The sequence below is a fragment of the Cibotium barometz genome, unplaced genomic scaffold (assembly GCF_041138505.1).
Source record: "Cibotium barometz isolate CiBa-2024 unplaced genomic scaffold, ASM4113850v1 ctg453, whole genome shotgun sequence".
NCBI classification, from domain to species: domain Eukaryota; kingdom Viridiplantae; phylum Streptophyta; class Polypodiopsida; order Cyatheales; family Cibotiaceae; genus Cibotium; species Cibotium barometz.
Window position 1 is genome coordinate 40181 of NW_028229442.1, and position 144179 is coordinate 184359.

General features: G+C 43.6%; 1 protein-coding gene across 2 annotated transcripts; it reads left to right on the forward strand.

The window, feature by feature from the left end:
- Nucleotides 1-5072: 5072 nt before the first annotated feature.
- On the forward strand, nt 5073-113394 carry LOC147602580 (uncharacterized). Of its 2 annotated transcripts, none has more exons than XM_086797863.1 (8): nt 5073-5781; nt 31363-31491; nt 31683-31859; nt 32044-32184; nt 32301-32495; nt 32589-32660; nt 113119-113191; nt 113297-113394. In XM_086797863.1, the coding sequence occupies exons 2-7, from the start codon at nt 31480-31482 to the stop codon at nt 113125-113127; spliced, it is 606 nt and encodes a 201-aa protein (XP_086653989.1). In that variant the 5' UTR covers nt 5073-5781; nt 31363-31479; the 3' UTR covers nt 113128-113191; nt 113297-113394. The 2 variants fall into 2 exon arrangements, with proteins under 2 accessions (XP_086653989.1, XP_086653988.1); XM_086797862.1 differs by lacking the exon at nt 5073-5781 and adding an exon at nt 6461-7190.
- Nucleotides 113395-144179: the final 30785 nt, after the last annotated feature.

Genomic DNA, 144179 nt, shown 5'->3' on the forward strand with positions numbered 1-144179 from the left:
TGACATACACAAGATCAATATCTCCAGCTAGAACCCTCTCTCTCACAAAGTGGTAATGCACCTCAATCTGCTTTGTTCTAGCATGATAAACTCGGTTATTAGCAAGCATGATGCTGCTAATGTTGTCACAATATATGACAACAGACTCCTGCACTGACTGGCCCATATCATCAAGTAACTTGCGCAACCAAGCTACTTCACATGCAACCATTGCTGCACCTCTATACTCAGCTTCTGTGCTTTACAAAGCAATTATGGGCTGCTTCTTGTTGCTCTAGCTAACAGCACCACTGCCAAGAGAAAACACAAATCCACTCGTAGATCTCCTATCCAAGATACTACCCTCCCAGTCAGCATCTGTAAATCCATAGACCTCAACTGGTCTACCAGCCTCATAAAAAAGTCCATAATGTAGAGTGGACTTGACATATTGTAATATGCGTCTAGATGCATCCAAATGTGGCTTCCTTGGAGACTACATAAATTGACTCACCAATCCCACAGCATAGCTCAAATCCAGCCTAGTGATAGTCATGTAGATTAGACTTCCAACTATGCGCCTATACATAGTAACATCCTCCAACAGCTCACCTATGTTTGCACTGAGCTTAGCATTCTGCTCCAAAGGAACTGAAATGGGCTTGCATTATGTCATTCCATACTTTGATAGCATATCTAGTCCATACTGTCTCTGCAATAGCCATATGGCACTTGGTGATCTAATCACCTCAATGCCCAAGAAATATCTCAGCTCTCGCAAGTCTTTCATTTCAAATTTCTGCTTCAAGAGCATCTTGTCATCACATATATCCGCATCACTATCTCCTGTGATAATCAAGTCATCAACATAGATGACTATAAGCACAATCCCCCTATTTGTCTCTTTCACATAAAGTGAAAAATCTGCATTTGAAATCTGAAATCCAATAGTGATAAGATATTAACCAATCTTGTCAGACCATGCCCTGGGTGCCTGTTTTAAGTCATACAAGGCTTTGCGCAACCTGCATACAAAATCGGGGTGTGCCTCATCCTCATAACCTTATGGCTATGTCATATAAAGTTCCTCTTGCAAATCACCATGCAAGAAGGCATTCTTCACATCCATTTGGTGCAATGACCATCCTTTTGCTGCAGCCATAGCAATCACTGCTCTCATAGTTGCCATTCTTGCAACCGAGCTAAATGTTTCTTCATAATCAATGCCATAAGTCTGTGCATATCCCTTGGCAACTAGCCTTGCCTTATACCTGCTTACAGACCCATCTGCATAGTGCTTTATCTTGTAAACCCACTTGCATCCAATAGCCTTCTTATCACATGAGGCAATTGTACAAACTCCCAAGTGCGGTTTGCATCTAATGCTACCATCTCTTCATCCATGGTTGCATCCCAATTCTTCTTTCCTACTGCATCCTCAAAGCATGTAGGTTCAGATTCCTGTATCACTTGTGTCATGTATGCATAATGATAGGATGTATATCCATCATATTTCAGCCTATCAATAGGATATTTCACTCGTGTGGACCTGCGCAACATTAGTTCACTGCCAGGTGTCTTTGAAGCATCCATTCTTTTTTTTGCACAAGGTGTAACAACCTGTGGAATTCCCAACTCCTCATCAAGGCTCTGTTCTGAGCCACTTGATTCACCATCAACCTCTGAATGTCCTGCAGACACATAAAAAATAATGGGCTGATCCACCTTTTCTTTTCCTTTACGTGATACATGTGTACCACTTTCTACACTACCATGAGAAGCTGCTCTTGAACGCAGCCTGCCTGTCCATGGAGAATTGTTGGACCTACTGTTTGAGGACTCTCCCGATCCACTTAAAACTTGTGAGTGTTGCTCTACATCTTGTGCAACATTGTCATTTCCTATATCTACATATATTGCCATTTTCATTGGTGCATACCAACTACTCATCTCATCAAATACAACATCTTTGCTCACTCACATCAATCGAGAAGTAGGGTTATAACACCTATATCCCTTTTGCTACAGAGAGTAACCAATAAAGATGCACTTTTCTGCCTTAGGGTCCAAGTTAGTCCTCTTCTCATCTGGTATATACACATATGCAATGCATCCATGGATGTGATGAATTTGGCTTCCGTCCTATAAACTTTTCTTTAGGTGTAACTCCATGCACTGCTACAGTGGGAGTTCTGTTCATGATATATACTACAGTTGCTATTGCGTCAGCCCAATAGTAATTTGGCATGTTTTTCTCATTCATCAATGCACGAGCAACTTTTGCAATATGCCCAGGGGTCTCTTACTTCTGCATTATGTGGGAATGCATGTCTAGCTTGTTTACCGAACTGACAAGCCTCACATACCTTATGCATATTCTCCACCTTAAACTTTGGCAACTCTGCAACAATATTCAGGACTTGCATTTTCTTCAACTATTGAATGTTGATGTGGCCTATGCATTTATGCCAAATATCAATATTTGCAACAACCCCTTTGCCATGTGCAAACATTGCAGCACTCATTTCTGGTGTCCCTGCATCCAAAGTAAACATGCATCCATTTCTGTTGCCTTTTGCAACTAGACAGCAATCATTTTTCATGTCTTCCACAAAACATCCATGAGAATTAAATCTCACTTGCAAGCCCTGCTCAACCATTTATCCCACTAAAACCAAATTCTTGGTTATCCTTGGAACATGAAGCACATCTCCAAGGTACTTCATCTTTCCATCTTGCATAGACAATGGAACTTTTCTAATGTGTGGCAATAGGGTGTGCCGTATCATCCCCTGTTTCAACATATCCTGGTTTATCCAAGTTCTGCATTTCTTTAAACCACTCAGCATGGCTGGTCTTGTGGTTAGAAGCTCTTGAATCAACATACCAGACATGACTTGAGCAAGTATCATCTTCTGTCTTTACTGAACTAAGCATGTGCTGCATAACAAACAATTGCTCATTTCTGTCATCACTTGATGACGCATAGTTGCCTTGCTGCAACCTTCCATTTTTCATGTCATTCTGTCTTTTACGATAGTCCTTCTTCATGTGGCCTGGTTTTCCACAATAATAGAATTCCATGCTGCTACTTGCATCATTGTTCCTTTGCATTCTGCCATGGCCTCTTTGGCTCCCCTTGCCTCTATAGTTGCCTCGTCCACCTCCATAATTTTGCTCATCTTGCTGGTTTTGGTTTCCAAACCGTCCTTCTGAACGGCCACCTCTGCCTCTTCCTCTACCTCTACTTGCATCTGAATAGAAGGCAGTTTCATTTGAATTTCCACTTGAAGGGTTTGTACCATTCCTTTGCTCTTCACTTATCAAAAGAGCAATCAGGTCTTGAAAATCAAGAAATGTCTCCTATACTCCAATAGATGTGCGAAATTGACAATACTCCTTACCAAGACCGTTCAAGGTCACAGACACCAAGTCATCATCCTCAACTGGTGCACCAATAGAAGCAAGCGAATCTGCAAGTTTCTTTACCTTCATGGAGTAGTCATTGATGTTCATGTTTCCCCTCTGCACATTATGTAACTCCTGCTGCATCTTTCATGCCTGTGTATTTGTGCTGTACATTTTGGACAGTGTGTCCCATGCATCCTTTGGCATTTCTGCATCCTGAATGTGCACAATCATATCATCTGAAATGCTAATAGAGAGTCAATACATAACCTTCCTAGCTCTCTCATGCTAGATCTTAAGGCCTGCACTTATGCTGGAGTAGGATTTTTTGAGAGAGCAGGTTCTTGTTCTTCTCATGTGATGAACTCCCAATAGCCCTTTCCCATCAGGAAGTTAGAAAGTTTGAACTTCCATGCTTGATAGTTGTTTTTGTTGAACTTCTCACTCACAATCTGTGTGAGGCTATCAGAGGCCATTTCAACCAACTACAAATAGCAACCTGCAATTGCAAAAACAAGGATCCTACCTCACAGGGGCAAATAACATAGTTTCTGCGAATTGAAGATTTCGTCACATAGACTGCAAAAAACACAGGTCTGCAACTATCGCTTGAAACCAGCAACCGCACAGTCACACCAAGTGACGTTTATGCATAGGCAGGCATCCACAGCTACTTTGTGCTTCTTAATGTCTCTGCGTCAAAGGCATAGACTCAAAATCACACCTCTGTTTCGCTATACACAGTGAATCCTTGCATACACAATGAAAATTGGCCACTCCTTCTGAGTGCCTCCTGCGAACTTGCGATGCAAAAACGGACCTCGAAACGACTCCGGAATGCAAAAATTCACGACAACAACTGCTATGCAATGCTATGCAGTTAGTTTTGCCCAAGTAATGCTCCTGAGTTCTATGCTAAAGGTCGCACCAATCGGAGACAGCGCACCTTGCACTCACGATGGCTGTGTACCTGAAGAGAATGCTCTAAAAATATCCAAATGGAAAAGAGGCTAAGCTCCTCTTACCAAGATGTCACGGACTCTAGTTTGATGCTTGAACTCCTTGCCACCACGAACCAAGCTCTGATGCCATGAAAAGATAGTGGGAGAGATGGAGGAGTCTTGCTTGTAGCAACAACACAAGGGGGAAGACACAAGAGGTGGAGGCTGAAGCTATCTTCTTCTTACTTGCAAAATGCAACACAACAACTATACATGAAAGGAAGGGTATACCCGATATCTCTATCCCTAGAGTACATGGTCCATAGTGTGAACCCAACCATACATACACGGCAATCTAGCTATGCCGTAACTACCACACACATGAGTAGCTGTGTTATTCGGTGGCAATGTAATAGCCACAACTAACCAAGTCGATGATATAAATGACAATCACCTAGGCATCACATGTGGGATTGAGCTTGATATCTCAATAGATTCCTCACAAGAAACAAAGATCCGTAAATGGTAAGGCTTTCTAGAGGCAGTTAACTACACTTGATCTAGTGTTCAGGAGATGCCTGACTCTAGTTGTTCATCAAATTCCATGCCTTTGAAGGTAAAAAAGAAAAGGGTATCTAAGAAGTAGGTCAAAGGATCAGAAAAGCCAAGGAGCTACTATTATGAATATGCAAAAAAGTTAGGTTTTTCAGAGTTTCTTTGTAATAATATGCACCTATATGGTTGAAATGTTTCGACCCCGGAATCCTTTTGTACCAAATCAGCCTTTTGTTCCCCATTATGAGCTGCATGTAATAATATTGTTTGGGCAGACGGTGAGTTTTCAGCAAAGGATTGAGTTTGTTTGGTCTCAAGCGGTTAGTCGAAATCTTGGCTTCGCCTCATCCGTTCATTCTTTCAATCTTGGATTATCGGGAAACTTGGGATGTGCGCATCTTGGTTCTCACATGAGGTCAACTTGGGTCTTGCACTTTGATGGTGCCTTTAAGTATTCCACAAAAGCAACCAGCATGGGAGTGACCCTGATTTCACCTCATGGAGAGGAATTCCGTTATGGCAGCCCAATAGTGGCAGACACTTGTAATCAAGCAGAATACTCTGCACTTATCTTTGGCTTGGAGAAAGCTAGAGACCATCACATCACTTAACTTGAGGTATTGGGCGATTCACAACTCGTCTACTGACAAGTGAAAGGAGACTGGAAGGCTCGAAGTGAAAACTTAACTTCACGTCATCGACAAGTAACTCAACTATGTAGAGATTTTCAAGAAGTCCAAGTGCGACACATCCCAAGGTCACAAAATAGTGTTGTTGATTCTTTGGCACGAGCAGCTTGTGTACCAAGGGTTAAGGTCTGCCTAGAGGAGTGAGATGCTAGACCACACGCCACTGGAAGAAATCTCATGGAGGCTGCAAGAGCTGGAGGAAGCTGAAGGTGACGTGCAAGCCCTGCAACTTGTGACTTTTATCTTAGCTGTTTGTTCGCATTGATGAACAATTTGATGTGCATCGAGTGCCTCGTCAATAGTTCCTCTTACTTTCATCCTCCATCTTCCTGTGCATAGTCTTTTCTTTGCTACTATGGCCGACATTCCTGTATTCAGTGGGTGGATGGATGAAAATCCCAATGAATATCTCGTGGCGTTTAAGTGCCGTTGTGTTTCTCTTAATTTCTTAACAGAAGATAGATGGTTGCTGGTCCTTCCTATATTTCTGGAAGGTTTAGCCCAGGTATGGTACAAAAAGTAGCCAGAGTCAGTTCGTCAGAGTTGGCCAAGACTCTCGGCAGCTGCAGGTGGCGAATCTGAAGCAGGAGGAAGGTGAGACGGCGCGTCGATATGTGGATTGTGCAGCCGTACTCCTAGATCGCTTGATTGCCATGTAGGAGGATAATGCCAAATTCCAAGCTGGAATGACTCAACATGTGTTGAGTTACCTGATTGCAGGGGCCAATGATGAATTCTGCCTAAAGCTGACATGGGAAAACCAAAAAACCATGGTAGATGTACAAGGCCTTGCACAAAAGTTTGATAAAGTGCAGTTTGACCCTGCTTTTAAGAAAGCCTTTGTTCCACCCCAACCTTCTCGACTCCTTCAGCGTCCACCTAGGGTACCTCCTCCAGGTGTATTCCCTCAACCTCCTCCAGGTACATATCCTCAACCCCCATTAGGTGTCTATTCGCAACCTCCAACTAGTATGTATGGTCAACCACCTCCAGGTGTTTATCCTCAACCTCCACCGGGAGGGTTTGCCCAACCTCGCCCTCCTCAAGCCCCCCTCCTTCCTACCCCTCCTGCTAAGACAACAGTGACCTGACCAAGGCATTGAATGATCTTCGACTCGAGATGATAGGAATAAGGAACCAATCCAGCCGCATTCCAAGGGAACACGCCAATGTTGTTTGCTTTGATTGCCACCAAAAAGGACACTACTGCACAGAGTGCCCGAATGTCCCACGAGTAGACCTCCTTGGCGAATTAGATGCCAGGGATTCAGATGTGGAGGTTCTAGACCTTGGGAAAAGAAGCCATGAAGTTGCAGACCCTTCCTCTAGCCAGAGTCTAGGCCGCCCGAAGAAAAAAGTATCTTTTTTTGAGTCCCCGGATGTCGAGATGGCGAATTCCCCCATAGGGAAAGAAACTAAGGTCCCAAGAACCCGCAAAAGCAGATGGTCACCATCAGAATTTCCAATAGGAGCAGGGCAAGAAGATTACTCTGTCATCCAAGACATTGCCAACAGATCCCTAAATATCATGCTCTTGCAGCTAATAGCACTAAGCCCCAAAGTAAGGCGTGAGCTGCAATAAGGGATTTCTACACGGAAGTCCAAGAACAAAGGAAAGGTACGTGAGATTTCTTCCATTTCAAAAGATATTGATCGACACCCACACACCGTGGATGTCATCAATGATAATTGTTGCATTAGGAGCGTGTGTGTTGATGGTGGTGCTGCTTGCAATATCATTGTACCCCGTATCATGAAAAAGCTAAATCTAAGGTGTACAAGGAGATCATCTACTCAAATCAAAGTGGCCGACGAAAGAAGACTCACTACTATGGGAGTTATTGAAGACTTGCATATCACCGTCAATGGATTGACCACTATAGTCAATTTCTACGTAGTGGACATAGAAGATACAGGGAGGAGTTACCCAGCCATACTAGGGCGACTATGGCTGAGAAGTAGTGATGCAGTCAGTTACTGGAAGACTGGTCACATGTCTTTTGGCACCTCTAAGGAGAAAATTCCCATTCAACCAAATGCGAAAGAACCAGAAGAAGAGGAGGAGCTAGGGAGTGATTCTGCCGCATCTACTGTATCTGAATCCCCAGATACGGGGGGGAGGAGGCCTCCAAAGAAGAGATTTACTTAATGGAAGTATCACCAGCTCCGCAGCCTATAGAGAAAATGACCGCCTCTCCTAAGCAACTAGAATCTATGCTTTCACCTGATCTCACTTCTAGTGAAAGAGATGAATTCTTGGAGATGTTCAAAGATTTTTATGATCTCTTTGCAACACTAGTTACCATCATCTTCATCATGTGACTGCCATAGAACATAAGATTGAGTTGAAGCCTGATGCCAAGCCCATAGCCCAAAAGTACCGAAGGTTGGGGCCTATTCAGACTGATGCCCTATATATAGAAATACAGAAGTTGGTAGAAGCAGGGTTTATTGTTCCAGTTCACAACACAGAATGGGTTTCACCAGTGGTAGTGACTCCTAAGAGAAGAACAAGTGGTGGGTTTGCATCGACTACAAAAAGGTTAATGCTGCCACCAGGAGAGATCATCATCCCTTGCCCTTTCAAGATATCATCTTGGAGAAGGTGAGTGGCCATGAGATGTATACTTTTTGTGATGGATACTCTGGATTTTATCAGATAAGGATTGCGGAGGAGGATGTATGCAAGACTACATTTGCAACCCCGTGGGGGACATTTGCTTTCAAAGTTATGCCGTTTGGCCTCACCAATGCACCAGCCACATTCTAGCGGTTCATGCAGATGGTGTTTGCCCCTTATCTAGGGATTGTCTTGGAGGTATTCTTAGATGATTTCTGCATATTTTCTAGAAGGGATGAGCATGTCATGAAGGTCCGCATGGCCGCATTCTTCTTCAACAGGGAGAGGATCAGTTCATGTACCCTATTCATTTTGCCTCGCAACAAATGCTTGAGATAGAGCAGCGCTACTTAGATGCAGACAAACACGCTTTGTCCTTGGTGTTTTGCATTGAAAAGTTTAAGCATTATGTGGTAGGCGAACCCTTTGTCATTATTTCAAGCAATGGTCTTGCAAAGCAGGTTTTGCAGTCACCAAACCCCTTGGGCCATCTGGCTAAGTGGTTGGCAATCCTTCAAGAGTATGACTTTTCCTTCAAGATTGTAAAAGGGGGATGTTCAAACTTGAAGAATGCCTTGATTGATTTGGAGGAGTGCCCCAATTTAAACATTGTAGCTGCCATTGATTCAAGTGATTCTTGGTATGGTGGTATCTATGGGTTTTTGACCACGTTCTCTTTTCCTCCCAATTGCTCTAGTTATGAGCGGAAAAAGATCCGTAAGGATAGTAGGCGCTATACACTTTTTGATGGAGTGTTGTACTGCAAAGGCCTAGATGGAGTTCTAAGGAGTGCTATTGATGCCCATGAAGTGTCCAAGGTGCTGAAGTAATATCATGATGGTTTTTGTGGGAGACATTATGCAACTGACTATACCACCAAGAAAATTTTGATGCAGGATATTATCGGCCATCCATGTTCAAGGACTTGCTCTTTATTGTAAAACCTGTGAGTCTTGTCAGTTTTTCGGTAGAAAAGATTTACAGCCTGGGCAAAACCACTCGGTGATGTCCATCCATCCCTTTTAGAAGTGAGGCATAAATTTTGTGGGTCCATTGCCTATGAAGGCTCAAAAGAAGAAGTATCTTTTGGTTGCCACACAATATGTCACCAAGTGGGCTGAAGCTGTAGCCCTTCCTGTGGCAAACGGTGTTGAGATATCGAGCTCCACTCGTGATATGCCAGGGTGACCATTGTGTATTTATGTCACCGACTTGTTAGCTGCAGATGCGGTTGGTACACTGCCCATGAATAATAGCTGGATGACAGCTACCTTTATGTACTCTAGTTCGTGGCTCAGTTAGTATGCCACCTTAGTTAGATGAGTTTGGTTTGAGACCCACATATAGGGCTCATCTACTTTTTGTACTTAGAGTTCTTTTGGCTTTCACAACTAAGAAGAGAAAAACTGTTTTCAGCCTCCACCTTTGTGTGTATTCCCCCATTGTGTGTGTGAGAAAGCTGCAAGTGAGACTCCTCCCTTCTCTCCCACTCTCTTTACATGGTATCAGAGCCTGGTTCGTGGTGAGGAGCTCAAGAAAGCAAACCAAGTTCGCGGTGTCTTGGTAAGAGGACGAGTGCTGCTTTCCTTTTTCGAGTTTGGGAGCAAATCTCTGCAAGTAGCACAGCCAAAAAGTGCAAGAGTGCAGTGTCTCAGATTGGGACGCCCTTCGCGGTGCGGCGAGATTGGGACGCCCTTCTCTGATTCGAGGCCGTTTCGGGGCCCGTTTTGGTGGCGGAAGTTTTCCGCAGGCACTCAGAAAAGTGCCCTGTTTTTTGCTGTGCGACCATTGTTCTGCAGGTCCGTGAAAAGTTGCCGCAGAAATTGCATCGTATGCCTGTGCGCAGAGATATTGGGAGTGACAGAAGCATTCTTATTGCCTGTTGATGCAAAATCGTCACTAGGAAGTGATTGTGTGGTCAAACACCACTTTCGCCAGTTTTGCAGCTTTGCCCTTGTGAGGCAGAACTTGTGTTTTTTGCAGTGACAGAATATTTTGCAATGTTCAGTAATGGCGTCTGACTCTTTCTCACATATTGTCACTGAAAAGCTTGACAAGCACAACTTCCAAGCATGGAAGTTCAGAATGACGAATTTCCTTATGGGAAAAGGCTATTGGGAGCTCATTACTGGAAATGAACAAGAACCAGCTCTTTTTATGGTTCCCAATCAACAGGAAATGCAGGCATTTAAAGTTTGGCATGAGAGAGCTAGAAAAGTCATGTATTGGTTGTCTATCAGTATTTCAGATCCGATGATTGTGCATATTCAGGATGCAAACACGCCGAAGGAGGCATGGGATACTTTGGCAAAAATGTATAGCACAAATACGCAAGCCAGGAAAATGCAGCTCAAGCAGGAGTTGCATAATGTGCAGAGAGAAAATATGAGCATCAATGACTACCACATGAAGGTGAAGAGGATTGCAGATGCACTTGGTTCCATTGGGTCGCCAGTGGAAGATGATGATTTAGTTTCTGTGACCTTGAATGGTCTAGGGAAGGACTATGCACAGTTCCGGACATCCATTGCCATCCGTGAGAATTTTCCTAACTTTGAGGAGTTGATTGCTCTTCTAATTTCTGAAGAGCAGAGAAATGGTGGTGCATCTTCTTCAGGAGGAACTTCAAAAGAAACTGTCTTCTACTCAAATGCTGGAAGAGGTAGAGGCAGAGGTAGAGGAGGCCGATCTGGAGGCAGTGGTAGAAATCAGAATATGCAGCAAAATCAAGAAAACCAGTCCTATGGAGGAGGACGTGGTAACTTTAGAGGCAGGGGGAGCCAAAGAGGTCGTGGTGGATGGCTGAGAGGAAAAAATGCAAACGGTAATGTTGAATGCTACTACTGTGGCAAAATGGGTCATATGGGTAAAGACTGCTATAAAAAGCAAAATGACATCATGAGTGGAAAATTGCAGCAAGGGAATTATGCATCCTCTAGTAGACAGGGTGATGACAGAAATGAGCATCTGTTTATGGTGCAGCACATGACCAATTCTGTGACAAGTGCAGAAGAAAGCAATGATGTGTGGTATATTGACTCAGGTGCGTCAAACCACATGACAGGTCATGCAGAATGGATGCAGGATGCAAGGGAAATGGAAAGACCAGGATATGTGGAGACTGGTGATGATACTGCACATCCTATTGTGCAGGTTGGTAAAATTCCTATGTCTATGCAGGATGGGAAAAAGAAATACCTGTCTGATGTATTTCATGTCCCGAATATCACTAAGAACCTGGTTTCTGTTGGTCAAATGGTTGAGCAGGGCTTGCAAGTCAGATTTAATCCTCATGGATGCTTTGTTGAGGACATGAAAAATAAAGGTCGCTTGATAGCAAAAGGAAAGAAGAAGGGCAGGATGTTTACGTTAGATGCGAACATGCCTGAATTGAGTGCAGCAATGTTTGCACATGGGACCGGTGTAGTTGCAGATATTGATATTTGGCATAAACGCATTGGTCATGTTAATGTACAGCGACTTAAATTAATGCAGGCCCAAAATATTGTTGCAGGTTTGCCTAAGTTCAAGGTTGCAGAAATGCATAAGGTATGTGAAGCCTGTCAATTTGGAAAACAGGCAAGGAAACCATTTCCTAGACATGTTCAAGAGAGTAAGAAGCCATTAGAATTAATCCACTCTGATGTGTGGACTACTAAAGCTGCATCTATTGGAGGCTGTCATTATTTTGTCACTTTTATTGATGACTACAGCAGAAAAGTTTGGGTGTATTTTATGAAGAAGAAAAGTGAAGTGTTTGGGCATTTCAAAGCCTTTAAGGCTATGGTTGAAAAAGAAACAGGATTGCAAATAAAATGCCTAAGGTCAGATGGAGGGGGAGAGTACCTCTCAAATGAGTTTGCAAGTTTCTTGCAAGAGCATGGCATAAAGCAGCAATATTCATGCAGTCATACTCCACAGCAAAATGGAGTTGCAGAAAGGAAAAACAGGCATATTGGAGAGGTATTTCGTGCCATGCTTAACAAAAAATGCCTGCGAGATTATTATTGGACTGAAGCAGTTGCTACAGCAGTCTACATAATGAACAGGACTCTCACTGCAGCAATACATGGCATGACGCCAGAGGAGATGTATACTGGTAGGAAACCAGATATTTCTCATTTGAAAATTTTTGGTTGCATTGCCTATGTTCATGTGTCAGATGAGTTGAGATCCAAGTTGGATCCAAAAGCTGAGAAGTGCATCTTTATTGGTTATTCTCTGCAGCAGAAAGGGTATAGATGCTATAACCCTTCTACTCGTAAGTTTACAATGAGTAGAGATGTTGTTTTTGATGAGATGAGCAGCTGGTATAAACCAGTAAATGTGATTGATGATGGAGATGCACAAAATGGTAATGCTGCACAGAATTCACAGCAGCAATCACAAAATATTAGTGGACTTGGAGTGTCCTCTAGTAGCAGTTCACATACTTCGCCATGGACAGGCAGATTGAGATCAGGAGAATCTCCTCAAAGCAATGCAAATAGTGGTATGCAGGTATCACGAAAGGGAAAAGAGAAAGTAGATTAGCCCATGGTTGATGTGAATGCAGGTCACTCTTATGTGGATGGTGAATCCAGTGGCTCAGAACAGAGCATTGATGATGAGTTGGGTATTCCTTCTGTTGTTACACTTGGAGTAAGGAAGACCAGGGATGTTTTGAGAGCACCTGGTAGTGAGCCTATTTTGCGCAGGTCTACCAAAGCTAGGTATCCTGTGGATAGGCTGAAATATGATGGATTTACAGCCATTCACTATGCCTATATGGTCAAAGTGATACAGGAACCAGAACCCACTTCTTTTGAGCAAGCCATGGGAAAAGAAAAATGGGAGATAGCCATGGATGAAGAAATGGATGCCTTGGAAGCGAATGCTACATGGGAATTGGTGCCTTTGCCTAAAGATAAGAATGCAATTGGCTGCAAGTGGGTTTATAAGGTGAAGCACAATGCAGATGGTTCTGTGAACAGATACAAGGCAAGGTTAGTTGTCAAAGGGTATGCACAGACATATGGCATTGACTATGAAGAAACATTCAGTCCGGTTGCAAGGATGGCAACCGTAAGAGCAGTCATTGCTATGGTTGCATCAAAGGGATGGTCTTTACATCAGATGGATGTAAAGAATGCTTTCTTGCATGGTGACTTGCAAGAAGAGGTCTATATGGAGCAGCCACCAGGTTATGTTCATGCTGCTCTGACAAAATATGAGGAGGGGAGAGGAGAAGAGTGGAGATGAGGAGAGAGGGCACAGCTAGAGAGCACACCACAAATGACTAACTGTACACTAGATTTAGTTGAAAAAATAGAATATATACAAACCCTTTTATTGTTAGGGTTAGGGGATCTAACCCTTTCCTTTATAGCACCCTATAAGGTTAGTGCTATGCACATATGATCACGTGATGGTGCTATGCACACATGATCACATGATGTTGAGCGTGAACTCTCAACACCTTCCCTCAAGATCAACATCATGAAGTAGGCCTTCCCTCAAGATGATGATTTTGGGGAATAGAAGAAGGACTGAGCATTACATTCCATCACACCCCTTTAATGGGAATGTCCTTCCTCTGCGTCAAACCAAGAGCTAGTCGGTGTTTCTCGAATAGCTCTTTACCGAGTGGTTTGGTAAAGATGTCTGCAACATTCTCTTTGCTATCACAATGCTGTAGTGTGATGTCACCAAGTAACACTCTTTCTCTGATGAAGTGCTCTCTGACATCAATGTGCTTTGTTCTGGAGTGATATACTGGATCCTTGGCCAATGCTTGAGCCGATTGATTATCACAGTATATTGTTGTTGGCTTTGTCTCATCAAAGTAATCTGTTTCTGACAATAGTCTTCTGAGCCATATAGCCTCACATGCACCTGTAGTGAGTGCTCTATATTCTGTTTCAGTCGAAGACAAAGAAACAGTTGGCTGTTTGTTTGACAACCATGATATAGCACCTTGACCAAGGAAAAATGCATATCCCTGTGTCGATCTCCTGGTCTCATGATCTCCGGCATAGTCACTGTCACAGTATCCATGCAACCGTGGATGACTTCCTCTGTATTCTATCCCAAACTGTCTTGTACCTCTGATGTATCTCAAGACTCTTTTGGCTGCATTCCAATGAGACTGTTTTGGATTTGCCATAAACTGTGCTAGTGAGCTTACTGCATAACAAATATCTGGCCGTGTGATTGCCAGATATATAAGAGATCCGATGAGTTGCCTGTAGTATCTGTCATTGACTGTAGGCTTTTCTGAATCTTTAGTAAGTTTCACATTCTGTTCCATGGGAGTGGCTGCAATCTTGCAATCTGCCATATGAAACTTCTTCAGGAGACTGTCAACATACTTGAGTTGACTCATGAATGTGCTATCTGAATCTCTCCAGAACTCAATTCCAAGACAATAGTGCATAAGTCCAAGATCTTTCATGTCGAACTCTGCAGATAAGTCTTGTTTCAATTTTCTGATGAAGCTATCCTTGCTTCCTGTCACAATCAGATCATCTACGTACAAAAGTGCAATAGTAATGTCTTCCCCTTGAACTTTGTAGTAGAGAGTATGATCTGCATTGGACTTCATGTATCCCAAATCAGCAAAATACTTGTCTATTCTGCTGTACCAACTTCTGGGTGCTTGTTTTAAGCCGTAGAGACTTTTCTTGAGATGGCAAACCTTATTCTCTTTTTCTGGTTCAACATAACCTGCTGGTTGTTGCATGTAGACTTCCTCGTCTAGATAACCATTATTCTTGACATCGAGCTGATACACATTCCATCTGCTGAGTGTCGCTAGTGATATCAAGAACCGTATGGAATCCATCTTTGCTACTGGAGCATAAGTCTCATCGTAGTTTTGACCATATTGTTGTGCAAATCCTTTTGCAACTAATCTGGCTTTGTATCTCTGAATACTGCCATCTGGATTGTACTTCACTTTGTATACCCATTTGTTTGCTATGGCCTTCTTTCCTGGTGGAAGGTCGCATAATTCCCAAGTATTATTCTTATACAAAGCATCCATTTCCTCATTCATAGCAGTTTGCCATTCTGGCTTGTCTACTGCGTCTTCGAAGTACACTGGCTCTTCTGTAGCCATGATGGTAGTCATAAGAGCATAGTTGATGGTTTCCACCTGAATTGCTTTGCCTTTCTGAGCATCTGTCAATCTGGCTGGAGGTCTGCTTTCCCTAGTAGACCGTCTGAGCTGCTGTGGCTCTGCTTGGGGTGTTGCTGGCAATTCTTGCTCTTCTTCATCAACCTGTTCTGTAGATGACTGTGAAGTCGATGCTTCTATCTCCTGTGTAGGTGAGGTTTTCCATTCTGATTCCTCATCAAAGATTACATCTTTGGAGATAATGACTTTGTGGTTGATGGGATCATACAATTTGTATGCTTTGCTTTCTTCACTGTAGCCAACCATGATGCATTTGCGTGACTTCGCATCCAATTTCCTGCGATGATCATCATGTATGTGGGCATATGCTATACAACCAAATATGCGGAGATGCCCAATGTGTGGCTTTTGTCCAGTGAAGGCTTCATAAGGAGTCATACCCTGTATCGGTTCGGTAGGAAGCCGATTAAGCAAGTAGTTTGCTGTAGCTATTGCTTCTGCCCAATACTGATTTGGAAGATGCTTTTCACTAAGCATTGCTCTAGCACTGTCTGCTAAAGTCCCATTCTTTCTTTCAGCTCTTGCATTCTGCTGAGGAGTATCTGCACATGTGAATTGTCTTCGTATGCCGTGATTTTTGCAAAAGTTCATGAATGCTGAAGACATGTATTCACCTCCTCTATCTGATCTCATGACCTTGATCTTTCTGCCTGTCTGGTTTTCTACCATGGCTTTGAATTCTTGAAATCTGGAAAACACTTCAGATTTCTCTTTCAGAAAGTAGACCCAACAATATTTGCTGTAGTCGTCGATGAAGGTCAAGTAGTAAAGTGAACCATTTATGCTGCGGGTCTGGGCATAACCCCATACATCTGTGTGTATCAAATCAAGAATACCTCGTGCACGAGAGGTACTTCTGACAAAGTTGGTTCGCTTTTGTTTGCCGAAGCAGCATGCTTCGCAAACTTTTCCAAGAAACTGTAGCTTCGGAATCCCAATTGCCATATTCTGATTCCTGAGATCTAACAAGTACTTGAAATTGACATGACCATATCTCTTGTGCCATTTTGCAGATAGTGGCATCTGTTGCGATTGAAGTGACATGGCATGCTTATCTGGTACTGTAGCTAGTATTCTGTATAAGTGTCCTTCCTTGACACCTTTTGCTACTAGCTGACATCTTTTGGACTTGTCTCTGATAGTGCATTCATCACCGTTGAAGATGACTTTGTAATTGTGTTCCGTCATTTGACCTACTGATAAAAGGTTCTTGCTGAGCTTCGGAACATAGAGCACATCTTTGACTAATCCTTTTGTACCAATGAAATTGTTCATAGGGATAACACCTGTCCCTTGAACTGGATTCGGTGTATTGTCTGCTGTGTAGATGACATTTTTCTAACCTTCTAATGGCTTCATTTCTGTGAACCATTCTCGATGATTTGTCATATGAGACGATGCACCGCTATCGATGTACCAAGGATCCTGTTCCACTTGGTCGACTTGATAGCTGAAATCTTCTTTGGGATTCAAATCAATGTCGAGGTACATTGTATCAGTCTGTTGCAATTCCTCACTTGCAAGAAACATATTTCCATGTTCATTTGCAAAATGACTGTGACTAGAATGTCCACCACGATGATTTCCTCTACCTCGGAAATTCCCTCGATTACTGTTGGATTGACCGCCTTGGTCGTACTACTTCTTGCGGCAATCTCTTTCATAGTGTCCAAACTTGTGACAGTAGTGGCACTGAATGTGTGACACGTTGGTGGATGCATTCCCTCGTCCTTGGAATCTTCCTCGATTGGAATGATTTCCTCTTTGTTGATTCTGATGCTGCTGAGGATGTTGCTGATGCTGATTCTGACTTTGATTTTGCTGCTGATGATGACCACTTTTCTGGTATGATCTACCTCTGCCTCTGCCTTGGCCTGAAGCTGTGAATGCCCGATCATTAGAATGACCTTTACGTGCTTGAATGGCCTGAGTCCTGAGTTCTTCACCAAGTAGGACTGACTGAAGTTCTTCCAGTGTCGGAATTTGCCGTTGGATGGCAATACTCTGGACTAGATTTTCGTATCCTTCTCCTAGTCCATTCAGAATGACTTGAACCATTTCTGCGGGGTTCATAGTCTCTCCTGCTGCTGCAAGTTGATTGTTGTAGTCTTTTATGCGGAGTACATAAGCATGACCGGTTTCACTGCTGTTGCGGAAACTCTGGTTGATCTGATTTCTCAGGGTGAGAATCCTGGATGTGTTCTTGGACTCGTAGAGAGCTGCGAACATATCCCATGCTTCTTTTGATGTCTTGACTGTGTTGAGCTGTCCTAGCATAACATCTTGCACATTCTGCTTGATCAGGTGATAGGCATACTTGTCTTTCTTATCCCATTCTGCTTGAGCTCGGGCAATGGCAGGATCTGCTACTGGTGCGGAAACTGTTTGTGTAGATGTAGATCCTGATGTAGATGCCGTTGCTGATGCTGTGACAACAGATGCAGTAGAGCTACTGGTGGCTGGATTGTCCAATGGTCTAGGTGTAGACCCATCGACATACTCCCATTTGTCCTGAAGCACAAGAATGGTCTCCATTCGGTATTTCCATGTACCGTAATTGGAGTTGTCTAACTTAGCAGATGCCTCCAAATTGAGGTTGCTAGTTGACATGGTGCAAGAAATGTACTCAAGAGTGTCGTAAAAATCTCTGTATGAATCAACTGCAAAACACTGAATATGCCAAGTGAAATCTCTGTACTGTCGGTGAAGATAGAACTGCAGTATATAAAATCTGATCTGTATTACAAGGCTTGTGGTAATGATGCCGGGAATATCCAAGAGGCTTTACAAGGCTGAAATGATGTGCACGATGCCGTGAGATAGCCGAATAGGCTTTACAATGGTGGCATGTGTGTGAAATCAAATGCTATCTGCCCACTGAATCAATCTGCAATGCCTCTGAACTCTGAAGTCTGCTCACTGAACTGATGAACGTAAGGTTTCAGGTAATGTAATGATGTGAAACCGTATGTGAGCGTATGGACTGACTCCGAGTAGGTACTAGTCGAGAATTTCGAGCATGGCTTAGATTGGCAACTTGGGGAAATTCAAAGCATCCCCTCTATGGCGATCTAGTCTACTCTGATCTAGATCTAAACCAACCGTCGATCGATGAAAGAACAGCAAATAATTCCTTTTCTTTTGTTCTTTTTAAGTGCTGGGTCAGATGCGTCGATGTAGAGGCAAATGTGCGTGAAGGAAGTGGTTTTGTCGGCGAGGCTCAAATGTGAGTGTAACTTGTGCCGAAGTGTGCGCGTGATGTGACGAGCGCGTAGAGCACGAAAAAACGAGCGACTTTCCTTTTTGGAGCGCCCTCAAATTCTTCCTGGATCAAGAGATACGACTTGATCTAGGTGGAGGGGCAAAAGGAGTCCAAATGGTGCTCAATGATGATGTGTCACTGTGAGTCACATGCAGTGATGATGTGGCACTGTGCCTAGCAAGAGGTGTGCCAGTGAAGCTCTGTGCTGAGGTGGCAGGAGTGGTCACATGAAGTGCCTGTGAAGCACTGTGTGTGCCTGCAGAGGTGAGTGCTGACTGGACAGCTGAGGTGGCACTGCTGAGGTGGCACTGCTGACGTGGCCTGATGACGTGTCACTGATGACGTGGATTGCTGACGTGGCACAAGTGACGTGGCTTGCTGACGTGGCTGTCAGTGATGATGTGGCGGTCGGTGATGATGTGGTGCACTGACGTGGCACTGGTGATGTGGCAGCTGGAGATAAGGTGATGACGTGGTAGTCGACTGCCACGTGTCAACTTTCTAACCAAAGGTGAGGTCTATCAGGGGATAAGGGTAGCCCCTTATCTGCCACGTGTCGCTTCGTGGGCAGCCGGAATCTTTAGTAGATTATTCGGAATCTGTGTAGATTCCGTTGCCGTCGGCGTTTGTTTGTTGATGGCGCAGTAGAAGGTCGTAGGTGCTGGAGCTTCCGTTCGGCTGTGGAAGAGCCGCCAGATCTTGAAGGAGAGGCTCTAGGAGCCGGGCTTGCAGGTGTTGAAGGAGGGCTTACGTGTGTACATGCTGTGTGTCGAGGGAGCCCGTGAGCTCTGGTGAGGCGGCTGGCGCGTGTTGGAGCTGTTCGGAGGATGGCGCTGTTTGCTGGTCGTCGAGGAGCCGCCCGTCGTGTGGCGCTGGCGTCGATGGCGATATGGAGCCTTGTCGCAGGAGGATCGTCGGGTTGAGCGAGCTGGAGCGTGCTAAGTCGCCGATGATGCGGTCGTTGTAGGAGGTCGGTGCAAGCAATCGCTGAAGGTGATGGTTGGCCGAGTGCCTTAGGCGCGCTGAAAGACAAAGAGTCTTGCTAGTGTGAGATCTGCACCGTGTGCTTGGAGTCTCAGCGTGGAGAAGCTTTGTGCTGAGTGTCGGCCATAGGAGCGATGTTGGAGCTATGCTGGGCAAGACGTTGGAGCTGGTCGATGGAGCTGCGTTGAGGCATGCGCGTTGCGTCGCCGTAGATGAGGCTGGGCCGTTGAAGAGCGCAGCTACTAGGAGCGTGGCTCGTTGAGGACCCGGTTGGAGGAGCTGGAACACGGTCTAAGTGGTTGCTTGGAGAGGTAAGCCACCGCCGTTGCAGGGGCTTAGTCGATGGAGCAGTCGGTGAGCCTTTTGTTTAGCGGATCGCCTTAGTGGTTGTAGGCGTTAGATGGCTATGAAGTGCACTGGAGCGTGTTGCAGACTGGATGGCAGATCCTTTGTTGATGAAGCGAGAGGCCGTCTGAGTCACCTGAAGATGCTGTCGTTGCAGCTGGTGATGGAAGAGCTCAAAGGCACTAGGAGCTCAAAGGTTCATCGTGAGCTCGAGTTGCTTATCGAACCGGGAGCTTGTTGTTGAGGAGTTCGTTGGAGATGCAGCTAGGCTGTTGATAGCCGTCTCAATCAATAGAAATCTCTCATGAAATCTCTCTCTCTCACAATAAGAATGTCTCACAAAATGAATTTAAATCCTCACAAGGAAATCTCAAGAAATGAACGAAATCTCTTAAGGAATAACGGAAATTTTTCTCAACGGAAGTGAAGGGAAGGATCTCACAATCACTCAAGAGAACTCTCAATCTCACAATCTCTCTCGCACTCTCAAGAATCGCAATGCCTCAGCGGAAGGCAAGGGAGCTCTGATACCATGACAAAATATGAGGAGGGGAGAGGAGAAGAGTGGAGATGAGGAGAGAGGGCACAGCTAGAGAGCACACCACAAATGACTAACTGTACACTAGATTTAGTTGAAAAAATAGAATATATACAAACCCTTTTAGGGTCAGGGTTAGGGGATCTAACCCTTTCCTTTATAGCACTCTATAAGGTTAGTGCTATGCACATATGATCACGTGATGGTGCTATGCACACATGATCACATGATGTTGAGCGTGAACTCTCAACACCTTCCCTCAAGATCAACATCATGAAGTAGGCCTTCCCTCAAGATGATGATTTTGGGGAATAGAAGAAGGACTGAGCATTACATTCCATCATGTTCATCCTGAGTTTGTTTGCAGGTTGAAGAAAGCCTTGTATGGCTTGAAGCAAGCACCTAGAGCATGGTCTGACAAGATAGGAGAGTATCTTGTCACTATTGGCTTTCAGATTTCCAAAGCAGATTTCTCACTTTATGTGAGAAAAACAGAGAAAGGTATTATGCTGCTTGTCATTTATGTTGATGATTTGATCATCACAGGTGATAGTGATGAAGATATCCTTCATGTGAAAATGCTATTGAAGCAGAAGTTTGAGATGAAGGATTTGGGAGAGCTGTGTTACTTCTTGGGCATTGAGGTGATTAGATCACCAAGTGGGATATGGCTCTTGCAGAGACAGTATGGATTGGACATGCTGTCCAAATATGGGATGACAGGCTGTAAGCCTATTTCAATTTCTTTGGAGCAGAATGTGAAGCTGAGTGCAGATGCAGGTGAGCTTTTGGAAGACCCTACTATGTATAGACGCATAGTAGGAAGTTTGATTTATATGACTATTACCAGGCCAGATTTGAGCTATGCTGTTGGATTGGTAAGTCAGTTTATGCAGGCTCCAAGGAAACCGCATTTGGATGCGACCAGACGCATACTCAGGTATGTGAAGTCCACATTGCAGTATGGACTATTTTATGAGACTGGGGTTCAGATACAACTGCATGGATACACTGATGCTGATTGGGTTGGTAGTATTCTCTTTTGTGTGTTCTCTTTTGGGAGTGCTGCAGTCACTTGGAGCAGCAAGAAACAGCCTACAGTTGCCTTGTCGAGCACGGAGGCTGAGTACAGGGGTGCAGCGATGGCTGCATGTGAGGTAGCTTGGTTGCAAAAGCTACTTTATGATATGCATCAGTCTACAGATGGGCCAATTGTCATTTATTGTGACAACATGAGCATTATACACTTGGCAAATAACCCAGTCTATCATGCCAGAACAAAGCACATTGAGGTGCATTATCACTATGTGCGGGAGAAGGTTTTACTAGGTCTTATTGATCTAGTTTATGTCAGCACAGAGGATCAGGTAGCTGACATATTCACGAAGGCATTGGGCGCAGAGAAGCTGCGCAAGTTCAGAGACCTGCTTGGTGTGCAGGAATTGGGATTGAGCTCGAGGGGGAGTGTTGAGATATCGAGCTCCACTCGTGATATGCCAGGGTGACCATTGTGTATTTATGTCACCGACTTGTTAGCTGCAGATGCGGTTGGTACACTTCCCATGAATAATAGCTGGATGACAGCTACCTTTATGTACTCTAGTTCGTGGCTCAGTTAGTATGCCACCTTAGTTAGATGAGTTTGGTTTGAGACCCACATATAGGGCTCATCTACTTTTTGTACGTAGAGTTCTTTTGGCTTTCACAACTAAGAAGAGAAAAACTGTTTTTAGCCTCCACCTTTGTGTGTATTCCCCCATTGTGTGTGTGAGAAAGCTGCAAGTGAGACTCCTCCCTTCTCTCCCACTCTCTTTACAAACGGTAGGGTGGTTTCAAATTTCATCTTTGAACGTATATGCACAAGGTTCGAGACCCCTATAAAAATTGTGTCAGACCATGGGAGCCCATTCTTGAATGAAGCAGTAGAGTTTCTCATGGATCATATGGGTATCAATCACCGCACCTCCAGCATCTATTATCCAGCATCCATGGGTCAAGTGGAGAGGACTAATGGTCTCTTATGTAAGTCCATGGGTAAGATGGCAGCTGGTCATCGAAGTTAGTGGGATTTAAAAGTTGCCGAGGCAGTATGGGCATATAACGTCACTCACAAGACCTCTATTGGACACACTCCATTTGAGTTAGTATACGGTACCGAGGCCACTCTACCCTTGGAGATAGAAATTCCAGCCCTTCGGCTAGCATGAGAGCAGCAAACGACTGAAGATGAAAAGGTGGAAGCCCAATTGGTGCAGCTTGAAAGATTCGATGAGACCTGTCAGCATGCTTTACATCATGCAAAAATCAAGAAGAATTGACAAAAAGGCAGACTAGATGCCAAGATCCGCAAAGGGTGGGAACGTCACTTTACCAAAGGTGATGTGGTGCTATGTTTTGATAGCAGGCTAGATCATCAAATGGATAAGAAATTCCTTCCGACATGGTCAGGACCATACAAAGTTATCAAGGAATGTAGCAACAGTTCAGTGGAAGTTCAAGAGTTGCAAGATCCACATGGAAAGAAGGTGTTCAACAAGCGACATCTCAAGCCTTTCTTTGTGCATGGTTTTCCCAGGCATGGAGATGCTTTGCATTCCCTACCTAGGGGGGGAAACTGTAATGGGCTAAAAATGACCAAAGAAAATAGCATAAATAAAATGAGAATGTGTGTGTGTGGCGTTAGTAGCATAAAATAATGTGTGCTAGGCCCCAAGGTTGAGGTGGCAAGCCCATGTGCCACCCTTCCATGTAGGTGGCCCCATAGGTGTTTTATGTGCATAGTCCATAAGGATAGTAATATAATAAGAAAAAGATGGTCGAGGTGGCAAGCGATGCCCATGTGTGACCCTTCCACCTAGGCGGTCCCATCCATGCATTTAGTAGGATAGGTCCAAAGTCAATGGAAGAAATAGTATAAAATAGGTGTGTGAGGTGGAGGTGGATAAGAATCTTGGACCTTCCTCTCCATGTAGGATGGACCCATGTTGTATATTATAAAATTAGGAGTGGGAGCCATGGAGCATCTTAGACTATGGTTATGGGGGTTTGATTTATGTGGAAAATGGAGGCAAGGATTTGTCGCACACATTTGAGAGTGCGTACCCTCCTAGCTCACATGGGAGATTCTCTATCTCACACTACCCATGTGGGATGGCAAATTTATTTCGAGAGCCTCTCCCTTTGGTTATAAAAGGAGGGGCTGCTCCTTGATGTGACACGCTCTCTCTTGTATAGCCTATATGCTTGTATTTTTCCCCTCCACCCTCCTTTGCAATATAGCTATGCCACCATTTGTATGATATCTCACTCTTCTTCCTCTACCCATGCCATGTATATCATCCCCTCTCCCTTCTCCCCTCCTTTTGGGTTTTGTGTTGTGACTTTCCCCTTCTGCCACCCCTCTCTTCCCCCACACCCTCCCTCATGTCGTTGTTTCCTCACCCTCCCCCTCTCTCTCCCATGCTATGAAGCATCGCGAGGCGTTCCGCTTGCCGTCTTGTGTGGGTTCGTTTTTCCCACAACATTACACAATTGAATCTTCTTTCATTGTGCTATATTGTTTCCCTATTTATGTCATATGCATTTTTCAAAGCTCCATCCTTCTAGGCATGCAAACTTTGAGGACAAAGTTTTTGAAGAGGTGAGTATCCAGCATTGTATGGCCTCCATAAAAGGGGAAAATATCGAAGACCACAAAGATGATATCAAAGGATGCCAAAGTAAACTCACACACAATGAGGAGCAGCACCTTGTGCAGAAAGAACAAGATATGCATCACAACACATTCATAAGCATGATAGTGGGGGATGTGGCCACAACTTTACCATACCTAATGCCCGTCACTGCTGCTCACTAGGTGAGCATACCTGGGAGCTTTGCCTTCTAGACATAGCAGCCATAATGAGAACAATGGCACCTCATAGGAGTGCTGTAAATGCAAGGGCAGAACTTTGGAACAATGTTCTCGTGCCGTGTGCATAACCTATAGATCCGCTGTGCTATGGGATGCTTGCAACTCTCCCCATCTCAATCCTCATCTGATGTGGGGACGAGACCTGCATTTGTCCAATGGCAATCCTCTGTGCATGTGAGACTCCTTTGTCCTCTAGGTACTGGGATCTAATGATGAGTCCATCCTCCAAAAGTCTCAAGAAGTAGTCATGATAGAATTGGATCTTGGTGGGGAACTCCTGGTCCCCCCTCCCTCCCAAAAGTCCGAGATGTATGGAGTAGGAGGAGATCTAACCGTATGATAAGGTTAATCCCATGTCATGGGATCAACTTGGGTGGTGCATTGAAATGAACTCTTCTAACTCTACGTAAACCACCCTGCTATCTACTGTAGATCACGGGAGTAGCACCATAGAAATTCCTCCCAGCCAAATCCTTGCTGAAGTGTAAGAAGCAGAGAGATCGAATTCTGAATTCACGTAAAGGCTCATTCTCTCTCCTCCTACTCACTCCAACAAGCCCCATCTCCCTAGATGGATCTAGATGCCACATGTTACATTTGTAGGGCCTTTCCTAATGCATCATTTACGCCCCTCTTGGGATACTTTAATTTGCCCCTAGGCACATTTCATGCATTAGGCCCTTAGCCTTAGATCCACCTAGTCTGGTGCTATCTGCCCTCACCTAGGACCTTGACATCATTCCCTTCCAATCAATGGCTGGATTCTTCCTAGAATGCCAAGCCTTACCCAGGGCTATATCTGCATGAGTAAGCTTAGTCATTTCAAAATCAAGCTTCTCAGCATAGTCCTGAATCCGAAGCTCCAACTGGGTAACCCTTTGGTCCCATACTTCAGTTGAACTTCCATCTGCCATCGTGACTGTATACGCATAGTCAGATGGACTAGTTTTTAACTTCAGCCTCTTCACGAGCTTGGAGTTAATTACATTGTGGGTTGACGCTGAGTCAAACAACACAATGACATCATGATTGGCCACTTGCCCTTTCATCTTAATTAACTCCGTATCATTGAAGGTTGTACACCCCGTTGCTGTGGGCTTAGACAGGATGTTATCGGGTGCACTAGTTACTAGCTTAGCAACAGACACACATAACAAAAAAGGTACTGACCTCTGAGAAGATCCCGCTAGCTGAATCTGCATCTGTTCCGCTCTGGGACTTCCCTCCATTTCCACGTTGCATTTTGAGACTACCATCTCAGCCATCCAACGATCCTTGTTTCGTGGACAATCTTTCCACTGATGAGGCTGAAGGCATCCGAAGCACAAGCCTTCTCTCCTCGCTTTTTCTCTTTGCTCTGGGTTCAAAGAAGACTTTGACCAAGCCCGGGCTGCCATTGGTGTTACTTTTCTTTTCAATCCAATGGTGGTACTTGATCTATGAGTTTCAGCTGGTTTCGCCTGCTTGGCTTGACCACTCGGCTGAGAAACACTCCCTTTACTAATCCACTTCTTCTTAAACCCAGATTTCTTCTGGTACCCATACTGGGTTCCGAATTGCACAAACCCACTTGGTCTGCTGCCCTTGGCATCTTCATAGTACAGGGCTATTGCAATTGCATCATCTAACGTGTTCGCATACTTAGCCCGAACTTCCATTTTTATCCGATCATTCAATCCAAAGATGAAATCTTTCACTTGGATTGATTGAGGTAGGAGTTCATCAACCTTCATTACACTGTCTCGAAACTTATCAGTGTATTCTGCCATCGACAAATTTCTCTGACGAAGGTTTCGATACTGATCCCAAGCTCGGGATGCTTCGTCAGGAGGTAAGAAGTGTTTTCTAAATTCCCTTTTAAACCCCTCCCAGGTAGTGGATGCTATACCATCTTTCTGTTGTTTAATCCACCACCGATCCGCTGCCTCACTAAACATGTGGGTGGCCTCGCGGATTTTCTTCATATCATTTCTGATTTCACAAATGGCGAACGCCTCGTCCCATTTGTGTAACCAAGTCTCAATGATATCAGAACTACGGTCTGACATCCGACCAGAATACTTTTCCGGCCTATAATTGGCAATATTAGGCACTTTAGCCCTCCTAGGCTCGACCGTATGAACACTAGACTCCGGTTCCATCGGAGACTTTCCTTTCTCCTCTCGAGAAGGTCTGGCAGACATACTGTGTACCATTCTCCTGAGTTCAGACTGCCCTGCATTTGCTTGTAACTGTTGCGCTAATATCTGTTGCAAGGCATCCTCTAATAATGCAATCCTGCCAGATAAAGTGTGAACTACGGGGCGCGACACCTGCTGGGTTGGCTGGACTCCTGACTCTACAGGGTCCATCCTGGAAGCTCCTTCTTCTGCCTCCATTCTGGTCAATGGGTGTTTTTTTAAAAAAAAAAACACCGCTAAAAACTGTAATTACAAACTGACACAATTCTGTGTACTTGCACTCTGATACAATTCCCTATGCTAGGGAATACTGCAATCCCACATGCACACTAACTAGGCATTTAACACAGGCATCTATCCAAAATCCCGCTTTTCCCTATACTAGGGAAGTTCCTGCAAATCAAACCTGACTCAAGTACAAAGGCATATACACAAACACAATCTCCCACAGAATTTTGGAGAAGCAAAATCCCAAGTGTGCTATGGCATCAATAGCTTCATACGGGCTGGCAATCAACGAAAGTCTAGTCCGTTTAAAAAAAAGAAAAAGAAAAAAAGAAGTAATGACAGAACAAAGAGGAAAAAATATGTCGAGAGCCCCCTGGTCTGTGATCTCGTCAATTGCATGCAAGTACTTCCGAATCATATGTCCACGCTCCCGCGATGCAAAGCCACAGCAATCTGTTCGCTGTCTTCCGCTGGTAATTGCTGGCCCTTCAGATAGCATGTGATTGAGTTGTGGAGCCAGCACATAGTTAAGAGTCGTGATTCTACGAAATCGCGATCATCAATCTTCCGCTCTGCTATGAACCCCAGGTAACGTGATCCCTTGGACGCTGCCTCGACTGCGCCTTCGACCTCGTCACGCTACTGTGAACGAATTCCCGCTCAAGTTCAAATTACTACCAAAGCCACACCTACGAACCTTTCGCTTACGTAAATTTCCCGCTGCATATACGGTCTGCTTGAAAGTACACGCAACCAGTGCAACGGCTCAACTATCTCCTGCGCTGTGTACACCGCTATCAAACGACCTCCTCGCTCGCTTCTTCGCATGCAACGCAGGATCATTCACTCTCGTCGCTCGTCATCCCCGAGTCTCCTCACCTAGTGCTCTGATACCAAATGAAACGAACTCTTCTAACTCTACGTAAACCACCCTGCTATCTACTGTAGATCACGGGAGTAGCACCATAGAAATTCCTCCCAGCCAAATCCTTGCTGAAGCGTAAGAAGCAGAGAGATCGAATTCTGAATTCACGTAAAGGCTCATTCTCTCTCCTCCTACTCACTCCAACAAGCCCCATCTCCCTAGATGGATCTAGATGCCACATGTTACATTTGTAGGGCCTTTCCTAATGCATCATTTACGCCCCTCTTGGGATACTTTAATTCATTTGCCCCTAGGCACATTTCATGCATTAGGCCCTTAGCCTTAGATCCACCTAGTCTGGTGCTATCTGCCCTCACCGAGGACCTTGACATCATTCCCTCCTGATCATTTACATGAAGCGCAAACAGATATATTACAAACATAGATCCTTTAAGGGAAATGCTGACTGATTCTTCCGATGTCATGCTACCTCAGCTAGAGCGTAACATGCATCCATGCTGTACTGAAAGCGGGAAGGTGGTCCATCTGAATACCCAGATTGGCAACCATGGGGATACACGTGCCTACCATGCTGTGTTGACCTCGCTCTGCTAAACATCTAGATGACTCTAGTGCTAGCCTTGGTAGTCTTTGGTTAGGTAAGGCCCAAACTTTGTGAAGGAATGTCACTGTCTAAAAGATGGCATCAATCTCAATTGGTGATATGGTGAACTCTTCCTGTACTATCTGATGGGGGACTGATGGCTTACTCCGAATCATCCTAGATTCCATAATCACCTGTAGCCTGCTCAAATCTCCTCCAATTTGTTGCCGAGAGATCACCTCCCTTAAAGGGTACTGCATACATGGCATCCTGGAAGTATGTCAGAAAGCACTGACTCTCTAGTTAGGCCAAAGCTCCCTGTCCTTGTGTGAGTCGTGCCCTTGCTACATTGATCATCTGAAAATTGGCCCTGTGAAGACTGCCCCGAAGTATGTGTAAGATTGCACTATCTCCAGTCTCACCTCGGTAAGTGAAGCTATGTCGATAGAGTGCTGCACGTGAGCTATTGAAGATCATAACCTACCTCCTAGACGATCAATAAAGGATGTGATCTCATCAATGTAGAACCCAAAGAGAGTCAGTGAAAGGGCATCCTTGTTTCACTCTGATCATGCTCTCAACCCAATCTGATAGGCCTCCTGGGCCACAAACTCTCCCTCTGACGGACTCTTATAGGCTCATCACGCCCTAGATCATGACCTCTGGAATCTACCTCTCTTGAAGTCTCCTGATCGTATGAGATCGTGGGACAATGTCAAAGGCCTTCCGAAAGTCTATAAAGCAGGCGTAGACTTTCTGGGATCTCGACTTTGCCTCCTCAATGATATCCCGCAGGGTGAAGATGTGGTCTAGGGTGGAGTGCTGTCTCTGGAATCCTGCTTGTCTTAGAGCCTGCTACCCATGTGCCTCTGTGTAGCCGCTGATCTCCCTCTCTAGTATTGACGCTAAGAGTATGGTAGTTCCTAGTATCCATGGGGTTCCCTGCTTTGTCTATCGGAATAATGGTGGTAGAGAGAGAGAGAGATTGGGAGACTGAGCGTGTAGGCTACAAGTAGGGGGAAGGAGGAGGGAGAGTAGATAGGATTACATGTCACATCAAAAGTACATTGCACATGAGGGGAGGGTACTTATATGGTACCTCCTTATTCCCTTTGACCTCTTTATCTTGCAAAGATCCCCAAGAACTAATAATCCTAACCCTTAACAACTTGACCAATTTTTGGCCTTCATTACACTTCATGACGAAGTCCCTCACCAAATATCCTCCAAATTTAAGTTGCACTTGTGGTCCAATTATCAAGTGTTTACTTTTTAAGGCTGGTCACAGCTTCCTATTGGCTACGTCTTGAGTAGATGAGGCATGTTTGATTCTGCAACCGTTGCACTCAACATTGCCTTTGGAGATGGCAAGGAACACAACCATAGTCACAAGAAACGTTTCATCTGTTTCGTTGTTTCGTCATTTCGACATTTCGTTTCGGCTTTTCGTACGAAATGGATAAGTTTTGAATTGATACTTAATATATACCCTTATAGGACAAAAAGATATGTTATATTTAAGTTAGAGTGAACAAAGAGAAATATAAGTCAAGATACTAAAAGGAAATTCAAAACATAAACACCTTGGATTCTAGAAAAAATGGGGCAAAAATGTTTATTTTGATTTGGGTGAAACAAAGGTTTCGTTGAGAGCGTTTTGTCCTATTCGTTTGTTTCCCGTTTCGAGGTTTCGAAGAGGACGAAACGGGTTTTCATGTGACTATGAACACAACGAGTTAGATGCTTTCATAGTTCTGTGTAGCTATCAAGGAGTCCTAGGGTTGTGACTTGGAGGATGGTTGTGTGGCTCTTTGAGTTGGAGTAGGTTTACCACTTCAAAGTGATAGGCGGTAGTTCTTGGTCTCATTTCATCCAAGGTGGCTTGCTGAGCAGATCCGAGTTCTCTCTGGTTATTCGGATACCCTATTGGAGAGCTCTGCTCCTTGAGGATGACAATTGGGAGACCATATTTAGCATCACTATAACTACCTGGCATATCTGGGTCGCTTTGGTGGTGGGCGCTCATTAAAGCTAGCTCTTAGCCACATTGGTAGCCATTTCACTCCAAATTCTCCGCAATCTCTAGGAGATGGTTAGGAGGGCTCTTCAAAGTCTTCTAGGCATCACAATGCTCTCATAAGATCCAGCCTCTAGGCATCTCGTAGTGTCTCATGGATAGAGGTATCCAGTTTTTATATAATCCCCCAAATTGGCTCCTTCTAGCTGCTTATTGGCAGTGTGCCAACAACTTTGTGTGGCAGCCTGTAAGTGATTGGTCTACACAGTGCCCTAGTGGACAGCTTAGTTCTAAATCTTTTTCAAAGCTTATCAAAACTCTACAGGACTCCAAATTATGGAGCATTTTGTGAAATTACCTCCCTCAGCATTAAAGCATTTGTCTATAACGTCACCTTGAATTTTTAGGGAAGAGACTATCATAGTTACCAGGGCATGGCATTCCGACATCCGGAATGTCTGGAATGCCATTTTAGAAAGCAAGCCGGAACTAAACGTCCCCCCCTTTTTTTTGGTGGTTGGTTTTGCTCTTTGAAAGTTTCAAATGGCTATTTTAGAGCTTATATAGAAAGGTTAAAGCTGTAAAACGTTAGTTTCTTTTGTTTTCTAGCATAGTTTTATGTCATATGGTTACGTGTCGTGTATGACATGGCGTTCCGGTTCCCGTTCCCCCTTCCCGGAACGTTCCCGTTCTGACATTCAAATTTCTGGAACGTTCCCGTTCCCTGGTAACTATTGGAGACTACACCCCCTTGATAACTTCGGAATGTATCCTGGTTTTTGGTTCAAAAGAAAGACAAAATATTATGTGTGATCCCAAGTAAAGATTTTGAGGAAATGAGGAGCCATGGGATGCAACATTTTTCTAGAAAGATATGACTTTCAGCCCTGTAGTAGGAATAATAATTGAGCGATCCCCATTCCCGTATGTTGATTACGTGCCTGTTCACACGTGCTTTCTTTCCGCTCCATTCACTAGGATATCAAAGAAAGGGGGAATACAGCAGGTAACCAATCTTATAAACTTTCTGACTCTTGGATGTATTCGTGCCATGCAGATTGGACTTGTTTTAGACTCGGGGATTGAAAGGGATTTGCAATTACGGCATCTTCAAGTCGCTGATGCAGCTCATGCATCCCTAGGTGTAACGATTGTGGAACACATTGTCACCGATATGCCATTGGGGGTATGCTTTATTGTTTTAGATAACAGTAAATGTTGTACCTGCTGAAACTCCTGTTTATGTATCTTACTTGGCAAGCAGCTCAGAAAGGAGTTTTCCATGCGACTTGAATACCTCAGTTGTTATAAAATGTGGCTTGTTAACCAGCTTTTGATTATAGTTCTGTATTCATTGATTTAGAGTGTTGTATGCAGGTGGAGAAATGGATAGATAGAGAAACGGGTCAGTCAACAGGCAGGCTGCTTCAATCAGATTCTTTGATGAGAGCTGTGGACACCTTGGTGAAACAAACAAATGTAAATGCAATTGCGGTGGTTGCTCGATTCCCGGATGATAGCGTAGAGGAAATTAGTGACTATCGGCAGGGTCAGGTAGGTTTGCAGTTTTAACACTTTTTCACAGGTTTTAAAGTCTTGTTAACTGTAATTAGAGGATGATTTTTTTCACAGAGCAGTTTTAAAATGATATTTATGATGAGAGTGTTTATATATTTGTTCTCTATATTTTAAATGCAGTATCTTGTTTTGCAGTCTAAATTCTAATTTTGTAAATCAGGGAGTTGATGCCTTGGCGGGCGTTGAGGCAATTATTAGTCACATGGTTGTGGAACGGTTTCAAATCCCCTGTGCACATGCACCTGCTCTTTCTCCCTTACCTTTAGATCCAACTGTTTCTCCACGATCAGCTGCGGAAGAGGTATTTTTATTTTTCTATGTACTACTATGTATGTATCAATCAAGAACAGAAGACTGTGCAAAGCATTGGATTAAGACTTTTTTTTGTTGGTCTTCATCGCTGTGTTCCTTTAACAGATTGGCTACACATTCTTGCCTTCTGTACTTGCTGGCCTTAGCAGAGCTCCTCAATATATTGTTAGAAATAAAATGGTGGGACAAGGCATCTCATTCCAAGGTTCGATATGGACAAATGATATAGATTGTGTGGTTGTTCTTATCAATGCTTGTGGAGGTTCTGGAACTCTTGCTTTTAACAATAGCAAACATAAGGTATGCATTCAAACTTACCTTGTTTGGAGGCATGCTCTCTGGAAATTGAATTACCTTGAATTGATGCCAAAGTGTGTTGTGGCAATGACACAGCCTCTGCTGATCGCGGTAGAAGAGAATGAAACAGTTCTAGATGATACACCCGAGAAGCTACACTTGGATGTGGTATGTCTCTACGTTGCTTGAATCTAGCTTGTTTTTCATTTCGTGTGTTGTGAATGTTGTGGTGACTTCATTAAAAACTTTTAGAGGTTTCTGTGGTACAACAATTAATAGAAAGCTATTAGCTACTTAATATCAAAAGATATCAATGTCACTTGGCTCATGCCTCTAATAAGAGGGTGTTCCAACAAATCTTTGTTTAAGTCAAATCATCCACGAATTTTCTCTCACCGAGGCCCTGCAAAGAATCATACTCGTAGATGCTAAAAGAAAAAGTCTATAGAGTCAAACCAGATTGGATGGGAGCAAAAACCCAAGACAATTTGAAAGCAGTCAACTATATGGGATAACTCCATGGATCAATGCTGGCTTTGGCCTCCAATGGTGATGGATGGTGCTGTGCTGCCTTATTTGTAAATCCACTGCTTTCACACAAGGGAGGCATGAAATCCTGTGCCATGATCAAAGAGTTCTCCATGCCTCCTTTCTGTTCATCTGGCCATCCACCTCGTGAGCGCCTTGAGGATGTTTGTCAAATGGAAGTATGGTAGATGGAAGGGCTTTGGGAGATGTTCAATAAATGGCACTTGGGGTGTGGTAGTGTGATGCATACGACTGCTTTTCATCCCTTGAAGATGAGGGTATTGGGGATCATGCAAGGGGGATCAACATATCATGACATTTCCCCGAAGAGAACCCAAGTGAGGAGCTCAAAAACAGGTGGATCAAAAGAAGCATAAGCTAAGTCAAGAAAGTGCAGCGGAATGTGAACAGCAAACTGAGAGCACACCAAGCAAACTCAAATAGCAAGAAAAATGCGTCATATTGTACATATAGGCCTCTCAGCTGCATGTTGGATCAACACAAGAGAGCTGGAAAGCTCTCCAAGCAGCTGTTGTGGAGGCGGCTTGGTAAATAGCTTTGCTACGTGGTTCATCGGTGCTGAAGAAGACCAGCGAATTGAATACTTGTGGGTTCAGTCAGCAAAAACCCCATCCTGTTGCGTACGCTCCTCAAGTAGACCACCTTGGATGCCGAGCCACATGCTCCCAATCTTGGTGTCAATCTCCTTGAGTCTAGCTTCTCCCCACTCTGCATCATTCCATTGGCGTACAATCCTTCGTATGCTGCTGGTGCCACAAGAACCGCAATCTTGGGTACCAAGGCATCTGCACGAATGAGCTCAACACCCCATTTGGAAGCCTTAGGGCCAATTTGGTATGCCACAGCCAAATTGATGAACTTGCACGTGTCTTGTACAATGGGGAAGCGATCTGCTCACAAGGACCATCCATGGTACAACTAGTGCTATCCCCTCAGTGGCAATCTGCTAACCCAAAAGCGTCTAGCAGCTCATGTACAAACCGTTGCTCTACGAAACACGACGCCCCCTTTGGATCTGCCGAATCACTTCTCCCGAGTTGGTGGTTTGCATAGGTCCACTTGAGTCAGCAAGGGCTAACTCCCGTGGTCATGAAGTCTTCTTGGAAGCCTGCCTCGTACTGAACTCTATATGCATCTGCCCACATGTGCAAGTACAACAGTGTCCTTGCTCCATCAACTAGCAAGCCATCCACTATCTGGCTCGAATAGCTTGCCATGGTGTATCTGCAACCAACTTCCACTCATCACCGTCCTATCCAATGGTGAGAGAAGATGGAATGGAGAGTTTGTAAGCATGTCTCCCATCCTAAACCACTTGTCTTGTGACAACGTTTTGGATGGCCATAGAATGGTCATCAAATTGTGCCCTTTTGCCAATTTGGCATACCGCCGAAACGAATGGTCGTGAGTCCATCAGGAAAAACCCCATTTAGACGCGTAGCTGCCTCATCCAGACCACCTTGGATGCGGAGCCCCATGCTCCGTGTTTGCCATGATTTTTCGTATGTTGCTGCTGCCACAAGAACCGCAATGCTATGTGCCAAGGCATGTGCACAAACAAGCTCGACACCCCCTCTGGAAGTATTAGGGCCAATTTGGTATGCCACAACCAAATTGATGAACTTGCACATGTTTCAGTACAATGGGGAAGCAATCTGCTCACAAGGACCATCCATGGTATAACTAGTGCTCGGATCCCCTCGCTAGCAATTTGATAACCCAAAAGTATATAGCGGCTCATGTATAGGATCTCTACTCACGAGCTGGTTATCTGCATAGGTCCATCCGAGTTAGTGGGAACTAACTCTTGTGGTCGCGAAATTGGAAGCCTGCCTTGTACTCGACTCCATATGCCTCTGCCCACATCTGCAGGTACAACAGTGTCTCTGCATACTGCCATCAGCTGGCAAGCCATCCCCCATCTGGTACCGAATAGCTTGCTGCGGTGTATCTGCAGCCAACTTTCACTCATCACCTTCTTGTCCATTGTTATTAAAGAAGTTGGAATAGAGAGTTTGTAAACACCATGATCCACTCTCCCGCCCAAACCACCTATCCTGTGACAACGTCCAAGATGGCCACGGAATGCCCATCGAGCTGTACCCATTTGCTAGTCTGGCACAACAGTTGAAAGCCCAGTGATTGTATAAACAACACATTGGAGCTTGGAGGATTGCTTCCCCCTTTGCCATTCGGAATGGTCTCGAGCCCTCCCTCTCCACAAACTGGAATTGTGGCACTGTTGCTGAGGAACCCATCGCCTGGCATCAAGTGCAAGCCTTGGAATTCTACTAGGAATGGCATCATGTGCCGAGATGCACCACTACCAAGGATCCACCCCCTAGTCTCACCAACTTTGAGGGCAAGCCCCTCTCCTCTCGAAGAAGATGAAGAATCTAGGACCCGCAAATGAACAAAGGCGGTGATGATAGCTACAGCAGAGGTACCGATACCCTGGCCTTGATTTTACTCAGGGAAATTCCTCTAGTATTGGCCCTTCTGGCCACAATGGTTGCATGTACGTTCTGCCTTCAAGGCCTCTCTTTCTGCATCAATCTTCTTTCAGGATGAGAATGAAGTTCCAGTTCCCTTTACCTTTGCTTTGTCCTTGGTTCTGCTGGGAAGCCAAAGCCTTTGCAACTCCTCCTTGTGGAGGAATCTGAAAGTGTTTCTCATGATCAAGCACTCTTCCCAGGTGAGAGCGTTCAACCTCCCACTAGTGATAAGAGAAGAATAGAAAGCTGAATTTTGGGATAAAAGATGAGACACCAGCGTGATGGCCATGTCCTCGGATGAGATCTCCTTCCCTGCCTGGAGAGCCTCTTGCTGAAGTGCCTGAAGCTTGTTGATGTGCTCCCACATCATGGCTGACTTGGCGGGATTCAACACTCTCATTTGCACTTCGATGGAGGCCCTCTTCATCCAGCAGACTCCGTTGTAGAGGGAGGCCAAGTGCTCCCATACATCATGTCATTGACGTGGTTGATAACTCGAGGTCAAGAAAATTAAGGAACGGACGTGTGCATCTACCCAATCCCAGAGCTGGGCCAAGGTCTCGGCTTCCATCTGCTCAAGGATCCCAAGGTTCTTTGCAAGTGGATTTGGCTTGGTAACGCTCACAAGGATGAAGTTAGTCAGGTCATAAGACTGAAGTGCAAACTCCACCATCACTCTCCAAACCCCGTAGTTGCTGCCATCCAACTGATGGTGGTCAATGGGAAAGGCGGGTAGAATGGAGATCTTGATCTGGTTCTCAGCCATCTCGAGTAAAGTTGCCGTCTCAGAGGGGTTGGAGAAGTAGCTCTTGTGAAAGGGGGGAACAAAAGAAGAAGAGATAGGAAGCTTGGGAAAGAAGAGAGGAGGCTAGAAGAGAATGTGGGAAGGAGAAGAGGTTGCTCCAATGCTTGCCACCTGTAACGCGTTCTCAGCAGTTCCTTGCTGTCCATGCCTTGCAACACCTTCTCCAAAGAATCACCTTCTACCCCCCCCCTCCCCCCCCCCCCCCCCCCCCCCCCCCCCCCCCCCCCCCCCCCCCCCGAATTGACATTGCCTTCTTCTAGCTCTTGTTTGCACTCGGTCTATCCTCTCCTTCCAGCACCAAACTCTGTCAGGTCTGAAAGCTTAGTGCTCGGATGTTACATGTACACGATCAAGCACTGTCACAAGAAAGTTCGTTTTGTCGTTTTGATAGGTTTTGTTTCATTTCGTTTCATGTTTTCAAACGAAACGGATAGGTTTCGAAATGATACTTAATATATTCAAGGATAGTGGTGAATAAGATATATTATACTCAAGTTTAGAGAGGAATATAAGTCAATACACCTAAAAAGGAGATTTAAAACACCAACACATTCTTCAAATTTATTTCAAGCTTTCCATCTTGATTCTCTAGTTTCAACTTCTAATAAATCAATCTTTATGGATTGAAAAGCATATGGATTCTAGAATCTAGATATATGAACATGGAACCATTGAAAAAAGGGGAAAAAACTATTAAAAAGAATATTTCAAGATTTGGGCGAAACAACGTTTCGTCCTGTTTCGAAATGTTTCATCACGAACGTCTCATTTCGACAGGACGAAACACGTTTTCATGTGACTATGTGATCAAGACACGGACGATGGTTTCATTTGTGTGCGATGCAGTAAGGGTGGTGGGATATGTGCCAAAACAATATCCCAGAACTGTCCATGCCTTAGCTCAAAGCATATACAAATAGCTATCTTTGAACAATAGCAAAGAAATCCGAACCATTGCTTGTTCCAAATGCTCTTTAGGTCCCAACTGCTAGTCGACTTGCTGCTCTGATACCATTTGAAGTGCAGCGGAATGCGAATAACAAACCGAGAGCACACCAAGCAAATTCGAGCAAGGAAAATGCGATGGAGGATGAGACAGTCAACACACGTAGATCAGGGAAAAGCTCGCATGTATTGTTGAGAAAAACCTTTAAGTCCACGATGAATGAAAGAGGGGCAAGGGGCCCTATATATAGGGTAATCCCCTTGCAGTTGGCCTACTTAGCCAACCAACAGGTCAGCCTAATCCAACTCAAGTTGATCGGGTTTGGTCCCGACCAGTCTAGTGGTATAACCCGACCAATTTGGGTGGCGAAACTTGCATGTATTGCTGAGAAAAACGTGCAAGTCCAAGAAGAATGAAAGAGGGGCAAGGGGCCCTATATATAGGGTGATCCCCTTGCAGTTCGCCGACCTAGGCAGGTCAACCTAATCCGACTCAAGTCGATCGGGTTTGGTCCCGCCGACCACTCTAGTCGGTGTAACCCGACTAGTTTGGGTGGTGAAACTAACTCCAAAAACTTGACCTTGGCTTTTGGGGCGGCCTTTACGTGGCACTACAGTCCACATCCAGCCCCTGTCCTGGCCTAGAAACAAGTGCCTGACCTGCGCCATACCCTGGCAAGATGGTGATGACATGCCTTTGCCTTGGCACTGGTCCAACACCCTGCTAACCTAGAGTGCATCTCTCCCCACAGATCATGCAAGAGAGCATCATGACCTATAGTCTTTGAAACCCAACCCACTCAATCATTGTGAGGCTGTTAGAAATGAAAATCCCACTAGAGGCTATTCCACGGCAGCGGAAGGCTGATAAAAATGAACCCAACCCACTCAATCATTGTGAGACTGTTAGAAATGAAAACCCCACCTGAGGGTATCCTATAGCAGCTGAGGGTATCCCACAGCAGCGGAAACAAACACCTGACCTTCCCGGTACCCTGGCAAGATGGTGATGACATGCCTTTGCCTTTGCATTGGTCCAGCACCCTGCTAACCTAGAGTGCATCTCTCCCCACAGATCATGCAAGAGAGCATCATGACCTATAGTCTTTGAAAGCCAACCCACTCAATCATTGTGAGGCTGTTAGAAATGAAAATCCCACCAGAGGGTATCCCACAGCAGCGGAAGGCTGATAGATGGGCCCAGAAATCACATGCGGAAGTGTTTCACTGTGGAATCAAACTTCCTAACTTGTGTGTACTTCACAACCATAGATGTGTGTGCAAGCCAGTAAATAGACAGTGCATCCAAGACAAATATAGAAGCAACAATGATATATTTCTGTCCGTCCCAAACTGGACACAATACAAAAGAGAGTCCCACCAAACTGTGGTCCTCCGATCTTACCAAAACTCCTCCTATCTGCCTGGCACCTCTAGATCTCTAAGCCGGCATGATCCTCTGAGCTTATGTAGACTCTTTTTCCAATGATCCTTCCACCTTACTGCCCAGGTAGTCAGCTGAGGTGGGCAGCACTTTGTTAGCTAAGTCTGCAGCTTCTTTGTGCCTCCTTCACCTCCTGCATATAGGCCCAAGGAAGGCTACCTGCTGCTCCTTTCTGTTCCTCTCAGGGCTGCATCCAAGTGATGCCTTTGGAGGCCCCAAGGGCCCCCTTCAAAATGGCCGACCAGCCAGCCTCTAGCAGCCGACTGGAATCCCCCCTCCCAGTCAACTGGATGGGGGGGGGTCTATAAATGCCCTTCAGGGCTTCAGTTGGAGGCCTTTGCTGCCTGGCCACGTGGCTTCCAGCCAATGGCCCAGGCTTATCCAGCCTTCTTTCCTGCCCCTAAACTAGCCCACAGGGTCTGCTATTTTGATGCGCCTCTTGCTGTTTCTGTTCCGCCTCTGTTCAGCCCTAGTTTCAGGTCCGTACGGCCTGTAGAACTCCTTCGTACAATCTGTACACATGATGACATCAGCGCCCTGTCCACACAATCATCTCTTGCTGGAAACCCTGCCCAGATCTCCCCTTTCCATCTATGGATGACGTCGGAAAATGTCTCTCCTAGATCTGCCCTCCATGGAGGCTCTCCTCTGCCAGGGATCTCCCTTTCTCTGCTGCCCACATGGCAGGCCATGTGCTGCCATGTGGCAACCTCATGACCCATTCTATTATCCTATGGTCCACCCCCCTATTGCCCTCCTCATTTGGGGGACTCACAGTTGGGGAGGTGACCAACCCTAATCCAGCACCGCCTCTCACTGACCCACATTGGCCCGATCCCAATTTGTCGATGAAGATGCTCCAGTATCTTCCACTTCGGTGTCGTCATAGTCTTTTCTCGGCTTTTTATCCAGTGTACTAGCATCCTCCAACCGTCCCTCTCTAGGCAACTAGGGTCCAGGATTGATTGGACTATGTGAAAACAAATGTGTAATGACCAGGTAGCCAACTGCGAGCATTCCAATTTATTCTTCAGCTTGTCAAGCACCTAGTCCATTTGCTAGCGATGAATGACTATCCACCCCAAAGGATAACCAAGATCAAAGTTGCATGGGTAAAACAATCTTTCCTGTCCATAAAATATGACACCAACCTTTCACATGCTGAGTAAGAAGCTTAGACTTTTGAAAATTTACTTGTAGATTAGCTGCCAAGCCATATAAAGATAAAGCACACATAAGGCATGAAAGCTCCTTTTCAGTGTTTTGGGACATTAAAAAGGAATCATCAGCATACGCTTGCGCAATGAACGGCCTTCTTCCCTATATCTCTATTAGTCCATAAAAAGCACCTGTAGCTACTAAGTGATCCACATATTGAAGCATAGGATGAGTAGCTATTGCATAAAACAAAGCATGGACTTGATGTATCACCCGCCAGAATGCCAGCAGCTTTATTGTCTTGATATAAACAATAAATGACATGCTGGAATTTCCCCCCAAATCCCAGAGATCTCATAGTCTGCAAGATGAAATCTCCCACTTGCAATAAGAAAACATCCTTCTCAGTAATTCACATATTCAATCCGCGCATAAGCATTGACAATATCATTTGTAATATGTCTACGAAAGTTCACACAAATGTTTCTTGGCGAATAATTTAATCAACTCTTTCTTCCAACTAGGTGGCATTTGTTGAGTTTCCCAAGCATGATTAACCATATACAATAGCTTAGGTGAAATGACATCCCAATATAGTAGAAAAACTCCATTGTAAGACCATCCCAATGTAGGGATTTTGTTTGCTACATGATCCGATGGCATCTTTACATTTCCTATCCTTGAAAGGAACTTCAAGTTGCATAGCCTGTTGACGAAACATGATTGGATTGACATGCTAAAGAAGTTTCTACCGTGTAGACATCATCACATGTGACGGAGAAGCAACATCACCAAACTGTTTAGCAAAGTGACTTAACACTTCTCATAGCAAGTTGTGCCCGCGCAACATTGGTCCAATTACCATCCACAGTTTTAACCCGGAAAATATTTGAAGTTTGCCTCTTCTCAACCTTCCTACGGTCGTTATATTGTAGGCAATCTGTGACTTAGGCAAGTAGCCTCAGCATGAGATAAGTCCCAAAATTGACTAATTTCTATCAAGTCTTGACAGGTGCTTTTAGCCTTGACAACATGCGGCATATGGGTAACAAAGGCAATCCACATGTAGTCAACATCATGTGGCAGTGTGCCCAAAGAGGAGCAATGGCATCACACACCATATCTTTGTATGCTTCTCGGTACAAATAACTATAATTTATAATAAGCAGCCTTTTATACGGAAATTCGTCATTCTGCATATTGTAAAAAGATAGCTGCAACTAAGCAAGAGCGTGATCTAAATGTAGGAAGGCATAATCAGCCCACATATTACAAGTGAATACACTATATTGATGTGCATTAAGCATTTACCAACGATCCAGTCAGGCTCATTATGCGGATGCGTATTATGCTGAAAAGTATAGCTAGGAAGCAAAGGTTGTGTCTCTTCCCAGAGGTCAGCAAGACCAAACTGGCGGTGTAGTTGAGTGCATTGCACTTGCATTATCTCCTGGTTGCAATGCATTAATGCTCTACTATGCGACGATTGCAAAGCATAGACTCATTTTATTTTTAAGCCCAAAGGGCCTAGAGGTATCCTTATTTTGCATTGAAGCAGGCATTGCTTCCAAAGGCATCTTGTGCAAGGCCAGGGGTCATATGGCCAAATTTTATTTATTCAAAACAAGAACCTGCAAAAAGATCCCATTTGAACTTGTAAAAAGCGTTGCCCATTGCAACATTATTCAGAGTGATAGGGTCATCCATGTCCCAAGATATGCAAATTCTATTAGAATTCCCATGGTGTTGGGGAGGACACAACACCTTGGCCAATGAGGCTGCAATTTTCGGCAAGAGTTTCTCCAAGCATTGAGGGAAGTCCACAACCTCTACCCAAACCGAATAGGGATGCCTAACCAGTGATGGATAGTCTCGTGTGGGAGACCAAGGAAATACATGCATCATCAGCTGCCCATAGTAGAGAGGAGAATGCTCCAGAAGCATCCCCTTGCTGCATAGTGCACTTTCTGGACAAAGCATCCCCCAATGTCCGTGTAGAAAAGGGGTAGGGACAGATTTGGAGAAAGGGGGATAGAAAGAAAGAAAGTTTATTAAAGTCTTCGGAAGACCGACGGGGGAGAGAGAGAGAAAGAGAGAGAGGGAGAGAGAGATTGGGAGAGAGAGCAGGCAGCACGTAGGAGGAAGGAGGAGGTAGTAGATAGGAATAGATGTCACATCAAAAGGTACATAGTAGGGGATGTATAGAGACTTATATAGTCGGAAGTCCCTCCACATTTTCCACCTAAAGGACGTCTAACTTGGCCCCTTTTGCCCCTTCATTACAGCCATCCTTTCCCCATAGAAAATTGCCCTCAAAATGTCACAGCTTGGCTGTCCAAAAGGGCAGCAACAGCAACTACTAATCAATCCGGTAGGAGGTAGGGGTGGTCCTGGACAATGCTTTCTGGCTGCCATGGATTTTCATCCTCAGGGAGTCCCCGCCACTTGATAAGATACTCTACGTAGGCCTTGTTCCGGAGTACATGGTCTTTGAAACCCACGATGCGCTCTGGGACATAGAGGATGTGGCCCTCTTTATCCATAGGTGGCAACTATGGAAGAACATGGACATGCTGTCCAACATGTGGTTTCAGCAAAGACACATGGAAAACATCATGGATCTTGGAGGTATTGGGTAGCTCCAACTAATATGCTACCTCAACCCTGCGGATGCATAACGGTTCGTATGGAGACGCAAATGCACATAATCTCCCTCTTTGAAAGACAAATATCTCCTGCGTTCATCCGCATATTTCTTCTGCTTGGCTTGGGCATCCTGCATATTCCTTTTTGCCAATTGCAGAAGGGCATCTATCCTCTCCAAGTCATTCCGTGCTTGCAGATTTTCACAGCCATGTCACCAATTGAAGAAGGCATCCCAACCTTGCATCCGTACATTGTCTCAAACGGGCTCATGCTGAATACCAAGTCTTAGTGGGTATGAAATGGGCCTGTTTTGTCGTTCTATCCACCACAACAAAGATGCTGTCCCATCCCCTCTCTGTAGAAGGAAATTCTGTGATGAAATCCATTGCTATGTGCGCCCATTTGCCCTCTGGAATGGGTAATGGTTGCAAGAGGCCTACGGGTAACTTGCTGTCCACTTTATTTTGTTGGCAAGGCAAGCATTCAGCCACGTATTTAACCACATCTCTCCACATGCCCTCCCAGGTAAAGCTCTGCTTGATTCTTTCATATGTTTTAGTGATACCTGAATGTCCAGCCATGGGAGAGGACTGCATTTCTTGCAAAACCAGTTGGCGGTATTTTGAGTCTGGCACTAAATAATTCCTGTCTTGGCACCACAACAGCCCATTATGCAATTTGAAATCTGGATGACCCTGACTAGAAGGCTTCTGCAAATCTGAAAATATGAGAGCTGCTTTAGAATTCTGCATATACTGTTCCTGAATGCCATGAATCCACTCCTAATATATTGTAGAGATAGCAGACAAATTGCAAGCCCACATCCTAGACAAGGCATCTGCAACCACATTTTCCTTCCCTTTTCTGTACTCAATGTCAAAATCATAGGATTGGACTGCAGCCAACCACCTCTTCTGCTTATATGATAAACTTGGCTGAGTGAGGAAGAATCTGAGTGTCCTATGATCAATTTTCACCTAAATTTTACTTCCGTACAGATAGTGGTGCCATTTCTTGAAAGCATGCAAGATGGCTAGCATCTCTTGATCATAACCATGGAAATTGAGTTCTTTGGCATCAAACTTGTTGCTTTCAAAGGCTATTACCCCATGTTCTTGCCTCAGAAAAGCCCCCAATCCTTTGCCACTGGCATCTGCCTCCACAATGAAAGGATGCAAAAAATCAGGGCATACAAAGACAGGTGCATCAGTGAGACCAAATTTCAGGTCTTCAAAACTGCGTTGTGCTTCCCTTGACCACCCAAAAGCATCCTTCTTCAAGAGGTCGGTAAGAGGAGCTGCCCTCTTGGCAAATTTGCAAATAAAGCGCTTGTAGAAGAAAGCAAGACCTAAAAATCCTCTCAACTGGGTGGGATTTTGTGGCTGTGGCCATCACCTTTGCAAGATCCACCCGAATGCCACGTCTACTCACAATATGCCCCAGGTACTCAACCTCCTTTTCCATAAAAGTGCATTTGCTGGCTTTTGCATAAAGCTGATGCATCAGCTTTATCTGAAGCATGTGAAGCATGTGAAGCTAGTGCTAGAAATTTTGAGGATGCATCAGCTTTATGCAAAAGCCAGCAAACGCACTTGCTTTATGCATCCTCAAAATTTGCTGGCTTTTGCATAAAGCTGATGCATCCTCAAAATTTCTAGCACTTGCTTCACATACTTAATGTGCTCTTGTCTATCCTTGCTGTAAATAAGGATATCAAAGAAAACCAACACGCATCTGAAAAGAAGTGGCTGTAATATCTTGTTCATCAATGCCTGGAAGGTGGCGCTGCATTAGTCAATCCAAAAGGCATCACCTTGAATTCATACAAGCCTCATTTTGTGCGGAAGGCTGTCTTGTGCTCATCTCCTTCTTTCACCCTGATTTGATGGTAACCCGACCTCAAATCTATCTTCGTGAAAAATTGAGCACCCTTGAGTTCATCCAACAGGTCATCTATCCTAAGGATTGGAAACGTGTTCTTGATAGTGGCTTTATTTAGATCCTTGTAATCAATGCACATGCGGTATGATCCATCCTTCTTCTTCACCAGAAGCACCGAAGAGGCAAAAGGAGAAGTGCTATGAGAGATGAAGTTCTTCTCAAGCGATTCCCACACCTCTACTGCCACTTCCTCCTGCTCAACCTTAGAAAGACGGTATGGGGCTTTGTTTATGGGCTTACTGCCATGCTCTAGAACAATGGCATGATCCACATCCCTCTTGGGAGGCAATTGGGATGGCATATCAGAAAATACATCAGCAAACTCCGATAGCAACTGCTGCATATCACAATCTTCAACACGGGGAATGCTACCCCCCTGAGATACTGGCACATTCAATGCGTAGAGGGCATGTTCCTTTCTTAGCTCTCTGGCTAACTGCCTTGCTGAAATGACCTGCAATTTAGGAGTGGCAATGCCATGCAATGTTACAGTTCTACCCTTGTGGACAAAACTGAGTGATAGGGCATTTAAATCCATGCTGATTTTACCTAAAGATTTCAGCCAATCGCAGCTCAGGACAGCATCTATTGGGCCCATATCCAGTGCCAAGAGATCCCTAGCAAATTCATAAACCTCAGAGAGCTTGATCCTTGCATCCTGGCAGCAAAATTTACTGACCAAATTCTGTCTATTTGCCACCTCTACTCTCAGCCCATGATCAATCTCAGTAGCAATCAATCCCACCTTCTGTAAGGTCTTAGAATTGATGAAACTATGAGTGCTACCGTTGTCCACAAGCATGTGAACAGTCCTGCCATTAATTTGTCCTTTCAATCTCACTTTTGGCACCCATCAAGGCATGAGAAGAGATAGCATAAATGGCTTGCTGCGCATCCCAATAGATCTCCTCTTCGTCCACATGAGCATTGCCATTTGCATCCTCTCGTGCAAGAAAAGGCCTGATGCTCCATATGAAAGACTTTAGGCCAACGGCCTTGCATGTTACATACGGGCTGAGTGTCATCGGAATGTATACTATGCATATTATGTTCATTGGCACCACCGGGGTCAAAGGGAAAATCAGCCCCCTTTGTGGCTCCAACATTCGGAGCTTCTTCCACGATTTGTGCACCCTCTGAATCATCATGAGTGGCATCCAAAGTCTCAGAAGCATCCATCAAATCCTCATCATCCGATATCTCAATAATCATGCTGAGTTTTGCAGTACCACTGTTACGCATTTTACAAGCTTCTCGATGCTCAGGAGTCCACTTCTTACCACACTTAGAGCATAAGTTTGCCCTCTTTCTGCTGTCCATAATAGCCCTGGTGTGTTGTTTAAATTCTGAATTTTTAATCCCAACACTTGGCTTAGCTCCTGGCTTAGCATCAAATGACCTAGGTGTATGGCTTAGCATATGGCATCTTGCTTCTTGTAACTGTGGGAAATGTAGGCCATCTTCTCCCAGGTCTGGTGATGCCCTATGGGCCCTGGTATGTGCCTTGTGGGCATAGTTATAGGCACTTAGTTTATTTTGTGCCTTTTATGCCACATAGAACACTTAGTCCTAGGGTCTAGGTACAAGTATCATGTACTTCTCTTTTCTTAACACTCTAGTTTTGACGTGATAGCCGCTATCTTTCGACTCTTGTACCTTGTACTTGCTCTCTTGTTCATCGATCGTACAGTGGTATCAGAGCTTGGTTCGACTTGTATCCTGCCCCCGGATTTGCACCTACTCCTTCATCCCGTACAGTCCGTACGACTGTACGGATGCCCGTACACACAGCATGTACACAGGACGTACAGCCGTACAGAAGTTTTTGTACCTGCTCCATACCGTGTCGTACACTTTCCGTACAGCAGTACGCTTTGCTCGTACTGTGCTTCGAACATGTTTTGTACATTGTACCGGCGTTCCGTACAGTCATGTACCTGCGTTATACTTGCATCCGTATAGTCACGTATTTGCGTCGTACCTGCATTCGTACATTGTACCTGCTCCGTATGTCGTACCTGCACCATACATTGTACCTACTCCGTACATCCGTACAAGTATATATGTACTGTCCATACAGGTATACCTGCAGTGCTGTCCGTACAGCTCGTACTTGTTCCGGGAGTTCCGTACAGGTTTTGCCCGTGCGAAGCTATATACAAGACATTCTCAAAATTTGGGGCTTTTGAGGGCTTTTTCTGCCCTTACCTTCCTTTTACTGTTTGAAGTCTTATCAAGCTATTTCAATAGTTTGGAAAGCCTACCTCTTGAGGTCTATACGTTGGGACAGTTGCACTTTTGCAGTCACTTTGTGGATAGCAAGTCCTAATTTTGCAGTTGCAAGCCTTGAGGCTATCTTTTGGGATTTGGTCTGCAATTTCTTGTTTGATTGTAGTACATTTGGGTCAGATCGCAAGATATTGAGTCACTTTTGTAGGACTTTGGGTCAAATTACAATACATTGGGTCACATTTATAAAAATCTCAGCAAAATTTGGGGCTTTTCAGCATTTGCCCTCTTTTTAATTAAATTCGGGGCTTTTGCCAGATTTGCTGTTTTTTGCAGTGAACATTGCCTGACGCAGTCACACTTGGGTCAAATCTGCATTTGCCCTTTGATTTGGGTTGGAAATTTACAGAACATTTACTCACAGATATTTGCTGTCATTTTTGGACAGCCAGCTCTTTGCAGTGATAGCCTTGAGGCTTTTGGGTTTTCAGGTCTTTTTCAGGGTATCCCATTTGCAATGACTGGCAACAATCATGATCTATTTGGCATTCTTCGTGAAGATGATAAGTTGGATGGCACGAACTATCCGATGTGGTCTTATCTCATGAAACATATTCTTGTTGCAAGGCATTTTTGGAATATTGTTTCTGGGGTTGATCTGAGGCCAGCCAATGCTACAGTGGTTGTCTCTACTGCTGGTCCCTCTGCAGAGGGTACTCATCCTGATGCCTTATCTTCTAGCACCCTTGCTGCTGCTCCCCCAACTCAGGAACAATCAAGATGGGATGCAAGAGATGCAAATGCACATTCTTGTATTGCTTTATCATGCAAGAGAATCATTATTCCACACATCCGGTCTTGCAGGACAGCAAAGGATGCTTGGGACAAATTGGCTTCTCTTTATTAGATTCGCAATGAGGCACGTGTTGCATATTTAAGAAGGCAATTGCAAGAAGTCAGTATGAATGAAGGTGACTCTATGGATGCATACCTGACTAAGGTCAAGGACCTCATGGAACAACTTGCCAATATTGATGAGGTGGTGCCAAATTCTTAGCTTGTCAGTACCACATTGAATGGACTGCCAGATACATATCAAGGGTTTGCTACAACCCTTCGATCAGTGGCCATGGGTAATCCAGACCACTACTCTTTTGATCAGTTAATCACATTGCTTTTGCAGGAAGAGCAAAGTTGAGCTAATAGACAAGCTATTATTCTTGATCATGCATTTGCTTCACAGCAGACAGGAAGAGGCAAGGCTCTTTATTTCATCACATTTATAGATGATTATTCACGGAAGACTTGGATCTACTTCTTGAAATAGAAGTCTGATGCACTCAATACCTTTAAAGACTTCAAATCCTTGGTGGAAAAGCAAACTGGCAAGTACATCAAGATTCTCCATTGTGATAATGGAGGAGAATACAAGTCCCTAGAGTTCAATGCCTTTTGTAGGCATCATGGCATCAAACATCAGTTTACATGCAGATACGCTCCTCAACGGAATGGAGTTGCAGAGCAAAAGAATAGAGTGACTGCAAAGTCATCTAGACGCATGCTTGATGAGAAGAATGTTCCGAGGCAGTATTGGGCCGAAGCATGTGACATAGCTGTGTACTTGATGAACAGGAGCCCCACTGCTTCATTGCAAAACATGACACCAAAAGAGGCATTCACAGGAATTAAGCCCTCTATCGACCACTTGAGAGTATTTGGCTCTTTTTCTTATGCTCATGTTCCTGATGAACTCATAACTAAACTTGATGTGAAGTCAATCAAGTGTGTTTTTCTCAGATATGCTGCAGAGTTGAAGGCATATAGACTCTATGATCCAGTCAAGAAGCAGTTGATCATATCCAGGGATGTTATTATTGATGAGGCTTCATCTTACTTCGACAATCCAACTACAGTTTCTATTCCACCTCAGCTCCTCAGTGCCAATGATACATCGGATTTCTTTGCCTACACAGTTAGATAGTATGTAGTCCACAGTGACCACTCAGAGTAAAGGCAAAGAGAAAGTTACTGACATAGTGGACATAGCCACTACCACAGTTATCACTGATATTCCTGAGAGTTCCTCTTCCAATCTCAAAAGATCTGCTCGTGATCGAAAGGCACCTGATAGGTGGACCTACAAGAGCAATTATGCATTCATGGTCAAAGTGATATAATTTGATGAGCCGACCTCCTTCCAAGATGCAGTGCAAATCCTTGAGTGAAAACATGCCATGGATGAAGAGTACAATGCTCTTCTCAAGAATCAGACTTGGATTTTGACAGATCTTTCAGCATAGAAGAAGCCCATAGGATGGAAATGGGTTTACAAAGTCAAACTCAACACAGATGGCAAGGTTGATAGATACAAGGCCAGGTTGGTAGCCAAGGGATATGCCCAAGAGTATGGTACAGATTATGAGAAGACCTTTGCACCAGTTGCAAAGATGACCACCGTTAGAATAGCCATAGCTCTTGCTTCTCACTTTGATTTGCCCATCCACCAGATGGATGTAAAGAATGCTTTCCTCAATGGTTTTTTGGATGAGGAAATCTACATGACATAGCCTCCAGGATATGCAGTCAGTGGAATGGAAGACAAGGTCTGTAAGTTACAAAAATCACTTTATGGTTTGAAACAGGCCCCTCGTGCATGGAATGCAAGGATTCATCGACACTTTCTAGCATCTAGTTTTCAGCCATCAAACTCAGATCCATCTCTCTACATAAAGAAGACTACAGAAGACATCCTTCTAGTTGTACTTTATGTTGATGACTTGATCATCACCGGATCAGATGCACATCTCATCTCAGAAGCTAAAAGTCAGCTCACCTCAGAGTTTGACATGAAGGATATGGGAGAACTCCATGACTTTCTTGGGATAGAAATATGGAGAAATGACACAGGCATTACTCTTTCACAAGGCAAGCACACCCAAAAGGTACTCAAGCAGTTTCATTTACATGATTACAAGCCACTCCCTACTCCTACGGAATGCAATATCAAGTTGTCACCATTTAACACTTCTCCAGCTTCAGATCCTCTACAGTATTGACAGCTCATTAGTAGCTTGATCTACTTGACAATCACTAGGCCAGACATCTCATATGCAATTGGGGTGCTCAGCTAGTTCATGCAAAATCCCAAGAAGACTCACCTCGTTGCAGCAAAGAGAGTTCTCAGATACCTCCATGGTACATGGGATTATGGACTACATTATGCCTAGTCACCCGACTTACACTTCCATGGATACACAGATGCCGACTGGGTAGGAAGTGTAAATGATAAAAGATCCACTAGTGGATACAACTTCAGTCTTGGCTCTACATCTTTGTCATGGCAAAGCAAGAAGCAACCAATAGTAGCCTTATCTTCTACTGAAGTAGAGTATAGAGGATCCACCAATGCAGCATGTGAAGCAATCTGATTTAGAAGGCTTCTTTCAGAGATTGAGATCCTTTCAGGAGAACCTACAATGCTCTATTATGATAATATGAGTAGCATTCAATTGGTAAAGAACCCAATGTTTCATGCTAGAACAAAACACATTGAAGTGCATTATCACTTCATTCGGGAAAAAATTCTCAGTGAAGAGATCGACTTGGTACATTGTCCAACACAAGAACAGGTCGCAGATATCTTCACCAAGCCACTTTCCCTTGATAAGTTTGCACACTTTTGACATCAGCTTGGTCTTCGACAATTGCAACTTAAGAGGGGGAAGTCAAGGTTAAGTTGTACACCTTTGTACATACTTTTTCTGTTGTGCTCTTTATGCACTCTTGTGCATCTTTTCTGATCTTTATTTCTGTTGCCATCATGCAACATTCGGAAAATCCAAAAATTGTGTTTTGTAAAACACCCTCTGCTTATGCAGTGCAATTTAAGAGGGGGTGTTGAGGATAGTGTAAATTGCACTGTCTAGATAGGGTTCATGGGACAAACCCTAACCCTAACCCTAAGGGGTCCATGTATATATTCTTAGTTTCTTTGGAATACAACTTAGTGTACAGTTAGTCATCTTGTGTGCACTCCTCTCTCTCACTCTCTCTCTCACACATTTCTGCTATCATATAAGTTGGTGTTTATCTCTAATTGAGCACATTCTTTATAAAGCTTGTTCCTTACTTTGCAGATGAGCTGGCATACTTTGTTAATAGCTTTGCAGTTTGATGGTCTTGTTAAAAATCTGGCATATACCAGAATTTTCAATGAAGGGAGAAGGTTTTTTAGAGATTCATGGAAATGGAAGAGCTTCACGGAAGTATCATCTCGGAGTCAATATTCTGGTCGATCTGCCCCCTGCGAGCTCCGCCTCATCCCCCTCCCGTCTACCTTCCCCCTGCAGCTTCTCGCCGCCGGGCGCCCCCCTCTCCCCCCCCACCTGTCCCCCGCCTTCTCCTCCGCCTCTCTCCCCCGCCTCCTTCCTCGTTTCCTCCCCCGCCATCTCTCCCCCCCCCGCCTTCTCCTCCCCCACCTCCTTCCTCGCTTCCTCCCCCGCCATCTCTCCCCCCCCGCCTCCTTCTTCGCTTCCTCCCCCGCCTTCTCTTCCCCGCCATCTCTCCCCCCCCGCCTTCTCCTCCGCTTCGCGGCTCTTCCCCCCGCCTTCTCCCTCACCTCCCCCTCCGTCTCGCCCCTCCTCCCACCGCTAGCTTCCCCGCCTCAGCTCCCCCCTCCCCCCCCCCCCCCCCCCCCCCGCTCCGCCCTTGCTATCCTCTCTCCTTCCGCCTCTCCGTTTCCTCGTAGGGCTGTGCCCCTCCCATAGTCACCAGGGAACGGGAACGGATATGGGAACGAGGGGCCAATCCGGAACGGGAACGGGACCCCTTGCAATCCGGAACGGGATCCGGAACGACACGTTATCATATTTCAATACACATGAGTAGACAAATATACAATTAAAAGCAGGTAAAAAGAGACAAATATACAATTGAAAGTAGACAAAAAAAGACAAGAATTTGATAGCAAACTCAATGACCTTGTTCATATTTAGAAAACCAGAAGTACAATAGCTTGTACAATGTACAGCCACATAGTGAAAGCTAGATAGCTAAGAACAAAGAAACCTAAAGTCCTAGGTGATATCAAATAGGTGCAAAGATGTCAGCTAGATCATCCATAGATGCATCATGCATCGATGCAGGTGGAGGTGGAGGTGGAGGTGGAGGGTCGTCATCATCCGACTCAGACTGTGGCTCCATATCTATGAAGCTCTCATGGTCAAAGTCACCACTAGCAACCTGGGCTAATAGTCGCAAGTTGGCTGACACATACACAAGGTCATTTGTTCTGGTAGTGAGTAGCCGATTTCTCTTCTTCGAGGCAACATGGCTAAAAACACTCCATAGTTGCTCAATTGGAGAAGAACTTGCATTCTGACTGAGAATGCGCATTGCAAGCCGTTGTAGCTCTGGAGTACCCGATCCGTAGTTCTCCCACCAAAGAGCACCTCCCATAAGTGTCCTATCTTGCTGGGCATCTGCTGAACCAAAATTACCTGTCTTTGCTCTGTACTTTCCCAAATCAATTCTAATCTTGCTTCTCATCGTAGCATCAGGCACCAATCTGGCAAGGATTTTGTCCCAGCCATTTGTGACTTCTTCATCCGATTCCTGGCCTTTGCCTTGAAACTCTGGATCAATCACAAATGCAGCTGCATGCATTGGTGAGTGATATCGGTCCCACCTTGCTTGACACAAACTTTGAAGTTCTGCCTTCTTTGTTGTGTCGGGCTCCAAAGAAAGGATACGCTCCACCATCTTGTCCATGCCCTCATAAACTTTGCCAATGCAAGGTTTTTTCCCATCCACCATACGCAGCATGTAGATAATGGGCTTCGTAATGTTGACAACATGCTCAATCTTCACCCACAAAGGAGCATCCATGATGTGGGTGTAACAAGTTGTTCCTTGTGTGCTACGGGCAGTGGGCCACGTGCTCCACTCATCACTCACTACAAGCTGCTTGAGAATGTTATGGAGTGCAACTAGCCTCTCTAGCATAATAAAATTATATGCAAAACGAGTTTCCGAATATTTTTTAAGATCCAAGTTTGGGGATCTTTTCCTAAACTCGGAGAGGCTAAATGTGTGCCGAGTGATGAATGAAACTATGTCTTTTCCCTTTGCTATGCATGGTGCTACCCATGAAAGACCATCAATGTCTTTCAGAAGATTATTCAAGCCATGTGCAATGCATGGAGTGAATGTGATGTGTGGATACCTTGCCAAAAGAAGGTCGCCTGCAGCTCGATTTGAGGCCTCCCCATCACCAATGACCTGGATCACATCTTGAGGACCCACTTGCTCAATTGCCTCTGCCCATTCCTCCACGATGACGTCGGCATACTTGCCCGTTGGAGAGGCATCATGGGAAGACACAAAAAATGTGTTCCCTCGAGAGTATGCGATGATGCCATGGATGGAGCGAGATTGGCTATCACTCCATCCATCACTAATGATGGAGACACCGTTGCGTTGCCACCCTTCCTTGACGTTTTGCATGGCTTGCTCAACAGCTTCCTTTTCCTTTGCCAAAAGCGTGGTTCGAAGGCTCTCCGAAGAAGGGGGAGTGTAGGTTGGTCCAAATTCAGCAATGAGACGAACCATTTCCCGAAAATAAGGGGACCTTGCCACATTGAAAGCGATGTGGTCATGGTAGAAGAACCTTGCAATAGCTGCATCCACGGCTTCTCGTTTGCGTGGATTCCAAGAACCCGCAAGAGTTCTTTGCGTGCCTTTGGGGGGTGGTGGTTGATGCACGGAAGAAGAGCCTACGGATGTGGAGAAGTTGCTTGAAGGAGTTGTAAAGAATGATGGGTTCGCAGCCATAGCTCTTGGAGGAGGAGCACGAAAAATCACTTCATTATGCCTAGCTTCTAGCTCTCTCTTTTTCTCAGCTGAGATTGACAAGCATGGTTGGATTTCTTGTCCCGGCTCATGGATTAGGTGACCTCGAACTCGGTTGACTCCCCCATGTTTGGTGCTGCCACAATAGCGACATTTCCACTTCCTAGCTCCTCCGCCTTGATTGGCCTCAAGAATATCCACCTCATCCCACCATGACCATGCTTCGTTCTTCTTGGCTCTCTTGGTTCCCTTAGGAGGCATTATATGAGAGAGAGAGAGAGAGAGAGAGAGAGAGAGAGAGATTGTACTTGGCTATGAGAGAGAGAAAGCTGTCTTGGTTCCCTTATGAGAGAGAGAGAGAGAGAGAGAGAGATTGTACAATGTACTTGGCTATGAATAATGAGAGAGAGAGATTGTACTTGGCTATGCACACTGTACTTGCAGCTGCACTCTGCAGGTTTTTATAAGTTCTCAGAGAGGTACGGTTCCAGAGGGGGGGTAAAGATACGTAAACCTATCCTGATCAACCGGCTTTATCGGGAGAGACTTCTTCTTCTAGGTCAACAAGTGGATGATGAGATTGCCAATCACCCCACCGGATACAGATACACCTCCATGAGCTTTGGCAATATTATTAATTAATTCCATAATAAGAACCGTTTTTCCCACTCCAGCACCCCCAAATGATCCAATCTTCCCACCTCGGCGATATGGAGCCGAAGGATCTACAACCTTAATCCCCGTCTCAAAAATCGATAGTTTAGTATCCAATTGGGTCTTGTCTTGACCAGCCTCGGTGCGATTAAAATGGTGAGCTTCCGGTACGGTGGATGAGGGGTCAAGGAAGCGGCCTATGAGTAAAGCGCTAGGTCACCTGCGAAGGATCCTAGAGGGTGCTGACCATACGGTGCTCGGGCTTTGGGTCGCCTAGGATACCCACGCGTGCGTCGAGGAAGATATTGGAACAAGAGTAGGAGTTGTTTTCTGAAATCGGGTATGGATCTGGTTAATTGACCTTGCAGAGTGCAGCTGCAAGTACAGTGTGCATAGCCAAGTACAATCTCTCTCTCTCATTATTCATAGCCAAGTACATTGTACAATCTCTCTCTCTCTCTCTCTCTCTCTCTCTCTCTCTCTCTCATAAGGGAACCAAGACAACTTTCTCTCTCTCATAGCCAAGTACAATCTCTCTCTCAAAGCCAAGTACAATCTCTCTCTCTCTCTCTCTCTCTCTCTCTCTCTCATATAATGCCTCCTAAGGGAACCAAGAGAGCCAAGAAGAACGAAGCATGGTCATGGTGGGATGAGGTGGATATTCTTGAGGCCAATCAAGGCGGAGGAGCTAGGAAGTGGAAATGTCGCTATTGTGGCAGCACCAAACATGGGGGAGTCAACCGAGTTCGAGGTCACCTAATCCATGAGCCGGGACAAGAAATCCAACCATGCTTGTCAATCTCAGCTGAGAAAAAGAGAGAGCTAGAAGCTAGGCATAATGAAGTGATTTTTCGTGCTCCTCCTCCAAGAGCTATGGCTGCGAACCCATCATTCTTTACAACTCCTTCAAGCAACTTCTCCACATCCGTAGGCTCTTCTTCCGTGCATCAACCACCACCCCCCAAAGGCACGCAAAGAACTCTTGCGGGTTCTTGGAATCCACGCAAACGAGAAGCCGTGGATGCAGCTATTGCAAGGTTCTTCTACCATGACCACATCGCTTTCAATGTGGCAAGGTCCCCTTATTTTCGGGAAATGGTTCGTCTCATTGCTGAATTTGGACCAACCTACACTCCCCCTTCTTCGGAGAGCCTTCGAACCACGCTTTTGGCAAAGGAAAAGGAAGCTGTTGAGCAAGCCATGCAAAACGTCAAGGAAGGGTGGCAACGCAACGGTGTCTCCATCATTAGTGATGGATGGAGTGATAGCCAATCTCGCTCCATCCATGGCATCATCGCATACTCTCGAGGGAACACATTTTTTGTGTCTTCCCATGATGCCTCTCCAACGGGCAAGTATGCCGACGTCATCGTGGAGGAATGGGCAGAGGCAATTGAGCAAGTGGGTCCTCAAGATGTGATCCAGGTCATTGGTGATGGGGAGGCCTCAAATCGAGCTGCAGGCGACCTTCTTTTGGCAAGGTATCCACACATCACATTCACTCCATGCATTGCACATGGCTTGAATAATCTTCTGAAAGACATTGATGGTCTTTCATGGGTAGCACCATGCATAGCAAAGGGAAAAGACATAGTTTCATTCATCACTCGGCACACATTTAGCCTCTCCGAGTTTAGGAAAAGATCCCCAAACTTGGATCTTAAAAAATATTCGGAAACTCGTTTTGCATATAATTTTATTATGCTAGAGAGGCTAGTTGCACTCCATAACATTCTCAAGCAGCTTGTAGTGAGTGATGAGTGGAGCACGTGGCCCACTGCCCGTAGCACACAAGGAACAACTTGTTACACCCACATCATGGATGCTCCTTTGTGGGTGAAGATTGAGCATGTTGTCAACATTACGAAGCCCATTATCTACATGCTGCGTATGGTGGATGGGAAAAAACCTTGCATTGGCAAAGTTTATGAGGGCATGGACAAGATGGTGGAGCGTATCCTTTCTTTGGAGCCCGACACAACAAAGAAGGCAGAACTTCAAAGTTTGTGTCAAGCAAGGTGGGACCGATATCACTCACCAATGCATGCAGCTGCATTTGTGATTGATCCAGAGTTTCAAGGCAAAGGCCAGGAATCGGATGAAGAAGTCACAAATGGCTGGGACAAAATCCTTGCCAGATTGGTGCCTGATGCTACGATGAGAAGCAAGATTAGAATTGATTTGGGAAAGTACAGAGCAAAGACAGGTAATTTTGGTTCAGCAGATGCCCAGCAAGATAGGACACTTATGGGAGGTGCTCTTTGGTGGGAGAACTACGGATCGGGTACTCCAGAGCTACAACGGCTTGCAATGCGCATTCTCAGTCAGAATGCAAGTTCTTCTCCAATTGAGCAACTATGGAGTGTTTTTAGCCATGTTGCCTCGAAGAAGAGAAATCGGCTACTCACTACCAGAACAAATGACCTTGTGTATGTGTCAGCCAACTTGCGACTATTAGCCCAGGTTGCTAGTGGTGACTTTGACCATGAGAGCTTCATAGATATGGAGCCACAGTCTGAGTCGGATGATGACGACCCTCCACCTCCACCTCCACCTCCACCTGCATCGATGCATGATGCATCTATGGATGATCTAGCTGACATCTTTGCACCTATTTGATATCACCTAGGACTTTAGGTTTCTTTGTTCTTAGCTATCTAGCTTTCACTATGTGGCTGTACATTGTACAAGCTATTGTACTTCTGGTTTTCTAAATATGAACAAGGTCATTGAGTTTGCTATCAAATTCTTGTCTTTTTTTGTCTACTTTCAATTGTATATTTGTCTCTTTTTACCTGCTTTTAATTGTATATTTGTCTACTCATGTGTATTGAAATATGATAACGTGTCGTTCCGGATCCCGTTCCGGATTGCAAGGGGTCCTGTTCCCGTTCTGGATTGGCCCCTCGTTCCCATATCCGTTCCTGTTCCCTGGTGACTATGGTCCAGGCACCTACCCGCACTTATGTTCCAGTCAGGGATAGGCGGCGAGCAGGTCCCACCCCGATGGACGAGGATTCAGTCTCAGTGCCCGTTGAGGCCGCCGGTGGCGCCCCCCCACGTGGAGACCCCGCTCCCGCCTCCCCCCGCGGGGGGCCCCGCCCCCTCCATGGAATAGATTCCTGAGGATCCCGGGCCGCACTCTGCGACCCCCGGCCCCTCCTCCCCTCACTCAGAGAGCACTCCTTCCACCCCCCCCTCTCCCCCCCAGCCCCCCCCCTCCCGCCTCCCCCGGCGGCCCCCCCTGACACCTCTCCTCGGGCAGATGCCTCTCCATCCTCTCCTCGCCCTCCCCCCTCCTCTCCACGAGCTACCATCCCTCCCTCGGCCTCTCTAGGATACTCCTCCAGACCACCCACTGCCCCGGGGCAGCGCAGCTGGGTAGGCCAGAGTTCAGTTCAACGGCTGTTCCACCGCCACTCCGGGCCGGTGGAGATGGCGATCCTAGCTTCGCCTGTCACAGAGTTCTCTCCAGCCTCCCCTGGGGCCCCCCCGCGAGTGATGGGGCTCCCAGTGGATTACGGCTTTTTCAGGTGTCTCCAGCTGGATGCTGGCCCGTTCGAGACACTGGTCGCGCCCTTGCGAGTTTGCGTGGTGTGCCATCCCTCTCGTTCTCCTTCAGTGGTGAGCAGCATGGTGGCCTTCTCCTTTCCTCTCAGTGTTGCCCCAGGCACAGCATGGGATTGCAACTATGTAGAGGAAGTTTTGCGTGATCAGATACTGGAGTTTTCTCACCACTTCAGCGACTTGGGGCTCACGGACCTATTGCAGACCAGATTACACTCAGCCCGCATGAGCTTGTTTGGTATAGGAGATTGGGGGGCAGATCCGGTCCACACCTCAGTTGAGGCGGTGCTACTGATTCTCCTCCACGCCGTCCCGAGGATGCAGCCTACCTTTAGATACATATATGCCGAGGATTGGTCTCACGCCTATGCCCTGGACAGGGCGAAGGTGGAGTGGGGCTGGACACAGAGACAGGTCACCCTCTTTTTGGAGAGACTCCGCACCCGGACAGACAGTGACTATTCTCCCTCCAAGCCGGCACCCAAGACTCACAGAGTGGAGGGCAGCTCATCCGGGCCGGCTGAGAGGGGTGAGCCAGTGGCGGCTGCTTCACTTGCCATAGCTCATCCATGAGGATCCTCTCATGGAACATCCAGGGTCTTGGTGGACCTCGCTGCTACATTGGTCGGGGCAGACTTCGCCAGGAGATCCAGAGGGCTCTCGTTGGAGGACCCATAGATATCTTTTCATCCAGGAGCACCACCTTTCTGCCGGGCGTACCCGCACTTGCGGGAAGATCTTGCCAAGTAGGAGTCACACTTTTTGGTCACCGGCATATGGCTCCCAGGGGAACCAGGGTGGAGTATGCATCTCAGTTAGCGAGCAGCTTCTATCCGAGGTTGTGGATTCTTGCACTCTGGTCCAGGGTCGAGCACAGTGGATCATCCTTCGGGTTGGGGAAGACCGCATTGGCTTTCTCAACTTCTACGCCCCTAATGGGGCTACCGGGAGAGCTGAGTTCTGGAGCACCATTAGGCAGTCCCTTCCCATGGCAGACCATTGGTGCCTAGGGGGGGATTGCAACATGCTGGAGGATGCAGCGGACAGGATGGGGGGCAGCTAGGAGACCATTCATGGGCCGGAGCTCGCTGCCTGGGAGGAACTAGTGCTGCAGGTGAGAGGCCAGGATCCGTGGACTCTCTCGGAGTTTGGTAGGTCGCGCTTGGATAGACAGGCCACAGGAGTTAACCTTTCCCGCATCGACAGGTTTTACATTGATGAGTGGGCTTGCGATAGAGGTGGCACTGTGGGTATACTTGCAGGCTCCTCGTTTTCAGACCACTTTCCAGTGCTTCTCCAGATCGAGGACCCTACGAGAGGAGAGCGAGGCCAGAGCGTCCGGATTCCAGATTGTCTCATAGAGGAGCCCGAGATTGCGACCAGAGTTGAGCAGGTCTGGCAGGAGCTTCAGTTCAGGAGAGGATCGGTAGCCAGCGATCTTGACAGGGGTTTGCAGGAGATCAGTAGGATGCTCAGACAGGCTGCCCTGGACCGGCTGGAGGCTTTCAGAGAGCAGGAGAGGAGCCTGCGGAGGAGTCTAGCTTCCCTTCAGAGACTTCAGGAGAGGGATCCTACGAGTCCTTGGATTACAGAGCAGATGGAGTCAGCTCGCACAGAGATCAGATCCATCGAGGAGAGGAGGGTGGAGTTCCGATTCCATGCTCGGGCTTCTTTTTGGACACAGGCTGGAGACCGAGTGACTCGAGATTTCTTTGAGGCGACAGGGCCTCGCTTCAGACGAGAGGGTCTCAGGCGTCTTCGGCAGGCTGATGGCCAGGTAGTGGTGGATCCCCCCAGGGTTCGGGCGATCGCCACAGATTTTTACAGGGATCTGCTCTCTGCTGAGCCAGCAGATGACAGGGTGAGAGAGGCTCGGGAGGCAGTTTGGAGCTTCACGAGACCGGTTGTGCCGGCCCATTTGCAGCACTCCCTTCTCTCCCCCTTCTCGGATACGGAACTGGAGGAGGCTCTTCAGGCACTCCCTCGGGGCAAATGCCCAGGAGAGGACGGTCTCTCAGTGGCCTTCTTCTAGAGGTACTGGGGTCTCTTGCATAGGGGTTTCAGATTGGCATTCCAGGAGATCATGGAGTCGGGAGACATGCCGGACAGCATGGCAGAGGGGTTGATCCACTTGATTCCCAAAGAGGGAGGAGACAGACTGGAGATTAGACAGTGGAGACCGATCACCTTGCTAGGCACGGCCTACAAGGTCCTAGCTAAGGCGATTAGCAGGCGGCTTCAGCCTCACCTTCCGGACATCATCCACTCCACGCAGACAGGCTTCATCCAGGATAGGAGCATCCTGGATAACATCTTCTCTTTTTGGGAGGCTACGGCTTTGGCTAGATTTCGGCAGGAGGATCTGGTAGTGCTCCTACTCGACTTCGAGAAGGCATATGATCGGGTGGACTGGGCCTTCTTGGAAGGCACTATGGAGAGGATGGGCTTCCCCCCTCAGTGGATCCGTGGGGTCTCTGCACTCTACACATCGGCTCATAGCCAGGTGCTGATACAGGGCGTGCGCGGAGAGAGGTTCCAGCTCTCGCGCTCGGTGCGGAAGGGGTGCCCCTTGGCGCCCTTTCTTTTTCTTTTTGTGGCGGAGGCCATGAGCACTTTCTTGACGGCACAGGATACAGGTTTGCGGGGCCTCCAGCTCCCCATCCGCACCTCGGAGGAGCTCCTAGACTCGGAGTTTGCGGATGACACTACTGTCTATCTTCAGGGAGGGGAGGAGAACCTCCGCGGCTTCGCCTCAGCCATGGACAGGTTTTGTAGAGCCTCGCGCGCTTTGATCAACTGGCACAAGTCGTGTGGGTTGTGGGTCAGTTCTGTGCCCCCCCCGACTTGGAGGCCAGTTGATGGGTTTCAGTGGCTGCCCCCCGGCACTACAGTGCGCTATTTGGGATGCTATGTGGGCATCGACATATCTCCGGAGTAGCAGATAGCCCCCCTTCTTCTGAGCATTCGGAAGAAGCTTCTGTATTGGAGTACCGCTCGTTTATCTCTGGCTGGCCGAGTGGTTGTGGCCAACCAGGTTCTGCTTGCTACCATGTGGTACATCACTTCTTGCTGGGCCTTCTCTCGGGCGTGCATTGGCCAGGTGCAGAGGCTCATCAGGAACTTTCTTTGGTCCGGTGGCGACGGGCGGCCCGCCAGGGCCAAGGTGGCATGGGCTGTGATCACTCAGCCGAGGGAGAGAGGCGGCCTGGGCATAGTTGATCCTATTTGTCAGAGCTGGGCTTTGCTTGGCAAGTTGGTGGTTCGTGGCCTCCTACCAGGCGCTGAGCCATGGAAGGAGTTTCTTGTTTCCAGGATTCTCAGCCGCAGTCCTTCTCTTAGCGGCCCCTGGACCCCCAGCATCAGGTGGATCTTTATAGAGCAGCGATCCAGAGGAGTGGGCCTTGGCTTCGAGGAGCGTTTTGCAGCTAGCCTTCTGAGGGCCTGGGAGCATCTGAGGCCGTCACTCTTCCAGTCTCCCCCGGGCACCGATGAGGAGCGCCTGAGGCAGCCATTGATCTGGAACCCCTTGATCCGACTTCCCAGTGGTCATATGGTTGGATCGCGATCCCACGTGTTGTGGGGCCCGTTGAGTTCCGGCCCAGCCCAGTCCCTAGACGACTGGATATGTTTTCAGCAGCTGCCTCTAGAGGTCCAGGAGAGGAGACTCAGCGGGATGAGGGGCAGAGAGCTGATGAGGCAGGACATTGAGGCGGCCATCCCCCGGGAGTGGCTGACTCCAGTACAGGACCCTCCACCTCCACAGTGGATGGGCGTCTTTACTCGGCATGAGATCCTTCTAGCGGTCTGCGGCTCAGCAGAGAGAGTCGCCCCACTCACCTTCGAGGTGGGAGAGGGAGGCCAGCTTCAGAGGACCCGACTAGATTTGGATGAGTTCCAGGGTTGTATCTTTCAGAGGGTGCGGGTGGTCGGCTTTCATCAGAGACAGTGGCATGTAGACCCCTCACCGGCCTCAATAGGGGAGGACTATTCTTGGAGATTATGGGCTTGGGACAGCAGGCCTCTTATTCGCCTTCAGTGGGATCCAGGCGAGTGGCTTTGGTGAGATCCCTACTCGGCCCCTACCAGCCCAGGCACCCCCTTTTTTCAGTACACAGCGAGGCTGGGGCGGCGGATCCAGAGGCACAGGATAGCGGGCACCCCGGCGGCGGCCGAGCATTGGCTGCGACAGGGGCTCTCCCCTGCCTTCCTTAGGGACTTCTGGCAGCGCCTTTGAGCCAGCTTCCGGCCCCGGAAGGTGACGCTTTTTCTCTGGCTTACAGCGCATAGAGGACTGGCTGTGGGGGCTTGGCTAGCTTTTGGCAGACACCCAGCGTCCTGCCCCCGATGCGGCCATGCACAGGAGTCGCAGCGGCACTGCTTATGGGATTGCCCACAGGCACAGCAGGTCTGGCAGCGCGCTCTCAGGATGGTTTTTGCAGGCTCGCCAGGTGAGATGATGGTGACGTGGGGTGCGGTGGCTTGGGCCACGGACAGCGGCCCGGCCCTTGGATACGAGGACGTCCCTGGCAGTGTGACCATCCAGGTCTCTGACAGGGCGATGGCGGTGGTTCCGACGCCAGACTTCTCTTCGGCAGTCTCCAAGGAGGGGGACGGGCACAGATGGGAGATGATCAGCAGCATGACGGCTTGGCACATATGGAGAGCCCGATGCAGGGAGGCCATAGACCGATAGGTGACTCCACCGGCGGAGGTCATACAGGCCCTCTGGGTGGACATCATTCACACCTTGAGAGGACATTGGGGGAAACTTCAGGGCGACTCGGATCGCATGAGAGATCGCCGCAAGGCGTTCCTCCGCACTTGGCAGCCTGGCCCTTTCCTCATCGCGAGGGGTGAGGATGTCACTTGGCACTACAGGCCTCCAGTTTGGCTCTTCTCACCTCCCGCATGTATTACTAGGTAGCCCCCCCCAGAGAGCGGCCAGCCACGGGGGTGGAGCTCCGGTGTTCACTGTGTTTATTATCCCTCCTTGTGAGGTGAGCTTTGTAGCCTTATGGCGTTTTCTCATTAACTAATAGAAGGATCGTTCTTCCAAAAAAAAAAAAAAAAAGAAGAAAAGAAAAAGGAAGAGCTTCACGGAAGTAGTCATAACTTTACCTTTTCTATATATATAGAGTTGGCTGACTTTATAGGATGACTCAAGAATTAATACCTTAAAGTGAGGAAGCACAACCAATATATTTTGAGAAGCTAAATCAATTTTGTACTTTTGTTGATTGGAAGAATGACATGAATAGCTCTTTGGTAGAGTTTTTAGTGATAAGAGGAACAGATAATGTAGTAGGAGATCTCTCAACTATGATTTTGATAGAATATATATTGAAAATTATTTTCATAATGGTGGTTTCTGATTATGAGTGTTTGTAACTTCACTTTCATTGCATGACATATATTTTACTGTGATCAAAGCATAAAAAATGGGCTTGTAAGAGTAAGAATAGACATTTTGATTGGAAAGAAGGGGAAATGTGAATGAATGATGAATGACTCTAATCCTAAGGAATTATGGAAAGGGTAAGACTATTTTCCCATTATGTAAAATATATAAAACAAAGAGATATTTTAAGAAAAGAAGAGGGAAAAGTTGAAGCTTGGATAGGTTACTGTAGTTATAGAAGTAGCAAAGTAGGTAAAGCACAGTGGTAAGTAAGTCCATTGTAAGATAACAAAAATCTTATGACTAATGGACTTACTTGCTTATTCCACCAGGCTTTGAGTTGGCATGAAAACCTTAAGGTTGTGGGTTATGGAGACCCACTACTAGCCCTCTCTCTTGGATACCAAGATGTAATGACTATGTTTGGCCAAAACATAGTCTTGTAGGAGTTAATAGAGCTTTTGAATTCAAAGAGACTATTTGTGATGCAGTTGTCCTTTAACAATTGGTGAAGAATTTTGGTGGCAAATATGAGCAAAGTCTAAACATCATCAAGCAATTCACAGAGCCATTGGACTAATTGATGGAGGAAGATAATATAGCTCTTCTTGAGTTTGCAAAAAAAAAATCTTCTACCACCACTAGAAAAATCTCTGTCAACGCACAACTTGATTTCAAGTGCAAACAACATAGTTTTTGTGATTTGGAAGGTTTGTTAGAAGAGGTGAAAGAAATAATCTTCTCAAATAACCCAATGACTACCACGATGACTCCTAGGAATAGTTCTATGTAGACTTACACTAATCCCTTTTTCTTGCCACGAGTTTTGAAAGTAGAACTACTCGCTTATGACAACAACGTATGGGAGCTTCATGACATGAACTTGCTAGCACCTTTTGTAGTGGACACCTCTGTTTTCCTTGGTGATCTAGTGGATTCATTAAAGGCTATAAAGTCTTAATACAGAAAGCAAGATTGGAATTTTAAAGTCAATATTGTGTATAATTTTGCTCTATATAATTTATTTCCTATGTCAACATTTGCTATAAGAGATGTCCTTCTCTAGTAGGAGTTTTTGGAAGATGTAAAAGTAGAATTTCAAAAACTAAGAAGAGGACACATAAGTATCTAAATGATATCTTTAATGTGGGGTGACCGTATTTAAAGTGCAGATGCTTGGAAGAGAAACTAATCTGTAGGGTTTTGCCTTTATAATTTGATCATGTCATTTGGTATATGGCCAATAACTTGTAAGCCTTCTTCCCAAATAGAGCTCTAAAGGCTTCCTTTAATTCCTTCCTTTTGTTCATGAAGTCTAATGCATGGTGTTGAGGATTCATCTCAACATCATGTATTATCATATGTGCATAGCACTAACCAAAAGAGTGCTAAAAAGGCAAAGGGTTAAAAACCCTAACCCTAACCCTAAATGAGTTTGTATATATTCATTCTTTTCAACTAATCTAGTGTATAGTTAGTCATTTGCGGTGTGCTCTCTAGTTGTGCCCTCTCTTCTCATCTCCACTCTTCTCTGCTTCATCTTCATATTTTCACATGGTATCAGAGCTCCCTTGCCTTCCGCTGAGGCATTGCAATCCTTGAGAGAGTGAGAGAGATCGAAAGATTGAGAGACTTCCGAGAGACCTTTGCAACATTCCGAGAGTGAGAGAGAATTTTTGACTTCTTAGAGCTCCAAGCCGAACTTCGACTACTTCTATGCTCCAACAGCTCCTTCGACCTTCTTGCTACGCCATCTGCAAAGAGCTCGGCAAATGGCTCAACAGCGAACACAATAGAGGTAGCAAACACATCGCTAGCGGCTCCCTAATGACCTACAAGCGCACCTACAACCTGAGGAGATACATCCTACGTCGTCAATGCTGAGAGACCAGTAGCACTGCAGGGCTCAGCTCTGACTTTGCAAGCAATCTCCACCCCTACAGCATGGCCGACCTCCAAAGCCTCCAGCGCATCTACGTTTAACTCAGTGTCTCAGCTCCCCAACGTCCACAACAACAGACTCGTCAACATCGGATCTACGAGCTCTCCCCAGCGGCGGCTACACTAGCAAGACCTCCAACGTCAACACTGCTCCAATGCGGTTCCTACGAACCTCGACTCAACAGCGATTGGTGGCAGCTTTGAGAACGGTAGTCTGTATGAGTGCTCCATCGACCAGCGACTACTAGCGCATCTACGACCTACGAGCAACTCTTTTGCTCCAACGACTCAGCGCCTCAACATTATCTTCAGCCATCTCCAACAAGGCAGCAACGATCGCTACAGTCAGCTAAGTCTTATTTACGTCGACGGCAACTCCTGTGACGACAACTGCTACCTTCAGCATTCTATGGTGTCCAATTGGTGCAGACTTCTCGCTATGAGCTTGTGAGAGTCACCACACACTGTCTGCCACGTGTCATACCTATCTTCTTACCATGTTATCACCTTATCTGCCACATCATCACTGACATGTCATCAGTGCCACATCATCTACCAAGTCACCATGCCACATCATCTACCATGTCATCATGCCATGTCAGCAACCACATCATCAGTGCCACATTAGCATTACCACGTCATCATCCCCTGCTAAGCACAGTTCCTCTTCACAGGCACAGTTACCCTCTGCATGTGCACATAGCTACCACCTCATCACTACTACACATGCACACCTCTTGCCAAGCACAGTTTCTTTATTGTTTGCATGTGACCTCACCTACCACATCATCACTGTGCACCTCTTCTCTTTTTGACCCCTCCACCTAGATCAAGCCGTAACTCTTGATCTAGGAAGAATTTGAGGGTGGTCCAAAAAGGAAAAACGATCGATTTTTTGAGCTCTACGCGCTTATTACATCACACACAAGTTTTGACAGCTATATCTCACGCTTTTAGCCTCGACAACAAGTCCACTTCGTGCACATACTGAAGCCTCGCCATCGACAATATGAACCCAACACTTAAAAGGAACTTTAAAATGGGAATATTTCTTGCTTTTCTCGCTACGACGGTTGGTCTAGCATAGATTAGCATAGCTTAGTCTGCTATAGAGGAGACTGAAGTACTCCAAGTTGCCAATCAAAGCCATGCTCAAAATTCCCAAATAGTTTCTACTCGGCGTCAATCCATATGCTCACATGCGGTTTCATATCACAACATTGCCTAAAACCCTTTCATTTTCAGATCAGAGTGAGCAGATTTGTCAGGGACATTGACAAATTGATACAGTGGTCAGATTGCACATATTTTCTTGTTTCACTCACATGCGTACATTGTAAAGTCATTTATTGACTATTTTTTGGCATTTGTGCACACAATCAAGCCTTGTAAATTCTTTCAGGCTATTCCCAACATCATTTGCCACCTTTAAGCCTTGTAATCTTGGATATAAATTGCAGTTCATCTTCACCAGATCTTCAAGTTTTAGTCAGTTGATTTGCAGTTGATTCAGTCACTTGGTACACATCAGTTCAGTCAGATTCAGCATCATGTCTACCACTAGCAACCTCAATTTGGAGGTATCTGCTAAGCTTGACAACTCCAATTACGGTACATGGAAGTATCGGATGGAGACCATCCTTGTACTTCAAGATAAGTGGGAATATGTAGATGGATCTTTACCTAGACCATCTGACCCCATAGCAAATCCCAGCACTGCTAGAGCATCATCATCACAAGGGTCTACATCTGCACCAACGAGTTCTGGACCTGTAGCAGATCTAGCCATTGCCCATGCACAAGCTGAATGGGATAAGAAGGATAAGTATGCCTATCACCTGATTAAGCAGAATGTGCAAGATGTCATGCTAGGACAGCTGAACATAGTAAAGACATCTAAAGCTGCATGGGATATGTTTTCAGCTCTGTATGAGTCAAAGAACACATCCAAAATTTTGACTCTCAGAAACCAGATCAATCAGAGTTTCCATAACAGTAGTGAATCTGGTCATGGATATGTACTCCGAGTCAAAGATTATAATACTCAACTTGCAGCAGCAGGAGAGACTATGAACCCCTCAGAACTAGTTCAAGTCATCCTCAATGGACTAGGAGAAGGATACGAGACTCTAGTCTAGAGTATTGCTATCCAAAAAGAAGTACCATCACTTGAGGACATTCATTCAGTACTACTGGGTGAAGAATTGAGAATTCAAGCAATTTAGGCTAGGAAAAATCATGCAAATGATCAGGCATTCACAGCATCAGGAAGAGGTAGAGGCAGAGGCAAATCATCTTATCAAAGTCCACACTAGCTTCAGCATCAACAGCAGCAGCAAAGTCCTCATTCATCAGCAATATCATCATCCACAATAGCATCAGCATCCTAGAGGCAATCATTCGAATCGAGGAAGATTTCAAGGAAGAGGAAGTTTATCTAGCAACATGTCAAGCATACAATGCAATTACTGTCATAAGCTTGGACATTATGAAAGATTGCCGAAAGAAGCAAAGTGACCAAGGTCAATCCAGCAATCAGAGAGGCAATTTCCGAGGAAGAGGTACTCATCGTACTAGCAATCAAAGTCACAGTCACTATGCCAGTCAATCAGAGACTATGTATCTTGCAAGTGAAGATATGCAAGAGCTAGACATAGCTTACCTGGACATTGATCTTGATTCTAAATTCAGCTATCAAGTGAACAATACAAGTGAGGACCCATGGTACATTGACAGTGATGCATGATCTCACATGACAAAACATCGGGAATGGTTCACAAAAATGAAACCATTAGAAGGCTCAAACAATGTTATCTACACTGCGGATAACACACCAAATCCAGTTCAAGGGAAAGGCATAGTCCCTATGAACAATTTCATTGGTACAAAAGGATTGGTGAAAGATGTACTTTATGTTTCAAAGCTCAGCAAGAATCTTTTGTCAGTTGGACAAATGACGGAACACAATTACAGAGTCACCTTTGATGGAGATGAATGCACTATCAGAGACAAATCCAGAGGATTTCAGCTAGTAGGAAAAGGTGTCAAGGAAGGACGTCTATTCAGAATGCTAGCAGTAGTACCAGATTTACATGCCATGTCAGCTGAACCGCAACCGATGCCACTTTTGCAATATGGCACAAGAGATATGGTCATGTGCATTTCAAGAGTTTAGTCCAATTGAGAAACTAGAATATGGCAATTGGAATTCCCAAACTCCGATTTCTTGGAAAAGTTTGCGAAGCATGTTGCTTCGGCAAGCAATCACGGGCCAGCTTTGGAAAAAGCACTACTCGAGCCCGAGGTATTCTTGACCTAATTCATACAGATGTATGGGGTTATGCCCAGACCCGTAGCATCAATGGTTCTCTCTACTACCTGACATTCATCGACGACTATAGCAAATATTGTTGGGTATACTTTCTCAAAGAGAAAACTGAGGTATTTTTCAGATTTCAAGAGCTCAAAGTAATGGTAGAGAACCAGACAGGCAGAAAGATCAAAGTCATGCAATCTGATAGAGGAGGTGAATATATGTCATTAGCATTCTTGAACTTTTGCAAGAGTCACGGTATTCGCAAACAATTCACATGTGCAGACACTCCTCAATAGAATCCGATTGTAGAAAGGAAGAACAGGACTTTAGCAGAAAGTGCTAGAGCAATGCTTAGTGGAAAGCATCTTCCGAATCAGTATTGGGCAGAAGCTATACACACTACCAACTACTTGATCAATCGACTTCCAACTGATGCAATTCAAGGTATGACACCTTATGAGGCATTCACTGGATACAAGCCACACATTGGGCACCTTCGGATATTTGGATGCATAGCATATGCACACATACATGATGATCATCAAAGGAAATTAGATGTTAAGTCACACAAATGCATCATGGTTGGATACAGTGAAGAAAGCAAAGCATACAAGTTGTATGATCCCATCAATCAAAAGGTGATAACATCCAGAGATGTGATATTGATGAAGAATCAGAATGGAAGACATCACATACAGAGGAATCAGTCACATCGACTATTCAGACATCTTCAGAAAAGATTGATGAAAAAGAGCAGAATAGCCTAGAGACCCTCCAGCAGAGCAGCAACTCAGACGGTCTACCAGAGAGAGCAGACCACCTACCAGATTGACATATGCTCAGAAAGGTAAAGCAATTTAGGTTGAAACCACCAATTATGCTCTTATGACTACCATCATGGCTACAGAAGAGCCATTGTACTTCGAAGAAGTAGTAGACAAGCCAGAATGGCAAACTGCTATGAATGAAGAGATGGATGCTTTGTACAAAAACAACACTTGGGAATTATGTGACCTTCCACCAGGAAAGAAGGCCATTGCCAACAAGTGGATTTACAAAGTGAAGTACAATCCAGATGGAAGTATTGAAAGATACAAAGCCAGACTAGTTGCAAAAGGTTTTGCACAGCAATATGGTCAGAACTATGATGAGACTTATGCTCCAGTAGCAAAGATGGATTCCATACGGTTCTTGATATCACTAGCTACACTTAGCAGATGGAATGTGTATCAGCTAGACGTCAAGAATGCTTTTCTCAATGGTTATCTAGACGAGGAAGTCTACATGAAACAACCAGCAGGTTATGTTGAAAAGGGAAAAGAGCACCAAGTTTGCCATCTCAAGAAAAGTCTCTACGGCTTAAAGCAAGCAACCAAAAGTTGGTATAGCAGAATTGACAAATATTTTGCTAACCTGGGATACACCAAGTCTAATGCAGATCACACACTCTACTACAAAGTTCAAGCGGAAGATATTACTATTGCACTTTTGTACGTAGATGATCTAATTATGACAGGAAGCAATGAAAGCTTTATCAGTAAATTGAAACAAGACTTAGTTGTAGAGTTCGACATGAAATATCTTCGACTTATGCACTATTGTCTTAGTATTGAGTTCTGGAGAGATTCAGAAAGCACCTTCATGAGTCAGCAAAAATATGTGGATAATCTTCTGAAGAAGTTCCATATGGCAAATTGCAAGATTGTAGCCTCTCCCATGGAGCAGAGTCTGAAACTTACTAAAGATCCAGACAAGCCTACAGTCAATGACAAGTACTATAGGCAACTCATCGGTTCTCTTATATATCTGACTTTCACAAGGCTAGATATTTGTTATGCAGTCAGCTCACTTGCACAGTTTATGGCAAATCCAAAATAGTCTCACTGGAATGCATCCAAGAGAGTCTTGAGATACATCAGAGGTACAAGACTGTTTGGAATTGAATACAAAGGAAGCCATCCAAGGTTGCATGGATACTGTGACAGTGACTATGCAAGAGACCATGAAACTAGAAGATCCACACAAGGATATGCATTTTTCCTTGGTCAAGGTGCTATATCTTGGTTGTCAAACAAGTAGCCAACTATTTCTTTGTCTTCAATTGAAGCAGAATATAGAGCACTCACAGCAGGTGCATGTGAGGCTATATGGCTCAGAAGACTATTGTCAAAAACAGGTTGCTTTGATGAGACAAAGCCAACAACAATATACTGTGATAATCAATCGCCTCAAGCATTGGCCAAAAATCCAGTATATCATTCCAGGACAAAGCACATTGATGTCAGAGAACACTTCATCAGAGAAATAGAGTTACTTGGTGACATCACATTGCAACATTGTGACAGCAAAGATAATGTTGCAGATATCTTTACCAAACCACTTGGGAAAGAGCTTTTCGAGAAGCACCGACAAGCTCTTGGTTTAACTCAGAGGAAGGACACTCCCATTAAAGGGGTGTGCTGGAATGTAATGGTCAGTCCTTCTTTATTCCTCATAGTCATCGTCTTGAGGGAAGGCCTACTTCATGATGTTGATCTTGAGGGAAGGTGTTGAGGATTCATCTCAACATCATGTATTATCATATGTGCATAGCACTAACCAAAAGAGTGCTAAAAAGGCAAAGGGTTAGAAACCCTAACCCTAACATTAAATGGGTTTATATATATTAATTCTTTTCAACTAATCTAGTGTACTGTTAGTCATTTGTGGTGTGCTCTCTAGCTGTGCCCTCTCTTCTCATCTCCACTCTTCTCCGCTTCATCTTCATATTTCCACACATGGTCCAATTAAACATAGCCATGTTAAATATTTTGTATATGAGGGAGATGGTTCTTACTATTGTAAAAAATTTAGACAAGAATCCCAATCTACCACCACTACCCCAATCCTCCCTAGGAGTTACTTCTCATGGAGAATTGATGCTGAGATCACTTGAGGTTTCTTCCCCCATAAGTTTTGGATCAGTAAAAAGAGGAAACTTCTGAGGCAAGACTGGTAATTTTCATGGGAGAGGATGCAATGCACCATATTCACTAGTGGGACAAGGATCCAATAGAATGATTGATTGGCAACCTTCTTTAGAGGTTCCATACATCTAGATAGTTTTGATGCATAGATACAAACATCAAAGATATTAAGAGGTGGCAAAAGTTTGTCCTTTACAAAAGCAAGTAACAATAACATTACCATCAAATACCTACTTTATGATGACAAAGATTAATGTGGTACAGGTATCCAAACTGAATAAGAGAGGGATCATTTTAGTACTGCATGATAAAGTATCTTTGGTGTGCCAAAAAGAATTTATTTTGTTATATTCATGTATACTTTGATAATCCTCTAATTGAATTGTTCTCTGGTAAGAAACTTTTGGGATTGCTTTTAACAAGATATGGCCTCTATGATTTGAAAATCGTCTTAAAAGATAGATTTTTATTGGACCTTTTTAAAGAATATAGCCAATAAACTTTGCAAAGTGGCCTTGAGTCTTAGAGAGGTGAGGGATAATTTCTATTACTATCATAATAAGAGACTTGAAATTTTATAAACCATTAGTTACTTTAAGTAATGACATTACCTTGAATCAAGGATTAAGAAATGAAGTGAAACAGGGGCTAGCACATATACTAAGGAGACAATACACTTTAAATAAAACCATGAATTCTATCCAGGGATTTGTAGTGGTATTAATTTAGTCATTTTAAAACAGCTTTTAAAATGTTTTTTGATTAGCTTAGGAGCATTTAAAAATGGTATAATATCATTTTTTAATCGAGACTGGCTACAAGAGGTAACCGTGTGGTAAACCAGAACACTGCATAGTGACCTGCTCACATACCATGTGATCTTTATAGATACCATGTGGTAACATTATTTACACTGCGTGGTGTTTGGCATTACCACATAGTGAATATAGACTATATAATATGGTCGTTATAGTCTTACTGTTCACGTTCTTGAGATTTTTTGTGCTTTGTGAAGTCTCAAAAAAGACAAGGACTAAAAAAAGGGATTAACAAAGCTACAAATCAAATTTGTAAGTTTTGTTTCTAAAAAGTATTTGGCATTGGTGATGGGCTTGCTTCTATCATAGGTGATTGTCAAGTTTTACAATGCCGCCAAGTTACCATGCCATTCATAACAACTGCTTGGATGCATATCATGATAAGATGAAATAGGAGATGCAACCAGTTGTATATGATGGCATCAAGGTTTTACAATGCCAAGTTACCATGCCATTCGTAACAACTACTTGGATGCATATTATGATAAGATGAAAGAGAAGATGCAACAATTGTATATGATAGCATCGAGAAAACAAGCTATACCATTGTCAAAAATGGATGGAAAAACGTTTCCAAGAGGCCTCTAATCAATACCATGGTCATAACATTTATGGGTGAGGCCTTTCATTAGTCCATCGACACAAGTGGTCATTCCAAGACATGCATATACTATTGAACAACTAGACAGAGCAATTGTGGACGTGGGGCGTGAGAATGTCATTTAAATAGTCACTGATAATGTGAAGAACTATTGAAAATCCAGAAAAATTTTAAATTGGAAATATCAGACTTGGCACAAGCCATACTCTTGCTATTGTCTTGACCTTGTCCTTGAAGATTGGTATAAAACACCAAAGACCCATTTCTTTAAAGTAGATGTGGATGAGGGTCAAAAATTGGGGTTGTACTTTGTTAACAATGAAATATTATTGGGCATATTTAGAGCCCAATAACCGGTTGAGGATCCCCAAGAGTTTCTGAAGCCTATTGAAACATGTTTCAAAACAAACTATATAATGCTTGAACATTTGCTCAAGCTACAAGTTGTAATTGAGATATTGTATAGTGTGGAAGGGTCAAAGTTTGCTTGCGTATAGCCATTTTTGGTGAGTTTTAGGGCATTTTTTATATATAGGTATTTTGTGACTCATAACTTATGCATTGCTTAGTGAAATTCAGCAAACTTTGTCTTCAAGTTGTAGTACACATTCCAAACTTGAACATGAGACCAAAAAAGTATGGAATAAGGGTTTGAAATGAGACCATTAAAACATTACAATTGCTATGTTGCATGTGAAGCATGCTTCTTAAAGACTATAGGAATAACAATTTATTCAAAAACTTCAAAATTTCGTTTTGGACATACATGCAATCAAGTAATCATTCAAAAGTACACTAATGTGAGCTTCTCCTAAACCCAAGGAAACACTTAAATGAGAACATTAGGTATGGTTTAAGGAGCCTCCAATGTTGTGCTAAAATTATGTACACCGATTTGAGGGCATGCTCCATAACTTCTTCTTGATTTGTTGAAACTTAAAACGGATTGAAAATTTGGAATCCAAACTAGTAAGACTAGTGCATGGTGGTCTTAAAACATTGATAGTTATTGATATTGGTATCTAGATTCACCCTAGAATGGAAGAATTTTAAAATGTGCAATTTCTGCATGTGCAAAGATCTTTTAATAAATCCAACACTATTTACAATTTTGTATTATTTCTTTTAATAAATCCAACACTATTTACAATTTTGTATTATTTCTTTTTCCATGCCCTTGCTTGCTATATGGCTCATAAGCATGTCAAAGGTCATTGCATTTCATAACACATAGAATCAAACTAGATAGCATGCCCTTTGGCCTATTTATGCTTTGAAGCATTTTAGACCACATTGCATTTGCTTGGTTCTTACTCCTTGCACAAACCACCACAAGGTGACCTATCTAGCTCAGAAGAGTCCATGAGGCAAGACGGAGAGACATGGGTGAACCGTCCAATGTAAGAGCCTCAGTGGCTCCAAACTCAGAGACAAGGTGACCTATCTAGCTCAGAAGAGTCCATGAGTCAAGATGAAGACATGGGTGAAACCTCCAATGTTAGAGCCTCAGTGGCTCCAAACTCTAGCTCCAATGATCTCCAATCTCCTATCTCCTTTACATCACCCCTCCAATGTTAGAGCCTCAGTGGCTCCAAACTCCAGCTCCAATGATCTCCAATCTCCTATCCCTTCTACAACAATAGCTAGAATAAGGAAAACCTTTTACAATATCAAGGGGAGGTTTGGATTGATAGACCTGACAGACAAACTAAACCCATTTGCCTAGTATCAGTAGAGCCTCAAATGCTAGGTCAACCACCGGTAGCAATACAAAGGGAACCAAGTCCCACTTTATTACTAGCAATAGTTAGCCACCACCATACCAATTCTATGATGATAGCTAGTTATTTAGGAGTGAATTTGGTCCTAGACTCCCACGAGAGCCCCAAATGGTAGAACAAAGTGGACAAAAGAGTAACCCAAGGTCCATAAATAAGACCCTCCACCTCAGAAGTCCTGATGTTTCCTCCATGGCAACAAAACATGGGAGGTGTTCCCTACCCAATAACCATTCCTTATAGGCCTATACCTGGGGGAAACGTACCACTCTCTAGAGAGTCTCAATCCAACCTATTAGGCCTAATTGATCCCAAGTCACAATATAGATGCCTAGTGGGTCAAGGTCCTTGGATTGTACCTTTATATAGCCAAACCCATGGAACCCTCCACTTGGACAGCCTACATATGGAGTAAGATGACCATATCCTCCAAATTCTCTTATACTACTACAAACGGTCCTTAAAGATGAAGCCATGAGGATTCTAATGCAAGTGCAAGGAAGTGGGCCACCACACCACCTCCAATTTTTCCAAGAAGGGATACCAACCCCTGAAGGAGCAAGCTTGTCACAATCTCCAAGCTAATCACCAAGTTCCTAGGAGAAGGAGACCTAGTCTCCCATATTGAGAGATTTGAAAATTTGTGAGACATTTGGTGATGTCAAGGATCTAGAAAAGGTCAATGCCTTTGGCTTAAGCCTTGATGGTGAGGATGGACAATGGTTCAGAGTATTGAATCCTAAAAAAAAGATAAATTGGGACACATTGCGTAAATCCTTTATTGTGGGGTTCATTGCTCCAAGTGGTCCTAAATGGAGTCCCATTAACCAAATTTATGAGGTAAAACAAAAGAATATGGAGTCTTTAAGAGACTATATGACCAAGATTAAATATTTAAACTCTTAATGCGAACCTCATGAGAGGATGAGTGATGTACAGCTATCGTCATGCTTCCTCATAGAACTATGGGATCCTAAGCTACATGATCATTTGTTTGCAATGAATCCCACATTATTCGATTTATGTAGTAAGACGACAATACATCTGAAACACTGTATTAAGAATTTTTGGAATTTTGTAAAGTCCAATTCTAGAATTAGACTAAATAAAAGTCCAAAATTTTTGAATATCATAGTCCTATGGTTTTTTTTCCATATATTTCAAAACAAATATTGTAATAGTGTTATTTGAGAGAGAGAGATAGGAGGTGGTGTACATATAATTAAGTTAATATTCACCATTAAAATATTAAAACAAAATGATTAAGCCAATAATTTACACACTCTCTTGTATAGTAATTTCGATCTTAGATACATGAGAAGATAAAATATTCACCATTAAAATTTTGAAACAAAATAATTAAGCCAATACTTAATATACTATTTAACATAAAATATTCACCATTAAAATATTAAAATAAAATAATTAAGCCAATACTTAACAAACTATTTAACATAGACATCATCAAGTTCGTGTTAAAATATTTAAATAAAATAATTAAGCCAAAACATTCACCATTAAAATATTAAACAAAATAATTAAGTCAATACTTAACAAACAAATTAATATTTTAATGATGAATACTTAAAATATTCAAATAAAATAATTAAACTAATACTTAACAAAATATTTAACATAGACACCATCAAGTTTGTGTTAATATTCAACATTAAATATTAAAACTAACAATTCAATAAAATCCATACACATCATTGAGAAAACTAAAATAGCCAAAATGATATCTTCATTTCAAAATCAGATTTACATATATGAAAATATATTGCTTTACATTCTCTTCTTCACCACTTGATCAATTATGATGGCTTTTTTCGAGTCTCTCTTTTGCTATTTCTTTGCATTCCTCTTTTGCAAATTCCAGAGTATACCCTACTTCTAGGTATACTTGCACATCTTTTTTTGCTTCTTCTATAGTATACGCAACATGCAGAAACCCTTGCAAATCTTGAAGTAGTGAGTCATCAACAAGATGCTTTGAGCTAATAGGTTGACTAACAAGCTGCTTCGAACCATCTTGAAGTAGTGACTCATCAATAGGATGCTTTGATCCAATAGGTTGACTAGCAGGTAGCTCTAAAGTAGTGTGGGAGGTTTCAAGTGCAAGCTTATCACTGCCTGGTATTACATCACGACGTGGAAGAGTCTGCAAAGTTTTAGATGCAACCTCCTCAGTACATGGTAGTACATCTACTTTATTCATTCACTAGTACTACATCCTTTATTACTCCACTTCCCTCTTCCTTTAGAATAACCCCTTTTGAGGTCTGATGCTCTAGATCTGGACCTCCACTGCCTTTCCTTTGCCTCCACTGCAACAATTTGGCTTTTCTCCTTGTTGCTGCCTTCCCTTATGACCAGTGGAACCTCAATGTTCCTTTGCAATCTTTCATCCATTTTCCTCTTTGTGCGTAGTTTTGGGTGTAGACTCTCTGATGTAAAGCTACCAGTGTCAAGTTCCTAGATGCAGAGCTACCATCCTCAGATTTAGTGGTAGAGGCTGAGTTTCCACAACTTTCTTACTTGAGTCCCCTGAGTTGTCTTGAACTTTGTTGCTCGACTTCACATCTAAGCTCGCTTCCTTGTTGTCACATAATATAGGCATGCAACTGAAGTATGCATCAAAGTACTCAATCCAATGGGGGGCATCAATGATAACTACATCAATATCTTTTGCAAAACAACCTCAGCAGTGAACCCCATTCCATACAATCCCTTATTCCAATCTTTCATCCGATATGCTTCTACCATCTCTTCTATCAAGGAAGGATGCTTTGGACGTCGGTAGTCAAGATGAGAGGAGCATAGTTTTAATGTTTCTTTCTCTCCTAAGAGTCTTTTGGGGAACTTCAAATGGTGGACCATCGCCCCTATGCATAAATGCAACCATCATGGGTTGCAAGACTTGGATGGCAGTGCCACCTACATAATTATGTTCATGCCACAATACCATACCATGTAACACCTTTCCAATCACACCCCTGAATGTTGATGACAAACTAACAAACAATGCATCTCGTTGTGCATCTATGACTGACTGCACTGAGGGTAGATGGAGCATTTCTCGAGGCAGCCCGTTCTCGGGTTGCGAGGCCCGTTTGGGGCCCCAGATAATCCCAGATGGCTGTGGGCCGAACGATAACCGTAGGTTAGTTGCTCTATTCTGTGCCACTATTCTAACGAGTGGTCGATGGCCTATTTTGGGACCAACCTCTAGGCGGCCATTTTGGGCTGACTGAGTCGGTCTCCTAACTAGGTCTAACCAACTACAACTGGTGGCTATATAAGAGCAATCCCTTGATGCCCATAATCATCACTAGCTATACTACAGCAACTCTGATTCCTTAGCATCTAGCCTCTGTCCTCTATTGTTTCCAGCACGCCATCGAAGCTTCTTCCACAGGAGTGCACGGCTGGGAGGCAGTGCCATCTATTGTATTTATTTTACAGTAATCAATTTTTTGATTCTCCATACTATCTACTTTTCTCTCTTGCATACGAGATCCTGTTATCTGTTGAGCACAGACATTGTATTGTTTTCTTATAGAATTATCCTCTGACAAACTAATATCATAGGAGAACTTGAAATACTTGTTAAGGACTTGAAGTTGCATTTTGTTTTTCATGGCATTTGACTTTATATTTGCATACATCATCTGCACACAAACAGGAATCTTTGCTCAAACATCCTTTGTTGGTGCCGCATCACTGTCCCATGATTTCATCCAATATATGGCCCAACTCTTGTCGACTATTTTTCCTAGCTCGCATGCTTTTTGCTTGTCCACTAACTAATACTCTACATCCACCATCTTCATCTGAATGAAGCAAAAACTTCAATGTCCCATATGCCGCTTCAGCCTTTACGACCTGGTTAACTATTTCTTCAAGGCTTCCCTACTTGTTCTTCTTACCAAAAAAACATTCACCACGTAATAAGTTCTAGCAAACCACCTTTACAATCTTGTTTAGTACAGTATCTCAATGGCCTCCACCAAATGATTAACATAACCTTTTTGACTTTCTTGCTTACCTCATGTTCAGGTGACTTAAATGATATCATACCAGATTCATATGCAATGCATACATCCACAATACATCGAAAGATTGTTTCAACACAAAACGTGATGGATGTGTAATCCCTGTATTTCACTCTGGCTCTTCTAAGATCTTGAAGACTTGGTTGAATATCATTTACGACACCTGTTAAGCACTTGTAAAATCGTGTTTGTCTTCTTAAGAACTCCACAGCGGGTCTCTTACCCTTTGCAAGTTGTGGCTTCCCGCACCCAAACCATATCTCTCTTGCTTTAATAAGAATCTTCGAAAGAGTTGACTTCTTTTTCTTTTGAATATATTCATTATTGAGCCTGACGGATTCCAATATATACTTCGAGTCATCTTTGAATAAACAAAGATAAGTGACGACTCTTGCAAGCTTTTACATGTACTCCTCGGATGGTAAGTTTCCTCTTTTGGCCTCTTCGCATATGTAATTGTGCATGCTTCACAGAAGTGTTGCCCATCAATGGGCTCAAACCTACCTGCACTTTCAAGGAATCTGTTCCTAGAGAGCATATACTTCTTTTCATCATCATCCTTATATCTACTCTCATAAAGTGCTGCTTCACGAGCAATGTCAGTTCATCTAAACTCTTTAAATGCTCTAAAGAAGGCCGCACACTTTTGAAAAGTCACATCACATAACACTGGATCATCACTTGCAAGCATTCTGAATGACATTGGACGTAAAGTAATACCACTAGGAGCTGGTGTTTTGGCCCGCCTTGCATCCTAATATAACTTTCTTGCAAATTGCTCATCAAGCTTTCTTTAATTGGTAAACAAAGAAGCTTAATTGATATGTATTGATGGGACTGAATATTGTGCAAATCTCCATATATACCCTTCATCACCTTCAAAGTGTAGATCAATGGTGGCGGTTATAAAAGTATCTGCAAGAAGTGATTCTGTAAGTTTAGCCTCTTTAGCTTCTTCATCCTTGCTGTCACTGTCATCATCACCCAACCTCTCACCTCATTGTAATTGGATTACATTTTTATCAACTCTTTGAGGCCGAGTTCTTTTTTCTCCTCTTCAAGGTACAGTCATAGCTTTCACACGAGCATCAAACTTAGATGGTGTCTTTTTCTTTTCTTTGCTCATTGCTATCTGCACTTACAGTGGTGATTGGATGGTTGGGACCAAAGGTGAATGTTATACAAAACCCTCAGAAGATCCAAGTGTACCACCATCTTCACCATCTTGAATATTTGGCAATGGAGGTTGGACGGTTGGGAGCGAAGGTGAAGACTGTACAAAACCCCTAGAAGATCCAAGTGTACCACCATCCTGATATCTGGCAAAGCATCCCATATTTTCTTTAGAGAACGTAAAGCATCACCTATATATGGATACTTTGCAAAATTTGGCACCTCCCACAAGAAGTACTTCTTAGAGTTTGTCCTTAACTTTATCACATGCTGGCCCTTCATATTATCATCACATATGGCTATCAGGCAGTTCCCATGTGGAAACACATCCAACTTCAAGATAGCTTCGGCACTTCCAATAACTTTTGACAAAAATTTGGGACTTGTCACTTTTGTGGAAGTGACAAGGAGGTGATAACTCTTTGGCTTCTCCATCATATACCAAGCATGATCCATGTATTTCTCGTGAATGGGCACCACCATTGCAAATTTTTAAAATTGTAAAACGTATTACATAAGACACCTTAAGCTTTTGTAACTCAAATTTAGATTTATAAATTCAGATAAAACCACCAAGACATTGCATAGTATAATCACTTTTCCTTCTGTAGGGGTTCTCTAAAATATTTTTAAACACCAAGAGCATTGCCTAGTGCAAGGATGATAAGAATTGGGATGAGTTTTTTTGATGGATGGTGTCCATCAACAAGGCAAGAATGATTAGATTATAGTTATCTAAATTAGTGAAACCACCATGGGCATTGCCTAATGCAATGGCCCCTATCCCATGGTGATGGGAACTCAGAATTACCGAGAAAGTCTTTATTCCAAGGGTTGGGATTCCTTGTTGATAGAAGAGCATCAACAAGGCACTCTCATCCCAAGAGTTGAGATGAGTTTTGCTGATAGATAGTATCCATTGAGCCAAGAATGATTAGATTGTAGTTCCCTAAAATGGTGAAACCACCATGGGCATTGCCTAGTGCAATGACCCCTACCTCGTGGTGGTGGGAACCTGGAAGTACCGAGAAAGTCTCTATCCAAATGGTTGGGATTCCTTGTTGATAGAAGAGCATCAACAAGGCACTCTCATCCCAAGAGTTGGGATGAGTTTCATTGATAGATGGTCAGTCATGGGATGCCTTCTTGCACTTGCATGTAGCCTAGTTGGCAGTGTGCCAACTCTATCTAAAGTCGTCCAGCCATCAGGCCACACTTGGCCCCCATCTGGTGTCCAAACCAGGACCTACCGGATAACCTAGCTACTCACATGCCTTCTCCTCATATGGGAGGCTCACAAGTAGAGTTAGCTGGTTCCCGCATAGTTACACGAGAGTGGAGCATTGATATCTAACACCCCCCCTCAATGTCCACCTGCAAGTGAACTACGTTTTCGGCCCAACGCCAAGTCGATGAAGATGCCTCTCCAGCAAGTCTCTTCCAAGAGACTTCGTGAAGATGTCCACAACAGTCTCTGTAGTCGGATAGAACACCAAGTCGACCTCTCCATCCATGATGAGCTCGCATACAAAGTGATAATGAATCTCAATGTGTTTTGTGCGAGTGTGGAACACAGGGTTCTTGGCAATTGCCATGCAACTCTGATTGCCACATGATAACTGCGTAGGCTTGTTCTGCGTTGCACCCATGTCTCCTAAAATCCTTCTCAACCACATTGCCTCATAAGAAGCAAAACATGCTGATTTGTACTCAGCCTTGGAAGAAGAAAAAGCAAATGTAGGCTGCTTTTTGCTGACCCATGACACAGCTCCAGATCCAAGTGAGAAACAGTAACCTGTCACTAATCTCCTGTTGTCCAGGTCTCCTGCCCAATCCCAGTCACAGAATCCAGTCAAGGTATTGCCCTTGGTATAGGCTATGCCATAATCAAGTGTGCCTTTGATGTATTTAAGCACCCGCATCCCTGCCCTCCAATGATTCTCCTGGGGCTTATTGGAGAACCTGCTTAGTACACCAGTCGCGAAACTGATGTCCGGCCGCATGTTGCACAAGTAAATCAAACTGCCCACAAGTCTTCTGTACTTTGCTTCGTCCACCAGTGGTGATGAATCCTCGGTTGAGAGCTTCATGTCAACCTCCATAGGGGTGCCAACTGACTTGCACTCAGCCATGCCAAATGCCTTCTCTCTCCAGCATACTTGAGCTGTGAGATGAAGATTTGTTTTGGCTCTTGCCAAACTTTAATCCCCAAACAGAAATACATCAGTCCGGGGTCTGTCATTTCAAATTCTCTTCCTAGCATCTGCTTTGTCTGTGAGACCTTCTCTTCATGATTCCTTGTTATGACAAGGTCGTCCACATAAAGGACCATGATCATACACCTGCCTCCTTCTCTCTAGATATACAAATTTGCATCAGATGGGCTCCTCTTGAACCCGTTTTGCAAAAAGTAGGCATCAATTCGCTGGTACCACGTGCGTGGGGCCTGTTTCAGCCCATAAAGTGGCTTCTTCAGTTTACAGACTTTATCTTCTGAACCGGGGATCACAGATCCTAGTCGTTGCTCCATGTATACCTCCTCCTTGAGATCTCCATTCAAAAAGGCAGATTTTACATCCATCTGAAACATGGGTCAACTTTCTTGTGCTGTGCTAAGGCCAAAACACTGCGAATTGTGGTTAGTCGAGCTGTGGGAGCGAAAGTATCCTGATAATCAAAACCATGTACCTGTGCGAATCCTTTTACCACGAGCCGAGCCTTGTACTTATCCAACATGCCGTCTGACTTGTACTTGGTCGTGTACATAAGGTCCCAAGTGTTGTTCTTCATTATGGAGCCATACTGCGAGACTGCATAGCCTCCATCCACCTATCATCACCCTGTGCCTCTTCAAGACACTTGGATTCTTCAGCACGGATCACCTTTGACATAAAGCATAGTTGACTAAGTGTTCCTACGCCCTTCTTTGCTCCTCTAATCTCTTGGATCGGCGGTGTTCGGATGGTGACTCCTCAATGGATGGAGGTTCTCTGCCATCCAAAAGCTACTTTACCCACTTCGGGAATGGCCGTTGCCATTGTGGTTCTGCAGGCTCTTCTTCCTCTTCTTCTTTATCATCTTGAATCCTCCCAAGCACGGGGAGTTTGGTCAGTTGTTGGTGGTTGTGCTTGATGAATATCCTGGTCTTGGTTCTTTGGGAAGGAAGCATCCTCCTCCATTTGATGCGGCTAATTTGAGAAGACCACATCGCAACTTACTATGACCTTCTTGGTAGCAAGATTATAGAGGCGGTAACCCTTTGCCTCTTCACTATAGCCCAAGAAAATACATTTTTGGCTCTTCGATTCCCATTTGGTCCTGTTTGCATCAGGGACATGCAAAAAACAGTCACATCCAAAAACTCTGAAATGTGCAGCTGAAGGTTTCTTACTAGAAAAGGCTTGCAGTGGAGTCATCCTGTTCATAGCTTTCGTGTACCTACGATTCAGAATGTAAACTGCCGTGTTACAAGCTTCAGCCCAGAAAGTCTTTGGCAAATCTTTCGCTTTCATCATACTCCTGCCCATTTCGCAGATGACGCACATCTTGCGCTTCTGCTACTCCATTTTGCTGTGGTGTATGTGGCGGGGGTTTCTGCCTCTTAATCCTGTGACTTTTGCAGTATCTTTCAAATTCGCCTGATGTGAACTCTCCACCTCTGTCTGATCTCAGCTTCTTCAACTTCTTCGCTGATTCTTTCTCAACCATAACATGCCATTCTTTGAACTTACCAAACGCCTCATCTTTAGTCTTCAGGAAGTATATCCATATCCTTCTACTGTAGTCGTCGATCAGCATCATGAAGTAATAGGAACCACCCATAGCTTCCGTCTCCATCTTTCCGCAGAGGTCCGGACGAGCTCTAGAGGAGCCTTTGCCCTGCTGGCCTCTTTGGGAAAGGGTTGCCAATGCTGCTTGCCCATCATGCAAGCTTCACATACATTGGGCAGATCTGTAATTTCTGGTAGGTCTGCAATCATACCACTTTTATGCATCTCCTTTAAAGAACTAAGGTTTAGATGACCAAACCTCTCATGCCACAGCTTACTGTTGCTCACATTGGCTCGAGCACTGAAAGCTGAGAGTTCATAGATGTTGTTGCATCGTGTACCTTTACCAAGGACCTTCCCTTGAAGATCCAAAATCTGTGCGCAATTCTTATCGAAGAGAACTTTGAGGTCCCGATCCGTGATCATAGAAACGGACAACAAGTTCCTCTTGATGTCTGGCACATAAAGAACATTGGAAACTGTTTTACAACTCCATCTGACTTGAGAGCAATCGTACCTTCCCGCACTTGCATGTAGCCTAGTTGGTAGTGTGCCAACTCTATCTGAAGCCATCCTGCCATCAAGCCACACTTGGCTCCCATCTGGTGTCCAAACCAGGACCTACCGGGTAACCTAGCTACTTAGATGCCTTCTCCTCATATGGGGGCTCACAAGTAGAGTTAGCTGGTTCCCGCATAGTTACATGAGAGTGGAGCATTAATATCTAACAAATTCAAACTCTGTTATTGTCAAGGGAGTTGATTCAAAAAGATTGATGGCAATGAGTAGTGAATGTTGGCAGAACCCGTGCACATTCTTCTTTGATGAACTACAAGATCTTTCAGTGTCAGGGATTGTTGAGCTTCTATGAGTTGTGATACAAGGTCTTATGGCACAGCAAGTAAGAGCAACACTTGTCCTGTTTATCATAGATGCACAACGAGATGCATTGTTTGTTAGTTTGTCATCTACATTCAGGGGTGTGATTGGAAAGGTGTTGCATGGTATGGTATTGTGGCATGAACATAATTATGTAGGTGGCACTGCCATCCAAGTCTTGCAACCCATGATGGTTGCATTTATGCATAGGGGCGATGGTCCACCATTTGAAGTTCCCCAAAAGACTCTTAGGAGAGAAAGAAACATTAAAACTATGCTCCTCTCATCTTGACTACCGACGTCCAAAGCATCCTTCCTTGATAGAAGAGATGGTAGAAGCATATCGGATGAAAGATTGGAATAAGGGATTGTATGGAATGGGGTTCACTGCTGAGGTTGTTTTGCAAAAGATATTGGTGTAGTTATCATTGATGCCCCCCATTGGATTGAGTACTTTGATGCATACTTCAGTTGCATGCCTATATTATGTGACAACGAGGAAGCGAGCTTAGATGTGAAGTCGAGCAACAAAGTTCAAGACAACTCAGGGGACTCAAGTAAGAAAGTCGCAGAAACTCAGCCTCTACCACTAAATCTGAGGATGGTAGCTCTGCATCTAGGAACTTGACACTGGTAGCTTTACATCAGAGAGCCTACACCCAAAACTACGCACAAAGAGGAAAATGGATGAAAGATTGCAAAGGAACATTGAGGTTCCACTGGTCATAAGGGAAGGCAGCAACAAGGAGAAAAGCCAAATTATTGCAGTGGAGGCAAAGGAAAGGCAGTGGAGGTCCAGATCTAGAGCATCAGACCTCAAAAGGGGTTATTCTAAAGGAAGAGGGAAGTGGAGTAATAAAGGATGTAGTACTAGTGAATGAGTAAAGTAGATGTACTACCATGTACTGAGGAGGTTGCATCTAAAACTTTGCAGACTCTTCCACGTCGTGATGTAATACTAGGCAGTGATAAGCTTGCACTTGAAACCTCCCAGACTACTTTAGAGCTACCTGCTAGTCAACCTATTGGATCAAAGCATCCTATTGATGAGTCACTACTTCAAGATGGTTCGAGGCAGCTTGTTAGTCAACCTATTAGCTCAAAGCATCTTGTTGATGACTCGCTACTTCAAGATTTGCAAGGGTTTCTGCATGTTGCGTATACTATAGAAGAAGCAAAAAAAGATGTGCAAGTATACCTGGAAGTAGGGTATACTCTGGAATTTGCAAAAGAGGAATGCAAAGAAATAGCAAAAGAGAGACTCGAAAAAAGCCATCATAATTGATCAAGTGGTGAAGAAGAGAATGTAAAGCAATATATTTTCATATATGTAAATAACATTTTGAAATAAAGATATCATTTTGGCTATTTTAGTTTTCTCAATGATGTGTATGAATTTTATTGAATTGTTAGTTTTAATATTTAATGTTGAATATTAACACAAACTTGATGGTGTCTATGTTAAATAGTTTGTTAAGTATTAGTTTAATTATTTTATTTGAATATTTTAAGTATTCATCATTAAAATATTAATTTGTTTGTTAAGTATTGACTTAATTATTTTGTTTAATATTTTAATGGTGAATGTTTTGGCTTAATTATTTTATTTAAATATTTTAATTGTGAATATTTTAACACGAACTTGATGATGTCTATGTTAAATAGTTTGTTAAGTATTGGCTTAATTATTTTATTTTAATATTTTAATGGTGAATATTTTATGTTAAATAGTATATTAAGTATTGGCTTAATTATTTTGTTTCAAAATTTTAATGGTGAATATTTTATCTTCTCATGTATCTAAGATCGAAATTACTATACAAGAGAGTGTGTAAATTATTGGCTTAATCATTTGGTTTTAATATTTTAATGGTGAATATTAACTTAATTATATGTACACCACCTCCTATCTCTCTCTCTCAAATAACACTATTACAATATTTGTTTTGAAATATATGGAAAAAAAACCATAGGACTATGATATTCAAAAATTTTGGACTTTTATTTAGTCTAATTCTAGAATTAGACTTTACAAAATTCCAAAAATTCTTAATACAGTGTTTCAGATGTATTGTCGTCTTACTACATAAATCGAATAATGTGGGATTCATTGCAAACAAATGATCATGTAGCTTAGGATCCCATAGTTCTATGAGAAAGCATGACGATAGCTGTACATCACTCATCCTCTCATGCATTAAGAGTTTAAATATTTAATCTTGGTCATATAGTCTCTTAAAGACTCCATATTCTTTTGTTTTACCTCATAAATTTGGTTAATGGGACTCCATTTAGGACCACTTGGGGCAATGAACCCCACAATAAAGGATTTACACAATGTGTCCCAATTTATCTTTTTTTTAGGATTCAATACTCTGAACCATTGTCCATCCTCACCATCAAGGCTTAAGCCAAAGGCATTGACCTTTTCTACATCCTTGATATCACCAAATGTCTCACAAATTTTCAAATCTCTCAATATGGGAGACTAGGTCTCCTTCTCCTAGGAACTTGGTGATTAGCTTGGAGATTGTGACAAGCTTGCTCCTTCAGGGGTTGGTATCCCTTCTTGGAAAAATTGGAGGTGGTGTGGTGGCCCACTTCCTTGCACTTGCATTAGAATCCTCATGGCTTCATCTTTAAGGACCATTTGTAGTATAAGAGAATTTGGAGGATATGGTCATCTTGCTCCATATGTAGGCTGTCCAAGTGGAGGGTTCCATGGGTTTGTCTATATAAAGGTACAATCCAAGGACCTTGACCCACTAGGCATCTATATTGTGACTTGGGATCAATTAGGCCTAATAGGTTGGATTGAGACTCTCTAGAGAGTGGTACGTTTCCCCCAGGTATAGGCCTATAAGGAATGGTTATTGGGTAGGGAACACCTCCCATGTTTTGTTGCCATGGAGGAAACATCAGGACTTCTGAGGTGGAGGGTCTTATTTATGGACCTTGGGTTACTCTTTTGTCCACTTTGTTCTACCATTTGGGGCTCTCGTGGGAGTCTAGGACCAAATTCACTCCTAAATAACTAGCTATCATCATAGAATTGGTATGGTGGTGGCTAACTATTGCTAGTAATAAGTGGGACTTGGTTCCCTTTGTATTGCTTCTAACACTGGTAGTTGACCTAGCATTTGAGGCTCTACTGATGCCAGGCAAATGGGTTTAGTTTGTCTGTCAGGTCTATCAATCCAAACCTCCCCTTGATATTGTAAAAGGTTTTCCTTATTCTAGCTATTGTTGTAGAAGGGATAGGAGATTGGAGATCATTGGAGCTGGAGTTTGGAGCCACTGAGGCTCTAACATTGGAGGGGTGATGTAAAAGAGATAGGAGATTGGAGATCATTGGAGCTAGAGTTTGGAGCCACTGAGGCTCTAACATTGGAGGTTTCACCCATGTCTTCATCTTGACTCATGGACTCTTCTGAGCTCGATAGGTCACCTTGTCTCTGAGTTTGGAGCTGGAGTTTGGAGCCACTGAGGCTCTTACATTGGACGGTTCACCCATGTCTCTCCGTCTTGCCTCATGGACTCTTCTGAGCTAGATAGGTCACCTTGTGGTGGTTTGTGCAAGGAGTAAGAACCAACTTTTGAGCTTGTTGACCTTAAAGATGCAAAGCTAGTATGAAGGTCAACCCAATGGTATTTGAGAAAGTGTCTTCAGGTTCAAGGTTAGCTCATAGGACTCTTTTTGATGTCAAGAGCATGTGTTGATCGATGCAGTTGAGGTCTCAATCCTAGGTTGAGTTCACCTCAACCTAGGGTCAAGGGGCAGCAGCCACTTGTGGCTTCCCTACACCACAACAGGGCAAAGTCCAAGGACAATATCCCAACGAGGTGCGGGCTAGTACCCCAATGATTTTTTTGCAAAATGGATTTTATTTCAATGCAATCTGCATGAAATTTCATCATTTCTTGGAGCTTGGAGTTCCAATTTTCAAGCATTGAATTACCAAAATTTTTTGTTCTCAAGCTAAACCGACAACATTGTGTTAGTGCTAAGCCAGCGGTGTTGTGTTAGGAGCTATCTTGGTAGCACTGAGCTAGCAGCTAATGTAGGGGTGTCATGACAAGGAGGTAACTTGGGGGTGTTATGATAGCACTAAGCTGCGAACTATGTGATAAGGCATTAACCCACGGACCTCGTGATAAGGGCTTAACCCACAATCATTGTGATAAAGGCTTAACCTATGAACTTTGTGATAAGGGCTAACTTAGAGGATGTTGTGATAAGGGTTTAACCCATGAACTTTGTGATAAGAGCTAAGTCGAGGGATGTTGTGATAGGGATATCCCGTAGATTCCGTGATATTGACTAACCCATAGGCGTCATATTAGCTTCTAACTTGGGGGCATCATGATAGCAACTAACTTGGAGTTCGGTGGCCCTAATTAATGAAAACTGATAGTTAGGTGGGGGGTGGTTGAACTAGACATCATGTTAGGAGCTAACTCGACCATGTTGAGTTAGTGGCATCGTGTTAGCCTGACTCGGGTTAGGTATGTGCAAATTTTTGCCAACTGTTTTTTGGGAATTTCTAATGATTTTGAAGTTTTTTGTTCAGAGTTTGTGAGTTGTGAGAGCTACTACACTACCTAAGCTATACACATAAAGCAAAAAATCACAAAAAACAACAACTTTTGGAATACAAATGAAAGATTTTCCAAAATGTTACTATCAACCCTCTTCAAACCCTTTCAAAATTTGCTTATGGCTTCATTTTGGAGTTTTCTGTGAAATTTGACTACATACACACCTTAGCAATCATCTAAACTACATTCTTATCAATTTAAATCACTAAAAAACATCAACAACAAGCTTTAAATGATCCAAAAATGCTTTCTAACAGAAAATGATAGTTGCTTCTTTTCTCTTCCAAAACTCATACTTCTCCTACAACTCCACTATCAATGCTCCTAGTTAAGCTTGAAGAAATCAGCAATGGGTAAATGACAAGAGAAAGCAAGTGCAATGCAAAAGCATACCTTGAACTCCTCGGCAATGGCACCAAAGATGTGAAGCCCTGATGGTGACATGTCGTGGGAATCTTGAAGGAATGTCAGTGGAGCCTCCACTCCAAGCTACTTTGAGTTGAGAGTAATGCATGCAAATGCCATCCACTAGTGTCACTCTAGTGATTCCCGGCTTGTTGCAATGTGACTCCATGAAGAAGATTGGTAATGGAGAGATGGGGAGGAGAAGGGAGAAGAGAGGGGAAGAAGAAGGGGGAAGGGGGAAGAGGGAGTGGCAATCACAAGGGCACTACAATGGAAACAAGAGAAAATTTAAAACAACTCATGGAGAGCAAAGAGAGCTTGTATTCCAAACTTGTGCAAACAACAAGTGAAGACCAAAGTCAACAACTTGACCTTTTATACATGTCACATTTTGAAGGCAGGGCCAACCCTATCCTCCCTCTACCACTCTCTCTCCTCATTCTTTTACCATCCTCGGGCCCATCTAGCTCCAAGGCACACTTGTAGCTTTCACAAACTTGCCACCATCTATCAAATGACATTGTTGCCAATGTGGTTAACATCTCCCTACATTTGGGACACCTTCTTACAGCCATTCTAAGTGTGCTTGCTTCATAATGTAGATTGAGAAATCGATTGAGAATATTGCCAAAAATTCATAGATATACTCCTACAAGGTCTCTATCATGAAGTGTTGAAACATCACCGATGCATTCTTTAGCTCGAATGGCATCATTTTGCCTAAGTATGCCCCTCATTTATTGATGATGTCTTTTCTTGGTCCTCTTTGGCCAACATGTTTTGATTGTACCCATTATAACCATCCATGCATGAGTACATCTCGTGTCCATATACCTTGTCTAGGATGGTATCCATAAATGATAACGGAAATGGGTCTTGGAGGGTCTACTTGGTTGACTTGGTATAGATGAACCTTGCCTTGAGTAGTTGGTTAGTCTTTGCCTTCACCAATTTAGCATAGTTGGGGTTCATTTGGTATTGTTGGAGCCAAATGGGCTTTGTATTTGGAATGAGGGAGATTCGGTGTGCTGAATCAAGCTTGGTGGGACCCTCTTCAAATTTGTTTACATATTCCTAGGTGAATACATCTCTGTACTCTCTGAACAGTACTTTGGATTCCTCAAGGAATTCATTGGGACATTCATGTTTGATCTAGATCAACTTTGGCTCTTCACACAATCCCATGTTGCTCTCTTTAATTGCCTAGCCTTTGGTGATTTGTTTGTTGTTGTGTCACAGTGACTTGACCACAATTCAATTTGGTGGCTGCTCTTGGAAATTTCTTTCTTCTTATTTGTCCTTTATGAAGCCCTTGGAAAAAGTCATGTGTAGCTCTTTGGCTTTCGGCATCCTTTTGGTTGGCTACCCATAGTGTGTTGATCCTTGCAATCGACATGAGCACCAATAGCTTCTCCTTGACATCAGATGCATAGATTTCTTCCATCTCCAAACATTCAAGCTTGCTATCTCTCTTGATCATGCTTTTACCCATTGGTATTCACACATCCTTTCCTTATTGGGATATTAGTATGGTCTCTCCTCCCTAGTTGTGAAGCACCTTGGAAGCCTTCAACCATGGTCCTCCTAACAATGTTTAGTATCCTTCGCTCTCCATCTTGACTATGATGAACAAAATCAATGAAGTATGCTCCACTGATCTTGATGCCTATATTTTTGAGCATGCCCATGAAGAACACAAGCCTTTGATATACCATTCAAATCTTGAATGGTGAGGGCTTCAAGTTCTTCAACTTTAGCCTCTTTTGCATATTATTAGAGATGATTGCACATTGTTAGAGATGATTTTCACTCCTTAGCCTCCATCAATGAGCACTCCCTTCATTGTGTGATTTCATACTTTGACTTTCATCATGGGTACTGTCGGGAGGCTGGGAAAAGAAGAAATGCCTCTACAGCTACCTACCCAGCAGCCTTGGAAGACACAATAAACACAAGGGGCACCACCAGCACGATGCTGGAAACAGAAATCTCTCTCTCACTCTTCACCTATGGGAATGGCCAGGTCATCGAGGCCGGAGCTCGGCGGCTCAACGTATCCTCTCCTGCAGCCGAAACCATAGACAATGGGGCACCACAATCCCCAACACAACACAGTTCAATCTTCACACTTCACCCATCCCAAACCACCCATACAAAAAACACTCTTTCATCACATCAAATATACGGACAAGTCTTTATTCGTGGCTTTCCAGAGCTTCAAGACATCACAGACACATCATGGAGAATTTCCTCTCTTTTCACCATCAAAACAGTCTAGCATGCACCCCCCAGGCGGCTTTCTTTTCTACAAACTCCTCTATTTTTCCTACCAAAGGCCGCCCTCTCACACGTCAGCAGCCTTGCACCTTTTGTCTACAGCCCCAGCCCTCTACAATGCGGTCACACCTTCACTCTGCATTGGCTCTGCCCACTGCTCCAATCACTGGCTGGACCTGTATGTCGGCGTCTCCAATCGCCCGCAGCCGCCAGCCTTTTCTTCAGCCTTCTCTTGCTTGCCTCACTGACGACCTTCAGCAAGCCTCTCTTTCTCTGTCCGGCCCTTCTTTATTATCAGCCAGGCCTTGCTACACAAGATGGCGGCCTCACCCATACACGTCTCCGCCTCAGCGCCCCAGCAGCAGTCTCTTAGCCTCTTCACCAGCTTGTACAGGCAGCCCCAGTCACCTTCAGTCGCCCACTTCACTTTTTAGCAAGAGCACCTCGCTTCCTTTTCTCTTGGCCGCTCTCCCTATCTTTTCACTGGCCTGTCCCGTTGCCCAGTCACCGTAGCCACCAACTGGCCTCACACAAGGCAGCAACTACGCCAACCCACACTCTGCACAGCCACTCTGTGACCACTTCATCTACCCGGCCTCAAGTTCCTTCGCCACCTCTCCACGCCTCTGATGCACACTCCCAGCAGCATCACCTACGCGTTTCTTATCTCCACGAGGCGGCCATCTTTTTTCGTTGGCCCTCGTTCAAATCACTAGAGCGGCCCTTTTTCCAGTCGCCTCTGCGCCAGCCTGTGTAGCCAACTGCAGCGCCTCACTCCACAAGGCTGCGCTCCCTTCACACCTCCGGTCCTTTCTTTCGTTGATGCCCTCTATTGCTGACCTACCCAGCAACTACAGCACCTCCTAGCGGCTCCCCCACGGTTGGCAGTCCATCTGCAGCACCCAACCTGCACACCTTGACGCCTGCCACTGCAGCGCTTCCCCTTCACCAGAGAAGCTCCTTCGCGTCTCTCCTCGTGCTGTGGCTGCCCTTGACCACCACCTAGAAGGCCCCTCCGCTCTCTACTCGGTCACCCGAGAGGCGTCGTTTTTTTCAAGGCCGCAAGCTACACTCCCAGCTGGCGTTCTCCAACCTTCTCACCCTTTTTTTTTGTGCTGGCGAATCGCTGGCAGCAAAATAAACAGCCAAGTGGACTTTGCTTCGTCTGGCCACGTCAATATCATATTATTATTATTTTTTTAGAGCTTCAATAATAGCCACAAAGACCTTCTTTTTCATGCTACATTGGCCCCACAATCTTTTAACTGCCCATGCTTCCATACCTTCTTTCAAATGCAACCTTCCAATGCCCACTCATACTTGGGGATGCACACATCCAGAGCTGCCAAACAGCTGATACCACCTATAGCCAGCCTCACTTTGAACAAGCCTTTAACAAGCCTATAACAAAACCATTCACCCTGTACATCTTCACACGCATTCCATAGCAAAGCTTTCACACACGCCACACGTTCCATATATACACAAGTCAAAAACACCTTTCAGAAAAATGCCTAACATACTTTGCCAACCACCTAGCCTGCAGGACATTCATGTCCTAGCAGTTATTAGTATCCATGAACTGTCATCCTCCAGGGTCAAAAGGCCACTGTTGCATGTCTCTTCCCATTATACACGCCTGCCCATCTATTTCTTCTAAGTGATATACCAATTGGGAGTTCCTTTCATTCAAGACTAATGGCATCACACCATTCTGACTATCCTCTTCATGCACACTCTTAGCATCACCAAAAACTGGGTCTACATAACCCTCATCCACATCCTCTTCTTTTTGGGTCAATCCCAAACATACTTGGGCCTCACTTGCCCACTGCACAGCCACAGTCAAAAGCATATGCATTAACATTTGCAACCAAAATCCTTGGGCCTTTGATTACCTGGCTCATAAGCATTCACTGTTGTGGAAAAAATTCCTTCTTCTTCCAGCATAGCATTCCCAGACCTCATAACCCCAAATTCACCTGACTTTGGCTCCCACATGGCGGGTTGCTCAAACATTAGTTCTTCTTCAATCGGTTCAATAAGAAAATTCCCAAAATCCAGCAGATAAGCATTGCTCTCACTCACCGGATCATCCGTGATCAGCTTTCCACTTCCACAGTCCTCTTCGGAAGAGAGACTCATTTCCGAAGGTGCTTCAAGCATCATCTTGCCTTCTACTTCCTAATTGCCAACCACCTTTCGTTCTTGTTCAGGCTCAAGATTCTCCCTTGTCTCACCCCTCGTGTCAAATCCTGCTAGATTCTCCATTTGCAGTCCATCCCCTTCAATCTCTCCGTCTACTTGCTCTTCCATTCCATCCTCTTCTTGTAGACTATCTTCTGTCTCTCCCCTCCTCCCCTTAGGTTCCTGAACTGGCTCTTTAAGCCAAGAGAAGCATCTGTTGACATCTAAATCCCTACCTATGATTGGCAAAACCTTATTCTCCGCAAGAATTTTCTCTGCTCGAACTTTAGAAGCATAAACAACATCACTTAACACACCACCATGACTAGTGGAAACATTATCAGAAATCTGGTAGTTGTCATAACCATAAGCTGGCATAACATCCACCGCTATAGACTTCATAGTGCTCTCATTAAACTGCCCAAAATCCTTGGTGACTACCTTAGGATTTACTTGGTACATTCCCCTGCCAATTTGTTGGTACATAGTAGGTGTTTGTTGCACAAAATCAACCTGGACCATATTCACATCAAGACAACCATTCTTGACCACTTCGTCTTCCTTGATCATCCCATAATCTGCCATTTTCTTCAGCTTCCATTCTTTCTCTTCCGCAATCCTCACCGCCTCTTCATAAGTAGAAGGTTGCTTCAAGTCCACTTTTACCAACAAACTCTGTTTCAAACCTGCTATGAATTGCTTCTTCTTCACAAACATGGGGGAAACTTCTGTTTCAAGAGCTAAACACCATCTTGTCCACAGCTCACTGAAAATTGTAACATAGCTTGCCACACTCTGGCTTTCACCTTGCTTCAACTGCTGGAGCTCTTGCCAAACGTCATTGGGATCTTCTCTTCTCTGAAACTCCTTTGTAAGGGCTTCTCTCAGGTTTTCCACCATTGTCATTCCAGATGGGCTACCAATCATTCTTTTTGCTTCAAACCCTCGAAGCCATGTACCCGCTGTGCCCTTCAAAAAGATCTGAAAGAGCCTTAAAATTTGATCCGGATTATCCACATGGTTGGTAATACATGCTACCTCCATTTGCTCCAAGAAATCCTCTACATCCTCATTCTTATCACCATGAAACTCAGGATAAGCAAACGCCATGGTTGCAACCTGTAAACTGAAGGGACCTGAAGAAAGATCCTCAGTGGGGGGCACCAGAAAATTGTCGGGAGGCTGGGAAAAGAAGAAATGCCTCTACAGCTACCTACCCAGCAGCCTTGGAAGACACAATAAGCACAAGGGGCACCACCAGCACGATGCTGGAAACAGAAATCTCTCTCTCACTCTTCACCTATGGGAATGGCCAGGTCATCGAGGCCGGAGCTCGGCGGCTCAACGTATCCTCTCCTGCAGCCGAAACCATAGACAATGGGGCACCACAATCCCCAACACAACACAGTTCAATCTTCACACTTCACCCTTCCCAAACCACCCATACAAAAAACACTCTTTCATCACATCAAATATACGGACAAGTCTTTATTCGTGGCTTTCCAGAGCTTCAAGACATCACAGACACATCATGGAGAATTTCCTCTCTTTTCACCATCAAAACAGTCTAGCATGCACCCCCCAGGCAGCTTTCTTTTCTACAAACTCCTCTATTTTTCCTACCAAAGGCCGCCCTCTCACACGTCAGCAGCCTTGCACCTTTTGTCTGCAGCCCCAGCCCTCTACAATGCGGTCACACCTTCACTCTGCATTGGCTCTGCCCACTGCTCCAATCACTGGCTGGACCTGTATGTCGGCGTCTCCAATCGCCCGTAGCCGCCAGCCTTTTCTTCAGCCTTCTCTTGCCTGCCTCACTGACGACCTTCAGCAAGCCTCTCTTTCTCTGTCCGGCCCTTCTTTATTATCAGCCAGGCCTTGCTACACAAGATGGCGGCCTCACCCATACACGTCTCCGCCTCAGCGCCCCAGCAGCAGTCTCTTAGCCTCTTCACCAGCTTGTACAGGCAGCCCCAGTCACCTTCAGTCGCCCACTTCACTTTTTAGCAAGAGCACCTCGCTTCCTTTTCTCTTGGCCGCTCTCCCTATCTTTTCACTGGCCTGTCCCGTTGCCCAGTCACCGTAGCCACCAACTGGCCTCACACAAGGTAGCAACTACGCCAACCCACACTCTGCACAGCCACTCTGTGACCACTTCATCTACCCGGCCTCAAGTTCCTTCGCCACCTCTCCACGCCTCTGATGTCTGCACACTCCCAGTAGCATCACCTACGCGTTTCTTATCTCCACGAGGCGGCCATCTTTTTTCGTTGGCCCTCGTTCAAATCACTAGAGCGGCCCTTTTTCCAGTCGCCTCTGCGCGAGCCTGTGTAGCCAACTGCAGCGCCTCACTCCACAAGGCTGCGCTCCCTTCACACCTCCGGTCCTTTCTTTCGTTGATGCCCTCTATTGCTGACCTACCCAGCAACTACAGCACCTCCTAGCGGCTCCCCCACGGTTGGCAGTCCATCTGCAGCACCCAACCTGCACACCTTGACGCCTGCCACTGCAGCGCTTCCCCTTCACCAGAGAAGCTCCTTCGCGTCTCTCCTCGTGCTGTGGCTGCCCTTGACCACCACCTAGAAGGCCCCTCCACTCTCTACTCGGTCACCCGAGAGGCGTCGTTTTTTTCAAGGCCGCAAGCTACACTCCCAGCTGGCGTTCTCCAACCTTCTCACCCTTTTTTTTTGTGCTGGCGAATTGCTGGTAGCAAAATAAACGGCCAAGTGGACTTTGCTTCGTCTGGCCATGTCAATATCATATTATTATTATTTTTTTAGAGCTTCAATAATAGCCACCAAGACCTTCTTTTTCATGCTACATTGGCCCCACAATCTTTTAACTGCCCATGCTTTCATACCTTCTTTCAAATGCAACCTTCCAATGCCCACTCATACTTGGGGATGCACATATCCAGAGCTGCCAAACAGCTGATACCACCTATAGCCAGCCTCACTTTGAACAAGCCTTTAACAAGCCTATAACAAAACCATTCACCCTGTACATCTTCACACGCATTCCATAGCAAAGCTTTCACACACGCCACACGTTCCATATATACACAAGTCAAAAACACCTTTCAGAAAAATGCCTAACATACTTTGCCAACCACCTAGCCTGCAGGACATTCATGTCCTAGCAGTTATTAGTATCCATGAACTGTCATCCTCCAGGGTCAAAAGGCCACTGTTGCATGTCTCTTCCCATTATACACGCCTGCCCATCTATTTCTTCTAAGTGATATACCAATTGGGAGTTCCTTTCATTCAAGACTAATGGCATCACACCATTCTGACTATCCTCTTCATGCACACTCTTAGCATCACCAAAAACTGGGTCTACATAACCCTCATCCACATCCTCTTCTTTTTGGGTCAATCCCAAACATACTTGGGCCTCACTTGCCCACTGCACAGCCACAGTCAAAAGCATATGCATTAACATTTTGCAACCAAAATCCTTGGGCCTTTGATTACCTGGCTCATAAGCATTCACTGTTGTGGAAAAAATTCCGTCTTCTTCCAGCATAGCATTCCCAGACCTCATAACCCCAAATTCACCTGACTCTGGCTCCCACATGGCGGGTTGCTCAAACATTAGTTCTTCTTCAATCGGTTCAATAAGAAAATTCCCAAAATCCAGCAGATAAGCATTGCTCTCACTCATCGGATCATCCGTGATCAGCTTTCCACTTCCACAGTCCTCTTCGGAAGAGAGACTCATTTCCGGAGGTGCTTCAAGCATCATCTTGTCTTCTACTTCCTCATTGCCAACCACCTTTGGTTCTTGTTCAGGCTCAAGATTCTCCCTTGTCTCACCCCTCGTGTCAAATCCTGCTAGATTCTCCATTTGCAGTCCATCCCCTTCAATCTCTCCGTCTACTTGCTCTTCCATTCCATCCTCTTCTTGTAGACTATCTTCTGTCTCTCCCCTCCTCCCCTTAGGTTCCTGAACTGGCTCTTTAAGCCAAGAGAAGCATCTGTTGACATCTAAATCCCTACCTATGATTGGCAAAACCTTATTCTCTGCAAGAATTTTCTCTGCTCGAACTTTAGAAGCATAAACAACATCACTTAACACACCACCCTGACTAGTGGAAACATTATCAGAAATCTGGTAGTTCTCATAACCATAAGCTGGCATAACATCCACCGCTATAGACTTCACAGTGCTCTCATTAAACTGCCCAAAATCCTTGGTGACTACCTTAGGATTTACTTGGTACATTCCCCTGCCAATTTGTTGGTACATAGTAGGTGTTTGTTGCACAAAATCAACCTGGACCATATTCACATCAAGACAACCATTCTTGACCACTTCGTCTTCCTTGATCATCCCATAATCTGCCATTTTCTTCATCTTCCATTCTTTCTCTTCCGCAATCCTCACCGCCTCTTCATAAGTAGAAGGTTGCTTCAAGTCCACTTTTACCAACAAACTCTGCTTCAAACCTGCTATGAATTGCTTCTTCTTCACAAACATGGGGGAAACTTCTGTTTCAAGAGCTAAACACCATCTTGTCCACAGCTCACTGAAAATTGTAACATAGCTTGCCACACTCTGGCTTTCACCTTGCTTCAACTGCTGGAGCTCTTGCCAAACGTCATTGGGATCTTCTCTTCTCTGAAACTCCTTTGTAAGGGCTTCTCTCAGGTTTTCCACCATCGTCATTCCAGATGGGCTACCAATCATTCTTTTTGCTTCAAACCCTCGAAGCCATGTACCCGCTGTGCCCTTCAAAAAGATCTGAAAGAGCCTTAAAATTTGATCCGGATTATCCACATGGTTGGTAATACATGCTACCTCCATTTGCTCCAAGAAATCCTCTACATCCTCATTCTTATCACCATGAAACTCAGGATAAGCAAACGCCATGGTTGCAACCTGTAAACTGAAGGGACCTGAAGAAAGATCCTCAGTGGGGGGCACCAGAAAATTGTCGGGAGGCTGGGAAAAGAAGAAATGCCTCTACAGCTACCTACCCAGCAGCCTTGGAAGACACAATAAGCACAAGGGGCACCACCAGCACGATGCTGGAAACAGAAATCTCTCTCTCACTCTTCACCTATGGGAATGGCCAGGTCATCGAGGCCGGAGCTCGGCAGCTCAACGTATCCTCTCCTGCAGCCGAAACCATAGACAATGGGGCACCACAATCCCCAACACAACACAGTTCAATCTTCACACTTCACCCTTCCCAAACCACCCATACAAAAAACACTCTTTCATCACATCAAATATACGGACAAGTCTTTATTCGTGGCTTTCCAGAGCTTCAAGACATCACAGACACATCATGGAGAATTTCCTCTCTTTTCACCATCAAAACAGTCTAGCATGCACCCCCCAGGCAGCTTTCTTTTCTACAAACTCCTCTATTTTTCCTACCAAAGGCCGCCCTCTCACACGTCAGCAGCCTTGCACCTTTTGTCTGCAGCCCCATCCCTCTACAATGCGGTCACACCTTCACTCTGCATTGGCTCTGCCCACTGCTCCAATCACTGGCTGGACCTGTATGTCGGCGTCTCCAATCGCCCGTAGCCGCCAGCCTTTTCTTCAGCCTTCTCTTGCCTGCCTCACTGACGACCTTCAGGAAGCCTCTCTTTCTCTGTCTGGCCCTTCTTTATTATCAGCCAGGCCTTGCTACACAAGATGGCGGCCTCACCCATACACGTCTCCGCCTCAGCGCCCCAGCAGCAGTCTCTTAGCCTCTTCACCAGCTTGTACAGGCAGCCCCAGTCACCTTCAGTCGCCCACTTCACTTTTTAGCAAGAGCACCTCGCTTCCTTTTCTCTTGGCCGCTCTCCCTATCTTTTCACTGGCCTGTCCCGTTGCCCAGTCACCGTAGCCACCAACTGGCCTCACACAAGGCAGCAACTACGCCAACCCACACTCTGCACAGCCACTCTGTGACCACTTCATCTACCCGGCCCCAAGTTCCTTCGCCACCTCTCCACGCCTCTGATGTCTGCACACTCCCAGCAGCATCACCTACGCGTTTCTTATCTCCACGAGGCGGCCATCTTTTTTCGTTGGCCCTCGTTCAAATCACTAGAGCGGCCCTTTTTCCAGTCGCCTCTGCGCCAGCCTGTGTAGCCAACTGCAGCGCCTCACTCCACAAGGCTGCGCTCCCTTCACACCTCCGGTCCTTTCTTTCGTTGATGCCCTCTATTGCTGACCTACCCAGCAACTACAGCACCTCCTAGCGCCTCCCCTACGGTTGGCAGTCCATCTGCAGCACCCAACCTGCACACCTTGACGCCTGCCAACTGCAGCGCTTCCCCTTCACCAGAGAAGCTCCTTCGCGTCTCTCCTCGTGCTGTGGCTGCCCTTGACCACCACCTAGAAGGCCCCTCCGCTCTCTACTCGGTCACCCGAGAGGCGTCGTTTTTTTCAAGGCCGCAAGCTACACTCCCAGCTGGCGTTCTCCAACCTTCTCACCCTTTTTTTTTGTGCTGGCGAATTGCTGGTAGCAAAATAAACGGCCAAGTGGACTTTGCTTCGTCTGGCCACGTCAATATCATATTATTATTATTTTTTTAGAGCTTCAATAATAGCCACCAAGACCTTCTTTTTCATGCTACATTGGCCCCACAATCTTTTAACTGCCCATGCTTCCATACCTTCTTTCAAATGCAACCTTCCAATGCCCACTCATACTTGGGGATGCACATATCCAGAGCTGCCAAACAGCTGATACCACCTATAGCCAGCCTCACTTTGAACAAGCCTTTAACAAGCCTATAACAAAACCATTCACCCTGTACATCTTCACACGCATTCCATAGCAAAGCTTTCACACACGCCACACGTTCCATATATACACAAGTCAAAAACACCTTTCAGAAAAATGCCTAACATACTTTGCCAACCACCTAGCCTGCAGGACATTCATGTCCTAGCAGTTATTAGTATCCATGAACTGTCATCCTCCAGGGTCAAAAGGCCACTGTTGCATGTCTCTTCCCATTATACACGCCTGCCCATCTATTTCTTCTAAGTGATATACCAATTGGGAGTTCCTTTCATTCAAGACTAATGGCATCACACCATTCTGACTATCCTCTTCATGCACACTCTTAGCATCACCAAAAACTGGGTCTACATAACCCTCATCCACATCCTCTTCTTTTTGGGTCAATCCCAAACATACTTGGGCCTCACTTGCCCACTGCACAGCCACAGTCAAAAGCATATGCATTAACATTTTGCAACCAAAATCCTTGGGCCTTTGATTACCTGGCTCATAAGCATTCACTGTTGTGGAAAAAATTCCGTCTTCTTCCAGCATAGCATTCCCAGACCTCATAACCCCAAATTCACCTGACTCTGGCTCCCACATGGCGGGTTGCTCAAACATTAGTTCTTCTTCAACCGGTTCAATAAGAAAATTCCCAAAATCCAGCAGATAAGCATTGCTCTCACTCACCGGATCATCCGTGATCAGCTTTCCACTTCCACAGTCCTCTTCGGAAGAGAGACTCATTTCCGGAGGTGCTTCAAGCATCATCTTGTCTTCTACTTCCTCATTGCCAACCACCTTTGGTTCTTGTTCAGGCTCAAGATTCTCCCTTGTCTCACCCCTCGTGTCAAATCCTGCTAGATTCTCCATTTGCAGTCCATCCCCTTCAATCTCTCCGTCTACTTGCTCTTCCATTCCATCCTCTTCTTGTAGACTATCTTCTGTCTCTCCCCTCCTCCCCTTAGGTTCCTGAACTGGCTCTTTAAGCCAAGAGAAGCATCTGTTGACATCTAAATCCCTACCTATGATTGGCAAAACCTTATTCTCTGCAAGAATTTTCTCTGCTCGAACTTTAGAAGCATAAACAACATCACTTAACACACCACCCTGACTAGTGGAAACATTATCAGAAATCTGGTAGTTCTCATAACCATAAGCTGGCATAACATCCACCGCTATAGACTTCATAGTGCTCTCATTAAACTGCCCAAAATCCTTGGTGACTACTTTAGGATTTACTTGGTACATTCCCCTGCCAATTTGTTGGTACATAGTAGGTGTTTGTTGCACAAAATCAACCTGGACCATATTCACATCAAGACAACCATTCTTGACCACTTCGTCTTCCTTGATCATCCCATAACCTGCCATTTTCTTCAGCTTCCATTCTTTCTCTTCCGCAATCCTCACCGCCTCTTCATAAGTAGAAGGTTGCTTCAAGTCCACTTTTACCAACAAACTCTGCTTCAAACCTGCTATGAATTGCTTCTTCTTCACAAACATGGGGGAAACTTCTGTTTCAAGAGCTAAACACCATCTTGTCCACAGCTCACTGAAAATTGTAACATAGCTTGCCACACTCTGGCTTTCACCTTGCTTCAACTGCTGGAGCTCCTGCCAAACGTCATTGGGATCTTCTCTTCTCTGAAACTCCTTTGTAAGGGCTTCTCTCAGGTTTTCCACCATCGTCATTCCAGATGGGCTACCAATCATTCTTTTTGCTTCAAACCCTCGAAGCCATGTACCCGCTGTGCCCTTCAAAAAGATCTGAAAGAGCCTTAAAATTTGATCCGGATTATCCACATGGTTGGTAATACATGCTACCTCCATTTGCTCCAAGAAATCCTCTACATCCTCATTCTTATCACCATGAAACTCAGGATAAGCAAACGCCATGGTTGCAACCTGTAAACTGAAGGGACCTGAAGAAAGATCCTCAGTGGGGGGCACCAGAAAATTGTCGGGAGGCTGGGAAAAGAAGAAATGCCTCTACAGCTACCTACCCAGCAGCCTTGGAAGACACAATAAACACAAGGGGCACCACCAGCACGATGCTGGAAACAGAAATCTCTCTCTCACTCTTCACCTATGGGAATGGCCAGGTCATCGAGGCCGGAGCTCGGCGGCTCAACGTATCCTCTCCTGCAACCGAAACCATAGACAATGGGGCACCACAATCCCCAACACAACACAGTTCAATCTTCACACTTCACCCTTCCCAAACCACCCATACAAAAAACACTCTTTCATCACATCAAATATACGGACAAGTCTTTATTCGTGGCTTTCCAGAGCTTCAAGACATCACAGACACATCATGGAGAATTTCCTCTCTTTTCACCATCAAAACAGTCTAGCATGCACCCCCCAGGCAGCTTTCTTTTCTACAAACTCCTCTATTTTTCCTACCAAAGGCCGCCCTCTCACACGTCAGCAGCCTTGCACCTTTTGTCTGCAGCCCCAGCCCTCTACAATGCGGTCACACCTTCACTCTGCATTGGCTCTGCCCACTGCTCCAATCACTGGCTGGACCTGTATGTCGGCGTCTCCAATCGCCCGCAGCCGCCAGCCTTTTCTTCAGCCTTCTCTTGCCTGCCTCACTGACGACCTTCAGCAAGCCTCTCTTTCTCTTTCCGGCCCTTCTTTATTATCAGCCAGGCCTTGCTACACAAGATGGCGGCCTCACCCATACACGTCTCCGCCTCAGCGCCCCAGCAGCAGTCTCTTAGCCTCTTCACCAGCTTGTACAGGCAGCCCCAGTCACCTTCAGTCGCCCACTTCACTTTTTAGCAAGAGCACCTCGCTTCCTTTTCTCTTGGCCGCTCTCCCTATCTTTTCACTGGCCTGTCCCGCTGCCCAGTCACCGTAGCCACCTACTACTGGCCTCACACAAGGCAGCAACTACGCCAACCCACACTCTGCACAGCCACTCTGTGACCACTTCATCTACCCGGCCTCAAGTTCCTTCGCCACCTCTCCACGCCTCTGATGTCTGCACACTCCCAGCAGCATCACCTACGCGTTTCTTATCTCCACGAGGTGGCCATCTTTTTTCGTTGGCCCTCGTTCAAATCACTAGAGCGGCCCTTTTTCCAGTCGCCTCTGCGCCAGCCTGTGTAGCCAACTGCAGCGCCTCACTCCACAAGGCTGCGCTCCCTTCACACCTCCGGTCCTTTCTTTCGTTGATGCCCTCTATTGCTGACCTACCCACTGCAGCACCTCCTAGCGCCTCCCCCACGGTTGGCAGTCCATCTGCAGCACCCAACCTGCACACCTTGACGCCTGCCACTGCAGCGCTTCCCCTTCACCAGAGAAGCTCCTTCGCGTCTCTCCTCGTGCTGTGGCTGCCCTTGACCACCACCTAGAAGGCCCCTCTGCTCTCTACTCAGTCACCCGAGAGGCGTCGTTTTTTTCAAGGCCGCAAGCTACACTCCCAGCTGGCGTTCTCCAACCTTCTCACCCTCTTTTTTGTGCTGGTGAATTACTGGCAGCAAAATAAACGGCCAAGTGGACTTTGCTTCGTCTGGCCACGTCAATATCATATTATTATTATTTTTTTAGAGCTTCAATAATAGCCACCAAGACCTTCTTTTTCATGCTACATTGGCCCCACAATCTTTTAACTGCCCATGCTTCCATACCTTCTTTCAAATGCAGCCTTCCAATGCCCACTCATACTTGGGGATGCACACATCCAGAGCTGCCAAACAGCTGATACCACCTACAGCCAGCCTCACTTTGAACAAGCCTTTAACAAGCCTATAACAAAACCATTCACCCTGTACATCTTCACACGCATTCCATAGCAAAGCTTTCACACACGCCACACGTTCCATATATACACAAGTCAAAAACACCTTTCAGAAAAATGCCTAAAAGGTACCTCTTTGTTCCACATCTCTATATTGATCGCTTTGATCATTGATGTGAGTGGTGTGGCTATGGGTTGTTGGTCCATGATGAGACTATGAAAGAATTTCACAAAGTGGGAATTGAGTTCCATCAATTGATTGATCCGAATCATTACATTCAATTCTCAAAACTTCTCCCAGATTGAGTTGATCCGCATCTACTCCACTATTCTTTTGGCTTCATCTTTGCTCTTGAATTTGTTGCCCTCCTTTGTTCATTTCTGTTGGCTTCTTTGGCTTTGCTAGGGTTGGACCTTGTGATATTGTGACCATCGTCGAATTCACATCCATCAATACCATGCTCGCTTGTGGTGCATAGTCATCTTGGTAACATGTTGAGTTACTTTTTTCATAGTTGGCATTTGCTGTTTGCTTCTCTCTTTGCTATAGAAGTAGCATGCTATGCAATTGCTCTTGGATTTTTCCCTTGTTAGGGTTTCCTCATCTCTTGGTCCTATTGATGGACTTCTGCCATTCATTTGTTCTTGTTGAACCTGAAACTTGCAATGAGTGGTTCTTTTTGTTTCAGCTTGTGCTTCATCTTTGTTGCCATCTTCTCTTCCTCCTCCTAATGAAATTGTTGCTCCCTTGGCTTCTTTAGATCTACTAGGGCTAGACCTTGTGATCGTGGGACCACCGTCAAATTCACCTTCATCACTACTGCTTGTGGTGCATAGTCATCCTGGTCACATGTTGAGTTACTTTTTTCATAGTTGGCATTTGCTCTTTGATTCCCTTTTTTGCTCTAGAAGTAGCATGTTGTGTTTTTGTTTTTCAATCTTTCCCTTGTTAGGGTTTCCTCATCTCTTGCTCATGTTGGTGGATGCCTTCCATTCATTTGTGATTGTTGAACCCGCAACCTTTGATTGTGTGGCCCAGATGGTTGCGTATGTTGCAATACCTATGCGATTGACATTTGTTGTGTGATCATTGGTCTTGCACTTGTGGTAGTAGGCCTCTCCCTTTTTCTCATCTCTTTTAGAAGCTTCTTGAGCTCTTGCTTCTTAGTTTTGGTATCATTTTTGGTGACCACTTCTTCTTCTTTGTCTTCATCACTATCTACATCCCAAACTGGCACGTTCTTTTCCTTTCATCACTCCATGCTTCCCATCTCTAACATAATTGCTATGTGGAGAAATTCATCATACGTACTCATTGGGTATGTAGTCTCCATGTTGCACAACTTCACTCCTTGAGCAAGACCACTCATCAACTAGGACTACAACATAGTTTTGTCTTGTGTTTTGTCGAGCTGATTGGTCAACACCCTTGTTCATGCTATAAAGTCATATGTTGAGTTGATTTTGTTTTGATAGAGGCAGTTGAGCCTTAGCAATACATCTTCCTTGTTGCTGAATTCATGCTAGAACTTTGTCAAGAACATAGCCTTCAACTCATTCCATGTCTCAAAGTTTCCATCGCGATATAGTCACACCATTCAATGGCTTTATTGGGGTGAAAGTGGTAGTGAAGTACATCAATTGCTCTTCCTCACAAGTGACTTGTAGGATTGCAGCTATTTTCAAGAAATTATGTAAGTGAGATCGAGGATTCTCTAACTTGTGTCCCATTAATTTGGAAGAGTTCATTTATATATGTGTTCCTCTTGCTCCATTGGCTCCTTGGTGTGGGCTAATTGGTGGATTGTCTTTGTTTGTTCATCTCTATTTGTTCTTCTTAGTTTAGTCTTCTTTCTTGTGAGGGTGATGACGGTTGGCTCCCTTTTCCTTGAACTCACTCAAATTCATTGGACTGTGGCTATTTGACTCTATTCGTCACTCCCTCCTCCTCCCTCTCTTTCTTTGGCATTGGTACTGGCAAAATTGTTGGCCTTCTGACTTCTCTCTGTCAAGGATTCATCTTCTTTAGCAAATCATCTCAAACTTTCTTGACTTAGCTTTGAGTCTAGTGATTCACTCTTCTCTTTATTATTGGTATTTGAGTTGATGTCTTATTCTTGCACCCATTAGCTCTATCATTCACTGTAAGTTGATTTGCTTGCACTCCACGAGCTTCTCTAATGCAACCAACTTTGCATTCCCCCATAGGATTGCCAAATGTTAATGCCAAATGGTGGTGGTGCATTTGGTTCATCAATTTGTCTTATGGCCCTTCATTCATCTAGGTGTGGGGGGCAATCACCTTTTCTAGATGATGAAAGAAGCATTGCCCTTGTCAAGCAAATCTGTATTGTCAGCAGGCAGCGGATGCATAGCATGGGGGCAAGGGGGGCCAAATAATGCAAAGTGAAGCATAGAACTGAAAGAGAGAGAGGAAATGTTAAAATGATTGGAAAGCAAAGTGCTCTTCTATTACTTAGCCCAAAATGGCTTTGAATACAAATAGCTCTTTGCTACACTCCATACACAAGTTGTCTAGGTTGTGAGAATGACCCTAACTTCTAGGACCCTAGAACTTAATATACACAAATTTCTATTCACATTCATGGAGGGTACTACCCATCACATTTAGGATAGTTTGCACCTCTCTATCAAAAGGCCATGTGCCATTACTTTGTATCTATCTTAGCTAATAGACTTGGCCTCAGGAATCCTTTGTGCAAAGCTAATGATAGCATACTTGGGTTGATTGCTTGCCTCATTTTGTTAGGTCTTGGCTTTCTCTTTACCTCAGCTGCTACTGTTGCTGCTATGCACACCGTAGACCTATGATAGTTGGGGTCCTTTGTTGTCTCACTTCTTTGTGTAGCATCGCTTGATTTATAGCCTGTGGATTGGACATCCTCAACCATTAGGGGAAGGTTGAGGTCTATAGGGGCCCTTTAAGATGCCATGTGATTAAAAGGTTATTAAGGAAAAGAGCCAATCGTATGATGCCATGTATACAAAAATGTTGGGTGATTAAAGGTGGTCAAAAGATTCTTTAGAAGATACCTTTTTGTACTTTTTATTTTCAAAAAGTGGGGGGGAAAGTTTTTGAAATTTCGGACGTCCATAACTTCTACATATGAGCTCAAAATTTGTCGGAGATTATAGATCCAGAATCTACTCGTCGAGCTCTTTCCATAGATATGTCACATGATATAGTTTTGCTCGCTCGATTTCAAATTCAATTTTGGCGGGAAAGGTCAAGCTTATCTCCTTTCGAGTATGAAAAGGTACTTCCTTTTTGCAACTCAAGCTCACATCGTAGAAACGTAGACTCAAGTTCACATCATAGTGTCTCTACGTTTCTGTTTCTGAGTTGCTGTTTATTATGTCGAAGCAGATGATCGATCAAGCGCATATGAGCATCAAAAGGAAGAAAACGCCGAAGAAGAAGATCAATAGATATGCTCTTCAGCGTTAGATGTTTTTGACTCAGTTCCTTGTGTGAGAATTGAGGAAATTAGGCTTGAATAGTTTTCTTGAATCGGTTGCTTTTTTGTGCTTATTTTGCTCCACAGCGCTTGCTGTGTGGAGCTCAATGGGAAAAAGCAAGTTAAAATCAAAGATAAGCCACAATTTCGTCAGGAAAGATGATTTACAGAAATTCGGGGATGATCTAGTATGCCGAATGGATCAAAAGTTTTCAAGCAATAGTTCCAAGCTAGGCGACAAAATTTCAAAGTTGGACGACAGAATTTCCAAGCTCTCGAAGAAAAGATTACGCACATGGATCAAAAGCTAATAGACACCAGCAACAGGTATCGAAGGTTTCAGGTAACTTAGCGTTGATCCATCGGCTGTCCAAAGCAAACAATAAATTGACATTACGCATGACTAGCCTTCAGGTAGGCTCCCTTTCTAGAACTAGCGGCTTTCAAGCTGAACAGATTATGAGAGAAAAACTTAAGGTGTTGGCGAAAGAAGGTGCGGAGTCATTTCATTACTTTGGTAGTAACTCCAGCAGGAAAGCCGTATCTTGGAGTAATTTGTTGGATGTCTGCAGGTAACTATAAATCTCACGTTCTTTTCTTCACGTTATTGATGTTTTCCGTACGATTCTGGCTTGTTATTTTCCAAACGTTTGTTTGGTGTAGTTATCTACACATAAGCGATCCTGCCGAGCTGAAGGCTGTCTTGTATGGTAGCTGTGCTCAAATCACATTGAGTGAACTTCAGGACTTTATTATGATGATGCTCAGGGACGTCGAAGCATCAGTCGACGACGTCAAAAGAGTAGGCTTGGTACTTGCAAGAACCACCGCCAGAATTGCTAGCAAGGAGTTGCGGATAGCACTTGGCCATCAAAACTACAGGAGTGCAAAAGAAAAGCTTTTGGTCCTTGTAGACTTTTTGGATTTACTAGCTGGCGCGACTTTGCAAGAGCTCCAACTCAAACAAAGAGTGCAAGCTTTGGTTTCCAATGATATGATTACCCTTCGATCGCCGTTTTTATTCATGTTTCTGACATGGTTGTCGTCAAAAGCAATCAGGGTGGAGAAAAATTGGCAAGGTGTGATACGAAGGGAGTTGGAAGTCGATGCTCAGGGGATGTGCATTCGCAAAGGATGCACCTTCATTGCTGGAATTGCAGAGATGAAAAGCTCTACAAGCAGCATTCCTGACGCCAAAGTGCAGCTGCACATTCTGACAAATTTGTTTTCATCCTTAGTAAGTCTTGTGCATGGACGCTGTGATGTTGATAAGGTCATTCTTATCTATGCTAAAGACGATGACAAAGGGAAGGGTGCCGATGATGAGGACTTTGACATCTGCTACATTTTAGATTAGATTGCCAGCCATGTTTGCAATATTACAGCCCTGGCTTGTAAAGGTTCGGTGAAATAGATTGTGAGTGTCTGATGTAAAATGAAGCTGGTCGAAAGCCAAGGTGAACATAGCAAATGAAGGACAAAAACATTGTACTAGGAGAAACTAATTGCTTGCATCACTAGATACAAATGTCAAATTCTAAGAAAGTTGAAGATGTTCTTTCGAATAGTTGAAATTTTGTAGGTTTCATTGGTAAAAGGCTCATCTTTTGCGTTGGAAATTTGAATGGAGACGTGCATAATTATTGATTTGGAGTGTGTGCTCCAACAGCAGCACGGAAGTCAGGAATGCTATGCATGCACTCGTCTTGCTTGTTCTGTGCTTTGCTCGCATTACTCCGTTTCCTTTTGTTGTTACTCGTTTTTTGAGGTTGTGCTATTGGTTCATCGCTGGCTGCTGCTCTATCGCCTCACCCCTGTGTTGTTGCTTCGCTTCTTTGCTTCTTCCTTCTTTCTGGACATTCGCGTGATTGCTTTAGCTTTGCCTGCGCTTTGCTCCTTTGCTGCCTGTTGCTTTCTTGCAATTTCTTGTGCGCTGCCTTTGCGCTTGCGCTTGCAGGCTATATTTGTTTTGTTGCTTTATGCTTTGCTTGATGCTTTCATGCTGTCTCGTGCTTCATTTGCTGCTTTGAAATGACTCAAAGCAAATGTAACGAGATTGACGGGTCTCAAACCCGCAACTTCCACCTTTTGTGCTTCAGTTCATGCCTTTACTTCATCTGCTGGCGCCATTTTGTTGCTGCATCTATGCTACGCTATAGCTTCGCTTCCCATATTTGCTCGCCTTGCTTTCTTCTTTTGTTGCTGTTGCTGCTTTTTCTTGTTTTTCTTCAGATCTTGGCCTTGCTCTTCGATTTTCAATGACTAGCTTCAATGCTTCATATCGTGCCTTATGAGACTTCTTTTATTCGTCAGTGGTGGCTGGATCCTCTTGCTTTATTCGTTTCATATCCTCACGACGATTATTCCACGACGAGTGTACATTTCATTCAAGACTGGCATCTTGATTGTAATTGATATTCTCTACGTACACGTTTTATTAATCTTCATTCGTGGAAAAGCTCGGTGTTTTTTCTATCAACCTCACTTCTATAGAGTTCGGCGATAATGAGTTTCTTCGGCCAGAGATTTTATTTGTTGTCATTGATATTGTCACTCCGTGTACATTTTATCATGGAAGAAATCGAGTTTTAAATGATGCTTTGTTCTCTTCTCTAGAGTTCAATGAGATTGATGTTATGTCTTGACCATTGCTCATCATCGATCATATGCTATTGTTCTTTCCTCAAGTATATATGATTGAAGGTAACGGGTGCGGCCAAAGATTTCTTGTTTGGTTGAGGTTGGAGCTTTGCAATTGATGCTATGCCATAAACGTTCTCCTTCTCCATCGTTGTTATCAACATTTTGTAAAGCATTCAGCAATGTAAATCCTGTCTTGCAATGCATCAACAGCATAAACAAAGCGCTACTGATCCTAATATAATTGCGTTGTAACTTTTAAGTACGCTTAACAAAGTCCAAACATACACGAGCAATATATTTATATGTTGTGGATTTCTTTGGAGACATATTAGCTTTTGTTTTCAAGTAGAGTGTCTAATCCTATGGATAGTGCATATAGTTGAAACAAAGCAAGAAGAAGAAGGAAGGAGAAGGAGAGAGAGAGAGAGAGAGAGAGAGAGAGAGAGAGAGAGATTCATAATAATGGGATGTGTAATCAATTATTGTTTGGTAGACAAGTGATGAGTTAAACAAGCAAGAATGGAAAGATGATGATGATGAAACCACCTAAAGCATCACTTGATGAGGCCAATGACCAAGGAAAATTTTAAAAGGAATTTAAAGGCAAGGGTTAATTTTTCATGAAATCCCATTTTACTTGAAAATCAAACAAAACAAAAAATTGAATTCATGGAACTAACAACTAACTAATACAATGAAAGGATCAATTCAAGATTAAAGAACGATTGTTGGAGCTATAAAGAATTTACAATGCTCCTAAAATCAAGGAGAGAATTAGCTACTACGGATACAATATTGGATGAGCAATGGCTTGAGGATGTGAGGCAAAGGCTTCCATCCTAGTGAACTTGAAGATCACAACTCATGACTATAAAAACTAAGATGAGACTGAAAGAGAAAACTCAAAATGATGTAGGATTACACCTTGAAGACATTGGAGGAGTCGTCTTGCTACAAAAAGATATTTAAAAGTAGCAGGACATACTAAACTAGCACACAAATCACAATGGCAACCATTATCACACTTGATCCTATACAGGACATACTAAACTCTAGAGCACACAAATCACAATGGCAACCATTATCACACTTGATCCTATACAAAACACTTCACAATTCACCAAATGAAGACATGCAAAGAGAGAGAGAGAGAGAGAGAGAGAGAGAGCATATTATTTTGCAATAAGTAGCACTAGCATAAGTGCAGTTGCTTTTTTCCTTCAATGGAAGTTTTAGTTTTTGGGCATAGCATAATGCAAAATTTTAATCTATGTGTAGCATCCCATTTTCTTTTAAGTTAACAATGCTTAGTGGCATACAATATTATGCTTGCACCAATAGATTATACTTCATGCATATTATTTTGTTATGTAAAGCATATCATCTACTTTGGTGTTTGCTTTAACGCATGATAACACAATAAGCTTTGATTTATAGCATGTTTTTCCTCTTTAGGAGTGTCACAGCCACAAACTACCCCTACAATTGCATAGCCCTCTCCATTGGCTGCATACAGTAATAGTGCTTGGCCCTCTCCCCACAAATTGGGACTAATACTCGACCCTCTCCATTGAGTCCATACAAGAGGCTTCCTTGTAGACCTCAGGAGACACCAGTAGAGGCATCACCTAGTAGTTTTGCATTGTCAGCTCATAGCCAAGCATCATCGGCATGAGGTCGATGTCACCATGGTCCTTGCAATGGTCATAAATCAGGATCATATTGCAGAGATGATGTGGAGGATGTAGTACAGTCTGCATATTCAACCCCCCCATCTCAATAGGCCACCTCCTTGCCTGCATCTACTACCCTAGTCACTCAGACACATGTAGGTACCATAGGTCCTTCCACTCCATCCTGGCCTCTGATTGATCCCACAAATGAGCTACTACCATTTGACATGGATCCCATGACCAGAGACCTTGTCATGGATAAGCAAGGTAATGCGGTCATGACCAGAGACCTTGTCATGGATAAGCAAGGTAATGCGGTCATGACCAGAGACCTTGTCATGGATGCAACAGATCATGAGCGTGGTCTTCGATACGAATGTCTTAGATACATGGCCAAATCAGCCATGGTAGGCCAAGGAGTATGTTCTACCTCAGCTCTATAGCACCTACCCTATACCGCGTGGAAGAGATTTTAGTCATCGAAAGTGGATGCTACAACGCATGTGTACTGTACTTAATCATCACGCCAATCAGAGATATGTAATGTAGGGCAAGCCAAAGCCCATTTTGCATCATAAGCAATTCAAGAGTAGGCCCCAAGAGAGATTGAGAATGAGCCAAACAAGAGAAAGCAGAAAAGAGCGGCCATGATCCGAATGCAAAAGAGAGGTGCTTCATAGAAGCAGTATGATGTACAAAATTGTAAGTATTTTGCTGCATATATATACTTCATTTATAAGTTTTAGTTTGGTTTCAATACAATGCATGATATTTGTATCACTAATTTGTCATATATATATATATATATATATATATATATATATATATGGATCCACAAGACGTGTGTTGGGATGCCCTCTGACACTTGAGGAGTTTGATTATGCATGGGTCAATAGCGCATATGAGGTCTATGTGAAGCTAGATGCAGAAGGCCATGAAATCAATTGGATGGAAGTGACTCACTCACATGTAAGTCTCCCACTTGGGCATCTCAATTGTCTTAATTTCGATTTCCATTTCTAACAACGGACGTAATTTATATTCTAACTCAAGTGTTACTTCTGGCTATGTTAGGACTTAAGCTTCGACACAAGGGAGGGCTCTGGAAGTGGAGAGGGATCTAGATGAGGAGGACAATGATGGTGAGGAGGGACAAGGATGACGAGGAATATAGCTAGTTGTATAGATACATTCTGTATATATATAGATCATCTTGTACTTATTTTTGTTGCATACCCTCTTTTGAAGGGAATTTTGTATTACATACCCTCATTTGAAGGGGACTTTTCTACTACATTGTATACCTCCTTTACTTTGTATTACCCTTGTCTCAAAATCAAAGCTTATTGTGTTATCATGCGTTAAACCAAACACCAAAGTAGATGATATGCTTTACATAACAAAATAATATGCATGAAGTATAATCTATTGGTGCAAGCATAATATTGTATGCCACTAAGCATTGTTAACTTAAAAGAAAATGGGATGCTACACATAGATTAAAATTTTGCATTATGCTATGCCCAAAAACTAAAACTTGCATTGAAGGAAAAAAGCAACTGCACTTCTGCTAGTGCTACTTATTGCAAAATAATATGCTCTCTCTCTCTCTCTCTCTCTCTCTCTTTGCATGTCTTCATTTGGTGAATTGTGAAGTGTTTTGTTTAGGATCAAGTGTGATAATGGTTGCCATTGTGATTTGTGTGCTCTAGAGTTTAGTATGTCCTGTATAGGATCAAGTGTGATAATGGTTGCCATTGTGATTTGTGTGCTAGTTTAGTATGTCCTGCTGCTTTTAAATATCTTTTTGTAGTAGCAAGACGATTCCTCCAATGTCTTCAAGGTGTAATCCTACATCATTTTGAGTTTTCTCTTTCAATCTCATCTCAGTTTTTATAGTCATGCGTTGTGATCTTCAAGTTCACTAGGATGGAAGACTTTGCCTCACATCCTCAACCCATTGCTCATCCAATATTGTATCCGTAGTAGCTAATTCTCTCCTTGATTTTAGGAGCATTGTAAATTCTTTATAGCTCCAACAATCGTTCTTTAATCTTGTTCATTGTATTAGTTAGTTGTTAGTTCCATGAATTCAATTTTTTGTTTTGTTTGATTTTCAAGTAAAATGGGATTTCATGAAAAATTAGCCCTTGCCTTTAAATTCCTTTTAAAATTTTCCTTGGTCATTGGACCCATCAAGTGATGCTTTAGGTGGTTTCATCATCATCATCTTTCCATTCTTGCTTGTTTAACTCATCACTTGTCTACCAAACAATAATTGATTACACATCCCATTATTATGAATCTCTCTCTCTCTCTCTCTCTCTCTCTCTCTCTCTCTCTCTCTCTCCCCTTCTCCTTCCTTCTTCTTCTTGCTTTGTTTCAACTATATGCACTATCCATAGGATTAGACACTCTACTTGAAAACAAAAGCTAACATGTCTCCAAAGAAATCCACAACATATAAATATATTGCTCGTGTATGTTTGGACTTTGTTAAGCGTACTTAAAAGTTACAAAGCAATTATATTTGGATCAGTAGCGCTTTGTTTATGCTGTTGATGCATTGCAAGATAGGATTTACATTGCTGAATGCTTTACAAAATGTTGATAACAACGATGGCGAAGGAGAACGTTTATGTCATAGCATCAATTGCAAAGCTCCAACCTCAACCAAATAAGAAATCTTTGGCCGCACCCGTTACCTTCAATCATATATACTTGAGGAAAGAACAATAGCATATGATCGATGATGAGCAATGGTCAAGACATAACATCAATCTCATTGAACTCTAGAGAAGAGAACAAAGCATCGTTTAAAACTCGATTTCTTCCATGATAAAACGTACACGGAGCGACAATATCAATGACAACAAATAAAATCTCTGGCCGAAGAAACTCATTATCGGCGAACTCTATAGAAGTGAGGTTGATAGAAAAAACACCGAGCTTTTCCACGAATGAAGATTAATAAAACGTGTACGTAGAGAATATCAATTACAATCAAGATGCCAGTCTTGAACGAAATGTACACTCATCGTGGAATAATCGCGTGAGGATATGAAACGAATAAAGCAAGAGGATCCAGCCACTGACGAATAAAAGAAGTCTCATAAGGCACGATATGAAGCATAGAAGCTAGTCATTGAAAATCGAAGAGCAAGGCCAAGATCTGAAGAAAAACAAGAAAAAGCAGCAACAGCAATAAAAGAAGAAAGCAAGGCGAGCAAATATGGGAAGCGAAGCTATAGCGTAGCGCAGATGCAGCAACAAAATGGCGCCAGCAGATGAAGTAAAGGCATGAACTGAAGCACAAAAGGTGGAAGTTGCGGGTTTGAGACCCGTCAATCTCGTTACATTTGCTTTGAGTCATTTCAAAGCAGCAAATGAAGCACGAGACTGCATGAAAGCGTCAAGCAAAGCATAAAGCAACAAAACAAATATAGCCTGCAAGTGCAAGCGCAAAGGTAGCGCACAAGAAATTGCAAGAAAGCAGCAGGCAGCAAAGGAGCAAAGCGTAGGCAAAGCTAAAGCGATGACGCGAATGTCCAGAAAGAAGGAAGAAGCAAAGAAGCGAAGCAACAACACAGGGGTGAGGCGATAGAGCAGCAGCCAACGATGAAGCCATAGCACAACCTCAAAAAACGAGTAACAACAAAAGGAAACGGAGCAATGCGAGCAAAGCACAGAATAAGCAAGGCGAGTGCATGCATAGCATTCCTGACTTCCGTGCTGGTGTTGGAGCACACACTCCAAATCAATAATTATGCACGTCTCCATTCAAATTTCCAACGCAAAAGATGAGCCTTTTACCAATGAAACCTACGAAATTTCAAGTATTCGAAAGAACATCTTCAACTTTCTTAGAATTTGACATTTGTATCTAGTGATGCAAGCAATCAGTTTCTCCTAGTACAATGTTTTTGTCCTTCATTTGCTATGTTCACCTTGGCTTTCGACCAGCTTCATTTTACGTCAGACCCTCACAATCTATTTCACCGAACCTTTACAAGCCAGGGCTGTAATATTGCAAACATGGCTGGCAATCTAATCTAAAATGTAGCAGATGTCAAAGTCCTCATCATCGGCACCCTTCCCTTTGTCATCGTCTTTAGCATAGATAAGAATGACCTTATCAAGATCACAGCGTCCATGCACAAGACTTACTAAGGATGAAAACAAATTTGTCAGAATGTGCAGCTGCACTTTGGCGTCAGGAATGCTGCTTGTAGAGCTTTTCATCTCTGCAATTCCAACAATGAAGGTGCATCCTTTGCGAATGCACATCCCCTGAGCATCGACTTCCAACTCCCTTCGTATCACACCTTGCCAATTTTTCTCCACCCTGATTGCTTTTGACGACAACCATGTCAGAAACATGAATAAAAACGGCGATCGAACGGTAATCATACCATTGGAAACCAAAGCTTGCACTCTTTGTTTGAGTTGGAGCTCTTGCAAAGTTGCGCCACCTAGTAAATCCAAAAAGTCTACAAGGACCAAAAGCTTTTCTTTTGCACTCCTGTAGTTTTGATGGCCAAGTGCTATCCGCAACTCCTTGCTAGTAGTTATGGCGGTGGTTCTTGCAAGTACCAAGCCTACTCTTTTAACGTCGTCGACTGATGCTTCGACGACCCTGAGCATCATCATAATAAAGCCCTGAAGTTCACTCAATGTGATTTGAGCATAGCTACCATACAAGACAGCCTTCAGCTCGGCAGGATCGCTTATGTGTAGATAACTACACCAAACAAACATTTGGAAAATAATAAGCCAGAATCGTACGGAAAACATCAATAATGTGAAGAAAAGAACGTGAGATTTATAGTTACCTGTAGACATCCAACAAATTACTCCAAGATATGGCTTTCCTGCTGGAGTCACTACCAAAGTAATGAAATGGCTCCGCACCTTCTTTCGCCAACACCTTAAGTTTTTCTCTCATAATCTGTTCAGCTTGAAAGCCGCTAGTTCTAGAAAGGGAGCCTACCTGAAGGCTCGTCATGCATAATGTCAATTTACTGTTTGCTTTGGACAGCCTATGGATCAACGCTAAGTTACCTGAAACCTTCGATACCTGTTTGCTGGTGTCTATTAGCTTTTGATCCATGTGCGTAATCTTTTCTTCGAGCTTGGAAATTCTGTCGTCCAACTTTGAAGTTTTGTCGCCTAGCTTGGAGCTATTGCTTGAAAACTTTTGATCCATTCGGCATACTAGATCATCCCCGAATTTCTGTAGATCATCTTTCGTGACGAAATTGTGGCTTATCTTTGATTTAACTTGCTTTTTCCCATTGAGCTCCACACAGCAAGCGCTATGGAGCAAAATAAGCACAAAAAAGCAACCGATTCAAGAAAACTATTCAAGCCTAATCTCCTCAATTCTCACACAAGGAACTGAGTCAAAAACATCTAATGCTGAAGAGCATATCTATTGATCTTCTTCTTCGGCGTTTTCTTGCTTTTGACGCTCATATGTACTTGATCGATCATCTGCTTCGACATAATAAACAGCAACTCAAAAACAGAAACGTAGAGACACTATGATGTGAACTTGAGTCTACGTTTCTACGATGTGAGCTTGAGTTGCAAAGGAAGTACCTTTTCATACTCGAAAGGAGATAAGCTTGACCCGGAAGAAGACATGAAGACTCGAGAGGTCTGAGTAGAGGGGAAACGGTGCTCATGGATCGATTGGATGTCTCTGGAGCGTTTTCTTCCTCGATTCTGTGGTTTTTCGAACCGGATACGATGTCGCGTCTTGCTGTGGCTTCAAGGCTCAGCAGAGAAGACGGATGAAAACTCGTCTGAGAGAGAGAAGGATGAAAGCTTTATACTAGACGAAATTCAAGAACTTTTAGTGCACGTGTCTATTTACAACATTCGATCCCAAAAAGCTTGCCGCCTTTTCTCTTGTTGCTTTTAACAAAAAGCAGTAGCAAATGGCCTTTTGTTAACCAGGTTGCCATTGTTCAGATTAATCCCTGATTAGCAAACCAATATATCTCAGTGGCACTCCATTCAAGAGTTGGCAATTTGATTTCAACTTTGACCGAGGGGGAGGGACCTTTTGGACCCACCTTTCGCTAGACTCCTACCATCTTCGCTAGACTCCTACCATCTTGGCTAAGTAGCGCAGCAAACAGCTGGTTAGCAGACTTGAGAGGTTGGTGTGATATGAGAGGGAAAGTTATGTCACATTTAACATTTACTGATTTCCCTTTGAATCATTATACTAAGATATCCCACATGATACAACTCTCTTGGTGAAAGTTCGCTCCATTCGACTCCTCTCATACCATCTAGTTAATACGTCTTACTACACCTTCAAATATTCGCTTGAATTTCCTCTCATGGAGGGTCCTCAAATGTGCATTCCCTACCAAAGATTGGATTTCTAGGTGGAGGGATATATCACCAATGTTTCTCCCCTATGTAGTACATGCCTTGAAGGCCATTTCCATTTATTTTGGGCTCGCATCTTTGGTGACATATCCACAATTGGCTCACTAATGTGCAGATTATTATCTCATTCAGGTGGAAGATCTTTCTCTTAGGAGATCGGGGAAAATCTACTTATGGAATTTTATTTGTGGAACGGTCATCTTGTAAATTTGGCTTTAGAGGAATCAATGTTTTTCACTATATTGGGTGACTTCTTTTGTGAGGTCCAACTCAATGTGCTACACATTCTACAATATTATTGTGGCAAGTGGAAGGATTTGCAAACCACCTTTCTTGCTTTAGAGTCTGCCATCTAAACACAAGGGTGTTTGCAATATTTGTAATTTTTCTTTAATATAAATTTAAACTTTCATACGAAAAAAGAAAAGACATACCCACATTTTTGAATTATGAGTTGTAGCATAGATCACACAATTCTCAACATGCACTATACAAGAAATATACAATGTTCATAATTTATGAGCAAGATGATTAACCTATTTCTTGAATCCGCATTCTTCTGAAGCTCTTGGGATCATTTTCTATTGTCTTTGTCTGTCATAGCGCATGACTGAATCAACTTGATTTGTAGAGGATAGCATTCTTGGCTTGACTTTTAGGGAAGCCAGGATGGAGCCAGTAGTTTAATGGTATCGATTTTGATTCCATTTTGTGATTTTAGCACTAGACTTTGTTTGGTAGGTAACACATGAATTCTTTGTCATCACTGATGTCCAAAGGCCATTTTGTTGTTTCAAATCGCAAGCATTGGGCTTCCAGATCAAGTTCAAATTCAACTTGCTTTTTTGTGACTATCCAAACTAACTCTCGTATCTTCAGCTCTACTGGTGTTTTCTTTTCTTGTCCACCATAGTTAGCATCACAGCTCACCTAGACTCGCCTTTGATTTTAGGCGAAAGCATTCTTGGCCAAGCTATCTTTCGTACCTCCATTTCATCCTTGCTAGGGTATTTAGCTCCCTCCTACAGAGCTCCTGTGCACTCGATGCTTCTACTTTGGCCATACAAAATGACAATTGAGGATCATGAACAACACAAGTGCAATGATCGTGCTCAAGAAAAGTTTCCAAGGCATATGGGAAGAAAATTGTGGGCAATTCTTTCAAGATGTCCAATTGGGGACCAAACCATCCCTATGTGAGATTAGGTACTTTTATTCCACACACACGTGTGCGTGCACGTGCACATGCACACGTGCTTAGTGTATACATACAAATATACATACATACATGCATACATGTACATGAGATGATCTATGAATAGGCATCGACCAGAAAAGAAAGACCTAATTTGTAGGAAGGTCTAGGTGTGTGAAAGATGAGCTAGAATCTTTCTTGAACGGCCCCAAAATAGCTTCAAGCTTGATGACCAAATATGAAATCTACGTATAATAGAGTGATAGTCACTGTACAGTTTACGATACAACTGGCCACCAATAAAGCTATACTACCAAATTTTAAGAGCCAACTACTATTGTCATTCTTAGGGCATCTCCTCAATGAATCATTGTAGTACAAGTATATTGGAGCAACTCATCATACTTAGCTTTGAAGGATCGATGGGCGAATAAGTGTACATTGAAAAGCTCAATTGAGAATTGTTTGTTTTATTGAGGTGCTGGAAACTAGAATAAGCAGTCTTCACCCAAATGCATCTATCTAAACCTATGGACAATCCCAAAGTTAAATTTCTACAGCAACAATATGCAATGCACTAAGCTTCCTTGTATGATAGATGTGTCCCATTTGGTGATGAAGGATGCTTTTTGCTAAGTATCCAGCATATCCATGAAGTAGTACAACTTGATCTTACTACTTGATTCCAAATACTATCTTTGGACAAGATCATGAATGGGTCAAAATAGTTTGAGCATTCAATTTTCAGTAATCAATGCACAGTTGGAGTTTACCATTCTTTTTCAAGACCGACCAATCACTCTTGATAACATAGATGAACCTACTTTGATTAGCTAGTCTAGCTCCTATTTGGCAAATGGGGAACAACCAATCACTCCTATTATTAGCATAGATAAACCTACTTTGATGATCTAGTCTAACTCCTATTTGGCATAATTTGGGTTCATTACGATAATGCTATTGGCATATCAACTCTGCATTAGGTATTGGGGGAATTTAATGTTGGCAAAGGTTGGGGATATGCCTTAAAGTTTTGCGTAGTCCCATTCAAATACATCCCTATATTCTAGGAAAATATCTTTTATGTGTTGAATCTAGGAAGGGGTCATAGCTAGTCTTACATTGACAGTGTTAGATGCCTCCTTGGATCCCAAGTTAGGGTGTTGAATTGGCTCAAGGATGATCTTCTTAGTCTCTACCTATCATACAATGGCTCCAGGTTCTACAATCTCCGATTTGCCTTCTTGGTCTTCCATGAAAATGTTATTCTACTCACAGCAATTCACTTATCTCAATGTGCTTGCTTGAGTTTTGTGACCTAGAAAATATAGATTTCTCCTATCGTGACAAAATGTTAAGATCCATTAGGCTTCTTCCACAGGAGTGCACGGCTGGGAGGCAGTGCCATCTATTGTATCAATTTTACAGTAATCAAATTTTTGATTCTCCATACTATCTACTTTTCTCTCTTGCATACGAGATCCTGTTATCTGTTGAGCACAGACATTGTATTGTTTTCTTATAGAATTATCCTCTGACAAACTAATATCATAGGAGAACTTGAAATACTTGTTAAGGACTTGAAGTTGCATTTTGTTTTTCATGGCATTTGACTTTATATTTGCATACATCATCTGCACACAAACAGGAATCTTTGCTCAAACATCCTTTGTTGGTGCCGCATCACTGTCCCATGATTTCATCCAATATATGGCCCAACTCTTGTCGACTATTTTTCCTGTCTTGCATGCTTTTTGCTTGTCCACTAACTAATACTCTACATCCACCATCTTCATCTGAATGAAGCAAAAACTTCAATGTCCCATATGCCACTTCAGCCTTTACTACTTGGTTAACTATTTCTTCAAGGCTTCCCTACTTGTTCTTCTTACCAAAAAAACATTCACCACTTAATAAGTTCTAGCAAACCACCTTTACAATCTTGTTCAATACAGTATCTCAATGGCCTCCACCAAATGATTCTGAGTTCCCATCACCATGGGATAGGGGCCATTGCATTAGGCAATGCCCGTGGTGGTTTCACTAATTTAGATAACTATAATCTAATCATTCTTGCCTTGTTGATGGACACCATCCATCAAAAAAACTCATCCCAATTCTTACCATCCTTGCACTAGGCAATGCTGTTGGTGTTTACAAATATTTTAGAGAACCCCTACAAAAGTGATTATACTATGCAATGTCTTGGTGGTTTTATCTGAATTTATAAATCTAAATCTGAGTTTTTATTAATAAACTTTTATGAATTACATTCTTTGGTTAAGGAGGGGAGTATACAAAAGCTTAAGGTGTCTCATGTAATACGTTTTACAATTTTAAAAATTTGCAATGGTGGTGCCCATTCACGAGAAATACATGGATCATGCTTGGTATATGATGGAGAAGCCAAAGAGTTATCACCTCCTTGTCACTTCCACAAAAGTGACAAGTCCCAAATTTTTGTCAAAAGTTATTGGAAGTGCCGAAGCTATCTTGAAGTTGGATGTGTTTCCACATGGGAACTGCCTGATAGCCATATGTGATGATAATATGAAGGGCCAGCATGTGATAAAGTTAAGGACAAACTCTAAGAAGTACTTCTTGTGGGAGGTGCCAAATTTTGCAAAGTATCCATATATAGGTGATGCTTTACGTTCTCTAAAGAAAGTATGGGATGCTTTGCCAGATATCAGGATGGTGAAGATGGTGGTACACTTGGATCTTCTAGGGGTTTTGTACAGTCTTCACCTTCGCTCCCAACCGTCCAACCTCCATTGCAAAATATTCAAGATGGTGAAGATGGTGGTACACTTGGATCTTCTGAGGGTTTTGTATAACATTCACCTTTGGTCCCAACCATCCAATCACCACCGTAAGTGCAGATAGCAATGAGCAAAGAAAAGAAAAAGACACCATCTAAGTTTGATGCTCGTGTGAAAGCTATGACTGTACCTTGAAGAGGAGAAAAAAGAACTCGGCCTCAAAGAGTTGATAAAAATGTAATCCAATTACAATGAGGTGAGAGGTTGGGTGATGATGACAGTGACAGCAACGATGAAGAAGCTAAAGAGGCTAAACTTACAGAATTCTTGTAGATACTTTTATAACCGCCACCACTGATCTACACTTTGAAGGTGATGAAGGGTATATATGGAGATTTGCACAATATTCAGTGCCATCAATACATATCAATTAAGCTTCTTTGTTTACCAATTAAAGAAAGCTTGATGAGCAATTTGCAAGAAAGTTATATTAGGATGCAAGGCGGGCCAAAACACCAGCTCCTAGTGGTATTACTTTACGTCCAATGTCATTCAGAATGCTTGCAAGTGATGATCCAGTGTTATGTGATGTGACTTTTCAAAAGTGTGCGGCCTTCTTTAGAGCATTTAAAGAGTTTAGATGAACTGACATTGCTCGTGAAGCAGCACTTTATGAGAGTAGATATAAGGATGATGATGAAAAGAAGTATATGCTCTCTAGGAACAGATTCCTTGAAAGGTGCAGGTAGGTTTGAGCCCATTGATGGGCAACACTTCTGTGAAGCATGCAGAATTACATGCGAGGAGGCCAGAAGAGGAAACTTACCATCCGAGGAGTACATGTAAAAGCCTGCAAGAGTCGTCTCACTTATCTTTGTTTATTCAAAGATGACTCGAAGTATATATTGGAATTCGTCAGGCTCAATAATGAATATATTTAAAAGAAAAAGAAGTCAACTCTTTCGAAGATTCTTATTAAAGCAAGAGAGATATGGTTTGGGTGCGGGAAGCCACAACTTGCAAAGGGTAAGAGACCCGCTGTGGAGTTCTTAAGAAGACAAACACGATTTTACAAGTGCTTAACAGGTGTCATAAATGATATTCAACCAAGTCTTCAAGATCTTAGAAGAGCCAGAGTGAAATATAGGGATTACACATCCATCACGTTTTGTGTTGAAACAATCTTTCGATGTATTGTGGATGTATGCATTGCATATGAATCTGGTATGATATCATTTGAGTCACTTGAGGTAAGCAAGAAAGTCAAAAAGGTTATGTTAATCATTTGGTGGAGGCCATTGAGATACTGTACTGAACAAGATTGTAAAGGTGGTTTGCTAGAACTTATTAAGTGGTGAATGTTTTTTTGGTAAGAAGAACAAGTAGGGAAGCCTTGAAGAAATAGTTAACCAAGTAGTAAAGGCTGAAGCGGCATATGGGACATTGAAGTTTTTGCTTCATTCAGATGAAGATGGTGGATGTAGAGTATTAGTCAGTGGACAAGCAAAAAGCATGCGAGCTAGGAAAAATAGTCGACAAGAGTTGGGCCATATATTGGATGAAATCATGGGACAGTGATGCGGCACCAACAAAGGATGTTTGAGCAAAGATTCATGTTTGTGTGCAGATGATGTATGCAAATATAAAGTCAAATGCCATGAAAAACAAAATGCAACTTCAAGTCCTTAACAAGTATTTCAAGTTCTCCTATGATATTAGTTTGTCAGAGGATAATTCTATAAGAAAACAATACAACGTCTGTGCTCAACAGATAACAGGATCTCGTATGCAAGAGAGAAAAGTAGATAGTATGGAGAATCAAAAATTTGATTACTGTAAAATTGATACAATAGATGGCACTGCCTCCCAGCCGTGCACTCCTGTGGAAGAAGCTTCGATGGCGTGCTGGAAACAATAGAGGACAGAGGCTAGATGCTAAGGAATCAGAGTTGCTGTAGCAGCTAGTGATCAAGGCTTGCTCTTATATAGCCACCAGTTGTAGTTGGTTAGACCTAGTCAAAAGACCGACTCAGTCAGCCCAAAATGGCCGCCTAGAGGTTGGTCCCAAAATAGGCCATCAACCACTCGTTAGAATAGTGGCACATAATAGAGCAACTAACCTACGGTTATCGTTCGGCCCACAGCCATCCGGGATCATCTGCGGCCCCAAACGGGCCCCGCAACCCGAGAGTGGGCTGCCTCGAGAAATGCTCCATCTACCCTCAGTGCGGTCAGTCATGGGATGCCTTCTTGCACTTGCATGTAGCCTAGTTGGCAGCGTGCCAACTCTATCTAAAGTCGTCCAGCCATCAGGCCACACTTGGCCCCCATCTGATGTCCAAACCAGGACCTACCGGATAACCTAGCTACGCACATGCCTTCTCCTCATATGGGAGGCTCACAAGTAGAGTTAGCTGGTTCCTGCATAGTTACACGAGAGTGGAGCATTGATATCTAACACCCCCCCTCAATGTCCACCTGCAAGTGAACTACGTTTTCGGCCCAACGCCAAGTCGATGAAGATGCCTCTCCAGCAAGTCTCTTCCAAGAGACTTCGTGAAGATGTCCACAACATTCTCTGTAGTCGGATAGAACACCAAGTCGACCTCTCCATCCATGATGAGCTCGCATACAAAGTGATATTGAATCTCAATGTGTTTTGTGCAAGCGTGGAACACAGGGTTCTTGGCAATTGCCATGCAACTCTGATTGCCATATGATAACTGCGTAGGCTTGTTCTGCATTGCACCCATGTCTCCTAAAATCCTTCTCAACCACACTGCCTCATAAGAAGCAAAACATGATGATTTGTACTCAGCCTCGGTAGAAGAAAGAGCAATTGTAGGCTGCTTTTTGCTGACCCATGACACAGCTCCAGATCCAAGTGAGAAACAGTAACTTGTCACTAATCTCCTGTTGTCAATGTCTCCTGCACAATCTGAGTCACAGAATCCAGTCAAGGTATTGCCCTTGGTATAGGCTATGCCATAATCAAGTGTGCCTTTGATGTATTTAAGCACCCGCATCCCTGCCCTCCAATGATTCTCCTGGGGCTTATTGGAGAACCTGCTTAGTACACCAGTCGCGAAACTGATGTCTGGCCGCATGTTGCACAAGTAAATCAAACTGCCCACAAGTCTTCTGTACTTTGCTTCATCCACCAGTGGTGATGAATCCTCTGTTGAGAGCTTCACGTCAACCTCCATAGGGGTGCCAACTTGCACTCAGCCATGCCAAATGCCTTCAGTATCTCTCCAGCATACTTGAGCTGTGATATGAAGATTTGTTTTGGCTCTTGCCAAACTTTAATCCCCAAATAGAAATGCATCAGTTCGGGGTCTGTCATTTCAAATTCTCTTCCTAGCATCTGCTTTGTCTGCGAGATCTTCTCTTCATGATTCCTTGTTATGACAAGGTCGTCCACATAAAGGACCACGATCATACACCTGCCTCCTTCTCTCTAGATATACAAATTTGCATCAGATGGGCTCCTCCTGAACCCGTTTTGCAAAAAGTAGTACCACGCGCGTGGGGCCTGTTTCAGCCCATAAAGTGCCTTCTTCAGTTTACAGACTTTATCTTCTAAACCGGGGATCACAGATCCAAGTGGTTGTTCCATGTATACCTCCTCCTTGAGATCTCCATTCAAAAAGGCAGATTTTACATCCATCTGAAACACGGATCAACTTTCTTGTGCTGTGCTAAGGCCAAAACACTGCGAATTGTGGTTAGTCAAGCTGTGGGAGCGAAAGTATCCTGATAATCAAAACCATGTACCTGTGCGAATCCTTTTGCCACGAGCCGAGCCTTGTACTTATCCAACATGCCGTCCGACTTGTACTTGGTCGTGTACACCCACTTGGTGCTGATTACCTTGCGTTTTGGTGGTCGATCCATAAGGTCCCAAGTGTTGTTCTTCATTATGGAGCCATACTGCGAGACTGCATAGCCTCCATCCACCTATCATCACCCTGTGCCTCTTCAAGACACTTGGATTCTTCAGCACGGATCACCTTTGACATCAAAGCATAGTTGACTAAGTGTTCCTGCGCACTTCTTTGCTCCTCTAATCTCTTGGATCGGCGGTGTTCGGATGGTGACTCCTCAATGGATGGAGGTTCTCTGCCATCCAAAAGCTACTTTACCCACTTTGGGAATGGCCGTTGCCATTGTGGTTCTGCAGGCTCTTCTTCCTCTTCTTCTTTATCATCTTGAATCCTCCCAAGCACCGTTGGGGGAGTTTGGTCAGTTGTTGCTGGTGGTTGTGCTTGATGAATATCCTGGTCTTGGTTCTTTGGGAAGGAAGCATCCTCCTCCATTTGATGCGGCTAATTTGAGAAGACCACATCGCAACTTACTATGACCTTCTTGGTAGCAAGATTATAGAGGCGGTAACCCTTTGCCTCTTCACTATAGCCCAAGAAAATACATTTTTGGCTCTTCGATTCCCATTTGGTCCTGTTGGCATCAGGGACATGCAAAAAATAGTCACATCCAAAAACTCTGAAATGTGCAGCTGAAGGTTTCTTACTAGAAAAGGCTTGCAGTGGAGTCATCCTGTTCACAGCTTTCGTGTAGCTACGATTCAGAATGTAAATTGCCATGTTACAAGCTTCAGCCCCCAGAAAGTCTTCGGCAAATCTTTCGCTTTCATCATACTCCTGCCCATTTCGCAGATGACGCACATCTTGCGCTCTGCTACTCCATTTTGCTGTGGTGTATGTGGCGGGGGTTTCTGCCTCTTAATCCTGTGACTTTTGCAGTATCTTTCAAATTCGCTTGATGTGAACTCTCCACCTCTGTCTGATCTCAGCTTCTTCAACTTCTTTCTTCGCTGATTCTTTCTCGACCATAACATGCCATTCTCTGAACTTACCAAATGCCTCATCTTTAGTCTTCAGGAAGTATATCCATATCCTTCTACTGTAGTCGTCGATCAGCATCATGAAGTAATAGGAACCACCCATAGCTTCCGTCTCCATCTTTCCGCAGAGGTCCATGTGAACGAGCTCTAGAGGAGCCTTTGCCCTGCTGGCCTCTTTGGGAAAGAGTTGCCAATGCTGCTTGCCCATCATGCAAGCTTCACATACATTGGGCAGATCTGTAATTTCTGGTAGGTCTGCAATCATACCACTTTTATGCATCTCCTTTAAAGAACTAAGGTTTAGATGACCAAACCTCTCATGCCATAGCTTACTATTGCTCACATCGGCTCGAGCACTGAAAGCTGAGAGTTCATAGATGTTGTTGCATCGTGTACCTTTACTAACGACCTTCCCTTGAAGATCCAAAATTTGTGCGCAATTCTTATCGAAGAGAACTTTGAGGTCCCGATCCGTGATCATAGAAACGGACAACAAGTTCCTCTTGATGTCTGGCACATAAAGAACATTGGAAACTGTTTTACAACTCCATCTGACTTGAGAGCAATCGTACCTTTTCCTTTTGCTAGACACTTTGCATCATTGCCGACTGCTAGCAGGATGTCATTCTCTACCGGATGTAGGCAGGTATACCAATCCTTACGACTGGTCATGTGGCGCGATGCACCACTGTCAATAATCCATGGTTCATGTGCAGGTACATGAACTGCCTTCGTGTAAATATCCTCAATTCCTAGAACAGCCCTACTGGCACTACCTACGCACTGTTGCTGGACTCTTTCTTTACTCCGTTCTTCTCATCTGCAATCTTCTTTCGGCACTCGTTTTGCATGTGCCCTGCCTTGTTGCAATAGAAGCACTTGAGCTTCTTCTTTTTCTTTTTGTTCTCTGAAGAAGATGGGTTACCAGAGTCCTTACTCTTATCTTTCTTTGATCCATCCAAGAAAGTTGAATCTTCTCCAGTCCTCGTCTTTTGACGCATCTCCTCCTCCGGAAGAATCGCGCTGAAATCCTCAAAGTTGAGGGGCGGATTTCTGTTCTGCGTATTCAGTGCTGTAACAAGGCCATCGTACTTTGGTGGGAGAATCCATATGTACCTTGGTGCTAGATCCTTGCTGGTGATGGTGATGCCAATCGCAGTCATCTGATCGTGCAGACTCTTCACCCTGGTGATGAACTTCTCTGCCGTTTCAGACTCGGACAACTTCTCATTCGCGAGTTGAGTCTCCAGATTCTGAATTTATGTCTGATTCATGGTCTCGTACTGATTTTTCAAGACCGTCCATGCCTCCTCCGCTGTGGTGACATGTTGAATTAATGCCATGATAGAATCCTTTACACTGTAGACAATAGAACACAGTGCATCTGCATCTCTTCTTGTCCACATGAGAATCTAATCCGTAGTTGGTACTATCTGTTGTCCTGGATTGGCTAGATTCGACTTTGTAACCGGCTTCACATCCACCCCAATAGTAGTATCCCAAAGCTCGCATGCGCTCAGGATGGCCTTAATCTTGAACTTCCAGAGTGGGTAGTTAGAGCTGTCCAACTTTCCAGTTTCGCCGAATGGTGGGATTCGCAGTCTTGCGGGCTGAGCATCTCTCACAATCTACTTTTGCAGACAGAAACACACTACCAAATCTTCTTGCTAGAGCCCAAGCTCTGATACCACGTAGAAAACAATACAACGTCTGTGCTATAACAGGATCTCGTATGCAAGAGAGAAAAGTAGATAGTATGGAGAATCAAAAATTCGATTACTATAAAATTGATACAATAGATGGCGCTGCCTCCCAGCCGTGCGCTCCTATGGGAGAAGCTTCAATGGCATGCTGGAAACAATAGAGGACGGAGGCTGGATGCTAAGGAATCAGAGTTGCTGAAGCCAGTGATGATAATGGGCTTGACGGGCTTGCTCTTATATAGCCACCAGTCGTAATCGGTTAGACCCAGTCAAGAGACCGACTCAGTCAACCCAAATCGGCCACCTGGAGGTTGGTCCCGAAATAGGCCACCGACCACATGTTAGAACCGTGGCGCATAATAGAGCAATTGACCTACGTTATCCATTCGGCCCAGAGCCATCTGGGATCATTTGGGACCCCAAACGGGCCCCGCAACCCGAGAGTGGGCTGCCTCGGGAAATGCTCTGTCAACCCTCAGTGCGGTTAGTCATGGGATGCCTTCCCGCACTTGCATGTAGCCTAGTTGGTAGTGTGCCAACTCTATCTGAAGCCATCCTGCCATCAAGCCACACTTGGCTCCCATCCGGTGTCCAAACCAGGACCTACCGAGTAACCTAGCTACTTAGATGCCTTCTCCTCATATGGCGGCTCATAAGTAGAGTTAGCTGGTTCCCGCATAGTTACATGAGAGTGGAGCATTAATATCTAACAAATTCAAACTCTGTTATTGTCAAGGGAGTTGATTCAGAAAGATTGATGGCAATGAGTAGTGAATGTTGGCAGAACCCGTGCACATTCTTCTTTGATGAACTACAAGATCTTTCGGTGTCAGGGATTGTTGAGCTTCTATGAGTTGTGATACAAGGTCTTATGGCACAGCAAGTAAGAGCAACACTTGTCATGTTTATCATAGATGCACAACGAGATGCATTGTTTGTTAGTTTGTCATCTACATTCAGGGGTGTGATTGGAAAGGTGTTGCATGGTATGGTATTGTGGCATGAACATAATTATGTAGGTGGCACTGCCATCCAAGTCTTGCAACCCATGATGGTTGCATTTATGCATAGGGGCGATGGTCCACCATTTGAAGTTCCCCAAAAGACTCTTAGGAGAGAAAGAAACATTAAAACTATGCTCCTCTCATCTTGACTACCGACGTCCAAAGCATCCTTCCTTGATAGAAGAGATGGTAGAAGCATATCGGATGAAAGATTGGAATAAGGGATTGTATGGAATGGGGTTCACTGCTGAGGTTGTTTTGCAAAAGATATTGATGTAGTTATCATTGATGCCCCCCATTGGATTGAGTACTTTGACGCATACTTCAGTTGCATGCCTATATTATGTGACAACAAGGAAGCGAGCTTAGATGTGAAGTCGAGCAACAAAGTTCAAGACAACTCAGGGGACTCAAGTAAGAAAGTTGCGGAAACTCAGCCTCTACCACTAAATCTGAGGATGGTAGCTCTGCATCTAGGAACTTGACACTGGTAGCTTTACATCAGAGAGCCTACACCCAAAACTACGCACAAAGAGAAAAATGGATGAAAGATTGCAAAGGAACATTGAGGTTCCACTGGTCATAAGGGAAGGCAGCAACAAGGAGAAAAGCCAAATTGTTGCAGTGGAGGCAAAGGAAAGGCAGTGGAGGTCCAGATCTAGAGCATCAGACCTCAAAAGGGGTTATTCTAAAGGAAGAGGGAAGTGGAGTAATAAAGGATGTAGTACTAGTGAATGAGTAAAGTAGATGTACTACCATGTACTGAGGAGGTTGCATCTAAAACTTTGCAGACTCTTCCACATCGTGATGTAATACCAGGCAGTGATAAGCTTGCACTTAAAACCTCCCATACTACTTTAGAGCTACCTGCTAGTCAACCTATTGGATCAAATCATCCTATTGATGAGTCACTACTTCAAGATGGTTCGAAGCAACTTGTTAGTCAACCTATTAGCTCAAAGCATCTTGTTGATGACTCACTACTTCAAGATTTGCAAGGGTTTCTGCATGTTGCGTATACTATAGAGAAGAATTAAAAAAAAATGTGCAAGTATACCTGGAAGTAGGGTATACTCTGGAATTTGCAAAAGAGGAATGCAAAGAAATAGCAAAAGAGAGACTCGAAAAAAGCCATCATAATTGATCAAGTGGTGAAGAAGATAATGTAAAGCAATATATTTTCATATATGTAAATCTGATTTTGAAATAAAGATATCATTTTGGCTATTTTAGTTTTCTCAATGATGTGTATGGATTTTATTGAATTGTTAGTTTTAATATTTAATGTTGAATATTAACACAAACTTGATGGTGTCTATGTTAAATAGTTTGTTAAGTATTAGTTTAATTATTTTATTTGAATATTTTAAGTATTCATCATTAAAATATTAATTTGTTTGTTAAGTATTGACTTAATTATTTTGTTTAATATTTTAATGGTGAATGTTTTGGCTTAATTATTTTATTTAAATATTTTAATTATGAATATTTTAACACGAACTTGATGATGTCTATGTTAAATAGTTTGTTAAGTATTGGCTTAATTATTTTATTTTAATATTTTAATGGTGAATATTTTATGTTAAATAGTATATTAAGTATTGGCTTAATTATTTTGTTTCAAAATTTTAATGTGAATATTTTATCTTCTCATGTATCTAAGATCGAAATTACTATACAAGAGAGTGTGTAAATTATTGGCTTAATCATTTTGTTTTAATATTTTAATGGTGAATATTAACTTAATTATATGTACACCACCTCCTATCTCTCTCTCAAATAACACTATTACAATATTTGTTTTGAAATATACGGAAAAAAAACCATAGGACTATGATATTCAGAAATTTTGGACTTTTATTTAGTCTAATTCTAGAATTGGACTTTACAAAATTCCAAAAATTCTTAATACAGTGTTTCAGATGTATTGTCGTCTTACTACATAAATCGAATAATGTGGGATTCATTGCAAACAAATGATCATGTAGCTTAGGATCCCATAGTTCTATGAGGAAGCATGACGATAGCTGTACGTCACTCATCCTCTCATGAGGTTCGCATTAAGAGTTTAAATATTTAATCTTGGTCATATAGTCTCTTAAAGACTCCATATTCTTTTGTTTTACCTCATAAATTTGGTTAATGGGACTCCATTTAGGACCACTTGGGGCAATGAACCCCACAATAAAGGATTTACACAATGTGTCCCAATTTATCTTTTTTTTAGGATTCAATACTCTGAACCATTGTCCATCCTCACCATCAAGGCTTAAGCCAAAGGCATTGACCTTTTCTAGATCCTTGATATCACCAAATGTCTCACAAATTTTCAAATCTCTCAATATGGGAGACTAGGTCTCCACTTGGTGATTAGCTTGGAGATTGTGACAAGCTTGCTCCTTCAGGGGTTGGTATCCCTTCTTGGAAAAATTGGAGGTGGTGTGGTGGCCCACTTCCTTGCACTTGCATTAGAATCCTCATGGCTTCATCTTTAAGGACCATTTGTAGTATAAGAGAATTTGGAGGATATGGTCATCTTGCTCCATATGTAGGCTATCCAAGTGGAGGGTTCCATGGGTTTGGCTATATAAAGGTACAATCCAAGGACCTTGACCCACTAGGCATCTATATTGTGACTTGGGAGCAATTAGGCCTAATAGGTTGGATTGAGACTCTCTAGAGAGTGGTAGGTTTCCCCCAAGTATAGGCCTTTAAGGAATGGTTATTGGGTAGGGAACACCTCCCATGTTTTGTTGCCATGGAGGAAACATCAGGACTTCTGCAATGGAGGGGCTTATTTATGGACCTTGGGTTACTCTTTTGTCCACTTTGTTCTACCATTTGGGGCTCTCGTGGGAGTCTAGGACCAAATTCACTCCTAAATAACTAGCTATCATCATAGAATTGGTATGGTGGTGGCTAACTATTGCTAGTAATAAGTGGGACTTGGTTCCCTTTGTATTGCTTCTAACACTTGTGGTTGACCTAGCATTTGAGGCTCTACTGATGCCAGGCAAATGGGTTTAGTTTGTCTGTCAGGTCTATTAATCCAAACCTCCCCTTGATATTGTAAAAGGTTTTCCTTATTCTAGCTATTGTTGTAGAAGGGATAGGAGATTGGAGATCATTGGAGCTGGAGTTTGGAGCCACTGAGGCTCTAACATTGGAGGGGTGATGTAAAAGAGATAGGAGATTGGAGATCATTGGAGCTAGAGTTTGGAGCCACTGAGGCTCTAACATTGGAGGTTTCACCCATGTCTTCATCTTGACTCATGGACTCTTCTGAGCTAGATAGGTCACCTTGTCTCTGAGTTTGGAGCTGGAGTTTGGAGCCACTGAGGCTCTTACATTGGACGGTTCACCCATGGCTCTCCATCTTGCCTCATGGACTCTTCTGAGCTAGATAGGTCACCTTGTGGTGGTTTGTGCAAGGAGTAAGAACCAACTTTTGAGCTTGTTGACCTTAAAGATGCAAAGCTAGTATGGAGGTCAACCCAATGGTATTTGAGAAAGTGTCTTCAGGTTCAAGGTTAGCTCATAGGACTCTTTTTGATGTCAAGAGCATGTGTTGATCGATGCAGTTGAGGTCTCAATCCTAGGTTGAGTTCACCTCAACCTAGGGTCAAGGGGCAACAGCCACTTGTGGCTTCCCTACACCACAACAGGGCAAAGTCCAAGGACAATATCCCAACGAGGTGCGGGCTAGTACCCCAATGATTTTTTTGCAAAATGGATTTTATTTCAATGCGATCTGCATGAAATTTCATCATTTCTTGGAGCTTGGAGTTCCAATTTTCAGGCATTGAATTACCAAAATTTTTTGTTCTCAAGCTAAACCGACAACATTGTGTTAGTGCTAAGCTAGCGGTGTTGTGTTAGGAGCTATCTTGGTAGCACTGAGCTAGCAGCTAATGTAGGGGTGTCATGACAAGGAGGTAACTTGGGGGTGTTATGATAGCACTAAGCTGCGAACTATGTGATAAGGCATTAACCCACGGACCTCGTGATAAGGGCTTAACCCACAATCATTGTGATAAAGGCTTAACCTATGAACTTTGTGATAAGGGCTAACTTAGAGGATGTTGTGATAAGGGTTTAACCCATGAACTTTGTGATAAGAGCTAAGTCGAGGGATGTTGTGATAGGGATATCCCGTAGATTCCGTGATATTGACTAACCCATAGGCGTCATATTAGCTTCTAACTTGGGGGCATCATGATAGCAACTAACTTGGAGTTAGGTGGCCCTAATTAATGAAAACTGATAGTTAGGTGGGGGTTGGTTGAACTAGACATCATGTTAGGAGCTAACTCGACCATGTTGAGTTAGTGGCATCGTGTTAGCCTGACTCGGGTTAGGTATGTGCAAATTTTTGCCAACTGGTTTTTGGGAATTTCTAATGATTTTGAAGTTTTTTGTTCAGAGTTTGTGAGTTGTGAGAGCTACTACACTACCTAAGCTATACACATAAAGCAAAAAATCACAAAAAACAACAACTTTTGGAATACAAATGAAAGATTTTCCAAAATGTTACTATCAACCCTCTTCAAACCCTTTCAAAATTTGCTTATGGATTCATTTTGGAGTTTTCTGTGAAATTTGACTACATACACACCTTAGCAATCATCTAAACTACATTCTTATCAATTTAAATCATCTAAAAAACATCAACAACAAGCTTTAAATGGTCCAAAAATGCTTTCTAACAAAAAATGATAGTTGCTTCTTTTCTCATCCAAAACTCATACTTCTCTTACAACTCCACTATCAATGATCCTAGTTAAGCTTGAAGAAATCAGCAATGGGTAAATGACAAGAGAAAGCAAGTGCAATGCAAAAGCATACCTTGAACTCCTCGGCAATGGCACCAAAGATGTGAAGCCCTGCTGATGGTGACACATGTCGTGGGAATCTTGAAGGAATGTCGATGGAGCCTCCACTCCAAGCTACTCTGTGTTGAGAGTAATGCATGCAAATGCCATCCACTAGTGTCACTCTAGTGATTCTCGGCTTGTTGCAATGTGACTCCATGAAGAAGATTGGTAATGGAGAGATGGGGAGGAGAAGGGAGAAGAGAGGGGAAGAAGAAGGGTGAAGGGGGAAGAGGGAGTGGCAATCACAAGGGCACTACAATGGAAACAAGAGAAAATTTAAAACAACTCATGGAGAGCAAAGAGAGCTTGTATTCCAAACTTGTGCAAACAACAAGTGAAGACCAAAGTCAACAACTTGACCTTTTATACATGTCACATTTTGAAGGCAGGGCCAACCCTATCCTCCCTCCACCACTCTCTCTCCTCATTCTTTTACCATCCTCTTGGGCCCATCTAGCTCCAAGGCACACTTGTAGCTTTCACAAACTTGCCACCATCTATCAAATGACATTGTTGACCAATGTGGTTAACATCTCCCTACATTTGGGACACCTTCTTACAGCCATTCTAAGTGTGCTTGCTTCATAATGTAGATTGAGAAATCGATTGAGAATATTGCCAAAAATTCATAGATATACTCCTACAAGGTCTCTATCATGAAGTGTTGAAACATCACCGATGCATTCTTTAGCTCAAATGGCATCATTTTGCCTAAGTATGCCCCTCATTTTTTGATGATGTCTTTTCTTGGTCCTCTTTGGCCAACATGTTTTGATTGTACCCATTATAACCATCCATGCATGAGTACATCTCATGTCCATATACCTTGTCTAGGATGGTATCCATGAATGATAACGGAAATGGGTCTTGGAGGGTCTACTTGGTTGACTTGGTATAGATGAACCTTGCCTTGAGTAGTTGGTTAATCTTTGCCTTCACCAATTTAGCATAGTTGGGGTTCATTTGGTATTGTTGGAGCCGAATGGGCTTTGTATTTGGAATGAGGGAGATTCAGTGTGCTGAATCAAGCTTGGTGGGACCCTCTTCAAATTTGTTTACATATTCCTAGGTGAATACATCTCTGTACTCTCTGAAGAGTACTTTGGATTCCTCAAGGAATTCATTGGGACATTCATGTTTGATCCAGATTACCTTTGGCTCTTCACACAATCCCATGTTGCTCTCTTTAATTGCCTAGCCTTTGGTGATTTGTTTGTTGTTGTGTCACAGTGACTTGACCACAATCCAATTTGGTGGCTGCTCTTGGAAATTTCTTTCTTCTTATTTGTCCTTTATGAAGCCCTTGGAAAAAGTCATGTGTAGCTCTTTGGCTTTCGGCATCCTTTTGGTTGGCTACCCATAGTGTGTTAATCCTTGCAATCGACATGAGCACCAATAGCTTCTCCTCGACATCAGATGCATAGCTTTCTTCCATCTCCAAACATTCAAGCTTGCTATCTCTCTTGATCATGCTTTTACCCATTGGTATTCACACATCCTTTCCTTATTGGGATATTAGTATGGTCTCTCCTCCCTAGTTGTGAAGCACCTTGGAAGCCTTCAACCATGGTCCTCCTAACAATGTTTAGTATCCTTCGCTCTCCATCTTGACTATGATAAACATGATCAATGAAGTATGCTCCACTGATCTTGATGCCTATATTTTTGAGCATGCCCATGAGCAACACAAGCCTTTGATTTACCATTCAAATCTTGAATGGTGAGGGCTTCAAGTTCTTCAACTTTAGCCTCTTTTGCACATTATTAGAGATGATTGCACATTGTTAGAGATGATTTTCACTCCTTAGCCTCCATCAATGAGCACTCCCTTCATTGTGTGATTTCATACTTTGACTTTCATCATGGGTACCTCTTTGTTCCACATCTCTATATTGATCGCTTTGATCATTGATGTAAGTGGTGTGGCTATGGGTTGTTGGTCCATGATGAGACTATGAAAGAATTTCACAAAGTGGGAATTGAGTTCCATCAATTGATTGATCCGAATCATCACATTCAATTCTCAAAACTTCTCCCAGATTGAGTTGATCCGCATCTACTCCACTATTCTTTTGGCTTCATCTTTGCTCTTGAATTTGTTGCCCTCCTTTGTTCATTTCTGTTGGCTTCGTTGGCTTTGCTAGGGTTGGACCTTTTGATCTTGTGACCATCATCGAATTCACATCCATCAATACCATGCTCGCTTGTGCTGCATAGTCATCTTGGTAACATGTTGAGTTACTTTTTTCATAGTTGGCATTTGCTGTTTGCTTCTCTTCTTTGCTATAGAAGTAGCATGCTATGCAATTGCTCTTTGATTTTTCCCTTGTTAGGGTTTCCTCATCTCTTGGTCCTATTGATGGACTTCTGCCATTCATTTGTTCTTGTTGAACCTGCAACTTGCAATGAGTGGTTCTTTTTGTTTCAGCTTGTGCTTTATCTTTGTTGCCATCTTCTCTTCCTCCTAATGAAATTGTTGCTCCCTTGGCTTCTTTAGATCTACTAGGGCTAGACCTTGTGATCGTGGGACCACCGTCAAATTCACCTTCATCACTATTGCTTGTGGTGCATAGTCATCCTGGTCACATGTTGAGTTACTTTTTTCATAGTTGGCATTTGCTCTTTGATTCCCTTCTTTGCTCTAGAAGTAGCATGTTGTGTTTTTGTTTTTCAATCTTTCCCTTGTTAGGGTTTCCTCATCTCTTGCTCATGTTGGTGGATGCCTTCCATTCATTTGTGATTGTTGAACCCGCAACCTTTGATTGTGTGGCCCAGATGGTTGCGTATGTTGCAATACCTATGCGATTGACATTTGTTGTGTGATCATTGGTCTTGCACTTGTGGTAGTAGGCCTCTCCCTTTTTCTCATCTCTTTTAGAAGCTTCTTGAGCTATTGCTTCTTAGTTTTGGTATCATTTTTGGTGACCACTTCTTCTTCTTTGTCTTCATCACTATCTACATCCCAAACTGGCACGTTCTTTTCCTTTCATCACTCCATGCTTCCCATCTCTAACATAATTGCTATGTGGAGAAATTCATCATACGTACTCATTGGGTATGTAGTCTCCATGTTGCACAACTTCACTCCTTGAGCAAGACCACTCATCAACTAGGACTACAACATAGTTTTGTCTTGTGTTTTGTCGAGCTGATTGGTCAACACCCTTGTTCATGCTATAAAGTCATATGTTGAGTTGATTTTGTTTTGATAGAGGTAGTTGAGCCTTAGCAATACATCTTCCTTGTTGCTGAATTCATGCTAGAACTTTGTCAAGAACATAGCCTTCAACTCATTCCATGTCTCAAAGTTTCCATCGCGATATAGTCACACCATTCAATGGCTTTATTGGGGTGAAAGTGGTAGTGAAGTACATCAAGTGCTCTTCCTCACAAGTGACTTGTAGGATTGCAGCTATTTTCAAGAAATTATGTAAGTGAGATCGAGGATTCTCTAACTTGTGTCCCATTAATTTGGAAGAGTTCATTTATATATGTGTTCCTCTTGCTCCATTGGCTCCTTGGTGTGGGCTAATTGGTGGATTGTCTTTGTTTGTTCATCTCTATTTGTTCTTCTTAGTTTAGTCTTCTTTCTTGTGAGGGTGATGACGGTTGGCTCCCTTTTCCTTGAACTCACTCAAATTCATTGGACTGTGGCTATTTGACTCTATTCGTCACTCTCTCCTCCTCCCTCTCTTTCTTTGGCATTGGTACTGGCAAAAATCAAGGATTCATCTTCTTTAGCAAATCATCTCAAGCTTTCTTGACTTAGCTTTGAGTCTAGTGATTCACTCTTCTCTTTATTATTGGTATTTGAGTTGATGTCTTATTCTTGCACCTATTAGCTCTATCATTCACTATAAGTTGATTTGCTTGCACTCCACTAGCTTCTCTAATGCAACCAACTTTGCATTCCCCCATAGGATTGCCAAATGTTAATGCCAAATGGTGGTGGTGCATTTGGTTCATCAATTTGTCTTATGGCCCTTTGTTCATCTAGGTGTGGGGGGCAATCACCTTTTCTAGATGATGAAAGAAGCATTGCCCTTGTCAAAAGCAAATCTGTATTGTCAGGCAGCGGATGCATAGCATGGGGGCAAGGGGGGCCAAATAATGCAAAGTGAAGCATAGAACTGAAAGAGAGAGAGGAAATGTTAAAATGATTGGAATGCAAAGTGCTCTTCTATTACTTAGCCCAAAATGGCTTTGAATACAAATAGCTCTTTGCTACACTCCATACACAAGTTGTCTAGGTTGTGAGAGAATGACCCTAACTTCTAGGACCCTAGAACTTTATATACACAAATTTCTATTCACATTCATGGAGGGTACTACCCATCACATTTAGGATAGTTTGCACCTCTCTATCAAAAGGCCATGTGCCATTACTTTGTATCTATCTTAGCTAATAGACTTGGCCTCGGGAATCCTTTGTGCAAAGCTAATGATAGCATACTTGGGTTGATTGCTTGCCTCATTTTGTTAGGTCTTGGCTTTCTCTTTACCTCAGCTGCTCCTGTTGCTGCTATGCACACCGTAGAGCTATGATAGTTGGGGTCCTTTGTTGTCTCACCTCTTTGTGTAGCATCGCTTGATTTGTAGCCTGTGGATTGGACATCCTCAACATGATGTTGATTTGTAGCCTATGGATTAGACATCCTGAACACGATGTTGATAGATAAATACAAACTACTTCTCAATTTGCCAAACCATTTAGCTGTGGAAAAAACCTAATGGATCTTAACATTTTGTCACGATAGGAGAAATCTATATTTTCTAGGTCACAAAACTCAAGCAAGCACATTGAGATAAGTGAATTGCTGTGAGTAGAATAACATTTTCATGGAAGACCAAGAAGGCAAATTGGAGATTGTAGAACCTGGAGCCATTGTATGATAGCTAGAGACTAAGAAGATCATCCTTAAGCCAATTCAACACCCTAACTTGGGATCCAAGGAGGCATCTAACACTGTCAATGTAAGACCAACTATGACCCCTTCCTAGACTCAACACATAAAAGATATTTTCCTAGAATATAGGGATGTATTTGAATGGGACTACGCAAAACTTTGAGGCATATCCCCAACCTTTGCCAACATCAAATTCCCCCAATACCTAATGCAGAGTTGATATGCCAATAGCATTATCGTATGAACCTAAATTATGCCAAATAGGAGTTAGACTAGATCATCAAAGTAGGTTTATCTATGCTAATAATAGGAGTGATTGGTTGTTCCCCATTTGCCAAATAGGAGCTAGAATAGCTCATCAAAGTAGGTTCATCTATGTTATCAAGAGTGATTGGTTGGTCTTGAAAAAGAATGGTAAACTCCAACTGTGCATTGATTACTGAAAATTGAATGCTCAAACTATTTTGACCCATTCATGATCTTGTCCAAAGATAGTATTTGGAATCAAGTAGTAAGATCAAGTTGTACTACTTCATGGATATGCTGGATACTTAGCAAAAAGCATCCTTCATCACCAAATGGGACACATCTATCATACAAGGAAGCTTAGTGCATTGCATATTGTTGCTGTAGAAATTTAACTTTGGGATTGTCCATAGGTTTAGATAGATGCATTTGGGTGAAGACTACTTATTCTAGTTTCCAGCACCTCAATAAAACAAACAATTCTCAATTGAGCTTTTCAATGTACACTTATTCGCCCATCGATGCTTCAAAGCTAGAGTATGATGAGTTGCTCCAATATACTTGTACTACAATGATTCATTGAGGAGATGCCCTAAGAATGACAATAGTAGTTGGCTCTTAAAATTTGGTAGTATAGCTTTATTGGTGGCCAGTTGTATCGTAAATTGTACAGTGACTATCACTCTATTAGACGTAGATTTCATATTTGGTCATCAAGCTTGAAGCTATTTTGGGGCCGTTCAAGAAAGATTCTAGCTCATCTTTCACACACCTAGACCTTCCTACAAATTAGGTCTTTCTTTTCTGGTCGATGCCTATTCATAGATCATCTCATGTACATGTATGCATGTATGTATGTATATTTGTATGTATACACTAAGCACGTGTGCATGTGCACGTGCACGCACGCGTGTGTGTGGAATAAAAGTACCTAATCTCACATAGGGATGGTTTGGTCCCCAATTGGACATCTTGACAGAATTGCCCACAATTTTCTTCCCATATGCCTTGGTAACTTTTCTTGAGCACAATCATTGCACTTGTGTTGTTCATGATCCTCAATTGTCATTTTGTATGGCCAAAGTAGAAGCATTGAGTGCACAGGAGCTCTGTAGGAGGGAGCTGAATACCCTAGCAAGGATGAAACGGAGGTACGAAAGATAGCTTGGCCAAGAATGCTTTCGCCTAAAATCAAAGGCAAGTCTAGGTGAGCTGTGATGCTAACTATGGTGGACAAGAAAAGAAAACACCAGTAGAGCTGAAGATATGAAAGTTAGTTTGGATAGTCACAAAAAAGCAAGTTGAATTTGAACTTGATCTGGAAGCCCAATGCTTGAGATTTGAAACAACAAAATGGCCTTTGGACATCAGTGATGACAAAGAATTCATGTGTTACCTACCAAACAAAGTCGTGCTAAAATCACAAAATGGAATCAAAATCGATACCATTAAACTACTGGCTCCATCCTGGCTTCCCTAAAAGTCAAGCCAAGAATGCTATCCTCTATAAATCAAGTTGATTCAGTCATGTGCTATGACAGACAAAGACAATAGAAAATTATCCCAAGAGCTTCAGAAGAATGCAGATTCAAGAAATAGGTTAATCATCTTGCTCATAAATTATGATCATTGTATATTTCTTGTATAGTGCATGTTGAGAATTGTGTGATCTATGCTACAACTCATAATTCAAAAATGTGGGTATGTCTTTTCTTTTTTCGTGTGAAAGTTTAAATTTATATTAAAGAAAAATTACAAATATTGCAAACACCCTTGTGTTTAGATGGCAGACTCAAAAGCAAGAAAGGTGGTTTGCAAATCCTTCCACTTGCCACAATAATATTGTAGAATGTGTAGCACACTAAGTTGGACCTCACAAAAGAAGTCACCCAATACAGTGAAAAACATTGATTCCTCTAAAGCCAAATTTACAAGATGACCATTCCACAAATAAAATTCCATAAGTAGATTTTTCCCAATCTCCTAAGAGAAAGATCTTCCACCTGAATGAGATAATAATCTGCACATTAGTGAGCCAATTCTGGATATGTCGCCAAAGATGCGAGCCCAAAATAAATGGAAATGGCCTTCAAGGCATGTACTACATAGGGGAGAAACATTGGTGATATATCCCTCCACCTAGAAATCCAATCTTTGGTAGGGAATGCACATTTAAGGACCCTCCATAAGAGGAAATTCAAGCGAATATTTGAAGGTGTAGTAAGACGTATTAACTAGATGGTATGAGAGGAGTCGAATGGAGCGAACTTTCACCAAGAGAGTTGTATCATGTGGGATATCTTAGTATAATGATTCAAAGGGAAATCAGTGAATGTTAAATGTGACATAACTTTCCCTCTCATATCACACCAACCTCTCAAGTCTGCTAACCAGCTGTTTGCTGCGCTACTTAGCCAAGATGGTAGGAGTCTAGCGAAAGGTGGGTCCAAAAGTTCCCTCCCCCTCGGTCAAAGTTGAAATCAAATTGCCAACTCTTGAATGGAGTCCCACTGAGATCAATTGGTTCGCTAATCAGGGATTAATCTGAACAATGGCAACCTGGTTAACAAAAGGCCATTTGCTACTACTTTTTGTTAAAAGCAACAAGAGAAAAGGCGGCAAGCTTTTTGGGATCGAATGTTGTAATAGACACGTGCGCTAAAAGTTCTTGAATTTCATCTAGTATAAAGCTTTCATCCTTCTCTCTCTCAGACGAGTTTTCATCCATCTTCTCTGCTGAGCCTCGAAGCCACAACAAGACGCGACACCATATCCGGTTCGAAAAACCACAGAATCGAGGAAGAAAACGCTCCAGAGACATCCAATCGATCCATGAGCACCGTTTCCCCTCTACTCAGACCTCTCGAGTCTTCATGTCTTCTTCCGGGTCAAGCTTATCTCCTTTCGAGTATGAAAAGGTACTTCCTTTGCAACTCAAGCTCACATCATAGAAACGTAGACTCAAGTTCACATCATAGTGTCTCTACGTTTCTGTTTCTGAGTTGCTGTTTATTATGTCGAAGCAGATGATCGATCAAGTGCATATGAGCGTCAAAAGAAAGAAAACGCCGAAGAAGAAGATCAATAGATATGCTCTTCAGCGTTAGATGTTTTTGACTCAGTTCCTTGTGTGAGAATTGAGGAGATTAGGCTTGAATAGTTTTCTTGAATCGGTTGCTTTTTTGTGCTTATTTTGCTCCACAGCGCTTGCTGTGTGGAGCTCAATGGAAAAAAGCAAGTTAAAATCAAAGATAAGCCACAATTTCGTCACGAAAGATGATCTACAGAAATTCGGGGATGATCTAGTATGCCGAATGGATCAAAAGTTTTCAAGCAATAGTTCCAAGCTAGGCGACAAAATTTCAAAGTTGGACGATAGAATTTCAAAGTTGGACGACAGAATTTCCAAGCTCGAAGAAAAGATTACACACATGGATCAAAAGCTAATAGACACGAGCAAAACAAGAATCGAAGGTTTCAGGTAACTTAGCGTTGATCCATCGGCTATCCAAAGCAAACAGTAAATTGACATTACGCATGACGAGCCTTCAGGTAGGCTCCCTTTCTAGAACTAGCGGCTTTCAAGCTGAACAGATTATGAGAGAAAAACTTAAGGTGTTGGCGAAAGAAGGTGCGGAGCCATTTCATTACTTTGGTAGTGACTCCAGCAGGAAAGCCGTATCTTGGAGTAATTTGTTGGATGTCTGCAGGTAACTTTAAATCTCGCATTCTTTTCTTCACGTTATTGATGTTTTCCATACGATTCTGGCTTATTATTTTCCAAACATTTGTTTGGTGTAGTTATCTACACATAAGCGATCCTGCCGAGCTGAAGGCTGTCTTGTATGGTAGCTGTGCTCAAATCACATTGAGTGAAATTCAGGGCTTTATTATGATGATGCTCAGGGACATCAAAGCATCAGTCGACGACATCAAAAGAGTAGGCTTGGTAATTGTAAGAACCACCGCCAGAACTGCTAGCAAGGAGTTGCGGATA

Bases quoted from the DNA above. Each gene is read 5' to 3' on its own strand.
- LOC147602580 (XM_086797863.1), top strand. The intron at 32,185-32,300 runs GTATTTTTATTT...TTCCTTTAACAG, and splicing joins CACGATCAGCTGCGGAAGAG to ATTGGCTACACATTCTTGCC. The intron at 32,496-32,588 runs GTATGCATTCAA...GCAATGACACAG, and splicing joins TTAACAATAGCAAACATAAG to CCTCTGCTGATCGCGGTAGA.